The sequence below is a fragment of the Leuresthes tenuis genome, unplaced genomic scaffold (genome assembly GCF_036924035.1).
Source record: "Leuresthes tenuis unplaced genomic scaffold, fLeuTen1.0.hap1 SCAF_10, whole genome shotgun sequence".
NCBI lineage: Eukaryota > Metazoa > Chordata > Actinopteri > Atheriniformes > Atherinopsidae > Leuresthes > Leuresthes tenuis.
In genome coordinates this window covers 11,847,756-11,984,191 of record NW_027325364.1, presented here as the reverse complement: position 1 = coordinate 11,984,191, position 136,436 = coordinate 11,847,756, and the positions used below count along the sequence as shown (strand labels likewise).

Sequence of the window (136,436 nt, the reverse complement as noted above, 5' to 3'; positions counted from 1 at the left end):
AATCACTCTGAACTGACTTACAGCAAACCTAGTCATGCTTATCTTGAGGTTTCAGTTTTGCCGTTGCTTGACCGTAAGGATGGCACGTTCAAACAGAGGAACACGTTGCCAGGAACATGTTGATATTTCTGTTATGATGTAAACAGGTAAACAAAAGACAATTTTAGAAGCAAATCTGCATGTAGAGTCAGAGCCCAGTCCCCTCAGCAGGACTAAAATGACTGTGTGGGAGAGTCGGCAGTGTGTTGTCATGTGCAAGTATGTAAAGTTTCTGTTTCAAATGTACACCAATTAAACTGTGTCAGTGGGACCCCCAAGAAAAAGAGAGATGGAAAAGCAGCAGCAAAGAAATGTAGACACTTTTCTTTGGTTTGTTCTCTAAAGAGGAAGGATGTGGTTTTTCTGAGGAAGCAATTGTCTTGCTCTGCTGAATGAGCTCTTTCAACACTGTACTGACAAGGTCACGTGAGACCATGCTTACGCTGAAGATAGAGTACAAACAAGGTTTGATGTCTCTGAGACTTGTAGAATGTGGAGTAAAAAAAGAAACCTCTGGCATGTACAGCATTAAAGAAAACGTGACAAATTCTTCATTAATACCAAAAAGCTCCAACGTATTCAAACTATGGATCCAGTATCCCTCTGTGAAGCAGTGAGGTTATGATGTCACCAGCCCCAGAAAAGGTTAAGAGTTTCCCAAAACTTCAGTGATGCTGCAGAACTGTGGTTAACCTGTGCATAATGTCAGGCAAGAACATAGTCCGTGCTTAGGGTTAGTATTATAGGTTGTTGTTCAGATATGTGAGTCTCTAAATGGCTTTTGGTTTGTCCCACAGCCACATTTAAACATATACATGATGTGTGCCACTGCAGTCAATGAAGTGTTTAATGAAGCATTTTTACCAGTACATGGATGTGTAAAAAAACTTGGTGTCAGATACATCAGAACACTTCATAATTGATGATTCCCCTTTGGGATAAATAAAGTTTTTCCTCATTTTACTTAAATTTCACGTGGTGGTGACAGAGAAAACCCCTCCAGGTTGGTTAGCGACACACAAGTTAGAGTTAAATCATTTTCTGGTGTCAGAATGAACCAGATGCACTGGATGGTACAGTTATTAAAATCCAACCATGCTCTGTGGCATGTGTAAAAATGCTATATAAGTAAACTTTACAGTACTTACTTCAGAAGTGCATTAATAACAGCCATTTGTCTGCACAGATAGGGAAACAGTGACATGAGTCATCCATATCCTGTACTGGTGGCCGGCAGAGAGCAGCACAGGTCTGAATCTGTTCTAGTTTCAAGCGATTATCCTTGTCCTTTAATGAGACCTTTCTATCCCGAGCGGAGTTTTCTCGTCAAACATAAATCACACTCATTCATGCAGCAAAAGATGTTATGAAATGCTTACTTAGTACAAAGTTATGTGAATAATGCTCTGTAGGTGTGAACAACCCCTGGAAAAGGATGCACTCACCACACTTCGAAGATGTTTGTGCTGCTTTTTCAATTTTTTTTGTAAATTAATAAATAATAGCTATAACACAAAACAATAATATCCAATAGCTGAACCTTCTGGCTTTGTAAAAATGTACTTAAAAAAGTAATAAAACTGTACAAATGTTATTTTTTTCCTTCTGATGAAGTAGAAAAAATGAGGAATCATAAATCATAACGATTGAGTGAGTCCATATTTCCTATTTTCCTACATTATTATTATTATTATTATTATTATTATTATTATTTAGGTTTGTAAAGCAGAACGTTCAGCCCAAATAAATACTAATCGTTTTTATCTGTGAAGCGCTTTTCACCATCATTATCAGATGACAAAGGGCACGAAGTGAGGGTACAACTCTGGGAAGGATTATGACTCATCTTTCCAAAAAGAGAATCCCACGCTGCTGCTCTTTATTTGTGTTTCTGTTTGTGCCCTTCAATGTGTCTGACAGTATTCAGTCGCACATCTCTGGCATCCGCCCCAGTGTGTACGGCCTGTATTCCACAGAATGAAGTTCCTGTTTTTGCAAGCTCAGGGCTTCTTGCCCAACTGTCTTACAATTCCTTGAAACGCTGGTGACGCTCTACTTCCCGTCTGAGTCCGCCTACTGAGACAGCGCACGTCTCCGATGCAGCCGTGCGTTCAGGAGAAAGCAAGTTATTGTATATTCAATTCTGATTTCCGATGTATGGAACCGGAGCAGACAGATATCCCTTGCTGTGGCAGCAGTTGTCCAGGTAAGTGACGGTAAAATATTACTGCGTCTCTGCGGGAAGAGCCGATTCATATCAGACTTTGACTGAGGTGGGCGTTATGTGCGCTGCGTTGTTAAAACCGAAACTAGATTAAAAAGAACAAACAAACAAAATTGACTAATCGTATTTGTAGATGTGTATATTGTCAGTGTTACAGGTGTGCACGTAAGTCGTTAAGGGAGAGTTTAAGATGTTTTAAAGTGCCCATGTGCTGTCCAACAAGGTCCGACCTCTGCCTTTCAACGGGAGGGTGAAGCTGCCAAACGAGTGGCGCACAAAAAAAATGTGACAGTCGTTTTTCTAAGTCCACAATAAAGATCTTTGTTCGAGGTCTCAGCAAACCACACATTTCCTCAAATATACACGCACATTTTCCTTTGTAGCACTTTAACGCTCTTTGAATTCCTGAAATTATTTAGATGGCTGGCGGTAGATGAGAATGCAGCCTGAGTTTACCAGTAAGCCTTTTACTGCTCCAGCCCTCTCTGATAAGTTTTATTAGATCAAAATATGCCAAAAATCTTTCTCAATGAAAGTCAAACCCCTCTCACAGAGTTGCAATGCAATGCTTTTGTCTTTGGCATAAGTAAACCAACAGGAGCTTCCTTGCTTTGATCTTTTGCCTTGGTTTCGTTTTATCTGTCAAGCTTATCAGAAAACCACAATTGTTTTCTGTTGGGACTGTATAAGAGACTAGTTCCTCTTTTCCCAGAAACAAAATTTCCACAATAATGAGTTTGGAATTACTTATCCTGATAGATAATTGGGACATTGTCCAGAGTATGACGTTTCTTTACCTACTTTTTATTAGTTTAACAAACTAACTCTGTGGTTAAACACCAAAGGATGAGTGTGAGAGGGCATTCTTTGTAACTTAAATTAAATGCCGTTTTAAGATAATAAGGTCAAACAATTGGATGAATTAGGCACCTGTAGCATTATATGTAATCTTTTTTTTTCAGTTGTGTAACAATGTAGACCTTTTGTGTAGCCTTGCATTAATGTGTATTAAGAGTGTATCAACAACATAAGGCGTTGTTTTTGCACCGGTTTATCATCTATAGGTGTCATTTTCGGGGATGTATGACTCATCTTATTAGTATCAACTCCTCATATAGATTTATGTCACATGCAGGGCCTTAATAGTTTCAGGTGCACTTTAAACTGCTCTCCTTAAGGTCCATGGCAGCTTCCACATGGTGTCATGGTGGTTTGTTACTTGAAATAAAATAATTTTCTTATATGTAACCACAGATGAGGTCAGATCAGAAGATGTGGTAAAGACAATAATGTGAGTTCTATTTTTCTAGACATTAGGCCCTGTGTGGTCTCTGTGGTTGCTGTGCTGATATGCTGCATATTCACGAGGTAATTTATCTGTAACACCCAGAAACAGATTGGACAATGAGGTGACTGCAGGGGGTACAATTAGTCATGGCAATAAACAGACAAAGTTGACAAAGTTACATGAATTAGAGACAGCACAAAACTTCAGTGCAAGACACAGTCAGCAACAGCCAAAGAAAGGCATATGAACCATTTTATTCTGTTTTTGCATGGATCTTTAACATTGTTAAAGGGGAACTCCGGGTTATCTAAATAGCTTCCGAAGGACGCTAACTTTCGCCGAACTGTTCTCGGTGAGCAGATAAACGTATTTCATGCCAGAAATAAGGTCTAGGTTTAAAAATACCAGAGTTCGCCTTTTAAACTGTAAATTTAAGCAAATGTAAGACTTGAAATGAAATGTTTAAACTAGTTGTGTACATGCTTCAAGAGCAGATTATTTGTCCATAGTTAATTTAAAGTGCAAAGTCCTGTAAATGTTGTATGTTGGGCATGCTACATAGATTTTTTTTTTTATTTTCCAGGTGGCCTCAGATGGATTGAGTTATAGTGTGAGATGATGGAGGGATCTGGGCATCAACAAAGGTGGAGTAAAAGAGCCCCCGTTGGCATCTTACTGCTCCTCATGGTGAGGAATTCTTTGAATGCATTGCATGAAGACATGAAAATATGTTGTGCTTTTTTTAAGCTTATTGTAAATGATTTCTTTCAGTGCGTGACCATTCCTGCTTTTACGCTGGAAGATTCAGAAGAGGAGAAATGTCCACTTGGCGACTATCTCACCGAAGGGGGAATATGTTGCAACAAATGCCCTCCAGGTACTCTGGACCCTACATTGCACACACGAGCAAGCAAATAGTCTGAACTTTCACAGTCATAACTTTGGTGTTTTTATGTTTTCAGGTTTTAAGCTTGTAGAAAAGTGTCATGCTGCGGGCCAAAGAAGTAATTGCACACACTGTCCTCCCGGAGAATTCACAGAAAAGATTAACTTCGTCGACAAGTGCAGACGATGCAAAACCTGCAAAAGTAGAGCAACGTTACCTTTTTTTACTCAGTTGCCCCTCTTTGATAACAGCAGGTGATAAACTGATTTTCTCATTTCTTTTTCCCTTTTGTCAACTTTCCAACAGAAAAAAAGCATGAAGTGGAGGTTATACCATGTAAAAGAGACCAAAACACTATTTGTCGCTGTGAGAATGGTTATTACAAATATGAAATTGACACAGACACCTACGATTGCCTTAAATGTACAGAATGTGGATCTGATGAGAAAACAATCAAGACATGTAAGTCTGAAGCTCTGGCAGTATAATGGATTATAAAGATAGTCATTGTCTTTCATGTAAACCCTTGTAAAGTTTTGTCTAAATAGAAACTTGTTGTGGACAGGTACTGAAAGGAGGGACACTGTGTGTGAATGTAAGGAGAACCACCTCAGAGTCAAGGGCAAGTGTGAACCCTGCAAGAAGTGAGTATACAACTGATTGATGTGAGACCTTCATGCATGTATTGTTTCTATCTTTCAGTATAGGATAGTTTTATTTAGGGTTTGAAGTGGGGAAGCTAGTTTGTGGAATTGAAACTTGCAGCTCACTTCCTGTCTTTGTTCAAATTTCCATTTGTTGGAAATACAGTAGAGAAGTTATGACAAAATCAAAGTTGCTGTTTGGGGTTTTTGTTGTGACTAAGCAAGTGTTGAGTTCTTCATTGTATTGCTGGGCTGATTGGCTGAAGGAGGGCCACAAAATAATTCAGTGGTCTTACAGTATATATCTAGACTGGGCTGTTTCAAATTTTAATCAGAGAGGGATTAAGATACAATCACATTCACTAGCCTGTGTCACTAAAGACCAAGAGAAGAATTTCAAAAGTTTGTGATATTAAAACAGAATAACTGATGAAACTGTAATCATAGTTGCCCTTCAGCTCTTATCAGGAATGTACCCTAGAACACAACTTTCAGTGTTTGTATCTAGTTTTTTTGTTAGTATCAAAAATATTCGACACAGATAAAAGAAGGAAACACCATGGGGAACTTATTGTATACACATCTCATATATTGAATAATATCTACATCCTTGTTTGTGCAAAGATAAGAATATGGCCATTTTATTGGGCTTGTGACAGAGTGTGTTCTGGTATAAGTGAATGTGTCATTTGAAAAACATTTTTGTTGACTTGAAATGTTGAAGAGACACAAAGGCCTTCTTGGTAATCACTTCCTTTAAAAATGTGTTACTTCCTCCTCAGTGTTGTGAAATGTCTTCTTTGTTCCCCACAGCTGTACCAGCATTATTCCTGAGACCACGACAAGTAAGCACTAACCAGGCCGTTATTATGAATCGATACACCCCTTTCTGGATGAACAGCAGGTTTATTTTATGCATACAGTGATCCTATAATGCCTATTTCTGGAAACCTCTATATTGATTTGCCATATGTTCTGCTCTTCTTGACTGGAGAGACACAATGACACAGAATTTGAAAAAAACTCCTAGATCCAAATTGTTACCTGTAAAAGGCAGTAACATTTTCTTTTCTCTTAATATCAGGAGACATCACATATGTATAAGCTAAAGCAGAGATAGCTGTAACAGCAGAAATGTAAAAACACACTCTGTTGGTAGCCCCAAGCTCAATGTTTCAGTGATATGTAGTGAGGTTTTCTGTGGTAGTTTTAGCAGAAAATGAATCAGGTTCAATTAGATTCATCAGTTTTTATCCTGCTAATTCAGGCCCTGTGCATTCATTTGATTAATCATTCATTAGAAATTATTATTACATACAGGAACATATTTGAGCCACTGTAGTTCAAAAATAGAATAGAATTACTTTTGCATGTACAAAAACTTTGATTTAGTGAAGTCATAATATATATATGATAATATATATAGAATAAAGATGAAGATAAAAATGAATGAAATACACAAATGAAACAAACTAACGTTTGAGATGAAAAAATGCTACTTGGTAGAGCAGCGCAGATTCAACCAGGATAACCAAACTGTCACCGCTGGATGTGACACACAGTTTAGTATAAGGTGCACAATCATCAAAGTCATGCTTTCAATCGTAGCTGGTTTTGTTGTTAAAGATATGTTAAACAGCACCTAAAAGGTTATTTGGATATACATATACTCCAGTGTATTTACGTAACTCTCTGTTTCCTCATAAAGGCCCCAAAAATGAACATCTTATCAATCTCATTGCTGGACCTATAGCGGTGGGACTTGTATTGACGGTTTTCATCATCTACGTGGCCAAAAAACAAACGGAGAGTAATTTCTCTCAACTGTCTGATGTTTCCTCTGACACCTGCCAGGTAATTTGATCCTACTGTTTGTGGTTGCTTTCATCAACTGGATGTCCATTTGCAGTCGGTAAATGTGTTCTTGTCCCATAGCAAGTCCTGATCGACAATAAGGAACCTGGGAAGAACAGCAATGTGACGGCCATTGCTCAGATTCCTGTGATTGAGTCAGAGCTGTCCAATCTGCCTGACTGCGTCCCTCTTGAAATAAAGAGTGAGTTTATAGCCATGTGTTCTGGTTTCAACACACAGAAAACTACTGTGCTAAATCATGTCTTTCACTCAAACCTTCCTTCTTTCCCCCCTCTACAGTCTCCGAGCTGATCTACATGGTGCTGGATGTGGTTCCTGTACCGCAGGTGAAGCAGCTGGTGCGTTCTCTTGGCCTGAAGGACACGGAGATCGAACAAGCAGAGATGGATCATCGATCCTGCAAGGAGGCTCACTACCAAATGCTGAGGGTGTGGGCAGAGAGATGCTCACGGGCAGTCGAAGGGGGGCAAGGTGGAATGTTACACCGGCCGCTTTTGGAGGAGCTCTTAGACAAACTGAGACAGATGCACCTGGGCAGGGCTGCCGAGGAACTCGAGACAAAGTATGGCATTCACTGATCCTGCAAAGCTTGCCAAGATGTGTAAAAGCTTATGAGACCAAGTATTGTTCACTTTGGGGACTCGCTCATGGATGTCTTCAAAGAGTGTAAATGGACAGGGTGCTACAACCAAAAGTGAGACTGAGAACTCTACCTTTCATCACCGTGAACACCACACAGTTGGGAGCAAGTCAAACTTCACAAAGTCACAGAAAATGAGCTTTTTACAATATGTAAATTCTTAATAACAAGAGAAGACTCTGCTGAGTGGGAGATGAGAAGACTGACCACACTCATCTTTGTCATTGTAAGGTGATTATGAGGCTACAGCTTTACTCATCTTAGCCTAAAGCTGAGAAGTAGCTGCACTTGCTTAGTTGAAAGGTAATAAAGTCTACCTACCAGCGTGTCTAAGGCCAACTAAGTACCTTTGATGTTTAAACCTGAAAAAACAAAGCAAAATGTTACCTGTGATTTTACAAGGATTACATTCTGTAACAACCCTTGAGCCTGTGGCAGTGCTTTAAGCGTTCTTCATAGTAGGCTGTGAGTTGTTTTTATCCTCGTATATGCAGTTACTTTAGTCCCTTTTTATACAATCATGCAAGACTAAAGTTGCTCAGTTTTTTAATTTTTTTTATTGGAAGTAAAATAAATGAATGATTAAAATATGAATCCAAAGGTCTTAGCAAAGTCAAGAGTTTGTTGAGCTGAGTCTTATCAGCACGATAGCCAATATTGATCAAAGTAACTTGGGAATTTGCAATGTTTTGTTTTAGTAGAAGAGAGATTCAAGAATGAACTAAAGTTAATGTTTGTCATCTTTTTTACTTGGTATGTTTGAGCTTTTTGTATTTCAGTTAATTCACCTTAAGGATCTGTGATGTTATAATGGGTTTAAGGATTTGATCGGGAAGTTTTTGTACCGTAGGGCACATTTTGGGCTTATAGAATAATGGGCCTTTGGACCAGGGATGAGCAAAAGCTGAGCCAGCAGGTCTATGCTGACCAAGTACTCAAGTGACTTGTCGTTTGACATATGACTAACAAAAGATTTCGCTTTGCTCCCCAGCTATGTATATTATTCAAATGTATAATAAATGTTTTCTTTCATATCTGTCATAAGAAGGCAAAGAGGCATATTAGCTGTTTCTTTAGATATGTGTCATTCATCCATTGTATTTTCATAATGCTTTATGATGTTCTTTTTGATCACAGTTTAATGTATTATACCTACTTTATCATTTTGAGGTAACCTAAGCTAGTTTTATTATACTGTCATCACTATTGTAGCGATATAGATATTGTCTCAAACTGAAAGAAGTTTAATTTTTTTTCACACTGTCACATTAGTGTCATAGATTTAACTAGTAATGTTTTAATAATAGTTCCCAGGTACGTGGGGAAAAAAATCTGATGGACTCTGAAATAGCAATGCTTGGGGAAGTTTGTAGTTCCTCCTCAGTGTTGGACAGACCCCGACCACCATTCACAGGCCTCTCACGGCCACGTGTGCTTTCTTTTAAACCCCACCGAACAAGCATTATTCATGACTGTTGGAGAAAAGAGGACACGCCTTGTCGCATTCTGCCTCAGCCTGGCTTTAGTGCCAGTATTGGCCTGCAGATTTGGATATGACTCAATAACACAGACTGAGGAAGTGTATTTCCAAAGAATTCTAAAGCTGTTTGACACTGTGTTCAAGTTTTGATAAGTGTGAATATGTGAATTTTTGATAAATTCTTCACCTATCTTTCTGTCTGAACTGTACCATAAATTTGTCTGCGAGTGCGTGTGGGGGTGTGGAGTAAAGAGTGAGAAAATATTTGAGCATCTAAATGTGTATTAACCACAGGCACGCAGCCAGTCTACATTCCCACATGAGGCTTTAAACATTTAAGTACTTTAATAATGACAGCTTTATTTCTATTGGTATAACTGAAAAAAAAGTGGTCTTCCTTGACTTCACAGGATCTTTTAATCTTTTTTTTGTCTAGCCTGCATTCTTTCATCTTGCCCTCTTCCTTGTAACTTCTACTATGCATGCCATTCCTTCCTTTGGGTTTTTTCTCTTTTACTATCAACATACATCAAGATTCTCACAGCTAATAGTGTCTTTTTTTTCTGTTGCCAAATGAGCAGAAACAACTACTGTACGTGAAAACATCCTCTCCTCCCCACTGAAGATGATTTTTTCCTGCTTCACTCAGACTGATCAATGAGACAGATTGACAAGAAACAACAAAAGATTATCATCAGAGTTTTCAGTCACCACGTCTGCTCCACTAAGCACTTCTCACTGCGACACATTAACCAGCCCTCAGCACTGATTTGTTGGTTACAGAATCCAGTTGTTCCCGTCGGGCCAGTTGCATTCGCAGGGGTGCAGGTGAAAAGAAGAGTGGGAGGGACTGATCAGGGCACATAGAGAAGGAGGAGAAAGCTAATAGAAACCAAAGATGACTGCGTGAAGCAAAAATGGATTCAACCAAGCCTAGGTAAAGTCTGATTTTCTCTATTAAAAGCACAGTTTAAGAATGAACAGGAGTACAGTGCTAACGGGGAACAATATGTTGTTTGTTTTCACCATGTTGAGTCACACTCGTGCTGGAGCTCTTGTCAAGATTTCCGGACTCATCTGCGGCATTTGATTTTTTGATTTACTGAGGCTGTAAAAGTGCTAGAAGGCATGTCTTAATGGACCATTAAGCCAAGGTTTTACAAATCTAATCAAATTAGATTTCAGATATTCTTGGCGTGTTACTTAGCGATACAGAATGTGACTCTAAACAGGTATGATATGGTGATGAAAGCAGTTACGTCAGACTTTTGATGTTTGACATGAGCAGCACACCTGTTTGCACTGTACGTGTCTTACAGTAACTTCTCAGGCTTTGAAAGTATAATTATGAATATTAGTTACAGTAACTTGGAAAGAATGCCAAAATGCTTTATTATCACATATTTTTAGGCAGTAACACTGAGTCACCTCTGAATAAAAGTAGCACTTCTCTTCTGGCTATAACAGAAAACGGTTAAATAGTTCACTGAGATACAATAGCCTCCGTGGGAATAGAGATACATTCTTACTGTAATTTAAATCTACAGCACAACATGCAGCAAGCCGAGTCTTGGAGTGACACTAGGACCTGCACATCTGTGTAACTAGGGCTGGAGCTTTGTGAAATTAATCAGTCAGTTGTCCATTTATGTCAGTATCAGTGTGCATGTGATACAACAGTGACCTGGTTCACAATGCTGTATGTCTACTGCCAGTTTGACCAAATAGGAGAAAAAGCAAACAAAGTCCCAAATTACTTCCTCTCTTTCCCGTAGATTGCAGGACATTTTACATTTCATCATATTTACTGTTTTGTTTAGCATTATTGTTGAGCTTATTTTGGTTTCAGTTTCCTTATTGACAGTAAAAAAAAAAGTATAGTGCATTTTCGCAGATTATATTATTAAATCTTGACTTTTTAGGACAGGGCAGTATTTCTGCTCCTCGCAACTTCTCCATCTTTGCTTGTATGTTACTGGAACGTTGCAGCTCTAAAAGCTTCTTCTAATGATCACATTTTTAAAAACTTGCGCAGACATCCTGGAGGATCTCATCATTTGCATTTTCCTAATAAGTGAAATGGTCTTTGTTAACTTATCATTTTGGCTGAGTCATAAAGCCACATATGTATCTGTACCATCTGTAACTTATCAAAAATGTGATCACTCACAAACTTTATCCAGTTGAAACAGTTGTTTAATTATGCTAAGTCATTCTGTAATGAATTTTCTGGTGTTTGTCTAAGACTAAAACTAAAAGACAGGTTAGACTTAAAATGCTCCTTATGACTGGAGTTTGGCATGCATCTTGTGACAATCACACACACAATTCGTGAACACCACTTTCCTAATGGCTTCCACACTTCTGTGTGCGTTTGCTCAACCTTTTGAAAATAGAGCCTCGGTAAACACTTTGAAATGATAACCAACCTCATGCGTCCCTCCATTCTGCCTCTCGCTCGCTATGCTTTACTTGTGAAGCCTTTACTTGTCTCACAATATTCTCTATGCCTTTACACGCCTCTTTTTGATAATAAGTAACCCTGTGTGTTTGTCCTCAGCCTTTCGTCAAAAGTGCTGTATGTAAACGACGGAGGGGGAAATGAGTCACCAATGGAAGAAATGGTGCAGTGGCGAGACAGTGTAAATGGGGAGAGGCAGAGGGACGCAGAGACCAGAGAGCCGGATGTTGTCGATGGGACGACAACAGCTGCAGATATAAACAGTCACCACAGGGGGTCAGCAGACAAACTCAAGTTCAGCACCATCGGACATCGGGCAAGTGGAACACGACAGAAATTAGATGGGAGACCCATAAATAATGACTAGATTTGCTTTAATACTTGTATTTAACTGGAATATTTGTACTTGATGCTATTCAACACTTCTCTTGCAGCATATTTCAAGTAAAAACGTTGCACTTGTTTCACTCCACTACATTTTGGTTTAATCTAGGGATTAATTTGTGCTGACTGACAATTCTCAGACAGAGTTTTGGCACAAAATGCTGACAAAATTATACTTTTTTGGAAATACTAAGCTTTTGGTGATTTTTTTTATACCCAATCCTGACTCACTGTTATTTGAATATTCTATCAACTTTTCTGCTTTTCTCTCCCCTAATATGTTTATATGTATATGCATATATATATGTATCCACAACTGTCTAACTGTTATTTCCCGTTTGTAGAGGCGGACGAAGCAGAAGGTTGTGAGTGACTTTACAACACTGAGTAAAGGAGCCTCTTCGGGAACTAAATCCAGAGCAGCACTAAGACAGGTCCTGTTCAACCAGGGAGTGTCTGAGAAGACATCTGAGGTATTATGCTCATCATACTGCATTCTCACAAACTAAGAAACAGATATGGACTTGCCTTTAATTGCTTCCGCCCACTCAAACTCTTAAATCGGTGGAGCTCTTTTTGTTCTGCTCCACTGGTATACTTTCCATGTGACCACAGGTATTCACAACATGCACTTACCGCTTGGAACTACTGATTCATTATAAGATCAGATTTTCCTGTTTCACCTCCCTGACATTTTTGTTTTTTCTCTCTGTTTGTGTTTTTCTAACAGGGACGAGGTCAGCTGGATTTGTTGAAGCAGGAGCTGGAGGCTTACTCTGTGCCAGCCAGTCTGAAATGGATGTGGAAGGAAGAGAGTCAGGGAACCACACTGGAGAACAGCTGGACAGATTTAGTTCAATCTTATTCGGTGAGGAACATTATTTTGTGCTTTTCTCATTACCAACAAACTCACCAAAATAAGCATTAATTGATCCTTTTGACTGAGCTAAAGCCGGTTATACTGTTGCTAGTTCCACTGTGAGATCATACTACATTGTTTTACTCGTGAGACTGGTGACCAACATAAGTACAAAGAGAGGAAGTAATGATTTGTTGTTCTCTTTGTGGGATTTTCTCAACAGAAAAATGTCGGCTGTCCTTATTTCCTTGTTGTAAAACATGTACTCAGTATGCACATCTCACAGACTCTTACAAATATCTTTAACACACCTTTTTTCTTTCTCCTCTCTTTTCCCTCATTCATCTTGATTCATGGGAAGACAATGTCCAAGATGCAGAAACACCAACAGGAGGCGCTGTGGGAGTTTGTCCACACTGAGCTCAGCTACATCAACAAGCTAAAGATCATCAAAGACGTAAGATGTTGCGTCTATTGAGATATACTTTATTTAGATTTGTAAAAAAAGGGATTTTCTACAGGATATTTAACAGAGCTATGTTTGCCTCCCACAGTTGGTTATTGCTGCTCTCTTAAACCTGCACCAGCAGGGATTTCTCCAGGAGGTCAGTCTGCAAAGTGCTCAGCCTCATACTGACTGAAAAAGCTCAAACCTGCTGCACAACACTCATAACAAGCGGGCCTATTTTCCACTGCTCTGCATATTACTGACATTAACTGTCTGACATCCGCTCAACACATGAGAGCAAGTGGAACATGTTCTGAGGCACAGCATATTTCCACTGAGAAGATGGAAAATAACACAAAGCAGGAAAGTGCAACTTTAACACTATGATTTTTACTTTTTATCTAAAACAGGTGACCCCCGAGCTGCTTTTCTCTGACCTCCCCTCCATCCTCCATGCACACCAGCTTTTCTGGCAGGAGGTGATTTTTCCAATGTTGCAGGAAGTCCGACAGTCAGGCAAACCCTTTGACCCCATTAGGCTGGAGGCTGGTTGCCTGCAGGTATACTATATATTGCAAAAAACAAACATGCTCAGGAGTGTTCTTGGCCATCAGTTATAGAATCTTGCACTGTAGCTTTTCTAAATGAACTGCAAGTACATTCATCCAGTTCAGTACTGCGTAGAGATATCTTACTTGAGTATTTCCATGTACTAATATGTTTGACTATCATAGATATTAAACGTTTTTATTACAACAAAGTTAATTTTCACATCATTATTTTCTGAAATCTAATTTCATATAAATAAAATGCTCTGACTTTGCAGATAGTTTGTGAACAGGTTTGAGATGCTTTCCAGAGCAATTTGAAAAATACAAAATATGTGATAAAAACAAGGGTCTTTACTAAGGAAAAAAGAAAGACAGCCAAAGAAAATCCTTCTTGAAAGTATATCATTCCCCTCAGAACTAAAACAGTCAAAAATCTATATTTGAATATGAAATTGAGCCACCTGAATTTATGCAACTTGTGTATTAGATCAGCTGACATGTCTAATGCACATCTTGTGCAAACATCTGTGTATTAAACTTGGATTGAAAGTGAGCTGTAACTTGTCTTCTTTCTTTTTTTGCTCACAGTTTCACGAACGCTTCTCTGTCTACCATCACTATTGCTGGGAGGAGGAAAACAGTCTTGATTTCACACGCTGGCAGCTGGAGAGCAACGCATTTTTCCTCACGTTCATCCAGGTACAGTGAAGCAACATGCATGCAACATGCAACACAAATGCATACTCGTGTGAGGATGAAAGTACACAAACTGTAATTCTTTCCCACACTAACACACAATTATTAGCTAAATGGAATTCAGTATGGTGACTAACATCTCAGTTAATGGTGGCACTGTGTGGTTTGTGATGGTTTCATAACCTTGTGGGCGACCTGTGATAGGCGTTTCCAGTCTGCGAAACCACTTAATGCACCAACGTTTTTTCCCAAATGATTCATCCAAAGCAGATATCTTGATTTCAAATCTAACTGCAGGACATTTATGGGAAAAGTGAGAAGACACACATCTCCTGCTCATGGCATTGAAAAGCAGACACCAAATGGCCTTGTAGTGAGCAGTGTTTATCCACACGACTACCTACATTACTAGCAACACTAATTTGGGTATAAAACCACTACTGCATATTTGCGCAGTTTGTTTATTTTGCCTATATCATACCCTTGGTGCCTACCCTTTACAGTTGAAGACCGTTTAGCAGGAAATGTCTTTAGGAGGAATCATTAAATCTCTGTATAATCATGTGGTTTTTAAGCTTTTTGAATATTTGGAGCTGCACACAAAACTAGTATATATATTTTCAGTCCTTTGTATAAATTACAACTAAACCAACTGCTGATTAAGATACTTCTTAGACTATTATAGAGGCACAGATGAATTCACAGTTTAAAACAATTTAATTCATATCTTCAAGTCTGCATTCTCGTGAAAAATTGTTTCAATTGAAAAGTCTAAGTTGAGACAAGGTTTTTGTGTTTCTGTCCTTGACCAGTGGGTGGAGACTCACCCTCAGTGTGAGCGGATGCGGCTCGGAGATATGCAGGCTAAACCCCATCAGAGGATCACAAAGTACCCCCTGCTGCTAAAAGCTGTCCTCACAAACACCCAGGAGCCTCAAGTGCAGCAGACACTCAGAGGGATGGTGAGAATCTGGAACTGCACAAATATTTGTCCTCTTTAAGCGTATATCTGTCTCTCACCAGCCTTTCTTTTATTCCTGCTTCTCTCCAGATATCCAGTGTGAACAGTTTTTTAGAAAGTATCAATAACTACATGCAGCTGAGGGATGACGAGCTCGCCCTCTCTATCTCAGCTCAGAGAGTGGAGGGATACGAAGTGGAGGGACTAAATGAAGAAATCGAGAAGGTAAGGAGCCTTCTTTTGGTCCCTGTTGATTATCCTTATAGTGGTTTTATGTCACTGCAGTTTGTATATTTGGGGTTATCTTACCTTTACATATAGATCTGGTGGTGCTTTTGTTGCTCATTTGTTATCCACATCATATTTTTCATATGGTTTTGTGGACTTCTGTATGTCTTGTTGGTTATTTTGTGATTTTTGCAGGGTTTTTTCATCTCTAATTAAATAACAAATCTTTTTTGTTTTGAGTGTCTTTGTAGGCAATTGCATATCTGATGTGTTTTTTCTTGCATTTCTGTTAGTGTTTGTGTGTGTTCTGTGAATATGCGCTGGTTGTATTTCTTTTATCACTCAGTATCGGCTTTGTGTCTCGTGGATGTTTATGTGTTAATGTAGTTGTTTACCATCCATATGTGGTCATATTCTTTCTGTCTTCAGTAGTTTTGTGTCTCTTTATTGGTCATACCAGTGGTCATACCAGTGGCTTTTTGTGTCTTTAGAATGATTTTTCATTAATATGTTGTCATTTTAGTTGGTTTGTGGTTCTGTGTTGTTGCTTTGGGTATCATCAACCAACTGTGTTGTTACGTGTGCCTTTGTTACCTGTTGAATGACTTCTAACAAACAATACCAAACAAAGATACTAAGCTAGAACTTCAGCTTATGGATATAAGAAAAAGGATAAGTGGACACGATGAAACACACATTAAATGTAGCATAAAAACACAGAGCACAATACAAACTGTATTATATGCCTTGAAATAATAGGTTTTATTGTTTCTTTAAGACATTAGAGCTAAGATATCAGCTGTGAAGACAATATTGAAGAAAAATGTCTGCTGAAATGAACTGATATCATGTGTGATAATGATTACGCATGGTTGACAGCATGTCCGAGACATCTGCCAGTTTGATCTAACATGCCCCATCAGAGGAGTGGGTCGTGAAGTTGTACGCACGCTGCTGCTGGAAGAGAACTTTAAGGTTCGGGGCAGAAAGGACAGCAAGGTAAAGCTGGTGCCCTCAATTTGTATGCTTTTAAATCACTGTCTGCAGAAAACATCTGCATCTCAGGGGTGTCCAATGATTCTGTTAAAATATTCTTGTCTTTCTTTGCACATGGTGGGATGCAGCTAGAGTTGGTGGCTCTGCTCTTCTCAGACGTGCTTCTTCTGACTAAAATCCAGAAGAAATGTGAGAGACTGAAGGTGTTTCGACCTCCTCTGGCCCTCGACAGAACGACCTGCATTCCACTTAAAGATGGCTGTGAGTTAAACTCTCTTGCTGATATGATGGATGCCTTTTGGCTACTGCGTAGATGTGTAATGAATGATCCCATACATGTTTTTCTGCCTTTTACAGATTCATTTCTAATGGTAGAAGTAGGTGAGCTTCAGAGCGCTACGAATGTTGTCATACTTGTAGCCAGCAGCCCAGATTGCTGCTCCACATGGGTCTCTACCATCTGCAAGGCAAAGGTAAAATCTCAAATTCCTACCATTCCTACAACAGTTGTGATCTACTCTAGCTTTGAATCACATTACCAGTGGAGCCTCAGGGGTGACAAATGTTTAAATGTCTCAGTAACTGCCTTATGACATTCTCATGTACAGGATAACAGGATAACCTGTGCAGGAAGACGATATAAGAAACTCAGATTACTTAAACTAAAGTATTTAATGTAGAGAATCGCAGTTTTGGGTGAAATGTGAAAAGTTGACCTCAGTACTGAAGGCTATCTGGAACAGAAAATCCCAAACATTAGAGCCATTTTTGTAGCATGTAGGTCAGATTTATAATGTTCAACTCAATTAAAAAGTGTATGGACTTGCTAGAGAAATATGTTGATGATATCTGTTAATCAAAAAATTCACTGTTCACCTGTTTTGTCTCACCATAACTTTGATGATTCTTTTTTATTTTAGATCTACATTGGTTAATTTTGATGTGACTGTTGGGATGTTTATCTGTTGAAATCCAGCGTTTAATAAGGAAATAACATTTAGAAAGGAATCTTTGTTTATTCATCGCATTACATTTTTTTCCCCCCTACATATGATCTTCTATTGAAAAAATAAAACTAAGATAACATTCTGGAGCCATCTTTACAAGTATTAACCAATAAGCAATCTTGCAAACCGCAAAGATCCTTCAAAGCGTTTGTCTTAAAGAACAAAGATTAGCTGCAGATCTTTTTAACACGAACAATTACAAACATACATCCATTTTTGGAGAACTCTTAAAACAAAAAATGAAACAAAACCTCCTAATACTGCACAGCTGTTTGCATGAAGTTGCGCACATGAAAACTGAAATGCTTCACTGCCTGGTACCCTTAATGCCAGAAGATCATTTGAATGTTGTGAGAAGAAATGGCAGGATAACAAAGTGGTGATACCTTTACTGTCACAACTTTTGTTGGAATGTTGTGGAAACCTAAAAAACAAAAATGGATGTGTACATTTACAAATTAAATAAAGTTTAAGAGAAAAAAAAACATTAAATATCTAGGGTTAATAATAGAAGAAATATAAACCCGATTTTTCGATTTTTATTTAATAAACTATTCAAACTTTTGTGTCTGATTTGGGCTCATAGATTAAATTCCCACAAGGAAAAAGGTGTCATTTAAAGACTTCATTAATGTGTGTTGCACATTCTTCTCCATATGACTGACTGATTACAAGACTGATGTGTCTTCTAAAATAGGGAGAGAAGGCATGCTAACGATGCAAGGCCTTTTTCCTGAACTCTGGAACTCTTTGTAGGTCCAAGGTGTCTTCAGATGCAGAGTCACTGCATTCACAAGTCTGAAGTTTCTCCCGCTGTGTTTAGTGATGCCTCTGATTTGTTTCTATTGTGTCCGGGACAGACACAAGGTCGTATTTCACAGCCACAAACGGATACATATCTTCTTTGGCATGAAAGTGCTTTGACTCACTTCTGCTCTGGGTGTAACAGCACACACTCAAACATTCCTCTTTACTCAGGTGATTTAGTGAGAGAGTGATCACAATACCTCTGTGAACCAGAGTTGAAAAAGACACAATGAATCACTTGTTAACGGTTTTTTCAAATGTGTTACATTGTTAGGAAACACTGAGGAGCCTGAGAGACCAAGAGAACAACAGGCTTGAGGATTTGCGCGTTCGCCAGCTGGAGGCCAAACCTCTCACAGAATCCAAGGCAGATGACATGGTGACAGAAGAACAACCTCTCATGCTTTCAGGAGGAAATACTTTTTTGAGTGAACTCAGTGAAGTATTAATAAATAATTGTGGATCGAAAGTGGCAGAACAGAACCAACCCTCAAGTGAGATGTCCACTAAACACAATGGATTACCTTTTAGGAACTCTCAGCGGCGCAACAATATCCATAAAGTAGTGCACAACAGCGCTGCAGGTCAGCAGCCTGAATTCATAGGATATGAACGGGTAGAAATGGGAGTTCAAGGTGGATATCAAAATGGAAACCAGTGGCAAGAAGAAGACAAAATTGTTGAGACTAAGATAACAAACAAGCAAAGCGTGATGTGGAACCACAGGGTGCAACCTGTCCCTCATCTGAATCATTTCACTCACAACACAGTTACAGATCCAATAAGATACAACAGAACTGGGCCACACAGTTTTCCACTGGATGGATTACCAGATGTAGACTACCCAACAGATGAAGAGAGCACTTCACAACTTCATTACCAGCCAGCAGTCTCCACAGAGAGGTTTTTGTGGCCGCAAGTACAAAGAGAACTGTCAACAAGGAGAGATTCAGATTTACAGTCTGTGAACCAGGACACCAGGAGAAACTCCTGCTCCAGTCAGTCTGAAGACATGAAGTCTTCAGCTGATGCTTGGAGCTTCTACAAAGACATAAAATCACCCAGGCCACGGAAGAGGAGGCCAGTCAGCATAAATCAGGGATCCTTTTCTCAGAAGTCTCAGCAGTTATTTGAGAACACAGAAAAGACTCGGGCTGTTTCTAACAGCTCCTCTAATTCCGACTCAGACAGCAACCTAAATAGCAAGAGAAACTCTCTTCCTGCTGCATTTGGCTCAGATTCCCACAGAGTGCTTAAACTGGGCTCTCTTAAGCAGAACCAAGACATGTTTCAGAATATGCACCTCAAATTCTCAGCTGATTCCCAAATCTTTTCTGAATCCAAGCTGCCAGATCTGAGCTTCCAGAACCAAAAGCCCAAACCAAAGACTCAGAGGAGTTCCTCAATTCCCAACATCATTATTGAAGGAGGGCACGGCCTACGTGAACATTCCAATAACTTCCACACGTCACTCCAAGCTGTGGACAAATCCAGCCAAGGACATAGTAGTGAGCTAGAGGATAAGCCCTCCAACTCACCACTGGAGGGCTTTTTGGAAAAAGCCAAGGAGAGAGTGAGGGTCAAAGGTGAAATGAAGAGAGACAAAAATGCGCGAAAAGCTAATGTGAGGTCAAGGTATCTTCCTCACCCACCTTCATTTAACCCCACACCTTCACCCACATCCAGTGATGGAGACAGAGACACAGAGTTTGAGGAGGTGGCACTGATGAGACACCGAGCCCTCTCAGTGAGTAATGGATGGAAGGAGCAGCTGGTGGATGGAGATGAAGATGATAAGATGAGCAGGTTAGTATGACAGATCGCTCTTTACTTTCACACATCACACACAAAATCCTTTTGATAATCAATATATTTCCTGAGTAATTTATGGTTTTGAATGAAAAAAACTTTTGTTCGTGCTTGGTAGGAAATACAAGAGAGCCACGCTGTCGAGATAAACTCTACCAGTATTAACAAAATCAGACATCACAAGAATGACATTTCAACACTGTGTTGAGTCAGCTGATGAAACCAAAACATTATTGAATGGATATTGTGGCTTTTGCACAAATATTACACAAATGTTTTGAATGTTTTTCAATCGCCTAAAAAGGAGAAAAAATAACTCACTAATATCCTTATCATGAATGCTTCTGGACAACATGATGATGAAAATGACAGCACAAGTTTGGGTTTGGCATAAAAAAAGAAAAACCAGGGCCATCTCTCAATGGTTTACAGAGCATTATTCATTCACTAAAGAGGCCACGAGTGCTACTCTTACTAAAAATGTAGGTTGCTTTGGTGCTTTCTGTTGCACCAACTTTTGTATTCTGGAAACAATAGTTTTCAGAACAGATTTCAATAAGATATGTGTCACTGCCTTCTTGTTATGAGATTGTTTGTAACTCTCTTGATCACGAAGAGATAAAAAATGTTAATGCTTGCTGGAGTCTTTCAGATCTCATTCTGTCCTGGAGATGATTACGTGACGACTTTAGTCTCACTGTTGTGGAGCTGTAACTGTCTTAGTCTGAGGATGATTTTTTATCTTGAGGTTACAAAACACTGCCTCAGGCTTTGGGGTTAAAGTATGACCAAAATATACACTCAGCTTCAGAAAAATGAAAGATTGATCATCTCATGCATGAATATATACATCTTTCAGAAGAGCAGTCATTGAACTAATTTTAGCTTTAGTTCACCAGTTTCCGCTTCATGCCCTCAAATTTCATGCAAACTGGGTTTTTTTAAGCATCTTTAGCCTGGAGCCTTACTGGCTCCTCTGCGAGCCAACTGCAACCTAGATTAATCCCAAGTCTTCTTCTTCAAACTGTGTATGACTTCAAGTCCCCCTTGATACAAATCAAGCTTTTATCTTTGTAATTACGTACATTATATGTTGTTATTTTTTATATGTTACAACACATATGAGCGAAATCAAACATCAACTCTTTGGCTGGGGATTTCTGCTTTGAATCCGCAGAGCATCACCTACAGTCTCAGAAAGATGAGGTCGGACAACTGTTGATGCAGCTCTATTTTTTACTCGAAATGGAAAGAAAAAAAACAGACACACTTACTAGAGTAAGCTGGCTGCTTATGACAAGTGACAGGTTCAGATTCTCTGAACGCTGGAGCAAGCTGATTATCCACACTGTGATGACCTTTTTATGAATTTGACTTCACAGTACAGATTTTTAAGCATTTTTTTAACCTGGGTATTTTTTTTAATATTCTGGTAACACATACTTATTATTTCCTGTACTAGGATTTTTATTTTTCTATTTCAAGCAGTCAAATCTTCAGTATTGTAATGAGTTGTCATTGATCAGTTTGGCTGGTAATGGACAGTTTGTTCTGTGAGAAAGGAAACTGCCGTGACATAACTAATTCTATCTTAGATGCGCACGTCAAATCAACATTTTCACCTCGGTCAACATCATAATTTTCTAAAAACATTGACAACAGTCAGTTACTTACAAAGCCGCATGTTATACATCTGAAATGGAAATAAAAGGTTATAAGAGGACAGTTTTCTTGAAGTTTACCAGAAAGATCTCGGGTTTTAGGAGGCTGTTTTAAAGTAAACCTTAGGTCTAAATGGGCTAATTTCATTTTATTCCTTCTGTGTGCAGTTTGTATGTTCTCCCTGAATCCAAACTGATCGTAAGTGCATGGCCATTTGTCTCTGTGTCGGTCTTGTGATGAACTGGCGACTTGTCCAGGGCGTAATCTGCCTCTCACTCAGTGGCAGGTGTAGAAAATGGATGGCTGAAAGCTAAATTTTTGTAATTTTAAAAGCTTTGACTGCTTCATTAGCTAGAATATGTACTTATGTTGGTCGATGTGCATTTACTTGCCAGCACAATTATGAAGTATTTTCACGTTGCTTGAGTATTTCCATGTTCTTCTAGTTCACACTTCCAGTCAAAATGTCATCCATCACCAATTTAATTTGACTGATTGCTTAGTTACTGATAAGAGTCAATATGAATCATTCAAAATTATATGACATAAACAAAGAATAAGAACAAACAACAACAAAAAAAGTTATGTGTTCTTACAGTTTAGGACCTCATTGATCTCAAGGTAGTTCACATTGTTCCTGCTAAATTTTAAATAAAAAATTGAAAGAAATTTAAATTAGCCATTTATTTACTGAGGCAAGGAAAGGCAAATGTACCAAAATTGCACAACTCAACAACATAGTGGTTGAAATATACTTGTAGGAAGTATAAAACATTTCAACACAATGTATTAACAACACTGAATGTAATTAAAAAGTAAAAACATTAATCAAATACTGTGGTAAACAGTCCTAAAATCGGCAGATTAAAAAAAGGCATATTTACAGCAAATGTGTTTATCTTTAACTCCAGGGGCAGAAAGCAATGTTCCAAATTACCTAAGATGTCTTGATGGTCAGAAGCGTACTATAAGGTCTAAACCATTTGAAGTTTTTCAAACCAAAAGCAGTACTTTAAAATCAACTCTGTGATAAATGAGGTGAGGGACATGAACCAACACCAGGTGCAATATGTATGAGCACATTCAGAAAGTCTGTGGGAGTACATGTGCATTTAGAAGTTATAGCATATTTCGGTGCTTATTTTTATTTACTTTTATTAAGGTAAACTTTGAATACAGGACTTGTTTTTCCATATCGTTCCATTGTATACAGAACAGTACAATCACCCAAAAGATCTATAGTACTTTTTGTGCTGCTGCTGTACGTTGCAGTTATTTTTCTACTTTTGTTCTTGATTTCCTTGAGTCTTTTTATTTCATATATTTACAATAATGACATTTAAATGCACCACCTACACTTCTCAGAAGAGGGGAAATGAGTGACAGTAAATGTAAAAGAACGATCAGTTTTGACCCTCTTTCTCCAACTCTTCTTCTTTTAGCACCGTTTTGGTGGACGGTGTAAACGTGGACTGGCCAGGATGGTGTTTTGATGTTGATGATGTCGTGGATCACTTGAGACCTCGAGATGAAGGACTCCTGGAGGGAATCAACAGATCTTTGGCCAGCTTTGGTTTCAATGATCTTTCGGAGCAAGAGGACGGGGAGTGTAGTCAGGTGTAGGTCAGCATTCAACATGCTGAATGTCAGAAATCTGTGGTTTTTTTTATGTTATTTTAAGTCTTTAGTCTGTGAGTATGAATTTCAGATCAACAGACTGAAAAGGAAAAGAGACTTTTTTGGAAAAGCTAAGGCACATAAAAGTGGAAAAAGAGTTTTGCAAACAGAAAAAGGAGTAATATTTGCACAAATAGTCTGAGATGCAGAACAATTTATAAGTGACAATTAATCTGTAATAAATGTAAAGTAATGTAATATATTTTGTCATATTTTGTAGTTACATATTAAATGTTCCTTTTATTTATATGAAAAGTGACGAGCTATTCTGACTGTATATAATAAATTAAACCAAATTTATTTCAGTCAAGTGCGCTTTATTTGTGAAACATTTTGTTCCCATCATACAAACAAAATCTCACATGGAGCAATAAAGAATATTTACAGCTGAAATCAAAGATAATTAGTTTGAATTTCCTTATAGTTGTCCTAAAACAATTACTGCTACAACATCTGCTCTAATGAAATATTTACAAACGTGCAAAAAAGTCTCCCAATATTCTGAAAGCAGTATAAAAATGTCACTTCAGTTTGACGCTGTGAATTTTTCCTGCAGTTCTCTGACATTCGTGCGTCTTTACTCTTTCCCTCTGTTCCTTTCTCTCTCCTCCCGCTCATTGGAGATGGTATGAACAATTGTCTCCAGCGCAGGGTACTGAAAGATTCTTTTTCTCTGTGGAGAAGAGATCATACATAATTATTATCATAACTAACACTGCAAGGTCTGATCTATGAAGGTGCATTTATTCTTTCCTTTTTGTTTTTAATTGTCTACGGTAACAAAGTAAATTCTATCCAGCAAGTTCGTGGAAAGCATTTTCTAATTCAAGTGTTTAAATTTTTTTTGTTTACCCTTTGGTGATTTTTGTACATCTGAGCCAGGATCAGCAGCAGAATGACGAGGAGAAAGCTGAGCCCAATCACGGTGCCCTTGTTACTTGAGAAACCAGACTTTTGTCCACTATGACCACCTGCAAGGAAACAACAAAAATACTGTAGAGCATGCGTGATATTTTCCAAGAATACGAATCCAGTATAGCATTGGTGTAGATTTATTTGTGGCATATTTTACAGCAAAAAATTACTTACTCATCATTGGAACTTGGTACGTTACATTCCCCAGAATGCCGTCTTTTCCATAGTAACGGCACGTCCATTCACCCCAGTTATTGTTTAACACAACAGTCTGCCCCTTCTGGACGGGCCCAACTGACTCGGTGCCATTGAGGTCATAGGTCACACGAACCCACTCGTATTTGGTGACCGCGCTTGCGTTGGTCACTTGGCAGGTCAGCATCACGGAGTCTTTCTTCTTTGTATGGACAACTGAGAAAAAAATCAAGAAGAAAATAAATGTAGGACCAAAAAACTTATGATTTTGGGGATTTTTCAGCAAGCTGAAGTTGTATAAACTTACTCTGAGCAACGACAAGCTGCATTGTGCGAGTCAGTCTTTGTCCTCTTATAGTCCCAGCACATCTATATTTGCCCTGACTGTCCAACGCGACCTCCTGAATCCTGAAAGAGTTACCAGTGGCGATCAAAGAAGGCCGATGGTTCCTGAGAGTACGTTGATTCCCATCCTCAAGTTTCTCCCAGACTGTCTTTACGGGCATTAAACCAGGTGAGAAAATGCAGGGGAGAGCGAATGTAGATCCCAATGCAGCATACAACATGGTATCATCTTTGGGTGGTTGGATGATTCCTAAGAGGGAAAAAAAAATGTTAAAGTTTCTGAGCTATAATCTACCAGTTCACCTCTAGACATCATTTAGTTTCCCAGCTCAGTATCTCACCTCTCACAGTTAGAGTTGCTGAGGCTCGCCTCTCGTTTCTGTAGTTCAAGACACAGGTCCAGTTTCCTGTCAGTCGCTCCGTCGCCTTTTCTATTACAGTGCTTCCAGCTTTATTTGTGATGACTCCAGTCGAAGGAACGAACAATTTGTCATTCAACAGCCACTGCACAGAAGCCTCTTTAGGCCAAGGTGTCAAAGTGCAAGAGACTGTCACCTTATTCCCCCATATGGCGTCCGATGGAGAGGCCCACACTGTGAGGAATCATGAGATTAATTGTGTTAATTTACAGTATCACAGCTAATCTTTGATAGAAATGTACACTATAGTCTTATAATGATGTCTAGAGTTGCAATAAATAAAGATTTATTGCAATTTTTATTCAAAGTACTGTAATGAGGTTACATTTGAGAAGAAATTAACATACAAGCAAAATTGATTTTATACAACGATTAAATCAACCAAAAACATTTTTCGAAAGTTAAAAGTCTTAATTATCGTTCAAGAGTTGTCCATTACAAGGGAGGCCATTACAAACATCAGTTTTTTACCTTTAATTATCCTGAGCGTGACTTGGTTGACAGAAACGTGGTTTCCATATTCAATTCTGCAAGTATAAAGTCCTCCATCCTGCTCTGTTACACTGTTGATTTGCAGACTGTAATCACCTCGGTCAAACTGGGAGTGCGGGCACCGCACACGCTGGTTATCCTTCTGCGACCAGCTTGAACCCCAGTACTGCAGACCGCTTCTTTGCTTTCTCCAAACAGTGCTGCGGACGAGAGGAATCACAACAACGAACATCATGAGGATGGATATCTTGGTGTTTAGGGTTGGGCAGAGAAGCTGAAGTGGAGAGAGGCTTAGAGAAGTGAGTAAAGTGAATTACCACTCACCCTTTGTCGCTTTTGTTCCAGGTGATGGCAGCAGGATTGCAAAACTGAAAGCTGCATTTACAGGGCAGAACAACCTGAGAGCCTGCTTCCACCAGCACATCAGCTGTCTCACATCGAGCTGCTCGAGAGAAAACACATAGAATTAATGTCTGTAAAAGAAACACAAATAAACTGAAACTGAAATTCAAATATGTGTTGTAAATAAGTAAATTACCTGTCACGAGAAAGGTAAACAACCCAAAGATGATCCCCTCCAACAACATTTTTTGGTTCCTTCAGTTTTCTTAAGACTCTAAAAACAAATCCTCAAACTGTCGTCCGTCGTTCTCTTTGCGCGAGGTACTGTCTGATGTGTTTTTGTGGAAATGAGTGAGGAGGCATACATATATATATGAGCCCGTGGGTGATAATGGAGGCGAAGTGTTAGGTAGTTCCTCTGTTGATCATGTGACTTCAGCTACAAGCCACACTTTGATGCGGTCTGACTTTGTCAGCCTGGAAACTGTAAGACAGAGATGTAAACAGGGAGCCCCACTTCCTCCCACGGATTCTCTCTACCTTTTTCTGTTTCCTTGTTCTTCTAAGTCACATATTCTCTGTAATTGACAGTATGTGATCATATTCAGTTTGCTAGCAGATAAAGCAAACAGAAGATAAAGGCACAGCATTGGAACATGCCCAAAATGACATAATAGGTACATAAACCCTTTTAGTAGATTTGGTTCTTAGCCAAATTAACATTAACTGCATCATCATTTTCTCTATGAACCAGAGTGAGTGTTTATTTTTGTTTACAAATATCGTCAGCATCAGTCAAGGAAGCTCTGGTTGTTGTTTTGAAACCACGGTGTCAAAACTGCACTCCGTCACTACTCCGTCACTGCCAGTCATCTACGTTTACAACCACTGGTTAACGTAGCTAACTCAGATTAGCAGCAGCCACTGCCTGAGAATGAGGGCTGTTTGAGATGCGGTATCTGGCTCTTATGGATATTCATGAAAGTGAATCACCCCCTCCATTCTCATTCTTTACTTTCCTTTTCGTCAATTCTTACATGCCTGTCACAGCAGAAGAAACAGGCCTGCACTGCCAAGCAAATGTTTGTTTTAACACCTCATTGTTTACCATTTTTCGTTCTACATCAACCGAAAGGAAGGAAGTTGATTGCAAATATTTCTAAGAATATAGATGGATTAATCGATTATATCCAATGTCTATGTAATTTATACCTGTTCATTTTCATGTCAATACAAGACTATATATAATAATATACACCACCAAGACCAAAGGAAAAGTCACCACCTGGATTTAAAGAAACAAACAATCTGAGGTTGCTTCAGTTGGTCAGGTCTAGGTTTAGCTACTTTATGTTCCAGTAGATAGTTAAACTGAAGGAGAAGGTTTTCCAGGATGACAATGCCAGGATATATCGAGCTGAAACAATGAAAGAGTGGTTTATGGAGCATGGGATGTCAGTCCACACCTCAATGTGCTGGAGAAGACTTTACACACACCTGACTTTGCCTTAATAAATACAACATCTTGGCAAAAAAATGCAGTTCTGGATTGAAATTAATTTTATGACTTTATGAAGTTTATCCAAACAATATTGTGGTAAATCTGGGCAATCAAAGCTAAAGGTGGTCTAACAAATAGAATGTATTCTTCTTCTTTTTTTTGGTAAGGCAGGGTAGCTGCAAGAGGTGAAGAAGGGGCTCAGTCATCATGACAATACATCCTAGGCTTGTTAAAGTTACAATGCAATGAAATTTTATGTCCATTGATGTTATAGGATATGTGTTGTAGTAGGTTACACATCAGTGTCCAACCAATCAATGACCAAAAAGTAGATTTGTAGGTATAACTAAAGGTGGTCAATTCCTAAATGCTGAGAAGTCATCCTGCACATGGGGTTTGAATACTAATCAAATGCTTCATGGATTTTTTTTATTTCAACAGAGCTGAAGCAGAATGGTGGGAGATCAGGCCACTGAAGCAGATCTTTGGAGCAAACTCAGCGTTGTAGTGCCTGAAGATCCTCAGTGTCAATTAGGAAGAGGATTGGAAAGAACTGAGACTTAAACTAAGCTTGAGCCAAGCAATCCTTCTGTGCCTCATTTTTGAGGCTCATAGTTAAAAAGTTACTTACACACACACAAACTCTTACTTGTACCCCTTGATGGTATGGGACATGAGGCACAGGCACAAAGTCTGGTGAAAAGAAGAAGAAGAGGACAATCTCCAGTGAGCGAGCCAAACCACAGAACTTTTTTATTTTCCACTTCTAGATGCTGTTAAAACTACAATTGATTAGATAGATAGATAGATAGATAGATAGATAGATAGATAGATAGATAGATAGATAGATAGATAGATAGATAGATAGATAGATAGATAGATAGATAGATAGATAGATAGATAGATAGATAGATAGATAGATAGATAGATAGATAGATAGATAGATAGATAGATAGATAGATAGATAGATAGATAGATAGATAGATATAACGCTTGATAGACATGGATGGGTAGATACACCTGACAGTGTGTGGGTGAAACCTCAGAGCTGTTTTCTTCATCTTGTTGAGACATTTTTCCTTTGGTTAGAGCCACGTGACTCGCTGGGTGAGTGAATCTGTAAGTTTATTCTTTTCATCTCATCCAACCTGAACTTCCTCTTGACATAAACACTGTAAGCCTTCAAATTCTAATCAGTGTCAGATCTGTTTGAAGTCGAGGCCTAAGTTTGAAAAACAGAGAGTCTCGCTCTGTGTTGGGGGTACGCGTGCGTCACTCACACCGAGGTGGTCTTTCCTACAGCTGATGTTTAATCACATCTACTGCATCTGAATATGCGGGGAAAGCTTTGTGAGGGAAAATGCCCCTCATGTGGAAACAACTGAGCTCAGAGCTTAAAGGGACTGTGATCAGTATGTTAATAAGGATGAGCTTGGAAAATAGTCAAATCAGGTTTTTTCTTTTGAAGTTCAGCAGATGAGTAGTTTGTTCCTGTGTCATGTTCTCACTGTGTAAGTTCTGCTCTTGTCTCAGATCAGCTTTATCTTCTGAACTGACATCAGTATTAAGCATCTACACTGAGTCAAGTCTTTCTGAATTTTTGTAGGCACTGCTGTGGTATAATTTCAATAACTGATATGATTATACCATGGTATTTTGCGTAAGTAGGTGATGGTATATAATGTTCCGCTGAGTTTTACTGGCAGAGGAAGCAGATAAAAATGCTGCTCTGCTGAGAAATATCCAAATGTTCTCGTGTCAGCATTTTGTTGAGCGCTGAAGCTAGATGTGCACATGATGTGTGTTTGTGGAAACTGTGCTTGCTATTTGATGAATAATGCTTCCTTATGATATGTATGTCATCTCAACTGAAAGAAACTGAGAGAAGGATTCTGAAAATCTTTGCATTTCTTGCACTTCAATGATTTGCATTGCCTCATTGCTCTTATGTTAACATTTTTTTATTTATTTGTTGTCGTTTTGAATATTTTGATTTGTTGTTTTTCTTTTTCTTTTTTTTTTGTTGTTTTTCTCATGTTCGAAATAAAATATTAATTCATTTATGTTTTCCACAGGTTTTTGCAGTAATATAGGATAAAGTTAAATGCTCCGTTAAATGCACACACCCAGCACATTTATAGTAACCACAGCGAGCCTTCTCTGCAAAGGCAGCTGCTGAGTTGAGCTGAGGGTGAACGGAATTTAATGTTTATTAATGTTTTGGTTGGGTTAAATTTCCGCACACTCTCAGACACATTGGTGAGACTGAGATATTGACAACGTTGAGTTTTGCTGTGTTTGTTTCTTTGAAAATGAAAAAAATATTCCATTCAGCTCTTTACAACAGTAAGAGTGAAAGTACACACATCTGTCAGCATGTTTTTGTGCATGTGTACAGGCTGACAAAAAAATAAAGGCTTAATGAATGCAGGTGTTTGTGTTTTCAGTCCAATTGCTGGTTCAACTTTAAATCCAACTAAAGCTGGTTAGAGAAAGGCATGCAAATACAAATAAAATTTTATCATTTTAAGATAGATTAGAGATGCATTTGTTTTTTTTTTTTTGCTTTTTTTTAAGATGAAACAGTACAAGAGCCTTTTCCTCTGTTACTTATTCAATTAAGAAATGGCAGTTAATAGGAATGTAAGAGTTCAAATTAAGAGCTAGAGGACCAAGATCAAGTTTGAGAGAGGTGCTTTTTGGGTTGATAGAAAGGCAAATCAAAACCTGTTTGATTGAGAGGATAAGATCATCAGGAAGATCTGCCTCCCACTTGAGTTACGGTGACCTATTTTACTGAGCAGCCATTTATTGGCATGTAATCAGTAGAAAGTGCAGATGTTTGCAAATGAACACCTAAACAAGCCTGATGCATCTGGGAATCAAGTCGACCGGTGAAGCTGAGAGAAAAGGATGCATTGTTTCGTGGAATGATGTTCTGAGCTTGCACTGCAGCTGACAGCATGGGGAACATTTCACTGGTCGACAACCACATTCTCCTTAAAAAATCGCTGGTCACTGGTGGAGAGCTTCTTCGTCAGGACAACAATTGTAAACACACTAAAAATCAACATTGCACAACCTCAAAAGGCTGATGGTCCTGGCACGGTGCTCACGCTTGACATTCATCAAAGTCTGTAGACACTCTTCAAAAGAGCAGAACATGTAAGACGAGCCAAGACTTTTACTGAATGAGAAGGCTCACAAAGAGCAAATGAGACTTTATGTGGTATATCTAAAGACTGACCAGATGGGGTGCAAAAACATTGTTTCTTTCTTATTTATTCATCCATCATCTTAAAATAGTCAAAACTGAAAATGAAAAAGTTGTCCTGCTTTTCAAAGAAATTGGTGTTATTTTGGAAATTAGGTGATCTTTTACCCACAAATAGAAGCTTTTCACAGTAAACGGAACATTGACCTTTGGGAATTTTGGGTGGCATTGTGGTGCAGTGGCTAAAACTGCGAGAGGCTTCCTTTTTTCTTGGCCTGATCCTTTCTGTGAGGAGTTTTGCAAGGTCTCCTTTTGTCTTTAGTGGTATGTGCTTCATAACGGGTAATTCTTAAGGTCTCAGAGTGTGAGAAGGTATGGTTGTTGATGTCTTTGTGTTAGCTCTTAAATAAACTGTCAGCCTGCCCATGGTTTAACCATTCTCTCCCGAAGCCAGCCAAGACAGTCTCCAACTCCTGGGTGGATTAATATAATAACGCAATCAGAAGAGGAAAAAAGAGACAAATAAAAATAAAACTCTATGCATAAGAAAAATGTAAGTAAGCATTTACACCAGGAATAGATATGGTCTAATCAATCTATTGTGACCAAATTTAAAGTCTACATATTTTGTGCATATCAAATTCTGTTTCCCCTCTCAAATTGAAAAATGTGTTAATATTGACTTAAATAATCTTTCTTTCTGTAAATATTAATGGATTTTTTAAAATTTCTCTCTTAAATTACATTGAAAATGGAAAAAAAACAGCTTAATATATAAATATATATATATATGTATACATATAAATACATATATATGTATATATATATATATATGTCTGTGTGTGTGTGGTGTAGTAAAATTATGCAATGTAATTTGTATTAATCCGGCTCTGCCTGCAGTACATATCACACTGTATATAGTATTTATAGTGTATATCTACTGTATGCATTTCTGCAGGTTTTATGGTTACTTGGCTTATCATGTTCTTTATCTTTTCATAGCAGTGATGTAGGTATATGATACTGTCATGTTGGTGCAGACTTTTTGCACTCACTTTTTATCCACTCACCAGTTAGTGTAAAAAAAAAATACATGGCATATGCCTTGGTTAAACTTAGAAGTCTGCTGACCAACTAAGAAAGTCCAGTTCGTTTTGGATTAAATCCTCTGGTGCCAGTATCTCCCTCTACTGGGAAAAAATGAATATGATGTGCAAAGACCGTATTATTTTTTGTTTTTGTTTTTCTCTCTTTGCGCTGCTGAACCAACAATACGGTACTCGCGCGTTGCATTGTGGGACACAGAGTAGCATGGAAGCGGCCACTAAGAGCATGTCGCGGCGTCAATAACATAACATTTTAAGTGTTACATCCTCATAATTGATTATCTGTCATAATATTAACAAAAAGTCAACTGGTATAAGGTTGTCACCACGCGTGGAAGCAGGTAACGGTCTCAGCACCGAGTCTGACACAATGTGCTAGTTGAAGCTAAAGCTAAGGGTCAATGTAAAGTGAAAGCTTATTAGGCTAACGCTGTTATGATAGAGGTAAAATTGGTCTGTCCACAGGTGCATGAGATTAAGCAGATGTCGAACGTCCTGTCTACATGATATTTCAGTAATGTGTTTATGGTTTATCGTAGAAAACTGAGGACATGTCTGTACTGGGAGGTTTGCTGAGGGCTGGAGCGTCCTTGTGTCAGTCTGCTGGGACTCTGATGCACACAGCCAGGACCATTTCTACAGGTGAGCGCTTTCACCACTTCCAGCAATGATGCGTGTCCTGATCAGTTTGTTTTTCATCTCTGTACAGCAGCAACCAGCTAACTTCTTGGTCTTAAGCTGTTGTGACTTAATATGATTTTAACGCGAATGCTTGGCCGTCAGATTACATAAAATCATACCAGAAACAAACCACACAAGGATGGAAAAGATCAAAATTATTTATCTGTTTTCAAATTAAGGAGTGTAGAAATTAATACAAAGTAGAAACTATATATCACATTAGATCAACTCATTTACATGAGCTTTATGTTGACACTGATCAGCCATAACATAAAAACCACTGACAGGTGAAGCGAGCAACACATCTTCCAAGGTCATGTTCTGCTGGGAAAACCTGCATCCTGGTACTCACATGGATTTCACTTTGACATCTACCTAAACATTTATGCACACCAATCACCCCACAGCCATACAGTACTGACAACACCACTCCACTAATGAGCAGCTTTTTGCACTGAACCTTGCAAAAAACAGCTTAGTAAGGGTTAAATGGCATGTCAAAGAGCCTGAGGTGTTCCCCTGACCTCTAAACTCTCCCGATACCAGTTTGATGGGATCTGATACCGTCCATGGGAAATGAGCTCAATACACAAAAGAGCTGACCACTGACCAGTCTGTCCAGTGACTGGTAAGAGCCCTTTTGGCAGGACGAGGAGAGCACACTCTTCATTAGGCAGGCAGAATGTGAAAGTTGCATTCATTTTTTCTTAAAAACATTTGAGGATTGTCTTCTCCAGCACATCACAAATATTATCAGTGGGATTAAGGTGTTGGTTCTGTGGTGAATCCTGGCTTTGTCATCTTGGAACATGTCTGTGCCATCAGGGAGAGAAAAAAAAGATCTATTGATGGAAAAACAAAGTCATTCAGTGTATTTGGGTGGTCAGCTGACCTTAATTTTAGGGCACGTTATCTTCGTTAGTTTTATCATTATCTTAAACCAGGTGGGTTTTTTTAATGGCCAGACACTGTATAACATTTATGTACTGCAAAAACTTTAAAATAATTATTTTATACTTTTACTACTGTTCTAGTTCTTAGAATGTTTGTAATGATTTTTTTCAGCACTAAATGTAATGTAAAGTGCAAAATATACTCACTCAAAACTGCGTTTTTTTCAGGTTCATGCTGCCAGGTTAGGATGCATGGTATTCCTCAGCCAAAGCTGGTCGACAGGTGGACTGAGAAGAGGAGCATGTATGGAGTTTATGATAACATAGGCATCTTAGGTAAGTGTCCTCAGGTTTTTAAACTTTAAGGGTTTACAGCGCCTCTGTCGATTCGGGAAGTTTTCTTCTTCAAATTATTACATTTTGCTTGTTGGAGAGCAAAAGAGCCGAGTCCTAGTCTGAGTTACTGGATGTCAGTCAGTAAATGTACACACTGTCTTACTACATTCTCAAACAAGTGGAGATTAAATGCTTTAGTTGGGAGAGAAGAGAAAGTTATCAAGTGTTTTAAGAGTTTAAGGAATTTACCATCCTGGTTCAATCTGAGCATTTCTCACTCTTGGAGAAACTTAGCACTTAGCAGACTCTCATCTTAAATGTTTTCTTTTTTCTTTCTTTGTGTCTTCAGGGGACTTTAAAGCTCATCCCAAAGACCTTATTGTTGCCCCCTGCTGGTTGAAAGCATTTAAAGGAAATGAACTGCAGCGTGCAGTTCGAAAAAAGAAGATGGTGGGAGACAGAATGTTGACTCTGGACAGACACAACTTGGAGAAGAGGATCCGCTTCCTCTACAAACGCTTCAACCGCACCGGAAAAGGCCGCTAATGCTGAGCAAAGCAAATGCATAAGATCAGCCTTTAAAGACTGTCGGGAGTTCAGCGCTGTGATTTCATCGTGTCACCGTTCACAAAGGATAAAGAAAATATTTCTGTGTTTCAGACTTTATGTACTTGTTAATTGTTTTTTTTAACTTACTAACAATTTTTCCAAACACAAAATATGATACGAAAAACAGGAAAATACATAATAAATATGGCACAGAATAAGCGACTTTGTTTTTTTGTTCCTGCAAACCAACTTGATCTGCTTTACTCTATAGATTTAGCCGAGTTCTGCCATTATCGTACCTGAAGGGTTCTTGACAATCGACTGAAAATGTCAGAGAGATGGTTTGAAAGGCAGAGAATCCACTAAAGTAACAAAAAACAGATGAGTTGATCACTGAGAATGAGAATGGTATAAAGTTAGTGAGATATTTCTGCAAAGCAAAAAATATGCGTTGCTGGCTTATTTTCCCAGTCACTACACTGTAGGGCCAAAAGACGCACTGTAAATGATTGTCAGTCCAAAGCTTTGAACACTATTAATTAAAATCAACTGAGTGTTACTGATTATCTTGTTTAAATGGCGCCCATCAAAGGACGGTATCATTTAAATAACAAGTGAGCAGCATTGAGGAGAATGTGTACGATCGAACTGTCAAAAAAAGTTGCCTCCATAGAGTTTTTTCCTAAGCACTTTTCCTTGAGCTTGTTGGAAAACATGAGGTTGATGAATGAAGGAAGGAAAACTCTGGAGTAAGCTGTAAAGTTGGTTCTGCAGCACTAAAACTGCAGCTGTTTGGAAAACATTCCACAAACATCGCTTTAGACACTTTCCTCTTAACATGTTTGTTTTACATATGTATTAAGATATAACACAAGATATAAACTCATTATCAAGGTTGATAATTCATAGATATGAAGGAAAAATTCACTAAAAATAAAAGATGCTGTTACACGTGTGCCGCTCACACTTGACCTTGTGTGCTCATTTTATTTACATGCATTTATAATATTTATTTCCATGAATCCTAGTCAGTGGATTACGGTATGGAAGTAATCAAGCACCACTTGAGTGTTGCTGCCACAAGGAATTGTTGGGTGGATTTCTATCTTTGCCTTTCAGAAAGGATGGTCCTTTATTTTCTAGGAGACATTAAAGCCCTGAAGCATTGACAGGATTCAACAGCCCTTAACACTCAGAAGAAGACTACTTTACTTGAACAGATGTGTTGAAAGCATAAAAAATGGGCAAGCAAACTGAGGGACTTTAATATGACTGGACAACTGGGTCAGAGCATCTCTAATTCTGCCGCTCTCGTGACATGTTCCCAGTATGTATTGGTCACAGCTCACCAAAAGTGGTCCCATGAAAGATCACTGATGACAGTCTGGTGGGTGAAACTCTTATTGGTGATTCTAGTAGGAAGGTGTCAGAACAATGTCTTAAAGTGGAGCTGTGTAACCACGGATCAGTCAGACTGACCCCTGTCCACAGCCATAGGCCGGTTGTTAGATCCTGGCTGGAGAGGTTTACTCAAGATCATCAATGAGCTCAGCTCGGTGATAAGAACAGGTCAGCCAAGCTCCTCTTCAACAGGCTTTGATTGGTATCTCTTTGGGCAATGTTCAACCATAAGGCCAAAAACAGACAGCTGGACACTTATTTGTGTAACAAACAAAGGGATCGCACGACTAAATTATGTTTTACTTTTTGTGACCTTACACTTAAAAGGTCTAAAGACGTATTCACATCAAATATTATTAAAATTCTTCTTGTAGCTTTGACAGATGTGAAACAATTAATAATTCAAGCATGCTTCCAAAACCATACAAACAAGTAGGGTTGTATTTGCATATCATTTAGGCATATGTTTATAGTATATTCATATCTGCTATTTCTTCTTTGAAACCTTCCTCTTATTTTCAGTGACTGGCATCACTGTTCCTCTTCCTCCTGAGCAGAGTTGAATCACAGTGGAAACGGTGAAGATGTTGTAGCCTCAAAGATGACACCGCTGGGAATCAAAGAAGAAATATTGCAAAGGGAAATGTAACACAAGAGCAGGAGGAGGGAGCTGGGAGAACCCCAGGCCAGAGAGGAAACAGTCGAGTCAACACTCTGTAGGCTTTCACTGTACCGCAGTGTCGTCCCGCCGCCCCATCCGACATGGAGAGCTGCAGCACTGCAAAGTGTAAGGGGAGACAGGGGAGGGGAGGGGAGGGGAGGGGAGGGGAGGGGGTACTGCACTGTCGTTACGAGTCCAAGTGGAGACGGTAGGAGGAGAGACGCATTATTGCAGTTGCCTACAGTGCCGTAACACTTTGCACGGACGAAACTACCGCACTTCCCACAAGAGAGAGAGAGAGAGAGAGAGAGAGAGAGAGAGAGAGAGAGAGAGACAGGGAGAGGGAGAGAGAGAGAGAGAGAGAGAGAGAGGAGAAGGAGACAGAAATCAAACAGACAGCAGATTTCCAGTGTCTGCACTTTTTCCTCTTAATTTTGAAATTGCTGGAATTTGTTGGAAGCTTTCAGTAGAGGCAACTTCCTAAGCAGCCAATCAGCACTGCGTCTCAGTCAGCATCCAGGATCAGCTCCAAATACTCAGCATCACTTGGAGCTGGATGCAGCCCTGCAGGAACCTAAACAACCGTGGATTTCTCTTGGATGGATTATAACTCAGAAGCGCTTTTCCTTTGAGCTCCATCACTTCCTGTTCTTCCTATCAGCCACACAGTGAGTTATTACCCGACCTGTATACGTGGGTCTGTATTGCGGTACTTTGCTGACGACTTGCAGTATAAATGCATCGCTAGAAGAACGACCCCACTGCGCCAAGAAGACTTCCACGCCCATACTTACTGAAACCTCTTTGCTAATTAAAATCTGTGACATTTTTGCTACAGGCACCTGCACATTTGCATCCTTTTCGGTCTGTGATCTTGCTCTTTTTTCCATTTCGCGGTGCACTTCAGACCCCCCCTCTCCTGCCTCACAGCCACCCCTCCTCCGCTGCTTGTGAGTCAGTTCAAACAGCTGCATAGAAGATGTGAGTATCAATGCGGTTTTTCTACCGCGCTCTTTTCTCAAAAACAACAACATAAGTGGGGTGGGATCGTTATATATTCAGATCTATTAGTTTCTTTGAATGTGTTCTTCAAATAGGTTATGTGAGATTAAGCTGATTTTTTTTCTTCTGCTTGATGGATTTTGCTGACGTAAGTGAAATTTTCCGCCACCGCTCTACTAAATTATGTATTCAGAAATTGACTGCTGTCTCTCTAAAGCCTTAAGCTTTATGTTGAGTTAAAATGCTTTCTTTTTATGCTTTCACCAAATAAAGCCTCTTTATTTTTTTTAAAAAGTAATTAATTAAACAGTATATATATCAAGACTTTTGAAGGTTTTGAGATACTTTGGAGTCATCAGCTGGATAATGTTGTTGAGCATAATCATGATTTTCAGCATGTTAACTGGGGTCTGCCGCTAAATTGCTGTAATATTTGTCCCCAAGCAGTGACTTTGATATTCCATCAGCAGTTCCAGTGACTGCCCACTTTGCAGAGCTTGTTTACACAGTTTTAAATCTCATCCTGACCCCTTCATCTTCCTCCTGCTGGATTTACCCTTCCTTCTTTTGGGTCCCATTTTTTCCCCTCTCACTCCCACCCAACATAAATTAAGAAGCTCTGCCTCCTCTATTTCTTCCTCACCAAATCTTCTTTTCCATTAGCATCATCCTGGAGAGGAATGTATCATTTTAAATCAGTGGCCATACTTTTCTCATTACACCCACTTCCCACATCACTCACTTCTTGTTTTGCCCTCTTTAATTTTCTTGCTCCATTTTTTTGGGCTTGTCATTCTACATCTCTTTTTTCCGTGCACATTTCACAGCTTTTCCTCTTAATACTTCCCTGAGCAGCGTATTCACAAAGCACATTTTCCTATAAATTGAGTTCCTCTGCACGTGCCTTAACCCATTCAGACATAAGGCCCCGTTTGAATAAGCCCTCTAAAACCAGAAGGGTTTTTGGAGAAAAACGTTCACTGAAACCGTTTCTTTCATAGATTCCAAAAGGACCTGCAAAACATGAAATAAAAATCTCACTTTCAGCCCTCTGTTGTTGTAAATTTATGACTTCATCTAATTTTTCTGTCTTAGTTTTTCTTTTTAAAGTCGTGTCCTGAAAATGTTGATGCAATAACATGCCAGGCTCGAAAGGTTAAATCACACATATGTTGCATCAGATCTGAATCCGTTTTAAAAAATGTATGTGTAACTAGCATGAAATATTCTTTGTGTCTCTGGCTCTTTTGAAAAAACGTCCACCTTCTTGGGCTTTTTCAGGTCTGCCCCAGATGCTGCCCCACCAGCTGGAGCTCCAGGTGCTCCAGGTGCACCCGGTGCAGATGGAGCCCCAGGCGGCGCACCTCCCGGCCCACCCAACACTTCCAGCAACCGTCGGCTACAACAGACACAGGCCCAAGTTGAGGAGGTGAGCTGGACTAAGTCAGAATAATTCTGTGGCATAGTTTGATGTTTCCTGTGTCAAGTGTGTTGAAGCCAAGTCCTAAATTATCTGGACTTGTCAGACAACATGTGCACTGCTTTCTCTGGGACAGGAATGAGCTAATATTTAAAAAGCCGTGTTGTTCTTGAATTAAATAATCACTGACTTCAATTTGTCAAGCATTTACAACTATTCTTTTATCTGTTTTATGATATACAGCTTCAGAAAAGACACTGTACTTTGCTGAAATTGTTCTCGTCATCCCCTTCCCTCCATCACTGCCAAATGCTGTCTCATTGTTGTTTCTAGGTGGTGGATATCATGCGAGTGAACGTGGACAAGGTTTTGGAAAGGGACCAGAAGCTTTCAGAGCTGGATGACAGAGCGGATGCTCTCCAGGCCGGAGCCTCTCAGTTTGAAAGCTGCGCAGCCAAGCTAAAAAACAAGTACTGGTGGAAGAACTGCAAGGTATTAGTGTGGGTCCATTACACTGACTGTCAACGGAGAGAAACTAACAATGTAATCTGAGTCTGAGGAAAGCATATGCCTGGTATTATGTAGTGTGCTGCAGAGAGGAAAAGTTCAAGAACGATGCACCAAGACGTCATAAAAATGTTTTAATGAGCTGCTGTGAAGCCTGGGGTGATGCTTTAGGCCAAAAAGGGAGAAAGACGTCTGTTGTAGTTTTCACTACCAGCTCTGAAATATTAAAAGGATTATATAACTGAACTACAAGAAAGACAAACAATCCAAAGTGTCATTGTTTTTCTGTTTTGTTTGAAGGTGTTGGCTTTCATGACATCCTCTGCTTTCTTTTTTCAGATGATGATCATGATGGGTATCATTGGAGTCATTGTGGTTGGAATAATATTCTGTAAGTTGAAGATGTTTAATCCAAATAAAAGACAGATTCATGAGTTTAACTTTAAAAAGGAGATAATCATTAGATGCTGGCTTCCCTCCCACTTCACATTTATGCATGTTGCTCTTTGTGCTACCTCAGATTATATAAATAAATCACACTATTAGTATTGAGGCTTTACTGATATTTTTGATGGGAAATTGAATAGAAGATACGGTTCTTCTGATTTCATTTACGGACAATGAAAGATGCACTGTAACACAACATTCCTACACAACAAAGAGAGCACAGCGTATTCTCTTGTGTGAAGCAAAGTTTTTCCAGATGTATGAGGCTAATGACTTCCGCTTTGTTTTTCATTTGCAGTGTACTTCTTCTACTGAGCTCCGCCCATCATTACAGATGGATATGGACTTGAGGATGATATAAGAGGGAAGAGAGGAGAAAAAGAAGAAACCCAAGCGCCAGTCCTCCCCTTTTATCAGCCCTCGCCTCCCTCTCTTCACACAGTCTTCCATCCAATCATCTTGCACTGAAACATGGCAGTAGTGTTCATAGGTGTCTCTGCTCTCTTTGTCCCCTTCCCTCCCTCCTTCTAGTTGCTTTCCTCAACTGTTTCTTCCACTGAGGTCTCATTCGGTCTCTCCTGTAAAGGCACCTCATGTATTATTAAAGGCTGCAGCTGAGCGAAAGAAGAATAAAGAAGAAGGAGAGAGTGGGAAAGTCCTGGAGACATTGGGAACACATGGGGCTAAACCAACCTAAGATAAAGGGGGGGGGACCTACATTTGTAAATTGATACAGACGTGTCTACTTAACGCACCCTTTGTCACTACTGCTTCTGTCATTGCTACTTACTAACATGTTAGATTAAGATTGTGATAATTTTTGTTGTATGTGTGTGTGTAATTGTGATCCTAAGCACTGTAGCTAGTAGCTTTTTCAGAGTTTACTTGATAGGCTTTTACCTGTAATTTCATCTTTTTCCATTTCCTGTTTAACTTTCTCTCACTCTATCTCTAATTTCAGCGGCAATGACAAGGAAGGAGAAAAGCAAAACAAGGGGCAGAGACTGTGAGAGTGTAGGAAAGGAGGAGGGGATTCAGGGAGAGGAGTAGGTGTATCACAACATTTTCCTGCATAAATAAGTGAAACTTAATTCATAACTGAAGAGCAGCCATTGATGGAGTAGTCCTGTAAATATACTTAATTTGTACCTGGGTTTTTGTACCACAGGTGGAATAGTGGTGGAATTATGCTTTATGGCAAAGCAATATGTGCAGCAAGACAAACACACAAAGCACCCACTAACAGACAATCTACTGTACACGCAAAGTGACTGCAAGGCCCCCGTGGAAAGTCTCAACTCTGATTTGGACAGGGTCACAGCCATAGACAGATGAATGTGTAGCATCACATTTCAACTTGGTTTGGGAGTTGTGCTGTCAAAGTGTTCGTTGTTTAAGTTGACCTGATTCTCAGAAAGCAGGAACATGGGAGAGAGGACCTGATAAGGAAACTCTGAGCCACCTGGCCATCCTGTCCCCTGCTGACTCACGTAAGAACAGGCTCATCTGTCACCTGCAGTAAGATAACGGCCAGTTTGAGGTGTTTGTTTCTAACCTGCATGGCAAACGGTGTCCGTAGTTTTGCCTATTTGTGTAACTTGTGTATCTGCCATTTCTGAATCTTACTGCCGATTGTACATTTTCTTTTTGTTAGTGGTTTAAGGACCTGTGTATATTGTCTTTCTGAACGGATACTTACTGCTTATGCAATGTGCAATGCAACGACGCTCACAAGTTTGCCAAATTTTGCCAAAATCACTTGCTTCTGAGAGAAAAAAAGTCATATTTAGAGACTGTAGACAACTATAGTAAACTTTCGAAGTAAAAAAAAAAAGAAAAGACATGTAGTATCGTTATAGTAGAACCATAAAACACATCTGTCGGTTTATGCTCCTGAAATTGTGTTTCTATAAATTCCTTAAGGTATTTGGGGGGGTGTTGGTTATAACGCGAGAATTTTTCTTTCTTTGGACTGATTTTGAAAGTTGACGAAGCAGTGAAAGATATGAACAACCTTATGTGCAAAGTGCATTTATGCATAACTGTAGCGCTCAGCCCAAATTACCTGATGATATTGTGCTACAATATTATTCAATAATTACCATATGAGATAAGAGAATATGTTTTGTGTCCCTAAAAAAAACAGTAAGAGATGCAACTAGATTTGCAAAAACAACTGCATGTTTACCACTTTTGCTGATGCCAATAAAGAAATCATGAACTGAACTGCATCCCAGCTCTTCTTATCACATTGGGCCACATTCTGTTGTGAGAAAACGTTTTTAGTCATCAACTCCATGTGAAGACAGCTGTCTTGTTACAATGAAAGGTCCCCAGTTTCACTGACATTTTCATAAAAGAGAAACTCTGTAGCCAAAGACAACGTAGAGTTGTGCTGAAAATACTTTTTCACCATAAATCTGGCCTAAAACATCGTCAGACTTTCACACAACGTCTGAGAGTGGATAAAGAGACTCCAATTAATAAAACTGTTTAAAAAGCATTGGATGGTAAACATATGTAAATCTTGATTTTAGGAACTGGTGCAACCACCCTTTGCAAAAACTGCAACTTAACCATTTCAAGGAACTGTTTATAAGCCCTCCACACGCTCAAGGCTCAATCTTCTGCAAAGAACAGTTATAAATATGAGACGTTGGTGGGTTTCCTCACATGAACTGTTTGTTTGAGGCTCTTCCACAATGTTTCTATTTGCTTATGGACAGGACTTTGACCGGGACATGCCAAATTGGTTCATTTCCTTTTCAGATGTGGTCAAATTGTGCTATTATTCTCATTAATTATTTTTATTCTCATAAAATTTTTAGGTTATGAATAGTTTAACAACAGTATAATTTTGTAACTGTGCGACTAAGTTAACCCTTTAATGTTTGAACTGAGAAAAAAAGAAAGGTAAAATGTTTCTTTTCGTTATTTTGTTTCTTTGGGGCAATTATGGGAAATTTTATGGTAAAAACATCCAAATTGATGTGGAGAGGTGGGGTATAACATGTGGTTTATTTCCACATATTTTCAATAAGATTCAGTATAATCAGAGTGAGACATTAAATGTTTGGGGCACATAATCTCAACGACTTCAGGGAAAGTTATGACTGACTATAATTTTCTGTAAACATGCAAAACATACAAAAGAACATACTAAGCATTGAGACAAGTCATCATACGAGTAAGAGGTGTGCCTTTGTCTAATGTATAAAAACCTTTTAAATAGGCATATGAAGGAGATGTGGATGCAGTACCAACAAATGGACTCATGATGCGACTCAAACCAGAAATATAATTCCAAAAAGGAGTTTGGTTAGTAAGATAACTTAATTTAGTTTGATATTATGAATTATTTGGTTTGAAGCCGATTAACATCTAATTAGTTGCTCATGTTGTTTAATAATCATTGGGCAAATGTGACCATTTTATTCATTTGTCTGCAGCTTTGTGCTGTACTTAGATTTGAGGATGTAGAGAATATAACAGAAGTACCCAAGACTTACTTCTTTCATTTGGTGTAACATTTGCAGCACTGTGATGTATCATGCTCAAAGTATGAAATAGTTACAGCACTTACACTTATTACAGACTTATTTTCTTCAATAAATAAATGACAAAGTGTGTATTTTTGTCTCGATTAGGTTATCTTCATTTATTCTAACGACTGTATTCAGAAACATAAAAAAATGTGTAGATTTACATCATTTTTAAGCCCAAACGTAAAACGTTTACCAATGTCGATGAGTCTCAAAATCGTTCAATCTGAGAGATGAATTACAAGAGTAAAAATATAAACATCACAACTATGAAAAATGTCACATTTAAAACAGTAGCAAAACAGCACAACAAAATTCCCCCAAAACTTCTCTTCTGCCATCTGAACCAGTTGAATTTACAACTTTTTATGGAAGTTACATACCGAATCACCTACTGAAACCAAAGATTACTGGTTGTACCGAAAAGTATTATCAAAGTATTACTTTTTTTATGACAGGAGAGATGCTGTAATGAAAGTACAGTTGTTCATTTATGTGCTGAGAAGTATCTTGTGGTGTAATGGCTGTGTTTTGAGCCTGGAGTTTAAAGCACTACAGGGTACAGAAAAAAAACTTCCTAATTTGCATTGTGTAACATGACATAATTACCAATAATCAACACAAAACGTATGAAGCAAATAACTTATACAGCCAGATCAGAATATACAGGAAATATGTACTGATCTTCCCCCACAAATGTGTGTTTTCCAGCTCATCATTTGGCCACCAGAATGAAGAGACATTGCAACTGGTAATAACATATAGACTCAAGCTGATCTATGACGAACCTATTTCATGACCTGATAGAAGAAAAGTAACGTGATGATGAGGAAACCAAGGATCCACCAATAGGAATCTGAAAAGTGACAAAAAAAGACAGAAATAAACATTTCAGACAAACATGCACATGATGCAAGATACAGTACCCGATGTGTAAAGCGCATCATTGATCTCTCAAGATAACTAAGAAAATATATAATTAGGGTTAACTTAGGAATAATTAGGCTAAACAAATCAATGGACTTTCAATCAGAGTTGCTTGTTGTTGATGCTGATACCTGGTTTAGGACTTTCTACTATCAGACTGACATCTAGAGGAGCTTCCAGGGCTTGGTGAGACACCCTACAGGTGATTTTGGTTCCTGCGGAGAGAGTGGGGGGCACGGTAAGGTGAGACGACAACGAGTATGTGCCATCCCCATGCTGTCGATGGCTGCTCAGGGATCCCTGATCTTTAAAGGGCTCAGGCTCTGTGTCTGACGGAGAGAGGAAAAGCCACTCTATCTGAAAGAGAGAGAGAACAAAAGGAAAATTATATCATTAGCAGCCAACACATATCCACATCATTCTAGCAGCTTTTGTCTATAAAGTTTACATACATACAAATACATACATTTGATTGTTTTCTAAAGTAAATGAGAGTTTTACAAAGCAAGGCTAAATATAAAGGTATCTGAACTTGCAGCTGTTCTTAGATGTTCAGACTAACTTTTCCCACATCTCAAAGTATATGAATGAAAATCTGCCACCACCACCAGTTTTTCTCCTGCTCTTTGAAACAACTTAGTTACTGATGACCAACCTTTTTATTTCTTTAGCTGGTCCAAAAAATATAATAATATAATATAATAAAAGAAAGACAGAAAAACTGTAATGAAATGTCTGGTTTTAAAGAGTGTCGGTCAAGCCTCAAAGAAATGAAACAGGGGCCAAAGAAAATGACAATGACAAGGACTTCCTCACCAAAAGTGCACATATGTGTGACCTCTAGTGGTCATTAAAACAACTGCGTGTGAAGGGTAAAATGGCTTCCAAGTATGGTTGAGAATGGAATGGATATTAGCTGGATTTAAACTGTGATCCATTTCTAACCTTATGTGGTGTGTTTACAAGTAATCCTGGCAACCTGTAACATGGCATTAATGTAAGTGATGGTGGCGATGTAAAAATGTATTTTATCTCAAACCATGATGGGTTTTCTTTTTCGCCACTGACTGAACTTATGTCTCACTCTTACAACTCACAAAGGTTAAAAGAACAGCATTTTTCTGCCCCATCCTTCCTCTGTACAAGGACTTTGTGGCTTGTTAGATGCGTCAGTTTCAATGTTGAAATGATTACATGAGGCGCATTTCCCTCATGCCTCTTATAGGCAGTGCTTTACGGGACAGAATAATGAGTCTTATTTAAGGGTGTAAACGACTGATATGACTGTTTCAGATAGAGGACGTGTTGGGACAGGGGCAAAGTTATGCATTATTGGAGCCATGTCCGCTTTGAGTCTGCTTCTGAGTGCCATCGTTCGTACTCAGTGGAAGTGCATACAGACCTCAGGTTTTCAGTTGCATTCATCCCTTGCATGTTACGAGCTCAAAACTCGAGATAACAACGGCTAAATGACAAACTCGATGACTAAAAACGGTTGTCCCTAAACTCATGAGTGATATCACAGTGGCTACATCCATATCTTAAAAAACTTTTACAGTCATATCCAGTGTACTGCCACAACACAACATTTAAGTTCAATACAAGTAGCGCTCTAGTAACGCTTTTTGTTTTACATGAACCTGGGAAACAGGTCAGTCTTTTTATCTGTCTGTCAATGCTGGGATGCAGAAGTGTTTTGTTGTGTCATTGAAGAGGGCTGCCTAATGGGAGATGAAAACGACCCATCTGAATGTCAGAGCAGTTAAAGCAAACAAACAAAAAAAGACTGTTGTAAAAATTCATAAAGTTGCAGATTCTCACACCAATGAAATTAAACTCAACAAAAAAAGAAGGCTGTCATTTCAGAGATGTGAAGGTTAGTAAAGCAGAGCTACTGACCTCTGCATCTAGTGGATAGTATTTGCTGCAGTGACAGCTTAAGGTCTGGGAAGACTTTTTATCCAAAGCCAACTTCTCCACTGATAGTGAAACATGCGGTGGTTCTGGAAAATAAGTGAACAAGAGAATTGACAGAAAATAAAAGAAGACATGCTTAAAAATGGACAAATCAAATTTGAGTGAAACTTACGTATAATATGGAGCTGAATGACCTGCTGGGCGTGGAAGTGACCAATACTGACTGTACAGATGTAGGTTCCCTCATCGACAGCCTTCAGCCTGCTCAGAGTCAGAGAGACGTTCCCCTCACGGACGACCTGGGCAGCATTCATGCTGGAGCCCTTCCTCTCACCATGCACTGAAGATGGAAAAAACTGTGTAAATGTGTAACACTGTGCAGACTCTGTTGTGAGGATTGCAATATAATATTCATATCTATGTTTTCACTGGTGTAGGATTACATAGAAATAAGAACTGTCATGAATTCATTACTTTACAGGCAGTAATTTATTTTTACAAACAACACAGATTCTCCTCCAGTCCCTCCAGCACAGTATATCGCAATGTTTCTACAGTATCTCAGAAGGGACAAACCAAACACAGACCTACACAGACTGCTTGTGTTTTTTTATGCCCACCATACTTTTTCTATGCAGGCTTGAAAGTGGTGGGTGAGATGGGGGGTTATTCAGTTTGAAGCTTTTTGCAAAAAGAGCAGTCGTCAATTCCCGGCTGCCTCAAACCACAATCTCTCTATTTTTTTGTTTGGCATGCTTCTGATGCATCCATCGGCGAGTGAATGTGTGTGATAGACAAAAGAGCACAATGTAGCATGTGCTGCAAGTGTGTGTGAATGTGTGAATGTAGTTTAAAAACGCTTTGACATGTCAACTGGACTAGAAAAGCACTATATGAGCACAGTCCATTTACCATTTACTTATCTGTTGCACCTTATTATAGGCAAAAAAAAACCAAGTGACATGACACAGTATGCAAAAAAGGTACATGAGTTCCAACTTTAAAAGGCATTTTGTGAAAGAAGCTTGAGATTCCCACAGTTAATCTCACATCAGCACAATCCCTCTCAAACCAACTAATAATACTTAAAAGTTTGCATAAAACTTGAAACAGCCTTACACGAATGATAATGCTCACCTACTGCGTTCTCCTCTGAATCATTCAGTTCCGTCTTCATTTCAAGTACTTTTTGGCCTTTTCCCCTGTGCTGCAGTCGCCATTCGACACTCACTTCCTGTGATAGTGGTATCTCCTGCTGCTTGAAGCCACAGTTGAGGAGAACATGACCTCTCAGGGGGGCAGATACAGACTTTATATTGGAAAACACCAGGAAAATCACTAAGATACAAAAGGGTAAAGACAGCAGAAAGCATGCTTTAGGAATTATGCTTTTGTCTAGAAAAAAATTGATAACAGTAATAAATCTTTGTCATTCTTGTAAGGCGTGATTTCACCTTCAGTCAATAGAGTTCCTGATGGGCTGAGAGGCAGACCAAGTTTGTTTTGTATCAGCTGTGATTGATTTTTTTCTATTGTCAAAGTCTGCAGTATCAGTGACGAGCTGAACTCATGTCCCTCCACACTGAGGGACACCATAAAATAGGCCGGATCTGAACCTTCCTGCTCTTCCCGAGGAGAGTAGCGACTTATTTCACACATCACTTCCTGCTCATTGCAGTCTGCGTGGAGCAACACGTCTGCGTTGGGGATCTCGGGTGAAGACGCTGCCACAGTGAAATGAGATCAATTCAACGCCGTTTATGCTTATATTACACAAATCTTTATAAAGAATGCAGTGGGAAACCTTTGGTCTCAAACAGGATGAGTTCTGGATCAGGGACTGAGGGCGGAACAAATGGAGTGAGAATTTCAAGAGATTCGTCTGGGCCTACTGCAACATCTCGAAGGACAAGAGTGGCTGGTGTTCGGGTGAAGAGAGCACCACCTCCCATTCCACCAAGTCCAACTCCCTCCTCCACCAGAGCACAAGAAAGTACTACATCTGCAACCCCATCAGCTGAAAAGCACAACAAAAGTTTCTTGAAAATGTGTAATAATCGACTTTTATAGTTGTTACAGTTGAGATGCCACTTCTTTTTATCTTACTGAGTTTATTCATTTTGTCATCATCAGTTTAACTTACAGAAGCAGACAACTGCGAGTGAAGTTGAGCAAATTCTAGTTCTAGTTATATTTCAGGGAAAGGCCTAATAGTATTAAGAAATCGGACAATGTGAAATACTTCTAAAAAAAAAAGAGAGATATTCTGAGCTGAAGGTCATCATTGGCTGAAATTTTATGACCATCGTCGAATGCTTTACTACGATGCATGTAAATATCATCTTACCATACACACATGTCACGAAGCATCCGAACAAAATTACACCAATCATCACCAAGGAGCAGAAGCTTCGTGTCTTTATAAAAAAGTGTGGACCGATCAAATTAAGTGAAATTATTACTAACTACACCACTTTCACTTTTGTTTTCAAAAGCTACTGACGTGTCATATTGATGGTAGTTCGTTTCTGCAAGTTCGTTTCGTTTTTTTTTTTTTTTTTTTTTTTTTTCATAAATTAGGTTAAATTGCAGTACAATTTTAACGCTAATCCACTTTAAAATTAAACTTGCGGTAGTGCAGAAGCTGAGTCGGGGTTTGTCTGTCCAGAGCATGCGCAGAGTGCAGCAGCAGAGAACTGTGAAAATGAAAGCTGACGCGGGATCGTCCAATGAGAGAGCAGCAGGAAGAAGGTCATGCGTCACTATGGAAACGATCACATGCGACCGTCCTGTAGTCAAATGCTTTGATGACACCGCATGCTTTATTTATGCATTTTTAATGTACAGCAAATAATTACAAAAGTAGAGATCTGAATTGAAGCTATAGAGCAAGAAAAAAAATTAGACGGCAAGTTTGTACCCTACAAAGGGTAAACAAGTGAATCTTTCCTCAGTTAGTTAATAGGTTAAAGTATTCTGCTGCCTGAACTGGGGATGATGTGTAAAGAGCTTTAAAGGTGCTAATGGGATGATTTTAGACCGCAAAAGTAAACCATTGTCCCGTTTTTCACACAGTTATGTTGTTTGAAGCCACTGCCTTTTTATCCAGCCATAATGCCAAAAAGTCACTTGTTCAGCTCCGTGGATCTTCTGGCATTTTACAAAGAGTACAAACAAGTTTAAAACGGTTTGTTTAAGTTATCTGTCAGTCAAAATGTTGCAACCTCTCGACATGCACTGCTCGCTCTTTTACTTCTAGTTTGTTTAACCAAATGATGACAATGAATAGTTTACTTACCTTATATTATTGGAATAATGCATAAACACAGAAATAGGATGAAAGTTTCTCACAAAGAATTGAATATGCTGCATTATTGACACAATAATAACTTATATAATAAACAATAATCTACATATGGTTTGATAGGTTTTACATTCAAAATGTAGCATCTAACATGCATAAAATAGATAAAAACAAACAAAAAAAAGAAATCCTTTAACATGTTGAACTATTGTCCTTCAAGTTCGTGGTGCGAGAAGGGAGGACCCAGATGCAGAATTCAGAATAAACTTGGATTTATTAACAAAAGCACAAGGCAAGTGCAAAAACGTGCCTGAACCACATATAAAAAATACTAAACTAAACAACAAGACCTGACATGAACTATGGAACTAAACTTATGTTATGAATAAGACAATATGTATGTATGTGTATTTTGTTACCCTCACTTTCTATTGTCTGTTCTGTTCTGCTGTTTATCAAGTAGTATTACCTTAACTGTCCAGCACTGTGGTCAGCTGTTGGTGTTGTTTTTAAAGTGCTTTATAAATAATCGTAACTTGACTACTCAGTATTAGACAGTGGCTATAATGTCAGGGCTGATCTTGTATACTTCATACACCCAGGGACCTGTGTGAGGCTGAGGTTAATGCAGGGCAGTTCAGAGGGTCCAGAATTGAAATGATGAGAGGATTAATGGAGATGGTTAAACACAAGAAGGAACGAAGAGTTAATGAATGAATTAATGAAAGTCGTCTTTTAATTTCATTATTATTTCTTGAAATTTCAGTTCTCTTACATGGTCTTATTGATCCAGTCCAAGTAGTTAGCAACTTTGGTACAGACGTTATATGTTCCCTTCTTTCCACACTTTTACCCCCAGCTATTCTTCTTCTTCTTCTGCCTTTAAAAAAAAAACAGCAAAATGGCTCTTTTCTGATTATTCTTACAGTCATTCTCGAGGAAGCTGTGAATCGGAAACCAGCTTCATGTTGTAGTATTTACTGAGAAGTGGCAAAATAGTTAAAGCAAAGCTGCAAGTGTTCTTTGTTTAAGGGGACTGATGAGAGTGATACACAGAAATTGCACTGACCTGGGGTTTGTCCTCTCACAATCCTGAACTGTTGCCCTTACCTTTTCAGTAGTAAATGAAACCTTAATGCATTTTCTTTTGTTATGCTTTGTACCTGGACTACAGTATACCACATAGTTATGAACAGATTAAAAAGTTTGAGTTCAGATTTATTATAGATCAATAAATACATCATGTAATGGATCTCTTAACAGATCTGTAACTGTAAGAGAGTCTTGCTTGCAGCCTGCAGAATCTTTCATATCCAGATGTGTTAGAGATAACTGGATCTTGTAGCCATTCGGAACCCAGAGTTCCCATTGTTTCAACAGGCTGGGATGATAAGGCTGAGAATACTGGGGAGACTGGACCTCCCCATGAATTACAGGCTCAGCGATAAGCAACCTCCAACACTCACACACAGAAAAATACAGAAACCTGGAAAAGTGTGTAAACAGAGAGACTTGGAATAAAGGTCCCAGTCCAAAGTTGATGCAAACAGAAACAGAGTAAACAAAGTAACCCAATCAATTTTCCAATTTTAATTTGAGCTTTTACTGACATACACATTTTTTTTTTTTTGCTTCATTCTAGCTTAATTAGCCTTATAAAGGTCATGTTAAGAACACTGGTTAACAATGTGCAGTACAGGAACAACAAAATATAATCCAAGCTCTACACTTGTGGCACACTTGGCAAAATTTGGGATTCAAAATAGAAAATCATTAAAAAACATCGCTATAAACATGCAGCATGCAGGTACAAAGTCTTTATAAAACTTACCAGATGACACTGCTGGTTAATCCCATGTCTGTAAAATTCATATGTGATTTTCCTCTTTAGGAGAAATGTCTCAGACTCAAGTGGATTCAATGCTACTGAGGCTGTGATCTACAATTGAATTTAACCTGCAACATTTGTCTATTTGTCTTGGCAAAAACTGAATGCAGCTTGTAAAATGGGTGACAGAGCCAAAGAGGGAAATTTAAATGAAGCAAAACGTTGCAAAGCATTAGCAGAAGTCTAAGGGGACACCAATAATGGAAGCTAAGATGACCATTTCATTTTGTTCACACTGAGTTAGTGGGAGATAGAGTGTGTATTATTCAAGATTTTTAACAGATACAGATACGGTTATCACTTACAAATCCACATATGTCAGACCCATGAAAAGACACATGGATGTGCATTAAACCACTTTATTCAGACTTGATAGACAATGCTTTGTACTTACTTAAAGAGAGTACAATCACTGAAAAAGTGTTTGCTCAACAACTTAAGTTTTTAGAAGATTCTTATCATGCTAAGTAAAAATTCAACATCATTATTCTACTTTTGTGAAGGTGCATTTATAGCCAAATTGAATCAGAATTGATCAAAGGTGTCTTTGTTTTTACTTTTATCTTACAAACATCTTTACATCATGTTGTGCTCATTTACTGTAACTTTCAGTTCTCTTGCATGGTCTTATTGATCCAGTCCAGGTAGTTAGCAACTTTGGTATAGACTCCATATGCTCCCTCCTTTCCACACTTTTCCCCCCAGCTGACAATCCCAGCTGCCCAGAATTGTCCATCTTCAGTCAGGGTGAAGGGGCCTCCACTGTCCCCCTGGCAGGAGTCCTTCCCACCTTCAGGGATTCCAGCACAGAACATGTTGTTTGTCAGGTTTGGCAAGTTCTTTTTCTTCTTCTTCAGCAAAGCGAATGAATTGCTGCATGTCTCCTGTTCCACCACTGGAAGTTGCACATACTTCAGCTTATTTGTTAGAATCTGATGTGTTCCCTGATCTGTAACACCAAAGCCTGACACCAGTCTGAAAGAATGAATAGACACAATTACAACAAACTATTTTAGAAAAAGGAAAACCATTCTCCCTGTAGAAGTTGAATTCGAACACCCTGTGACGAAGCCAATCACCTGCCTAAGGAAAAGAAGAACAATCATAAAGAACTCTCTGAAAAAGGAAATCAGTTTGCTCTCTAGCAGTTGGATGATATCCATAAATCGAGAGAAAACAACACTAAAAAAATGAGTGAAAAACTAACTTGACTGTATCATGAAATTATCTCACACATGTTTCCTCACCCCATCATGCCTGTGACATATGCAGCATCCTCTGTTGGCAAACATACTGGCATTACAGATGCACTGAATGTGATCGGGTCTTTCAGTTTGATCAAGGCGATATCATTATTAAAGTTTAATGCATGAGGGTTGTTGTATCCAGGGTGAACATGGACTGAGGCACTTTTCACACGAGAACCCATCAGTCTGAGAACATCTGTATCTCCCATGGATATCTGCAAATCAACAGCATGGAAATAATTAAATGTCAGTGCAAAAACATGGAAGTTGTGGGCAAGCAGAGAACTACTACAGTGCAGTACTTACAGATACAGATTCATCTGGCACTCCATTGTGTACTACCACATGAGCTGCAGTCAAAATCCACCGGTCTGCTATGACCATGCCTCCTCCTCTGACTCCATTTACACCCAGCAGCACTTGCCAAGGAATGGTATGTTGTGGAGCTTCACTGCCTCCAATGATCCTCTGATAGGCCGAAATGTAGTTTGTTGGCCGACCACAAACTGCGTGGTTATAAACAAATACAGACTTAATCTTCTAAGTAAACAATTAATATGAGCAGATTAGGATGTTGTAAAAAAAACGTAAACTGGTAGCATTTTTATCTAAAGGCCAATCACTGGGGACACCAAGGAAATGTTACATCAAGAACAATATTCACTGTTTTCTTTTAAAAAAAAAAGGCTAATTAGCCTTATTAGGTTAAATCTGCTTGCTGGTGGTTGGGTATTTCACATTAAGGATCTCTCACATCCTGTCTGTCACGGATGACATTCTATTCTTTCAGGGGCTTCACTGTGGGTTCTCGAGGCACGAGGGTCAGCAATTGCATGGGACTCTCCAGTGTAGGCTTTTGTCTGCAGCTGGGCAGGATGTAACAGCTGCTGTTGCAGGAGTGGGTCTCTGCAATCAAATCATGCTTCTGGGTCACAATCCCCACTGGAGGACCCTGTAAACCCATGCTACTTCCAAACCAATGCGCGCACTTTGTGCCGCTAGCTCCGATGGCTCGATGTACTCGACACAGAGTACGGTGGTTTCAGCTTTCTTCCATCTTCTCGTTGAAGCACAGAGCGTTCAGAGTCAGATGCCCACCCAGACCCATTTACTATTTTAATTATTTGACTCCAAAGACTTACTATTGTAGTTAATCAGGAGCGATGAGGTAAATTCTACTTAGAATCATCATCATGCCATGCAAAAAACCGTACTGGATAAGTTCCCTTACCATGACAGCAGGTATGCAGGACAAAAAGTAATACCTGGTAGGCATATTGGGCTGACAATAACATCATTGTTGGACCTCCACTTTCTGTCTGCTTCGCATGTGAAACTAACTGAAGAAGATATGAAACAGGACAAAAGATAGAGAGTAAGACTTTTATCTTTAGTTTGAAGGTATGATGTCAGATATTATTTGTAAACTCAACAGTAGAAATTTGAAGAAAGTAACAGCAACACAGGCAGTCACAGTCATGATAACTAAGATCTAATTTAGAGCAAGGAAACATTCATCTCTGATTATACTACAACAAAAAATGCTCTAAGGCAAAATAACATCCACATCCTGGTTTTCAGGTTGCTGATCAAGCAGGAGCAGACAACAGAGGCTGTAGCGATTGGGATTACTAAAATGTGGTTCTACTTTAGGACCAAAGGGCCTATACTGACACTCCGGCGAGCACTCTCAGGGTGGAGCAACTGCTAACTTGATTTGCCTCATCTGCCAAAATTTCAGTACAAATGCAACAAACCTGGGGCAGAAATTTTTTTTGTTGCTCCTGAGAATGAAAAAAAGCTCCAGGCCGTTTAAGGTCTGGGTGCTGTTTATTGAAATTGACTTTTTCAACGCAGACAGTGGGGAGAGCAGAGACTTGGTCATGAAATAGTTAATTTTTCATGCACTATTACTGGCACAAAGGTGGATTCCCAGAAGCATACTGGTTACATCATAATAAAAACAACAGAAAAAAGATACAGGCCAAAGGCAGTGTCTCTGCTGATAAATACACCAACACACCACACATGTCATGGGAGGAATAAGCTTTGCATTAGTGTATATATTGTTTTTTAAGGAAATTGTTGCATATTATACATTTAAAAGCAAATTTGCAGCAACCCTTTACACATAGTGTTTAAACCTTAACACAATAGGGAATGTTTTTCTGTGTTTTTTAGTTAGGACTGAGTGATTTCCACTTGTTTGTCTATGAAGAAAAATTTGTTGGCAGAGTCTTGATTCTTGTTTTGTACATCATTAAGTTAAATATTGGCTAAATGAAAACTAATGCCATTTGGTAATGAATAAACAACACTGATAAAAAAAATTGCCAATGTTGCGAGAGTGAAAACCAATGTAGAAATGTAGGAAAAATCTTAAAGTGTATGTTAAAACTGTAAGATAGTGTATGCTAACATCTTACCATTTACACGACCAAGTAGAGAGTAAAATGGTTCGTTGCAGTGATACTGAACAACAGAAAGGTACTGATTCTGAAAACCAGAGAGGAAAGTCACTCCTCCATTCAGCAGAGGTTCAGGTTCTCCGCAGTCAATTACTGTGGAAGAGCAGGGGGAAAATAAATATCTTATCAGAAAAGCAGTGGAACACATCAAATTGAGTGCTTTAAGTGCTTGAATGTTGCAATGCTCGTAATGTCTGAAGGTAAACGTACTGTGGCATTCTGGCAGAGGGAGGTGCCACTGTCCATTGCTTTGGCACACGGTAGAGAAACTCTTGATCTCCTCACCCTTCTGACAGAAAGAAGAGAAATGTGAATGTAATGCCAAAACACTATTACATGAGACATGCTAACCAGTGTTACTCATTGTGAAAAAAATAATAATTCTATCTAACCATCATCAGCTTGTATCCTTGGTCACAGCGTACATAGATGTGGTCTCTGTAGAAATATTCAGTCAAGGAAGGAGTGATTCTGCCTTGAATCACATTACCAGGAACAGGGCACTTCACCCCTGGAAATGCCATAAACAAGAAAACAAGCGTCATCTGCTGCATGTTATACATTCACTCTCAGTTTAATTTCCCATTTGCCTAAAATTTCACTCTCTCACTGTATGTGCTGTAGTCCAGGCTCCAGCCTCTGCTCTGTCCTTTATCATCGATTTCATAGTCCAGCCTGACAGTGTTTGAGTTTGTGGCTATCACTCCTGGGCTCGTTCCACCGCATAGCTTCACGGGCTTTTGGTCTGGGACAGTCACCTTTCAGAAAATAATTTATTTACTACTCAATGATGTACACATTAGAACTCTGTTTATTTCTATTTATTTCAATAGAAACAGATAGAGCTGCTTGCAATTACCTCCAACCAGTGATAGAGACAGTTTGGACCTCCCTCTGTGTCCAAACTTTCAATGTGGAAGTTGTCAGAGAAGTTAAGAGAGACTGTGAAGCCAGATTCTACAGAAATGATATATTGACAGGACAGAGCATGAGGCGGGGCATTCGGGTAACCTGGACTGAACAGATGTCCCTCGAGCTCATCAAATATGCCACCCCCACAGGATACTGGACAAAAAGAAAAAAGAAACTCATTTAGTCACACAACATCAGGTCACTTCAAGTATTTCAAATCAAATTTCATAAATGTTTCAGACAGACAGACTCTTCCAGTGGAGTGCAACAAAGGAGCTGATGGTAGTTGGACTCAGCATGACCACATGATCACTGGAAGTATGTATTTGGACCAGACTCACACTCGCAGGTGCGCTGGTCTGAGCGGAGCTCATAGCCATGGTGACAGGCACAGAGATATGAGCCGAGTGTATTGAGGCAGATCTGAGAGCAGAGCGGTCCAGAGCCGTCTTCAGTTTCTGGAGCTGAACATTCATCTATGTCTAAATAATAATAATAACACTGAGTTAGTGGGAAATAGGTCAGTTATGGATGATGGAAGCGACAGAAAGGCTGGCAGAGGAAGAGCCACCTATTGCCTGGTACTGAGCAGAGAAGCCCACATTCTGGTGGTGCTCTGGGTTGCCGTCATCTGATTGGAATATAAGGGTGAGCCTGTTGCCTGGAGACAAGATGGGCTGGTAGCCTGGGTGATTCCCATCAGCAGAATTTTCATTGCCACAGAACTTCCCGAGCAACTTTTCATCATAAAGAACCTAACAGATTAACAGATCATACAAATGTATATGAAGTTACCATGAAAACCTCAAATGAAGAATAATTCACTGAACTTAACAAAGCAGCACTAATAATTATCAAGCTAAAACTTGAAAGAATCTGTTGATACTGTGGTGTACATAAAAACCCTAAATACACCAAGATGTTGTCTAAACCCAAAGTTACGGTGTGGTGGAGTTCTCATCTGTGCTGCACCACAAGCTGAGCAGAGAGTATTAACGTGATTTTTCACAAACATTTATTTATAGTTATTATTGAAAATGTTCTATTTCAAAGTTAAAGATTCAATAGCAATTGCCTTTCTTCATCTTAAAATCAAGCACTTCAGCTCCGGTTCACTGTTCTGGAAAAACTTTATGTGTTTAAGAAATGGCTCTGACTGTCAGTGAGTCGTGATAGCAGCCCCCAGAAGACTCTATGTCCAGGTGAGAGAAGGTCAGTCGAATCTGGAAGCCCTCTGACACACTGAGGTCCCACTGCTTCTGCAGGTTTGGGGGATACGGCTGAGGATAGTTGGGGGACAGAACCTCCCCATGCGTAGGAGGGTCTGCATCAGGCAGCGGGACGCTCTCACAGAACAACACATAAAGAGACCTGAAAAGGTGCATGACAGTCTGTTTATCAGTCTGTGGTCATGTGAGCTGCTGGTCCAAAGTTGATGCAAAACAGGAGAGAACAAACACAGTGACAAAGTCAACACAACTGTGGAAGCTACTTAACACCGCTGATACATTTTATACAGCTTGCTGATGAATTTATCACTCGGTCCACATTTGAAACTGTGCTCACTTGTAGTTTTGTATAGATCATCAATATAACAACACTGCATGTGAACAGACTTCAGGTGATAGCAGGTACATTCTGATGATTTTAGGGTCATGGAAAAAAGCATATAAGAAACTTGTAAACAAACAAATGAGTTGTAAATTTTAACTAAACTTACCAGCTGATGAACGAGATCCACCCCATCCCGGGATTTAACATATCTGTGAGCGAACTGATCGGCCGATGTCAGAGCAAATGTCTCACATGCGAGTGAAACATTAATGTCACAAAGGCTGTCGTTTCCAGCGTTTAGCAACTCATTGCGTTAATGCCAGGAATATGTCTTGTTTGTCTTGGCAAAATCAAGTGCTTGCTTGACGAGAAACAGAAGAATTAAACAGAGAATTTGAAAGATTGTATTATCTTTACACCTAAAAAAAAAGTGAAATCCCAATACTTTTGAGAATATACATATATATATTTATATGCAGTGGTGGACAGTAACGGAGTATATTTACTCAAGTAGCTGAACTGTACTTGAGTATTTGTTTTTTTGGAAACTTATGACTTTCACTCCACTACATTAGGAAGCTTGTTGTTATTCGTTCCTTTTAGGCTTTGTAATCCGCTGTTGCTGTTTTTCTTACATAAAATGCAATTTTATATATACCAGAGTGGTGTAAAAAGATCTGGAGTCACAGCAGAAAACTAGATTTGGCTGCAAGGCTGTTTTCTGCTGAGACTACGAGAGGGTTTTGAGAACCGAAGATCTTCATCAAAGCAGAGTTGTAGTTTGTTCGCGGTAATGGACTCAACAGTAAACTTCTACTCCATAATGAATGTGTGGGGAGAATAAAAAGGCTGTACTGTTTTTTTGGGTGGGGATGTTTTAAATAAAAAAAAATGAAAATAGCTGTCCTTATTATTTTTTAGCATTTTTATGCTAAAGTTTTTACAGGTGTTACAGACTTTTTGTAGCAGAGTGGTTCCACATGTCAGTACAACATCAGGTGGTTTCAGAGAGTTACAAGGTTCTGTAAAAGCACTCAGAAAACAATACAGCAATGTACTGATATTAGAAAATGGACTTTTGAATACTTAAAAGTAAGTACTTCAGTACTTTAACTTGAGTAAAATTTTGAGCGAGCAACTTTTTCTTGTACTTGAGTAAGATTTGACTATAAAGTCTGAATTTGTTTTTAAACAGCGTTTTACATGCGTGGCCCGTTGACCTACTACCTCCATGCGACCACTAGAGGGAGCTGTTTATGTTTCTGTAGCATCTGTTGTTTGTTCAGTGCAGAGGATTTTTGCTTGACAAATGTGATCTCAAAATGTTTGGGTGTTACAGCAGCTGATTGCTGGATTGAGAAAATAAATCAAGCCATGGTGAGAAGTTTGCCATCCCTGATTCAGTGCTGTGTACACCGCAGTAAAACTGTTTGTACATTTCTTGCCTTAACAAATTGGAGCCTTTGAAAGTAACGTTAACTAGATTGGAGCAGTCTGTCTCTGACAGTGATTTTTAACGTATAATGATAATGATTTAGACAATTGATTTTCAAAAAAGAATCTTTAATGTAGAGAACCAGATGAATCACAGAAGTGAATGTCTTTGTGCCACCACACTTGTCTGTAACAGAAACAGTGAGACACTGAGAGCCATTATCAGCACATGATATAAACTGTAATCATGGTGTGAAAGGTTTCAATACTTTACAAACTGTAAAATAATGTTTTTCTCTCAGATACCTCCATCATTGTTATCATTATGTTGTTAGACTATTTAGTTTTTTTGCTATATTTGCTGCACACAATCATACAGTAGCAATGGATATTTTTAGTTAGTAGTTAGTATAGATACGAATACATGTTGAAAGTGTTCAGAGTTTATATATGAGCAGATGATTTGGAAGCATTTCCTTTGATTAAAAAATGACCTGTGTGGTCAAAATGCATGATTGTCATGTTGGAATATTTGATTAAAAGATCTTTATTTCCATAAGATTTGTGATTATAGAGATATGAATCAGTCCTGACATATTTTATTATTGTGGTTAACAGCAGGGTGTTTATTCCCCATCATTTTCTAAGGCTTTTCTTCCTCAATTGTCTCTTTAATCCAGTTTACATAATTCTCAACCTTAGTGTAATAACCCTTGTGATTGTAATCACTTTTGTGCTCCAGCTGACAGGGGGCTCCCCAGGACACTATGCCAATCAGATAATAAGGCCCTTCATCTGCAGACGAAGACAACATAGGCATAAAAAGAGGACCCCCACTGTCCCCGCTGCAACTGTCCTTCCCTGGTGCTCCAGCACAGAACATGTTATCAGTAAAGGTCAAGGCTTGATTATTTGGCAGGGTAGGTGTGTTCCTGCATTCAGGCTGTGAGTAGGCTGAAATATGAGCATACTTTAAGAAGCGCGATCGAAGTCGTATCTGATCATTCACGTCTGTCACCCCCCAGCCTGACACTGTGCCATACTCATTTTCCAACACACCTCTGTTTACTTCTGGCAGACAAATGGGAAGTAGGTTTGGGCCAAAGTTCACCCTGGTGGTGAATCTTATAAGAGCAATATCATTGTCGTAATTAGTCCGTTTATCACCGGCGATCCCCTTCTTGTAGCCAGGATGTATTATGATCTTTTCACTCTTGATGGCATGTATGTCATTTGTAAGCATTACATCCACTTGTCCACCAAAGAGCATCAAGGAGGTTTCCTCAACCCCATCCACAACATGAGCTGCTGTGACAGCCCATCGATCATTTATAAGTGATGCGCCGCCTTTGTTTGGGGTTTTTATTAAAAGTTGCCACGGTATCTCTCCCATTGCTGCTTTCTTGCCTCCCAAAATTCTGCCTGCACTTGATGTGTATTGTGGAGGTTTACCACACACTGAAATACAAAGATGTCACCAATAAAGTTAGTTCTCCAGAATGAGTTAAAAGCAATATGAAAAAAGTAAATACACGCATTTATCATCCTACCTCCAGTGCATTTTGGATTATCTGCCTTGCCGCTCGCTGATACCCATTCGCCAGTGGCATTGCAAATGTATGTGTCTGAAAGGTTGAAGAAAGCACACTTGTCAAACTAATAAGTAACATTAATATAAGCCAGAGAAGCAGCGTGTGGAAGATTGCTTTAGTCACCATCTCCTTCCAAGGCGTAGTAATTTGAACTACAGTAAAACTGGATCTGATGGTCGTACTGGGTATTTTGTTCAGCTGAATCCACCAGTTGAAGGATGCTGTTACCTTCAATTAATGGCAGACCGCAATCCACAACTATATATAATCACATGAGAGAAAAAAAAGAACATGAGGAAGGGGTTGTGGAAAAAAAACTCTAAAATGGGGTACAATTTTTTGAAAAAACACACACTGAATCTAGTAGGACTCACTTGTACAGGGGTAACTGGGAGCCCATGTGCCTGTGCTCTGACAGGTTGACTCATACTGCATTAAGAGGTCCTTGGTCCCTTTCTACTTATCAAAAGGAGAACTTTATTAACTTGACAGAGGTTTAACATTTACATCAAACATAAAGGCATGAATGTGGTCCTCACTGTATTCACAGCATAGCCGACATCACAGGTTACTGTCACGGTTTGGCCACGATCGTATTCTGTTTTGGAAGGAGTCACAGTGGAGTGGGAAGTCACCGCTGGTCCACAGATCTTGTCTGCAGGTAACACATAAGAGCATGATTATTTGCAGCAAACATCCTAACAAATACTATTTTCCAATTTTGTAAGGAAGAGGCTTCAGTACCCCTGGTTTGAAACTGAAGACTGAAGCCTTTGTTGTTGCCAAAGCTATCTGAGGTGAAATGGATTTTGATGTTGTTGGAGTAAGTGAGAAGGGGAGATGGAGGAGGTGTGTTGCCACAGAATGGCCCCAGAGTCCCAGTGGGAGTCTTAATCTGCCAAACACAGGGAATGCCAACAAAAGTTGAATGATGCTGTCATGGTGTAAGTTTCCTTGCATCTTGATGAAACATGTAGATATCTAGCATAAACCAAATACTCGGATACACCAACTAATTCACAGATTCTTTATTTTCTATATTTACTACATGGTAAACAAGAAAACTGGACACATCAAAACTGAAGCAGCAGACTTTCAAATATGTGGAATATTCAAATATAAGTGGAAAACATTTCTCTTATTTAGCCACTGTTTGCCTCAGTGACAGCTTGGTACACAACTGGCAGTACATCCAACCAAGTGCGTCAAAGTTACCACCATATTTGAGCCCACATCAGTGATCTCATTATTCAAAATTTAGAGGAAAATGCGTACGTCAGGCCTCCATGATCTAGTTGTATGAATAAGCAACTGTTTAGGGAGACCACTAAAGAGAGATTTTATTTATATCTGTACTTTGGTCTGATATGTCCTATCTGACCTCTCGTGTGTTTTTGAGCTGCAGAGCAGGTGAACCGATTGTTGCTGCATTGTGGTTCCCACTGTGAACCATGGTGGGGGATGTGTGATGATTTGGGGTCTTTGCTGGAGGTAATTCACTTAAAGATCAAGGCAACACGTAAGCTAGTATAGCACCCACAACATCCTGCAGATTTACACTTATTTTCAAGTCAATTCTTTTTTATTTACAAAGCGCCAAATTACAACAAACGTCATCTCAACGCACTTCAAAGACTCAATCCAGTTCAAGCCAATTAGAATCCAAATCATTCAATTCCGAATTAGTCCAATTCATGCACAGAAAACAGAAAAGTAGTCTAGCTAAGAAAACCAACAGATTGCACCGAAACTCCCCTTCGATCCAGTTCCCTGTCCTGAGCGTACATGAGGCAACTGTGGAAAGGAAAAACTCCCTTTTAACAGGAAGAAACTTCTGGCAGAACCAGACTCAGAAAGGGTGGCCAACCGCTTCGACCAGCTGGGGTTTGAGAAGACAGTACTCCTGTCTACTCCTTCAAAGCTCTTTCTGCTTTATTTACTTTATTTACTCACAACATTAACCTAAATGTATTACATGTGTTTTATAGCATTTATATCATCCGTGTTACTCTATGTAAGAAAAAAGTGACAAAGAAGTCTTTATAGGTGATTGTTTATAAAGATCAAATATAAAAAAAAAAAATTTAAGTAAATGTGTCCCTTCTTCTGACAGGCTCTGTATGTGTGTGCTTATTTAAAAAAAGTCTTTTTTTATATGACAATGCCAAGTTTAGTTTAGTTTCTGCCATTTTATTCATGTGTTTTGGATTTCTCTTCTTTGGTACTACCTGCCTCAGTGGCAGCTTAAGTTTAGTTATCAATACAGTTTCTTTAGATTCCACAAAGAAATGTCTATTACAACTTTATGGAGAGAAAGATTATCTTTGGATTATCATAAAGGTATATTTGGATATCTGTAGATCCACAGGAATGATGAAAAACTGCCAGTGGTCTTCATATGTGCAAAGCCAATAAACACCAGTTGAAATCATAATTGTAACCATTTGTTGCTGTTTTCAGCTTGTAGCTTGTATTTTAAATTTAGAATCAATTCTTAAATATCTTTAATTTTGACATCAGAGATTTTTTCATGTAGATTTACTTTTAATGTTGTAAGACGCTAATTCTACTGAAACAAGATAAAGAAAAAGATTAGAAAAACCTCAATGAGTGACATGAGGCACTGCAAAAAGCACAAGCTTTCAACACTTTCGTCTACAACTTCTTCTTTCTTTTTCTTCTCCATTTTTATTTGCCATGATTTTAGAAAAATGGGACTTTATGAAAAAACTTACCCTCAGTGCATCTATGCATTTACCGTCAGGATTTTGTTCCACATCAAAAACCTCAGAGAAGTGCAGCTCCAGCTGAAGGGTCTTCTCCACAGAGAGGGTGTACTCACAGTAGGCATCCTCTGCATACATACCAGGCCAGTTGGGACTGGATATTTCACCTTTGTTCAACCCTGATAGATCCTTTGTACAGCTCACTGTGTTTGATATAAAAGAGCATCATCACTTTAATCAACATATTACAAAATCAGCCCCCTCTCCCCCATGTTGACCGCTTCTGCTTCCCATGTTCAACCACTTTCACTTCATGTTTCAGTACTGTTTCTTCTTCCTCGATTTGTCCTCCTTTGTCTCACTTGTACTGCTTACTGGTCAGACATTAATTCTTACCAATGCATGTGTGGTTGTCCTCAGCCAGGTGGTAACCATGACGACAGGAGCAGTGGTACCCTCCAATGAAGTTGTGACAGAGTTGGTCGCATTCGTTGCTTGTGTCGTCGTTACACTCATCAAAATCTAACAGAGGAAATTGATTAAAGGTCAGATATAGAAAAGTTGAGCTAGAAGAAATTAATTACATTATTTAATTCAAAATACATTTGAATGGATCTACTAAGCTAATTGTCAGGCAATAATTGGTCAATGAAGAATTAAATTTGATTACCTCAACAAAAAAAACAGTACCTTTAAAAACAACCTAACCTCAGCTGTAAATGTTTACCTGGCTTACACCATGACCTTTTACACCATCTCATTATTTACTTGAAAAACTAAGTACACACCACGATACAGTAATTCTTGAAGTTATCATTTTCTAAATGATACTATCAGTCTCTCATCAGTACCTCATTGTTTGCTGTTATGTTTTGGATTATTGTCCCGTAGTATGACCCAATTTAGACCAAGCTGTTAGACATACTCAAGAATATTTTTGTATACAGAGGAGTTCATGGTGGACTCCATGACTGCAAGGTGCCCAGGTCCTGTGGCTGCAAAACAAGCCCAAATGATCATGCTGACTGAGGCCTGTAAAGTCTGAGATGTACTCTTGGGCTTTCTGCAGTTGTGTGTGAGTATTACACAGCTTGATCTTGGGGTGAACTTGCTGGGACGTCCACTCCTGGCATACTATTGCAACTGTGTTGAATGTTTTCTTCTTGTGAATAATCTTTCTTACTGTCTTACTGTTTGGAAATGGCCTCATAAGCCTTCCCAGATTGATGGGCAGCAACAATTGCTCCTCTAAGATCATTGCTGATGTATTTTCTCCTTGGTGTTGTGTTAACACACACCTTAATGCTACAGATCAGGAAACTGCCAAAACTTCTGCTTTTATGGAGGTGCTCACAAATGCTGATGATCAATTCATCAAGTGCATTTGATTAGCAGAACCTGGCTACTACTTGTCCTCTTAATTCTTGTGGTTTACTTACTTTTTCACACAATGCTTCTGAATTTTGGCTTAATTCAATAAACAGTGAGATTTTGCCAGTTGTTGTTCATCTATGGTTGTCTTTATCTCATTTGAACTCATTTTCATTTCCTGCTGATACATAATATGTTAAAAGTGGGTGTACTTTTTCCTCATGACTGTATGTGACATACGTGACACTGCTAGACATGACGCATTTAAATTATGTCTAACAGTTTCAAACTTTTTTCTTTTCCCTTAAGAAATCAATCATTGCAAAGTCTCTTAGGAAGCATGCAGATCAGAATTATTGAGCCCTTTTAAAATGCTCTGAAAACTAAATATACCTGCTCTTGTTTTATGACTCATAAGACCACATCACCACAGTTTCCACATAATTGCAGCCATTGTCTAAAATGATAACTTTCTTAAAATACAAAGGTATGTACGTGCATGCAGTGAGCTTTGTTCTCATGTGGAATGTTGACCGAGAAAATGAACAAAAATACAGTGAAGTTTGGTTGGACATGTGCAACTTAATCTTTCATGTGTTTACTCCTCAACCTCCCACCTTGAATGGTATAAAATCCTTTAAAGCCAGTGTGTCTTTTGATGTTTGAGTAGTCAGAGTGGAACAATAGTTTGAGGCAGCCACCCGGGGATGAGAAGAGCAAGGGATTTACTGAGGACTGAAGCTCCTCGTATTCCTTTTGGCCACACAGAACGGATATTAGGTTTCCATTTGAGAACACCTGGGCATAAACAGACAAAATAACTTAGAACAAATCTTACACCAGTTAGTAACCTCAGCTTCTTAAAGTACACGTTTTTGGCCTGACCTTCACTGCATCATTTTCACAGTCTTGGCTGTCCTCCATGTCCAGGTGGATGAGTTTGATTGAGAGGGTGTGACCTTTTGGAGCGCACCTACTCCAGTTTAGACTGGAATGAGGTGAGTATCCACTGGGATATCCTGGAGACTCTATCCATCCCAGCAGCATCGAGTGGGTCGTGCAGGAGAGGAGGAGAAGCGGGAGACTGAGGCAAGGTGTGGAAAAAGGAAATTGCAATGGGAAATAAAAACTAACAGATGAAACATTAATTGACATTGAATCATGTCTGTACTTGATCTTATCACCAAGATGTTGCTTTTTTACTTATCAGTACATCAGTATATGAGTATATATGTCAAAATGTGACATTTCTGACCTCCAAACAGGGGAAAGTAATTTGGTCACAAACGACTGTGCACTGGTTAACAAAACTGCTGAGATATAAAACGTTTCAAGAAGAACTGTGTCTCATGTTATGCTGGGACACCCTAAAACAAGGAAAAGCTAATTCTGGGAAGCAGAACTCTGAACAAAAGACGAAAAAACACGCTGAGTCGGGAAATCACAGAGCTACTAATGGGACTCTGCATTAGAAGAGTAAAGAACTTTAAGAGCCTATTACAGTTGGATAATTGTGGAAGGGCTGGCATTACCAAACCTTTTTTTTCTCCATCAATGTAGAACAACACATCAAACTGTCTAAAGACCACAAGAAGTGGAAAATTGACCTGATGAGGAATGTCATCATTCTTTGACAAATCAATCAAGCTTTTTTCTTCTTCAGAATGAATTTACATTTGGAGGACACCCAAAGACGCCAAAGCACGGTTGTGGGGGTTATAATGAAGTATTCTCTTGGTCTTGTAAAAGCACTACATGGTAGCGTATTTGTCAATTTTGGGAAATTTATTGTTTCCCTGTGAGGGGGCTGTCTTCCAAGACAATACACACATTCACACAGCTCACACAGATAGTATGACTCCAATTCTCAAGCTATTGCAGCGGTTATTGCCGTCAAGCAAGGACTATCACGAAAATTAAGTCATTAAATTGTTATTCAACTTGTTTCCATTATTTTGTCCAACCCCTGTATTACCTGATTACACAAAATACAGAGCTGCTGTGCAGATTCAAATCGTATCAATAACATTTTAAACATGTCATGCAAAGCAATATGGTGCAGCAATCATATTACATTATGAAATCAAAAAATTCTATCCCACCTGAATCTCAACATCGTTATCCGATCAAATCTCTCCTCAAATAAACTCTCAACATCTATTCTTCCCCTTTTTTCATTAATTTATTTTCCATTCTCCCCCTCCCCTCCCCTCCCTTCCCCGTGGCCCCTCTTCCTCTCTCACTCATATTTTGCACCCGTAAGCATTTAGATATCTATTTGTAGACTACTTTTTGTATGTTTGCAGTACACAGACAGACACTGTGGTTAAATGGGTTGACAGGAAGACAAGCTGTGCAAAACATATTTCTTCAAAATGGGTTTGCAGTTTTAGCTCAGCAGCATTGTGGCACTGCTGGACAAAGGTTGATTGGAAACAATGGAGATGGAGTGAAAGGAAGGGGTGTAGTACAAAGAGGAAACAATCTCATTGTGCCGCTTTGAGCAGTTACAGTACCGAAATCAGTCTTTTAGCTGTGCAGCTAAGGAAACATATGCGCATACTACCTCGTAGCTTGATGGTTAGGACAGGAAGGAAATGAGGAGAGAGACAGAGACAGAGAGACAGAGGGGAAAACAGAAAATGAGGGTCAATGGGGCTTTCCATTGTGTAGGATTAGAAAAGACATGAGAAGTAGGTAAGACACAGTAAGGAGGGGAAATAAATTTGTTGTCACAGCCAGATCACACATCAGAAGGAGAGTGGAGACAGAAGTCTGTGAGCAACGAGTGAGTAAGCATCAGAAAAAACTGTAGCCTTTGAGATCGGCTGTCATTTTGAGTTTGAAAGCCAGTTTGAAGACGAAAGAAGACCAAAGCCTTAAGCTTTTACACGAGAGTGGAGGACTGTAATCGAATGAGCTACGAATGGCAAATATGTGCGAAAATGATAAGTACAAGGGTAAAGATGGGACATGCTGTGACCGCTGCCCTGCGGGTGAGTCAACATCTCAGAGTTTCATTCACTTTTTCTCTTTGTTTAACAAATGTGAGCAAAACACTGCTTTCCTCAGCCACAGTATTTGCATAGTCTCGCATCTAATGCTTGTGTATATTTCACTCTTTTCATTGTTCATCAGGACACTATGTACAAGTTGAATGTAGTGCCACACAAGGGACAAAGTGTGACAACTGTCGACATGGGCACTACACAGCAACAACAAACTACCTGTTGAAATGTGAGGTCTGCAAGAATTGCTTTGAAAGTAAGTCAAAGACATGCACAGACTGCACTGTATATGTACACAAAGAATACAGAGACACAGGTCCATCCTCTTCTCCCCCTACTGCAGGGTAATAGTAGATGTATCGCAGTCGTTTTACTCCTGTTCGTTTATACCCGACTGTAAACTCCAGTCAGCTGCATAATTCAAAGTGTAGTTCTGCTATCACACAGTTTTAGGGCGACAGCGAAACTTCCATCTTCAAGTTAAAACTCTTTGAAACATTCTACAGTGGAAAAATAGAAGGAGGAAAGTGCTCAGGAGTTTGAAATGTAATTTCATCTCAAGTAAAGTGCAGTCAGTTTTATCTGTCAGCCAGGCACCCACACACATGTACACAGACTCCTTTAGGTCAGCACATTATAGAAACATTAACAAAAACAAATCTCTTTGTCATACGTAAAGGAAACAAACTGAAGCAAGTAAGTGAATGCACAGCTGACAGGAACACCGTTTGTGAGTGTTTGGAGGGTTTCTTCTGTAGCACCGATGAGTGTGACCACTGCAAGAAAGTGACCTCCTGCGGTCTGGGTTTTGGAGTCAAGCATCAAGGTAAGCTTTAGATTTTAAATTAAAAGTATAATCATGCTCTTATACAGGAATCCACACCATACAGTGAAAACTGGAAACTTTACATGCTTCTCATTTGATTCCATTTTACAGCCACTCGCACAAACGACACAATCTGTGTAGCGTGTGCAAAGGGGAGCTACAGCAACGTCACAGATTACATCTCATCTTGTAAACCACATACCAGGCAAGACTGCATCTCTTTATCACTCATTATTAGTAAATCTAAAGGATGATGTGCTGTAAGTGAGTGAATTAGTCACCTGTCAACACAGCAGAAATTAGTCTTGGTTTTGTTTGAAATCCTTGGTTTACAAACTCGAAACATCGAACATCCCACATCACACCTACTGTAACTTTATTTCATGAATACTGATGGAATAAAGCAGCAACTATTTTCTGAGCTCGTTTGATCCTGCCTTTCAGCAGTTTTTTTAGTTAGTCAATCATGTCCAAATGAATACTACATATATGGACTTTATTTACTCATACATTTTTTGAGGGAATATTTACTTCTATAATCTCATATGTTACCTGCAGATGTGAGGACTTGGGAAGAGATCTGAGGAGTCCGGGAAACTCAACAGCTGACGCCACATGTGGAAACTTCAAATCTCGTAGGTCCTCCATTTTCACTTCAGTCGACCAGTACAAATACTCTACATCTTTTTATTCTTCGATCTGTATTGTTTTTGCTTTTAAAAAAAACTACTTTTGGAGTTTCGTGGATACTCTTATACTGTGTGGCTCACAGAGTTTCTGTTTACCTCATGTCAAGATGGGAAGAGGAAGTAATACTCTGGGAAACCATTTCATGGGGATGGAGCACTGGTTGCAGTTTATGTCTATGACATATGAAGAGAATGATTATACAGTTGTGATAGAAAGAAAAATGTGAAATACCCTTTAGATAAATGATATAATCAGCCATTTAAAAAGATCAAGTCAAGTCTGACTGGAAGCTGTGAGTTTCAGGTTTTTTTTATGGTACTCATGCAGCCTCACTGATAACCATCAGCAATGACAGGATGCAGTTCACTGGAGAAACCTTTCAGGTCCAAGAAGCACTGTGCTGGCATAAGGAAGCTGTGGTTCTCAAGTAGTTCTGTTCTGCAGTCAACAACCAGATTAGTGGCTCTTTAAGAAGAGCGAATTGGTTTTGTTCTCCAAGGGGAATGAAGTTTAGGTCCTCTCTAACCAGGAAACACATTGTGAGAACTAGATACCAGATACATCTGAAAAGGAATCATGGTGACATCGGTGCCGTAAGTGAATGTGTATTAAACCCCTGAAAACAAACAAGCATTATGGAGACTACCTTTGCTAGGTCATTGAAGAATCCTAACTCATTCATACATTCAATATGGACATCTGCTGAACAGCTTTACATGCTCAAAGGCTTCTCTTGAAAAAGCACTTTGTATCACTTAGTTCTTTGTCAAAAAGTTCAATTAAGGCTGTACAGTGATGCTGTGAGTTAGAATATATATTAATATCAGTATGCTAACATGCTGTCACTGGCTATGCCAATATTTTAATGCAAGTATAATATGCACATTTCTCACCAATTTATAATGCTGAAACTTGAAGATGTGCAGCTGAACCTGCTATAACTGTCCATTAGTTATATGGGTATTTACTTTTGAGCTGATTTATAGAAATTTGTGGGTTTATCTAAAAGAGTTAAATTCATCCTGAGGGCAGCATGATGGCACTAGTAGATGGCACTAGTATAAAAGTCTTAGGATGACCAAAGTCATTAGACCCATCCTCTAAGAACAGTCCAGTTTCAGTCTAACAGTGACTTTGATAGTTCTGTTGCAAATTGAAGAACCATAGAACCATGTCACTTGTGTGGCTCAAACAAAAAGTACAAATCAATCCAAAGGAGGGTGAATAAGACTGACCAGACATCAGTCATGAACAAGAAGGAGTCTTTACAAATGTTAATACAAGTGAGTGCAGTCATTAAGTTTAATTAGGACATTCATGCAAAGCTTTGACAATGTAACATCAATCAAGGGTTATGGGGGTTAGCGGTAAGAGGTTAGATACAGGAAATCTTTTAGTGAGCTAAACTCCGGTGTGGTACACGTGACGTAAACATTTTCATCAGAGCCTGCATTCACATGACTCATGTCCCCAAAAATACCTTTTTCTGTAGATGTTGAGCTACTGAGTTACAGTCCTTCAAGCAAACACTAAAATAAGGGCACCTACAGGTTTACAGTGCCCAGAGCATTACAGGCCGCATTCCTTAATTATGTATTATCCAGAATAGGGTTTAATGACTAATCTAAGTTGTACAGCTATAGTTAAGAAAACATAATGAAACTGTTATTATGATCCTAAAACAGCCAATATCAAAACCAGCTACACATTACAGTAAAAACATTTCATGTTTATGATAGAGCTCGTGCCAATCTTTATCTTCAAGTAACGTAAAGTAGAGTAAAAACTCAGGAACAACTTCACCTTTGCAGTGCTGGTGCTGATTGCCATGCAGAGTTTAACAGAAAAATCGTTCTTGACATGCAAGAAAGCATAAACAGAGGTTGTTAGGAATTAGTTTACATGTATGAAAATGTTTTCATGGTTCACATACAGGCACCGTAGTGTATTAACATACTAAATCCATCGTGTAAATCATGCCAATACATCTCACAAAGATCAAAGTACAAATGGGATTAGTTTTGTTTAATTAGTTTTGTCCTCTAGAGAGGGGTAACACTGAAGGAATTAACCCGAAGGTTTTTGGTGATCATAATTAGAACATATTATATTATGATATTTGTCAGCTTTTAATGCAGCATTTCCAGGTTTATATGGTTTACATATTTGTTAGATCGTTGAAATTCAGTCAGATACAAATAAGTAGTGAAACACATCAAGGGCGCGGAAAATCCAGGTCAAACCTTGTTGGGTACACTGTGTTTTATATGTGGTATAACAATGGAGAATATGATCATACATATTTATTAAGTTCATATATTAATAGATAGTTTATACATTTGTCAGATCAGTTCCAGCTTAATTAAAACAAGTCATATCCACTTAGCAGTATGTAACACTGATGCATTAAGGTGCGACAGCAAAGGTGCATACACAAAGATTTATAACTAATCAGAATGACCATGAAATTTTACAGCAGTTCATTCCTCTTAGTATGTTTTCTGAGTATGTTTTGGAGCTGAGATCTTCACATTGATATTTACATCCAAGGTGTCTATCCAAGGTGACTTACTAGGAAAAAGGAGAATTATCAGTCAAGTACGGTATATTTGAAAGAATAATTTACAATAAACAATGCCAACGTCAAGAGGCAGCTAGACCACCTAAACCTATGTTTAAGTTAGTTAAGCACAGTTCAAGGAAGAAATAAAAACTGGGATCTGAGTATTTGCCAGGATTAAAATGATGTTCTTCCTTTTTCGTGACGTATTTGTGTCAAAGGTTTTTACTGACGGGATTAGGGACGTGGGCTGCACTTTGGTGTGGTGGTTAGCACCATCGCCTCACAGCCAGAGATTCAAATGGTTCGGGTTTTTCTGTGTTGAGTTTGCACGTCCCGTGCAAGCGTAGGTTCTCGCCAGGTACTCCGGCTTTCTCCCACTGTCCAAAAAGATGCATGTTAGGTTAGGTTGTGATTCTATATTGACCCGTGGAGTAAGTGTGAGCATGCGTGGTTGTTTGTCTCTGTGTTGGCCCTGCGATGGACTCCTGATGCACACCAGTGACAGTTGGGATAGGCGCTAGCCCACTCCAAAACCCCAAATTGGATTAATCGAGTAAAGAAAAGGCTTGGATGAATGTGAGAAGTGTATTTTTATCACTCCATAAATCAGAAGGGACTTGTGCTATGAGAAGTTGCTATGAAGAGTCAGAAAAAATGAATAACGAGTGATCTAAGAACGTCATCTGCACAATCTCTTGCTTGAAATCCCTCCCAGAAAAAGGTCATTCTGAGAAAACAGCCCTAACGAAAGACTTAGGATCTTTTTCGTTTATTTGTTTTGCTGTTTGTACTCTTGTTGTGATAAAAATGTGCCAAGATGTTATCATGAAACTTCTCCTGTTTGAAACCTTAAGGCAGTTGCCTTTGTGTTAAAGGTTTTTAAAACTTAAGATAATGTGAAATTTAGAAGAGGGTAGCACTTATGTTTTCCTGTTGTTTTTACTGAATCCTCTCACATTGTCATTTAACTAAGCAGCAGCCGAGTGGGGCTTTTAGACCACCAAATCAGTGCTTGAAATTATTTAACATAGTTCCCTTTTTTGTGCGTTGATCACATTTACACCAGTTTAGAATCTCAGCAAATGTTTGTTTAATCAGCCAATAAAATGTTGGTTTTTTTGGACATTGTAATTATACAATTTTGTGGAAGAAAGCCTTCGTTGTTGCTTTTGATTAATCGTTTTTTTTTTGTGGTTCATGAAAGGATTTAGAGTTGTTGACAAATACATGAAATATACAGAAAAATCGTTGATATACTGAAACTACATTATAGTGTATTGTGCACTTAGAAATGCTACTCTTTGGAGAAAAAAGGTCTGCTGTGGTATCTGTTTCATAATTAAGAATAACTACATTAAATGAGAAATATAAATGATTTCATTCATAATGGTCATTTGAGGCATTACCTTGCTGATTTCATTAATGAAGAAACTTGATCAATACTCAATGAACAGTATCTCCCACTCTATATTTCCCAGAAGTTACAGCTGACCTATATAAATGTGACCTAATTCAAATCTAATTTTCTCTGTCTTTGTGCATCAGATTGTTCTTGGATGCTACCTGCAGGCTTGTGGTCTGGACTCGTGTTGACCATACTCATCGTGGCAGTTTTCTTCCTCTGGAGAGCAAGACGCAAATCATATAAATCGGGTGTGTACAAAACGTCATGTGTAGGTGTGATTTACTGTTGCTTTTGTCACACTTTTGTTCTCAAGCTGGATTGTAAAAAAAAAAAATCCTAGCTGAAAAAGCAACAAAGTCATGTGCACATATACCTACACAACGGCAGTAATGACTTCTGTTGTTCACCACAACTGTGGGACCCATTTGAGTTGAAGTCGTACAGTTGAAGGTCACTGCTTATCTCTGTCAAACATACCCTCCCACTCTTTCCTTGCAGTAAATTAGTAGCAGAAAATCTGGTTAAGTTAAACCTACTGTTGCATAACTGACTTTCTTAAACATACATACACACACACACACATATATATATATATCACTTTGAATCATTAGGTCTGGTGCTTCGTAGTGAAAGAAATTAATTTAAGAAATAGAAGAATAGTCAAACACAGACATATTATATAAGGAGCTGCTAAGTTTGTTGCGACACAAGTTTCAACAAAGATGACAAACTGAATGAGAAAGCCACATCCTGTACAGTTTTACCCTGACACAGTTGTATGATTTAAATGTGACGCATACTTCACAGGCAGCAAACTCATTCTGAGAAACCAGTCCTACGTATGTGGCACAGAGCCGTCACATTATGTTTTGGCTGACACTGTATTATACTTGACGTTTACTCATTTTCCACAGAACCATTGTGCTAATACTGGAACTGACAGATTAAATACAATAAATGGGGGGCCCTTTGGTCTTCAAGAACAAGCGTTATTCATATTTTCAGTGTTTCACATGAAAAGCGTCAAATGTCAGTGTTCTTTAATCATCTGTGTTGAATTCACTGATGCTGAGAGGATACAGGTTTCCTCCTCTGTGTGTGTGCTTTCCACACAGATTAACATATTTGCACGTCAATACTTTCGACGTTATTTCAACAGAAATTACGAAAAGACAAACTTCCCTTCTTGCTTTAGTGTTAAGTTAGTTTCAGTTTTATATGCTGACGTTTTGAGATTGAGATTGAGATTCTACTGCTGCCCTCACAAATTAGACTTGAGATGAATTTTAGTTTTATAGCTCAAAGCACTGTTTTAATGATGAAACAGTGAAAAAATTATGATAGTAAGAGTTGTTTGCCTTTGAAAAACAAATAGTGTCCTTGTTTCATTTCTTATTTATTACTTATTTTATGTTCCTCTTTCCTCGAGTCTCTTTTTTTTTTTAAGTTGTTGCTTCACTTGCATGTTTTTTACGGTTACTCTACAGCACCATGTCTGGACTGATTTATTCTCTAAAGGGCTAGTTTGACATTTAAATGCTGTAGTACGAGTCTCATCATGCTCACAGAGAGCTCACCGAAGATTTGGATGAATCAGCAGGCTTTGGTGACTAACTAATTTTCCACCAATCGTGGCTCGATATCCATGCGTTTCTAAAAAATGGAATCTCCAGAACGCATACATCAAGAATAGATAAATTACCATTTCCATATGGATATATGTATATACAGATATTCGTATACAAATTATTTTATTCAGAATTTGTATCTATGTCTTTAAATGTAAATTGGAGAGGATCCATCACTCAGTAGGAGGAAGCTGTTAGCAAACATTTTTCGTTCTTATTGGTCATCATTTAGTGTAAAGTCCAACACGTGACGCCTCGAGATTCAGTTCAAGGCCTTTCTCATTAGGTGTTGCATACAGATTTTAAATGAATGACATTCAAAAAAATAACATAGCCAGGGTGTCTTTGGTTGTTTATACATCCCTCTCCTCTGGAGGTTGAAAGGTTTCCATGATGGCTTCAGTGGATTTCGATACTCTTTCAATAATCTTTTTTAGACCCACTGAGTGCATCTGTAAAATCTCTCAGTTTATAAGTTTCATTTTTCCATATTAAATGTGCAAGACCATTATGATGGATTGAGACTGTTTTGAGTCAGAAATAACCACAGTGTTTTCTGAAAAAGGAAACCTCAAACCTTTTACAACCTTCTATGAGTTCAAGAGTATAGGAGCATTTGATACTGAAAAGATGATTTTGATATCTCTCACATATACATTTGAACTCTTCATGTTACTGTCATTAAACATTAACATAGTTTTACAATGAACTACAGCATGTTTCGAGCATGTCGTCCTTCAGTCTGATAGCATTGTACTGTCCACACCAAATCCCAGTTATCTGGCAAATAAAACGTTTTTCAGGATTTGTTTTCCCACACACCCTCCAGCAACAATGGATACTACCTTATAGAACCAAGTCTCAGCTTTAATAGATTCATGTCAGTAAAGAAAGAGACATGAATGACTGATGAAGCCACTTTAATACCTTGTCCCTAATGATGAAAATATGCTACAGTAAATATTTCTTAGGCAGCTGATAAAAACAGTTCATGATTGAGAGATTTACTTTTCGACCGAGGCAGAGATGTCTCAAAATATGAAGATTAAAGATGCGACAGTGTAATTAAAAAAGGACAAGAATGACGCTCATAACAAGATAAAATCTATCAGAAGTGGTTTGTTTTGTCACGATTATCTGTCAGGTTTCCTCTTAAAAGGCAGAACATAGTGTATGTTGTGGCAGAGTCGGAAGCATGGCATTAAATTACTTGCACAGCAAAGAAAAAACCTGCACAGCAAGTAAAAATAAAAAAACTCTACAGGATGTAGACGACAATCTGGAGAACTTAACTTCAGAAAGACCGGGTGGCAGTTTCTTAAGCATTTAGAACAAAGTTCTACAGAGAGTGGAAAGAAAATGTTAGAGGGGAGTGCGGAGAAAAACAACAGACCACCTCATCTTTCTAAGGTAGTGGGAATGTCAAATCAAAACTCACTGAGCGACACATTTTATTTTAGAAACACAGCATGGAAAACGTCCTTAAATAGCTTTGTTGACATAGTGACTAGTTTTCGGTCCAACTGAGCGTGATCTTGTTTTGACTTCCTGTGTATCTGTCCCAATATGTTTGAATTTGAGGAGCTGCATTAAAAGACTTATATCTGTACTTTCTACACTGACCTAATACTTAGGACCTAATACTTACATTAAAGCTGAGACTAATGTGATAGTTTCAGTACATTTTAGATTTACATTTTAATAATGAAGAATAGATTCTTCATTATTTTGTGTTAGCTAAATATAAAGTCTGAGAGTTGTTTGCGTTTCTGTCAAAAGCAGAAAAAGTCACGACAGCAGTTCGACACGGCTAGACTTTGTCACATTTCTGTATCACTTTCAGTATGAGACATGTACAAACAATGACAAATAGTGCAACAGAGCAGAGTCTTGGGTGTTATGGGGTTATCTAAGGGTCTTTTGACATAGTTTACCTTGTCGATAAGTCACTAGTTCTGGGTTTTTTGCTCTAGCTCTGGTGCACTGAATTTCATCTAAAATCTTGAAAAATGATTATCGCATTTATGTTCGTGAGCATGAGGTTGAAATATCTTATTTGTTAATGTGGTATTTGTTCTCTGTGTGGCAGACAGCTGCACCATTCCTGTTACTCTGATGGAGATTGCTCCTGCACCACCTTTATCTCCACTGGAGCTGTCTTCTCATTGTCAAGAGAGCGGCACTGAGGACGACTACAAACTTTTTAATACAGGTACTAAATCCCCAATACGCTCTGGAGTTTTTATGTCTATCTATCCGGCGAGAGGTTTCTGAATTAATCAGGTATGGTGTTTGTTGCTTTAAGAAAAGAAACTGACTGGTATTCATCACACAGCAGACCTATGATGACCTAAAACGTCAGAGGAAGGGAACTGATAGCAGGCTTTAAATGATTAAATGATTAAAGCAAATTGTTGGAATGCTGGAATCTTTTTTTGCATTAACATTATTAACTCGTGGTTTTGATTTACTTCCATGCTACAAGAAGGTTGTAAGTAATTCAGTTTCATAATCCCTTAAATTTACATTGACATTACATACAACATATATTCCCTTATTAAATACACATATTAATATATTTTCTCTGACCTGTGTTCCCTTTAAGTTTAATGAATGACATACAATGAAATTTGTTTCTAACTTGCATGGGAGTGTTTTAAAACTGTATATTTTAATTTATATGCCTCAGTTACCATTGCTGCTCCATTTTAAATTTTGAAATGCTGGGGACACATCAAAGGAAAGACCTAGATTAATGAGTTGAGTGATGTGCTGTGCAAAGTCTGACGCTGCAGGCTGTGAGAGATGAAAGTGTAAGAAAATTGTGTCAACAATACCGAGGAGACTTTTTGAACTATTAGGTTGTGTAGTTAGATGCCACTAACTGGACTATCTAACAGGACATTTATTCCTAAATTACAGTTCAAAGACTTACACAATCTTTCCCAAGAAGCACCAAAGCTTTTCATGGTTATCCAAAACGTTACATTAACTATAATTGTTGGTCCACCAGTTTTTTTCTTTCCCCATATTAATCTTCAGTGCACATATTTGTTTTATCTCCATTAAAACGGTTTCATCATTAACCCAATAAAACCTCACATCGAGGTTCAGAAAGGGCTGGGCATGTTTTCTTTGAAGGACGGTCACACTGACATTGCTTCTGTCATCTTCTTCAGATGATACTCTGATCAACTGCAGCAGCCTTCCCATAATTCAACGGAAGCTCTCTGTTTCGTTTGTTGAATCCAATCACAATAAAGAAAGCTCTGGATACAACCCGGCCAACTTCCTGAGGTGCCACTCGGAGCCACAGGAAGACGAGTGGTGTGGGACATAACAACCCAGGATAGGTTTGTTGATCAGGTGCTATACCTGGCTTGGACATCTTAAAGTATTTTCTTAACCCTCGAACTGGATGTATTTATACCAAAAATAGAGACTTTTGCTGTCAGTAGAGTTTAAGGTGGCTGATGCTTTGCTACCACCTGCAGGACTTTGATGGCAACTTCAGCTCATATACTGTGATATTTCCATTGTGTCTTTACAAGCTAACAGCTGAAAAAACACTGGTGCAGCGGTTTACTTGAGTAATTAACTTTGATGTAAATTAGTCTTGACAGAGCCACACAAGTGGAAGGAGCTCATACTGTGCTGTGTAGCTAGATCTCAGTGGTGTATCCATTCTTTATCTTTATGTCAACAAATCCTGTGAAAAGACCAAAATATAGAAAGATGTACTGATAGTAACAAACACTGCCTTGTGTATCTTATATGTCTGTGTTACGGACCCCCATTGTTGCTATAAAAAAACACATCAGTGAGTCACACTGTTGCACTAAATGACATGCTCATCCATGACCTTCATTTTGATCATTCACACTGCAGTAAACATGTACTGTAAACCCACAGCTCTTCTTCATTAGGAACAAATGGTGTCAAAGTACTAACAGATGAATGACTGGCATTTGACTTTTCCTCGGATTTGTTGACAGAATTATTCCAGTCTTATCGCTTAAGTAAACCGTTAAACCTTCTCCAAGGAAGGATCCAGAGATGCTGTGTAACTGTTAATCAAAGCAGAATGTTATGATTCATAAATCATCTAAATGTTGAATTAATACATGTGCATAAACACGATGTGCCAAATGTCAAACGTTTGAAAAGGAGTTTCATAAAAGTCAGGACGGGTGGATCGTCATCATGTCTTGCATAACCTGTTTTTTTTCTTAACATCAAAGAACTGAGGAGGACAGTTGTTTTACCTTTGAAATCGACATGTTTTCCCGTTCTTGTTTGATGCAGGATTTCCGCTGTAGAACAGTTCAGGATCTCCTTTGTTCCAAATATTTTCATTGGCTGATCAAGTCTGAACCAGATGAGGACCTGGACTCCTTCACCACACTGAACTGAGGAAAGCGTTCTCTGAAAACTAAATAATCCCGATAGCTATACGCAAATTCTCCGTCATGTGCACGAATGCCCACCGTTGTCATAAGGGAGACTGACTCTTAAACAAAACGTTGTTAACTGCCTGGAAGATTCCTCTGCTCTTTAGTCCAGAGCACGCAGTGTTCAGGATTTCTTATATGAATCTGAAAGAAAGAGTTTCAGCTTAAATGAGTTTAGACACAGAGATGGCGACAGCGTAAATTGATTTATTTTCTCGACTTGGTAGTTTTAATTTGCATCATTGAATGCAGCGAAAAAAACTGTGTTCGCTGACAGTGGTTTGCAGACGTTTCCCTGAGCCCTTGCAGTGATTTCCATTAGTCCTCTGCTCACATAAGAGATTACTGTTGACAATTAACCTTATTAGATGTGAGATTATCCAAGAGGTGTTGTTCAGTCTTTTCAACAGATTCAGATTGATTTTTTTTTAATCCCAGGTATATTTACTGCTATATTTGTTAAATAACTCGGTTTCAACATCTGATATGTTTTCTTTATCCTATTTTCTATGACATAGATAGTTTAAATGAATTACAATGTACTGCATTCTGTTTTTTATTTGCAGCTTAATTTTGTTGGAAAAGGTCTTGTATTTATTTTAAACAATGTCTAATTTAACTTATATTGTACCATCTTCTGTCAGTGACTTGTGAAATGCACATTAACACCATTAAAAAAAGTTTGTTTTTTTTAATTACATTGCTATGCAAATTTTTACCAGTCAATTTCTCTAATAATAAACCTGTGACAAGGAGTAAAAATACCCCACACAGATTGTTTAACTGTAAAACCTCATGTAGCATGTACTGCTGCACTGAAGACGCAGAAGCAAAACATGGCAGACGTATGATTTGTTTATAACATTGTGAAGATATGAATGTGCAATATGAGGAAACAAGTGAGGAATGTTTACAAAGTCATTTTACTCCGCTTCTCTCTGTTAGAAGCTACACAGAACAGTCCTTCATAGTCTTATTGTGATCATTCCAAACATTGTTGACTATAATAAACATGCTATTAACATGATTCAGATCTTGTACCGACTAATATTCAAATGAGGTCATTCACTACAGCACATTCGTAGCGTCGTCAGTCAGCCTTCTTGAAGACCTGCTTGGCAACAATGCCTTGAACTCTCATCTCCTGCGGAGAGGAGATGGAGGAAAAGAGAAAAAAAGAGGAAGGGGGAGGGTGTTAATGAACAGTGAGAATCAATATGACAGTTTGGCACATCAAAGAAGAGCTACATGAATGATAGGCAACACGAATCTGGGACTGTATCCAAAACAGTTTCCCCCTCTCTCATTCCCCTCATCCTTTGACCTCGTAATCCGTCTCCTTCTCTTTCACCATCCACTTATCTTCCAGCCCCCTCCCCCCCTTCCTCCTCCAGCTCCAAGCTCTCTCTTCATCAGTCTCCCCCTGTTCCCGTCTCCTGCTTTGTGTAACCTCTAAAATCCACCATCTTAAGCCTTGATCCTTGCTGGCATTTCTTTCCAAATTCCCTCCCAAGTTTAGCATCAACAACACGTTGTTTTTTCCCCACTGCAACAAAGGTATTAGTGGAACAATGATTGATTGTTTGAAAGCTTTAACCATTTTTAGAGCACCTCTGAGTTTGACGTAACAAAAATGTGCTTTCAGGACTCTTCTTGCCACTTTTGCTGTTTGGTTTTTTTTGGGTTTTTTTGCGTTTTCACAGAACTCAACAAACCCTCAAAAGAAAAAACATCAACTTGGTCGCAAACACTGCATCAGTAAAAGAGAATGGATGAGCAAATACTCCCTTATTTGCATGTCTTCCCTCATTTAGCATATCAATTTCAGCATCATTTTCCTTTAAGCTAAAATTTTCCTTGTTCCGTCACCCCCCCCTCTCGCTGTTACCCTTTGCTTTGACCTTTCCTTCCCCCTCTTTCTCTCTCAGCTGTACATCCTCACCAAATGCAGCTTGTCACCCTCCAGCCAGTGAGTCCAGCCTCGCCCCTCTTTCTCTCCACGCTGCACACAAACCAGCTTGTCTCCTTCCCAGCTCACTGTTGTCTGCATGAGCACAGAGACACCGTGTTAGTGCATGTAATTAGTATGTAAAGTAGCACATACATTCATCCACACAGCAGCAATCAGCTTTGTGAGTTTCTTTTTCCTTCTTTGCTTATTTTGGTCATGCACTGTTATCTCAGTGGGAGGGTTTTTCATCTATTTCCTCTGATGGCAGGAGATTGAGAGTGGGATTGTGGTTACAACACAGAAATGACAGCAGGAGGTGGATCGACTACAGTCAGGAATTCAAAAAACAAAGAAAACTTCTATCATACATAATACCGGCCTTATCCGAACAAGTCAGCGCGCATGTTCAGCAAAACAAAAACACTCACCTGACAAGTGCGGCCGTCCACAGGCCCCAGATCTTCAGTGAATTCTTTCCCAATGATGAAATCCATGTTGAAGTTCTTGAAGGTGGTGAGAGTGCGGATCTTCATGGCACCTGTGGCCGGGTCGTGGGTGATTTCTTTGGTGGGCTTTAGCAGACACACAATCTTCCTCAGAGCGAAATTGATATCTAAGCGATGAGAGAGAGGAGAGAATTTTCTCATAACACACAGGGCGGAAACTTTTCCACACACAGTTATCATCAGAGAAGAAGTCTGTCACACTCAGAGCAGCCGGTGTGAACATACACTGTGTGAGTGTGTGAGTCTGAGGTCATGTAGAGGACGAGGTGGTCATTTCATCACACTAATGCGCTGCTGCAAATGAAGATGGTCCACATTATGAAATCAGTCTTTGAAGATTAGGGTACCTTTATAGATTATCTCATAGCAACAAAGCAACACACATAGAGAGGCACACACACACACACACACGCACAAAGTTGATTACAATTTAAAGCAACAGCGCTGTTAGTTTGTGAGGCAGAAAGAGGAAAGTACTTTATCGGTGTAACGGTGAAAAAAAAAAAAAAGACTCGTACCTAAAGCTCCGAGGTAGGTGTCCATGTTATCCTGCTCCACCATGTGAAACGTGCCGGAGTAATTAGGTTTAGACATTTTTTCTTGTCTTTTGCTGATTTCAAAACTCCAGACGAGCTTAACTATCTGCTTTGATTTGTTTTCTCTTTTCTCCAGTAGAGAATGATTCCCACAGCTCAGCGGCCGCTTTGGGTGATATCAGTTTCTCTTGCGTAACTTTTTTTCTTTTTCTTTTTTTTTGGGACAATGCCTGGATTGAACGACTCTGTGAGTAAAATGAATATGTTTCCTCCCGGTTTGGTTGTTGCACGGAGATTACGAGTCGGCTATGCTGCAGGATGATCCACGATTTAAGGTCTGCAACTCTTCCCTGGTGGTGCGGACTTTCACTCGATGTGTGCAACAGTTTCCAATCAGCTGTGACTCACTGAGGCAGGCAGGGAGATTTCTCAGGGGCGCAGTTTTCTGCAGGGGGGAGGTTCATTCTTCTTTATTCGAGCTGTTCTCAGAGGATCAGTTGTAGGCAGAGGCGGTGCTTCGCAACCCTAAAACATGTGGTAGGTGCAGAGATTATGTACTAAGCATACTGGTGTGTTGACTTAAAGGGAGTTGGCGAGCATTATTACGCGTTATTTTGAAGATAAAACGAAATCTTATGTAAATTGTCAACTTAATGCATTACGATTAAAGCCCATTCTGTAATCTTTATCCGTTTGAAAAACAATAGAGGAAACGTTAATTATACATATATGTATATATAAAAATAATTGTAAAACAGGTCCATATAAATTATATTTATTTGTTAAATCATGTCTATCTCACATTCGATATTACCTTGCGAGGTGGCTGAATTCTCGCGAGATCACACTCTCCCTACAAATCATCTCTTACGTCAGGTTTCATACGACGTTGAGAATTAATCGTAATCCATCTTTCAGCAGCATCGAGACTGCCTCTTGTTACTATTTAATGAATTCTGTCTATCAGGTTACTCATTGTAGGAATTCTCATACACTTTTTTTTAAGCTTAACTTGAGTTATTTGTGTGTGTGTGTGTGTGTGTGTGTGTGTGGGAGGGGTAATAAAGATGTTAAAACACTTTTGAAAAACATAACTGGTTATCTTTGGCAAATTTGTCTGTAAAAGAGAAAATCCTACACTGTTACCGGTATGGATCCTGTACAAAACTGAATACAACACAAAAGAAGAAAATTCAAACACATTTCAAGAGAAATAAGATTGATTTTGATCCATCTTTTGAATTTCCATGTGTCATCAATGGCTTTAACTTCCAAAGAGGCTCAAAATGTAATTCAGTCTACAATTAATGGAGGCTTCAAACTGCAAAGGTTTTAATTTTGAAGAATTTACAACTGAGACATGACAAAAGTTTTCGTTACTATCTGAAGTGCCTCAGGCAGAGTTAAACTGAACATAGGATAAAGTAACAACCCACTAAATGTTCATGTTCTCATTATTAAGTTTATATAAAGTGGCTAAAAAGTTTAATTTGCTCCTAAAGTCCAACACTAACAATTGGGTGATGAGATGTAACTCCTATCAGAGCAGCATGCTGTAAAGATTATGGTCTCTTTACACAATTATCTCCATGCAGTGAGTATACACATATTTCACCTTTATTTTTAACAAACACATCATCCAATCATTCATATGGATTATGAAATTGCAAGTTTTCTCGTTTTCGTTTTTAGAATTAAATTTAATTTGGGTGGTGTCCGCTGAAACACTTCTTTAACAAAAAAGTTCCTGCATAAATACAACATAGTGGAACGTCTCTGTTTCTTCTATCTTTTCTTCACCGAGCCACTTTTCTTGTCAGACTTGGGCTTTTTCACATCCTTCTTTCCTTTGGACAGATTCGCGTAAACATCCTCTTTGTTTCTGAAAAGACACAAAAGCAAAGGTGATTAGTGATTTCCTCAGAGACTGAACATTACCAGCAGACACAGATCTGGATAATTCAGGACTAATGAGAGGGGCTACTGCATAAGAGATAAAACAAACAAAAAAAAAAACAGAGCAGCCGCTCCTGAATCAGTCACTCTAAGCTGCCAGCCAAATACTCAGAACTCCAACTGGGTCAGAGTTTACAGTGTTACAGACTGAACTGGACAGTGTCTGTGTCCTTTTTTGTTTTACTAATTGGATAATCAAACATTGCTCAGATTGTATATGGACTTCCTGGAGTCAAAATACCCTTCTCAGACAAAGTGACAGACAAAAAAAGCTTCTGAAGTTAATTTGTACTCAGAAATAAATATTGTCTGTTGTTTACTGCTGTTATCCATTAATGGTTCACTTTGCATCATGATGTGTAAAAAAAACTGATGTACGTTTTCTTCTGTTTCTCTAAAGGAGGTTTTCAGAGTTTGAAAAAAAGAAATATTTTATGACTTCCAACAAGTAGCTGGTGTTATCATCAGGTGGAGTGAGCCAGGGAGGTGACTAATGAATTATATTGTCACATTGCATTATGGCAAATGCAGGAGGAAGGACTCACAGCTAGTATCTCTACTTCTGTACCTTTGATTTTGAGTATTTTTCAACCCGTCACTTAAAATTTTTGTTTTGTCATGAAGTGCGACACTAAATGTCTGGGGAATGAAAGGGGAACTCCACCAACAGTCTCTATACAGATGTTTAAGAATACTGTCGCATGATTTAAAAAATAAAAAATAAAAAAGTTGTGGCTCCAGAAGGAGCTCTATTGAAGTAGAGTCGCTTTATTTGGGTTCTACTGGGTCAAAACACAAAAAAATAAAAAATAGATTATTTTTTTAATCTCATCCTGAGCCTTGTCATGTCATGAAAACTGTAAAAAAAATGTCCGGTTTTCACAAAGAATAAGAAAAAGGACATCTTAGGTTATGTTGCATCGTTTTTGATTAGTTTAATTAAACCAGAAGTTCAGGGCTTAAAATAAAATAAAGGCTGGCTGTAAGAAAGAGGTCATTTCCATTGTTTCAGCGAGTGCACCAGCATTTGAAAAACTTGCTTATGCTCACTCATTTTGGTGTAAAAAGGGTATTAGATAAAGGACTTTCTAGGACGGGGGCAGATTTAGATCTCTACCATCTGGGTATAATAACTGCTACAAAGACTGTTTGATTCAGAACAACTATGGTCTGTCAGAGCGATTGAGGTTAATTGCACCATTATTCTTTGACAAAATAAATGTTCAACAGCAGAAAAAAATAATGATCAGCAATCATTTGCTGGTTCATATCCAGCCAGGAGTGAAACTTATTAAGCAGATTCAGTGACTTAATTAATCGATTTGTTGTTTGGCATGTATGCAGCAACTGATATAATGTTTCGTCAATTTAGAAAGCTAATGAAAATAAAAAATCTTCATTATTAAAGACTTAAGATAAAAATAGTCTGAGATTTAGTGCAAGAGAACCAAGTATTTGCTCTTTATGGTACACAGTTACAACAAACTGTGTGGATGGCTCTAGTTATAGTCTAAACAAACTTAACAGACCATCAGCACATCCTTGACACTTGTGGTTATAACCCTGGTGGCCTATTGATTAAAAGTTCATTCTGCAACACTCATGATTTTGACTCTCAGATATTGCAGCAGGTCCTACACCACTTTCTTTCACAATCAAATAAAAGCAGTAATGCAGCAAAAGGAATCACGTTTTGTAACCCTTTATCTCTATTATCCTGAACCAAAACAGTTTGTGTAAATCAAAATAGTCATGTGGTTTTAAACTACACCACAAACAGCGCTTGTTTTGACTAAAACACACATGTTGCCATTGAAGGGTAAAAGATGTGTTGGAATGCATATTTTTGCACTGTAGCCATGAGAACAGAAAAAAGAAAAGGTTTAAAACAAAGTCCAGCTGCAACTAGAGTACATCCTCTTTTTATCCAATGGCTCCTGACACTGCAGCTCAGCTCCTACTCTACTAAATGCTGACATGAGCCTGCAGACAGTGACTACAGAACAAGCAAGTTATGTTTTCAAAGAAAATGGGTGAGCAGTGTGACATTTTGAGAAGTGGCGTGAAGGTATGAAGGACATCCAATTCATACATATGTAAGCACACTCACTTTGACACCTTCCTGCTTGCTGGTTGGTGTTTGAGTTGTAGATTTCCATACTCAGTGTCGGTTTCCTGATGAAGAGACAAACAAAGATGTTTCACACAAGGCCGGTGCAGAATTAGTCATACACAGAGAAAAGTTGCACTGCTAGTGTAGTCTTTGTGGTCAGTTGTTTTGTCTCTTTGGGTCAAAGTTTGTCTTTCGCAATCCACTCTGATAAAGTATCACGCTGCTGGCACTGAACTCGTTGGCTTTGGTGATCAAAACAGACGCTAAAAGGGCAAAGGCTTGCTACAAAAAATCTTGGTGTGTGAACTATAAAAACTGGAATTTGTGTCCCAATTTCTCACCATGCAGGCATGGTCTTTGGCTTTGGTGGTCTGTATGTACTCGGATACAGCCAGATAGATGAATTTGTACTGAGCCTCAGTCTGCACCATACCAGAGCGCTGCTCTCGTACCATCTGGATATATTTTGAAACGTCAATATCACAGTCCAGACCTACAGCAAAAAGAGAAGTAAGATAGAGAGACAGTGTGACATCACAGGAAATAAATCATGAACAGTATGTTTCACGAAAGAAAAAAGTCTCAAGAATTGATTATTTTGAAATAGTCCTTACCTTGAGAGTCGATGGCCTCAAGAATCATGTCAATTACAATAATTGTGCCTGTTCGACCGATTCCAGCACTGTAAAAATACACAACACAGTTCATATACGTTGGGATCAATAGAGATTACATTTAACAGCAAGTGAACATCATCATGACAACACTTATCAACAGACATGTGTGCTAACATCAGTATGCTAACAAGCTCAGTAACTAAGCAGGATGAGAGCTGGAGTTGGTCATAAACCACATTTTTTGGATAACTTAACATTTTGACTTGGTTTAGTTGCATGTACTGTGTGTCCATGAAGGCAGGAGGGCTTTCCACTTTTAAAAGTTGCTCAGTACCTTTTCATTTCAAAAGTAAATTGTCTCCACTTAGGGCTGCATGGTGGTAAGCACATCAGTCATTCAAACAACCACCCACTGATTAACGTGTCGGAGGCAATGTGGCATTCATTACCGTGCCTTTAAAAACTCCCACAGGTGGAGGAGTTGGGGACTGGACTACCAAACTTCCTATTGAAGGACAACCACTCTATTTGCTTTTACAGTTAACAGTGCAGGGGATTTGAGATGTTACAAATGTCAGTATGTATTCACAATACATGGTTGAATCAAAATGGTGAGTTCATACCAAAATTCCACAATTTAGTTTTCTTCATATTATTCATATTAGTCTCTTTCTTTAAAACGGACTGATAATGCCATAGAGCCATTCCTGGAGCAGGCATAATTCAGAATAACTGGAATTTCTTTTAAATAAATACGCAAAGCATAAAAGCATATGGAAAATGATTGTTCTTTACTGTAAGAGTTGCTGTAACTTTTACGTTTTTTAATGACTGATTTCAATTATTTATGGAGCACAGTGACAGATGGCTGGTATTTGAGGCCAGAATCACATTTTTTGTGTCTGATCAAAGTAAGCATTTACATTATAATGCAGATGGTCTCAAAAATGAGCTTGGTTCATTGTCTGATCAACTAATCAGCCTATTACTAAAAATCAATATGAGATGGACTTGATGGCATAATATCAGCTGCTGGAGCCAGTGTTTCAAAGCTCTGGGTCAGGTCTCCTTCAGGAGTAAAATAAAAAGTTTTGTGAGATAATTAGATAACGTAACTAAATAACTGGTGTTTCTTATTTATCTTTTCTCTTGTGTAAAAAGTTTTTTATTTGTGCATTTGTTGATTAGATTTGTTGAAAGAAATATGGGAAATCTGGTTAGTATTGTGAGATTTTTGTGAAAACGCCAGTCAATATATGTACACGAGGATCATATAAATTCTTATAACACCAAGCAGCCTCAGTATATCTTAAATTACCGTACACAGGAAAAATTCCTACAGGATAAACTATCAGTTGACTTAAAGCCCTTTGTTCAGTTACTACTGCACTAATCTTTATCCAGAAAATATGTTCCTTTTAATCTTAAACCTTCAAGTATTATCTATGAATGCTGGACTATGTAACAAAAAAAAAAAACAGCTGCTGTAATATTTACACAGCATTAAAACAAATACAGATGTTATTCCCGAGCTTCAGCACACTGTACAGCTGGAGGATTTATGATCTCGCTGATAGCAGCATCATCGACATGAGCCATTAATGCTTCAGCTGTCGAATACCTGCAGTGAACGATCATGGGACCAGCACCAGGATATTCATCTTGTTTAGAGTTGACTTGAGAGAGGAAGCTGAGGACACCACCTGGCTCCTGAGGGACGCCATGGTCAGGCCAGCTGAGGTACTGGTAGTGCCATATGGTACGAGAAACTTTTGGCTGGGAATGAGAGAAAAAACAAAGTCAGTATGACAGAAATATATTAAGACCAGTAACATATACAGAGATGAGCTAGAGCAGAGGTTTGGAAGTCACCTGGTTTTTAGGAGAGATCTCCAAAATTCTGACTTTGTAATCAGTAGCATCCCTCTCTGTTGTAAAGGTCACCACGTAGGGCCCGAATTCCTTTGTGCCATGAGGGTCCGGCCAGTACGGCACGCATTTATTCTGTACAAATGGGAAAAATATTATTCAAATAAAGTCTATCTTCATCTTCTGTGTGTCATTTACTCTTTTTAAATGATTGGTTGTCACTCTATCCGTTTACAGAATATTTTCATGATGCAACATGTTTAATTTTGCATGACTTATGAACTGGAACCCATGTCTGCCTGACCCCCCTGGCCTGTTTGATGGCTACGTCTGGCCCATGTATTTGAAACACAAGAACTTCAAAATATTGTATTTTTTGGTACTCTGTGTATTTCCATGTATCTTTGAGCCGCATTAGTATGCTTTACAGAAGCGAACAATGATCATTGTTGATGATTTGCATTGAGCTTGTACTACAGCTCTTCCTCAGTTCTTCTCTCAGTGGAAAATACATTAAAGAGGTTTAGAGATGAGCAGATATTCTGTGTGGTTTTTGTCATTTCAAGAGTATCGTGACAACACACACGTAAATTCCACATCAGCATCTGCATTTGTAATTTTGATACCGACCCGGCCTTTTTCGACTTCTCTTGTTGTCATGACGATCACTCTCGTTTTCTCCTGCCACACCATCTGCCAGAAATCATCGACGGTCGTCAACAGGCATCCCTGAGTGGCGATGTAAACTTTCTTATCTTCAGACTCCCTCAATTTGTTCTGCAAACACAGAGAGAGGCAGAAATTGGTACACTGACATATTGAACATGATAGTTTTCTATCAGGTCTTATTGGGCTGCTACTGTGACTTTAGGGACTTACTTTGACGTAGTTGGCATTGATGTAATCTGAGCCGACAACATTGGGATCAGCATCTTCCAGGATGACTCTGGTGTCATTGACTTATGAGGGAAATAAATAGAGGAAGTGAAGAAATGGTGGGAAAGATTGAGGATATTTGGTCCCGAAATTTATTTAGAGAATAATAAAAAAAAAAGAGGATGAAGAAGAGAAACTCACAGGGAAGAATATTCTTGTATCTGTTTTTGCTCTTATTTTCTGGTCTTTGGCCTTCCTCTCTGCTCTTTTTCACCTTCGCCTCCAACTTTTGAAGAGCCTGTGAGGAGGAGAAATGACATCTGTGTAACTCTAACTGTGACAGATACAAAGAAATTACTGTATTTTACAATTTCTTACATACAGGGAACAATATTTTACATCCTCACTGGGCCAATACCAAGACAACTTAACTACCAGAGGTCAGACCACCAGAGCTAAGAACACATCTTTTACCAAATAATCATAGGTGAAAAGTATTTTTGTTTTATGCAACTTTATATGTTCACTTGTCCACATTTCAGCATGAAACATTGTACTTTCTGTTCTATTACATAAATGTAACCACGTTAGTTACTAGTTACTTATCAAAAACATTTTTAAAAAGAATATTATAATATGCTTTTGAAAACTGCTGAGGATTAATATGGCATTTGTTTGATTTTCTTTTCTCAAACTTTTCCAGATTTCCAGTGTGTGATCAAGGTCACGTATCAGATTCTCTGTACGTTACCATGAACTCGACCTAAACATGACTTTTCCTATAAATGTCTTATGATTTAATTTAAACAAATGCTCAAATGATTCCATATCTCACTAAAAATCAAAGAGAGAATGTCCAAAAACAGATTTGTGAAACACAGCTTTGTTTTTTTCTTATAATCTCATGACCTGTCAGATTCATCCGTTGACCCTGTTCATAAAACTGTACATATACAGAAAAGTGGGTCATAGAGAAACAGGCTGCATTGAGCATATTAATGCTGTGTGATAATCATCTATTGATGTCATATATGGTAATATATCTGATGGACAACTCCCAGACTTTAATTCTACTATTAATACTTATTTAAAAAAAAAATAATTTAAATCAGCATTTTTCATGTAGAAGTGTAGAACATTGCTTTAAATGACTGTATTTTTACTGATGAAAATAAATCTGAATAGCTCCTCCAACACCTCAATCAAGCAAAATTTGATTTATGGACATTGTTAAGTAAAATGTTTTAAAAGATCTGATTCCAGCTTTCCAGCTTTAAGTATTTATTACTTTTCTTACACAACTTGTATCATCAACTAAACATCTTTTGGTTTTGTGAAGTTAGCTGGTCAGAAGAAGCAGTTTGAAGTTGTAACAATGGGCTCGTTTTTCAAAAATTTCCAGAAATCTTTCATGGAAGCCCATTTACATTATTTTTAAGGAAGTTACTTATTTTTTATTCTAAATAAAAATAACTTTTAATGTTGATACAGATGACTCAGAGTCTGTGAGTAGATGACAGTTCCCCCACCACAAGATGGTAGCATTCCTTCCTCTACGCTAATTATTGCACTATACTAATGAAGCAAGAGGAAAAAGGCTGAAGGGCATTTCTGTCTTTGAAAGAGTTGACTAATATTCAATTTACATTTGCCTACTTCGGGACAACCCAGTAGTTGTTTCATCACAACTTGGTGTGAAAAGGTGATGTAAATATGACCGAGGCTGAGTTACATCTTACATCAAATTCTTCCCAGAAGCCAGCCTTGCTCTTCTCCCCCTCGCCCTCCTTTTGCTGCTCTGCGGTCTGGTCCAGCTGCTTCACTCTGCAGTCGATATCTGCTGCTATCACTCTGGTGGAGTAATATGGCTGCCGGGATGGACAGGCACAGAGAGGCCGGAAAATTTCACAACAGAGATGAAAGAAAAGCCAGTGAGAACAAAACACAACTTCATCATAAAGACAAAGGCATTCGTGTGAGTCATATTTCCTATCTGTGGGCTGCGTTGTTCATTTCTTTAAATTAATTTGAAAAGTTTAGTCTCTTTTTTTCACAGATCCCCGGCAGTCACTTTGTTGAGGTAGTAGTGAGAAACATGTTGTGGAATGCTTAACAATTTTACATGTTTTATCAACATGTTCACCTGTTTGAGATGAACCCAGTGTCCAGAGATCTCCTCGATGCCTTTGCGTTTGTAGAACTCCACTAAATCTGTCAGTGTGTCGAACATATCTGTACCTCCCACCGTATACCTGTCATTCTGGACAAACACAGAGGCATACATGCCATGCTTTACACAAACAGATAGTGTCAGATTGTGTGGTAAAAAATAAACTATGAAGCTATAAGCAACACTCTGAAGGAGTGAAAAGTCATGCATTAAATGGAATGATCAACAATCGTGTGTAATTGGAAAAAAGGAATAAGCCTTTGTAAGGAAGTGACACAAACAGAATGTCAGTTCACCAAAATAGAAATAAACAGCTTTGGAGCTCAAAAGTACAAAACAGCCAATGCTTAAAACTCATCAAAGTGGCTGTGAAACTGATTTCCTCAGCAAGCACACACAGCAAAGTCACACTCCTCTGAAACAGACTTGGTGGATTAGAGCACAGTAAGGCCAGAAACTTACCTAATCTCAACTGCGTGCTAATAAAAAGGCCTTTATGACCCTTTCAGTAATCGCACACTAATCTTTTACACCCTAACAGGGTGGAGAAACAATGACTCCCAGTTACATCAGGATTGAATGGTGTTTTCTGTGAGGCCAGCCACAGCTAAGAATAAAATACAGAGGCCCTGATGATGACAGAGCAACCGACCACGTAAGAATACGCAGTTCATGAAAATGAGCTGTGAGCTGTTTTTGAGAGGAGCGTTAGCAGCAGATTTTTCATAATTTAAGATATATATATGTATGTATTTGCTGCGTACACAAGAGAAACTATTGCAGAACCTCTGAAAGTTGAAAAATGAGCAACAGTCTGTTGTTGCATAAGACAGGGAAATGAGAGTTTATTTCAAAGTGCACTGCAAAACCCTGGGAATATTCCTCACTATCTTTGTGTGATGTGAATCTTTCTCAGGGTCTGCTTTTTCTGTATATTCTCAGCAAAGGAAAAAAACGTGTTTATATATATGTTTATACATCTTGAACACCGCACACGTTAAGGACGGGCACCAACCTGGCACATAATCTTGATGTGAGAGATCCTCTTTCCACCAGTTTTGCTCATTTCATCAGTCAGAACGGAGAGGACAAAATCTCCGGGTTTGGACAGTGACTCTCTGACCAGAAAGGTCCCCAGCTCGTCCCGTGAACTGAGCATCTTCTCTGCATTTGGGCCGGACAGATGACCATGGTACCACCTGAGACGGAAACACACAAATTGTTGAAAAAAAGTTCTAGATTGACTATTTTTAAACATGTTCTGAGCTAAACGTTTGTTTGTGGTTATGCAATCTGCAAAAAACACAAATAAGCAGACGGTGTCTTTTGTCTCTATCTTGATGCATGTGGCACCTGAAAAACAAATAAATTGATCATTTTTACTCCTACAGAGTGTGAGAGCAGTGAACCATTGAGGCTGTGACTGTAAAGGGAAAGACGGCCATGAGTCTTTTCAAGGCTGAGCAGCTATCAGAAACAGAGTGATGTGGTTTACTGGACTGTTACACACTCTACAGTGAGATCCACAACTTAGTATAGCATTAGTTGAAGAGATCAAAGCAGCATATAGAGCATGTGGAGATATAGTTATACACAGTTATATATATACACTGAGTGTTAGCGTGTGTGTTTCTGGTGTGTGTGATTGCACGCTCAGTCATGTTGAATGTAACTTAATTTTAGGCCCAGTTCTCGATTTCTTCTTCTAAACTTCCTGTGTTGTGGTCGGAAAATTTCTGATGACAGATTTCGTGGCTGAACAGGACAAAGTATTTATAGCCTACCCCCTTTCGATTTGTAACAGCTACCAATGCCCCTCCCTTACCTTCCCCGTACATCACGCCATGCCTAACATCCTTATGAACTCTGAGCATGCTTTTTAATGGTTCTTTGATTTACTTCATTGTCCAAAAATTAAGTAAGGCTCCACCTAATGGATTGTATTTCCAGTAGGTTGCAAGAAGATCCTGTCGTGTGTGCAGTTTAGCAGAAGCTAAAGACTGTCCAGCACTGAGCAGTGACTGATCCAGACTGGACAGTTGGTGGAGAAGTTTAATTAAGCATGAATGTGAAGGCAAATTAATTAGAATGCATAATTTCTGGGAACTGACATCAAATCTAGTTTACCACAAGGTGAACCTGCTGAGGTCCGTGGAATCATGCTGTGCTGAGACAGTTTAGGTTAGATGAGGAAGATAGCAAGTGAGCAAGAACATGATGAAGTGTGCAATAGAGGAAGACAAGCAGGGTCTGGCCATTGCTTTCAAAAGTGTCAAAACTTAAAGTTTCCAACCGCAGCAACAAAAGGGAAGTTAGACAACTGACACAGAGAGATAGAAGGACGAAGGGGGGGGCAAAGGGTAGAGCTTCCAACTTCAGTGAAGAGCTGTCAGATACAACAAAAGTAGTGTCCTCCTTGACTCATAGGAGGTTTATTGCTTAAGTTTATCACTGCTAGTTGGACATCAACCTAGTTTAAGCAGCCTACAGCTGCTCAGTGTTTCCAGCCAAGAGGGAAACTCTGTCAGTTAGCTACCACCTCCAGCAGAAAGTTCTTTAATTTCAAAAGTACAAGCTGGGTAGATTTTAAAAAACAATAAAAAAACAAAAACAAAACTAATAATAACCCCCACTTACGACAAACAGCACATAACTTGCAATGTTTGTTGCATCAGGGAGGATTATTTGAGGTCAATGCAGACAACCTATCTGTATCAAGTAACTACGTTAACCACACACTTGAGTGTGAGAATTTTTACCAGTAAGAACAGATGCAATACCCAAAACTGGATTATGTACAAATGTTGAATTAGAAAATATATGTTTAGGTAGAAATAATAATTAAAGTTTTCATTGTGAGGAATTATTGCTATGAGAGCAATAATTCTAAATTCTCAAATAGAATTTCATCTTGAATAAAAACCCAGATGCTATGTTCTTTATGCAAATAACAGAACAACTCTATTCAGCTCTATATGATATGTACAAAAACAATAAGTTTCCATTTCAGAGCTGTAAGAGCTTCTCCTAATGTAATCATTTTTATTAGCTTATCTTAAGCGAACTGTAAGGCGTGTCAAACCTAAATTGTTCACTGTAAAAACGGCATCATAGCTCGTGTCAATCTCAGTGATTTTACTAAATGTTCTGCCTACTTTCAGTGCAAAGGCATAGACTGTGAAACCACTTGAGTGATTGTGAAGCTATGGTCTAAAAATGCTTTCCTTGTGTAATTGAAGGCTGAGATAGTTTAATCTAATCTTAAATGTCAAATTTTAGTCTACAAAAATGCAAAAAACTCACAAGAAATTAAGCTGGTACTTTATAGCTTTCAGACAGCAGATGATCTTCTATCATGGTTTTATAAAAGCAAGCAATCAAAAATACTTCTGCAGCGGAATAATAAAGCATTTCATGCTGTTTGAGCTTCATGAGTCATTATTTACTATTTTAAGAGTCAAAGCTGAATGTGTGGCATGTTTTAATTAGGGCACACTATTTCTTTATTCATTTATCTGTTTATCTCTATTTTTGAGATGAAATGGCATCTGATCTAGTTTTTTAATTGCTATAAAAAGTGACATGCTACAGAGTTTAACATGTACTAATAAGACATAGATGGTTTTGTCTTAGAAACTTAAATTACATGCTAATAAAAGATATAGTTCTGCACAGCTATGGTTACAGACTCTCTCTCCACTTCTTTATATTCAGATTTTTAGCTCAATTAAAAAAGAATAATAAAAAAACACATAAGAAACTCGATTAATTTGACTAATAGCACACATAGCTAAATATAGGGCATTGATATTGTTATTGAGAATTTTGCCACAATAAAAGTATAACTTCAATCTGATATTGTGTCTAGTCGTACAGGAAAATAAATATTCTTTTTATCTTCATGCAAAAGTAGCAGCCTTTTCAAGCCTCTGTTAATGATTTCTCCATTTCTTTTTATCCATTTAGCATCTTTTTGTTTATTCTCAATTTTTAAAAGAAAAACGCATTTTGCTTGATGTCCCTTCAGCTATATGTTTCTGTTTCAATCTGCAGAATGAGGTAAGAGCAAAGTTTGACACCGAAAGGATATTTTCAAATTCTTGTGCTGAAAGAATGAAGCTTTGCTCAACTCAAATCAGGAGCTGAGGAACAAGTCCTTCTTACAGCTATTTAATGCAGGTACAAGTTAAGACGAATTTTAGCTATCTAAAGTAACTCGAATCCCAGTCGTTTACAGAAATTCAAGTAAACGCTGTGTCATGGATTTTTACACCGCTACACTTTGGCCTTTGAAGAGAATTTTACATTGGAACTACATTTTCTCAACCAGAGAACATCACTGTTGCATGCGTAGTCTGCGGCCCGTGTCATTGATCCATGGTTGTGCTCTATATGAACACTAAAAAAACATGACTCAAAAGTTAAGTGTAAAAAAAAATCAAAAATATAGCTTGAACCTGTTTTTAGTCACTTAAAATGGCGAAAATGTACTTCTCCTCTGTCCCCGGTTTGAGTAACTGTGAGCTTGGCTCGCCCATCAGGATTTGTTTCCAATCCTGTCTACTGCAGGTAGGACAGCTGACTGCTAAAATGCAATCTGTCTTCCCTTGAGGACGTGGACTTTTGACAATTTTGTGCCATAACCACAAGTTTGGGGCCAAATGTGCAGGTTAAATGTGACGAAGAAACCTGCAGAGCGCTTACATTGACAGGTTTACTGTGAAGTACTGCAGGATCATCTTTTGTCCAGCTCTTCAACTGTAGAAACAAAAATCTGCTTGATCATAGATTTCAGATCTTCACGCAAGAAATTTATATTCATACATTCATATTTCAGATGGGGATTTTTTATATACACTAAAACATCTTTGAGGAGGATCTTAAATAATCACTTGAATTATAAGAATGCATCCATGTGGAGTACTGAGGAAAAAAAGCGTGTAGTCTTGCACATTTGAGTAACATGCAGCCGTTTTTCAGTAAAGTACTTGAGTAAATGCTTTGCTACTTCCCACCTCTGATAATGTCAATACTTAATCCAAAAGCTGTAACAGTTTGGCAGTTGTAGGTATGAAGCCTCAACAGCTCAAAAGACTGGGCGTATTTTCTTTTACTCATACTGTGAAACAGAGATGCTGCTATACCTAAACTGTTTCAAAGTGACATTTACCACAGAAGAAAAGATTAAAGTAAATGAAATAACAACCAACAAAATTGAACCAGTTAGAGGAAATGTAGCAGGTCATAGCAGATTCATCTGACCTAACCACCTAACCATACACAAATATACCTAAACCCAGAGCTAATGTGCAGGCCCCACAGAAAGGGCTAAACATTACCCTGCTGAAAGGCCTGCTTGTGAATATGGAGACGTGTCATAAGAGAACACACACCTTTCCTTGGTGGGGTCGGAGCAATTTAGAGGATATCTGAGATTGATGACGGTGCCGTCTTTATCTTGAAGGATGCCACTCTCCGTCGTATAGTACTCCACCAGCTCAGACAGGGTGGCAAACTTCTCTCCTCCGTAGAGGTCATAGTAGTCTCCTGTGTTTTGGATGCGTATGTGGGTCACCGACTCACCCACCCTGGCGGGGGGAAAAAAGTCAGGACATAAGAACAGGGTTAAGCTTTTTCTCGACGTGAAATATTCCTACGAGGTATGAAAGCTTTAATAGCACGATAGAAGAAAGTAACAATATGGATGTTTAAATAAAAAAATCAAACCCTTTTGAGTATGGACCATAAGTGTTTCCATGGTATTTTTGTGTGTCTTTTACCTCGGCCTTCATTGGAGGCAAAGTTTAAAAAGAGCAAAGAAGAAGGCCACAGACTAAGTATTTTTAAAAAAAGCAAAAACAGATACAATCACATTCTTTCCTGTGAGCTTGTTCTTTTATCTTCTTGTTACTATTATTCTTTAAATAAGTTACACATACTAAGCAGTATTTTTATTACTAGCTGTAATAGGGAAACGCGGTTTTAAATCAACCATGCACACATAGCAGTTAATTTTGAACAACATAAAAAGCGTTTAATGCTTTGCTTAGACGCACTTTCACAGAACACCAACCATACAATTAGCGAATGACCCACATTACCTCCTGCAGCAACTGCCAGACAAAGACAAGACAGTGCTTTTGAGTTCTACAAAAATGACAAGAGGGCAGGTAAAATATGAATTGCTACCACTTGTTTTGGCATTTGATTATAATATCAGATTCCCCCACTGTCAGCCATTATATTTCAGATATCTTCCCTTCAAGCATTCTGGATTCTGAAACTGGCCCACATGGCTGTTGCCTTTCTTCCACATTTACGGCCTGCTTATGAGAAAATGCCTCCGATTAACGGATGTAGTAACTGCACAACAACAAATATATACCTGTAAGCAACATTGATCAACAGAAGTGAATCAGTGTACATGTAGAATAACATTTTAGAGGAATAGGCTGCAGCACTGAATGAATAAAACTTAATCTTAAAATCAATTACATCTCATTTACAACATCAGTTGAGCCAAAAAGCAAAGGTCTCAGGATGTTAAATCAGCAGCTATCAGATTTATCTGTAGTTTAATCAGTCAGTGTTGCTGTACTTATTGAGCTTTTGTATTCCTGTCTTTCAAATACATAAAACTAAATTTAGATCCAATCAAATGGAAGTATCATTTGCGCATCACAAGTCAAAGCTGTTTTTATCGTGTCCATCTAGTTCAGCAGAAAACTTTGTTTCCATCTAAGTTCAGCACATCTTTTCAGTTTTGTAATAAACGGTGACATTTAAAGTCTGCGGAAGAATTTAGGAAGTAAATAAAAAAGCCTTTGTTGAGCCGAACCATCCATGTGGGCGTTGAAAGAGCAGCTTCGAGCTAAAGAAAAAGATGATATTCTCTGGTGCTTTAAAAATCTTCTATTATTACCTGACTGACAGGGAGAAATCTCCAACATTTTTCTTGCTGGGTCGAGCCAAAAAGCTGCCGTCAATGCCCCGTTCCCTCAGGATATCCTCAGCCTGCAGGCCTGTGACGTCTCTGTGGAACCACCTGCATCAGCACACATATAATACAAATACACACATATTGAGTATAACTAACTAACTTCTAACTAACTTCCACACAAGCACACTGTACTGTAAGAGCACATATTCAGCTCAGAAACTATGCGAGTTCAGCATCACTTGGCAGACAAATTACAAAGTCTTTCCACAAAGAAACTCAGTTTTGGTTCTGAAATCACCACTGAAGGAAAGGCAGATTTCTTTTGTCTACAAGATGAATGTGAATAAAATGACACATAAAATGTTTTTCATTCAGCTACTGCTGGTCGTGTTGAAACTGTGAAAAGCTTTATTTCCGTCTTCTCTTATTTGTGGCATTTGGTACCCTCTGACAAGAATCTGTCACAATTTTTAGATGTTCTTAGACTATAAAGGAAATAATTAGCAGCATCGCTGATACAGAAACGAATCATTATCACTCAGTTTCATACGTTTTTTATTCTTCGTAAAATAAAGTGTGCAGCCTGCATTGTTTACGCTGCTTATTCTGTAGCAGAGACTTTTGATTTGAAACCATTGTAATTATGCATTCTGTGTTAACACCTCTATAAAACACTTAATCAATGATTCAACTAAGGCAAAACGCCATCGTAGCAAAAATACAGATGTTCGGCCATACGCAACTAAAGCCCACAAATTCCTGAAAAGGTCTGGCTTAAAAACCTTTTCAGCAACACCATGAAGTCACTAAACGTAATGCAGTTACGTGCACATGGACTCAACATGTTTATTAAGTTTGGGCCAACTATTTAGTCAGTAGAACAAATACCATCCAAGACTTTAAATTCACTTTAGTAGTTGCCCACAACCCAGTCAGCTGCTTCTAACTTCATTTTAAAGAGGTTATTGATGACTAAAGGTATAGTAAGACATCTTCAGTGTAACTGCTTCAGATGACATTGCTTTGCAACCTCACTACAAAGGTATGGTTACAAATGTATGGTTAGCAATAAAGTGTTGCACTTGATAACATAGAGTATTCCGTTAGTGCACATTTTCTTTCAATTAAACTTAGTTTGTGCTTTTAACTTTGGGATCCCATAAGTCAGCTTTTACACAAGAAATGAATTGAGAAACACGAAGTCGTGGCGGCTCGTGACGAAAGGAGCCCGACACCGAAGAACTTGAATGTTAACAAATGAGGGTGCAGATGTCTTACTCAACTCCTGAACTTAAATGTAATTTATGACATATTTTCTTTTCTCGAACAGACACTGTTGAGCACACAAGGCATCACAAATCACATGACAGAAGAAGAGAGCAGGACGAGTCGACAGCTGGCGATAGACAGAGAAGGAGGAATGGAAACAGAGAAGTTGTCACTGCGCCTTGCGCATAAGACAAAGAACTCCACCAGATGTGATAAATGGAGCATTGTAGTGTCCAGCAGAGGCTTGACTCACCGAACCATGTTGTCTCCTGTTTTTTATCTGGGACCAAAGAGAAGACGACTGATCGGTGAAGAGTCACTTCTACCTGTGCCACATGTTCAGAATCAAAAGTATAAGTTTTTTTGGATCGCTAGTCTTGTGAAAGACAGAAAACAGTCTCTTCGTCACTACTTCCTCACTTTAAGCTCGTTTGAACTGAAGATAAGTCACTCATTATCATACATTTTCTCTTCAACACACTAAGTCAAACTCTGACACAAACATCTTCCCATCTAATATAAACTACCCCTCTATATCAAAGCACAATAACAAAAACTACCATCAACCCGCATAACATTTCTTTCTGACACTTCTCCTCCACTCATTACTGTTCCTACCGAGCCCCTCTTCGTCCCTGTACAAAAGCAGGTAAACACTTACTCTTCTCAGCTGCTCTCGAAAACAACTGACACTCACTGACGTTCACCCTGTATTCGTTGGTCTCTCCTCCTCTGTTTCGTCCTCTCTCTCGCTCTCCTCTTCCTTCCTTTTTACGTCTCCTTTCACAAAATAGTGAAAGCAAGACAGGAACAAAAATAGCTGACAGGCCGGAATTCCTCCAGCAGACAGAGATGTTGCCTCTGTCTGTTCTTTTTTTAATGACGACCACAACAAAAACTCTTATCGGAAAACAGGGAAGATTTCAACTCCATCAGTTTGATTTTCCCGTGCAGATCTGAACAGAAACACCAGCAGAGGTGGCTCAAGCGGCTCCATTCATTGGTGAATCACAAGAGACCAGCGATTCCATTGTGGTGACAGGAATAAAACATCCAAAACGTACACAGTCTGAGTTTCTTTTGCCTTTGTGAGCAAGCCTCTAATTTGCCACGCAGAAAGTATTTGCAAAGCTTTTCCCTTCTGCCTGCCCACCTGTCTGCTATGCTTATCTGTTCTCTACTTCCAGGTGTGTACGCTTGCGTGCATGAAGCACACATCAGAGTCAAAGAGCACTTCCTCATTTGCAGGCCCCCCCCACACCCCTCTCTGTATTTGTGAATCCGTGGGTGTGTGTGTGCTAGTTTCAGCTGGTAAAGCATTTGCAACAGTGAGCTATTCTTATCGATATACTGCTGCTTAATACTTACTGAAGCAATGTTTTCTGCAAACACAAGGAGCATTTAAGAGATATTTTCCTCATAATGCAAGAAAAACACACAGACATCTGCACCATAACAATGGTTTAGCTTCACTAACGACACAAGCCGCTCCACAAATTGTCTCAAACACACAAACAAAGTGATGTGAGAGTTATATGTGCATTCACATAAAGTCCTCTCACGAAGCCAGTGAACAGTCTGGCGGGAAACATTTAAGAAAAGCGGAGAAAACTACAACATTTAGCACGCTGTAGCCTTATCCTGCCCCTGCACACACACGCAGCCTGCAGGTGTCGTCGTGGTTAACGCCAGCTACTGCAGCTCTGCAGTTTGCATTACTTTCCTCACACATTGTTGTGTTAAGCAGTTAGAGCTGGTTTGACTTCTCTTCCCCTTTGACAAGGCAGAGCCTCACAACTCAGGTTGTGAGACAAATGCAGAAATCCGCTAAGCGACTCACACATACTGTTCGGGTTTTTGTTTTTTTTCTGTTCCTTTCACAGGTCACAGATTTGGTCAAAGTGCTTCGCTGCATCGCCGTGACGCAAACAATTAAACTGTTACTGTTTACATTTTTATGGCTTTATTGCATGTACAGTTCTGTTTCTTTAGAAAATATTTAAGCTCTGAAATGTTGCAGTGGCTGAAAGTAAATGATTTAATTCACTAAATCACTGAATTAAGTAGTTAAATATTTCTAATTCGTGCTATTTTACACTTTTAAAGGAAATACTTTCAGCTCCACAACATTGACTTAAAAAGCTTGAGTTACTGTTAAAATGAATATTTCACACAATGGACAATATGACACGCATCTAAAATACATACAGTCAGTTCTTTGCCCTCGTAGGCCTACATGGCAGCCCCTCCAAAAAAATTGCGACTTTTCTAAAATACTGACTCATTTTTGAACCACTAACTTTAAAAAGTCCGTTTTCAGTTGTTTCATTTGGATATTCAGAGGTTCTCTTGTGAGGGTGGGAACATTATGCAGGTTGATGAGAAAATTATTTCAGCTACATACATTTACTTTCTGGTGTGAGCTGAAATTGTTGCTCAGAGGAGCCTGTCTGACCTTCATTTAGATAAAGTTAGCTGCACTGATGTCCTAAAATGTATCGGATTGCAGCTGTGCTGGGGACACTCGGATACTTCCAAACAAGGATTTTCACAGAATGCTTTCCTCGGTACATTAAGTGACAATCTGCTCATTCTTTGAAGCTTCCCGCCATGTTGTACATTTGAAACTTAGACCAAGACCTGGCTTACTGATTTCAGGAGCCCTCAAAAATTGCTCCAGATCTTAAAGAGTTAATAACACCAAATGCAAATTTTTTTTTCCTCCGAGCTATTGCATTATTTCCTCTTGGTGAATGATCAAATGATCGAACATCTCATCAAAAATCACAATTTTCTCTTATCTACAATAAGAGAAAAAAACATTTGTGAATCAGGGCTTTGTTTTTGCTTCTTTACACACCCATCAATCATCTTATGTGCCCTCAGGTTTATCTGTACATAAAACTGTATATAAAGTAGATTAAAAGCCTCCAGCAGCTACAACGGTAAAATGTTGCTTACACATTGATGCTTTAATATCAATAATATGAGATAATATCACACCTGACATTGTATATTCTTTCCTTTTGTTTTGTTTTGTTTTTTCATGCAGGACTTGGACAATGGACTACCTTTATGTTATACTACCTTAGATAAGGGCTTTTATTCAAAGCGACCTACTAATGAGCGACACCTTGGTGCAATGTGGGGTTCAGTATCTTGCTCGAGGACACTGTAAACCTACAAGCGGGGAAAGTTGGGGGTTAAAACAACAACTTTCACATCCTGAGCTTCAGTCACCAGTCTTTAACAGTACTGAATTGATACTTTTACTTCAGTAAAGAATCTGAGTGCTTCCTCCATGACTGTTAACATCAATTTACTGCTATAGCTGAAACAATTAGTCACTTATAGATTTAGTCCTTTTCTCAGTTTTGTCTCCTATAAGGATACCTCTTAATAAGATATCCCTCTGCACACTGAATTCTATCTTTTTTTTTTTTTTTTTAACAAATTTTAAAACAATTTTGTGTAGTTAGATGTTCCTTTCTGCAGATGTTCGGCCTGTTTAGGAACTAAAAATGCAATTGCATTTATCAATAACGTTTTATACATTTTCACACCGCAAACATCCTTGTTACAATTCCCTTGATATCTTTGGCTCCATGTATGTAGGCTCTATGTAGCCATCATGAGTGTGTTTCTGTCAAAACTTGCCATTTTAGAGGTTATTATGCCACAACATATAACAACTTGTCAACATGACCAACCAGGCACATTTGTTTTATTGTATTACCATTTTTTAAATATATTAATATAACCGATACAAAAACTATATTTCTTTTAAATGGAAACGTGAACTACAGAAATTAACACGAAAACAGTTAAAAAAAATTGAAAACATCCACAATTCTAGGAAATCCTTCAAGAATATCTTTATCTCAAGCTTTGGATTTGCTTCCACGTTGTGCATTCCTCAGCTCACGGTACTATTTTTAAACGTTTTTAAAAGTTATTCTGTGTTTGTCGAGGCAACGTGCTGAACTGCAGATTAACAGTCTGTGAGTAGAAATGAACAATAGAAAGACGAAAGATGCAAAAGAAATGGAATAAAGCAGAAGACTGTATCATCAGAAAGAGGCAGAGGTAACATCAAAGCATATCAGTGACAAAAACATTCACAGGTGAACTGAGCACAAGATTAAGGGGAAAACTCATCAACTCACCCACAAGACATTGTGTGGACTCTTCTCTCAGCTCTTTGGATTATTGGGAATGATAAACCCAGTCTCCTGTGTGGTCATTCAATCACAGTCAAACTCACAGAAACAGTAAGATTATATTACAAACCGCTAAAAGCTTTTCTTAGTCCAAGTTAGCCATCTTTCTACACACTCTTGAGACCCAGCCCGGCTTATGCTTCGCCTCAGTCTCTTTTATGATAAGATATCAAGACCCAGCCCACTCAGTCTTCCCGCCCTGTAATTTACTCTAATTTTTCTTAATCACCGTACTATCTATAGGAGAAAATGTGCAAGTTCCTGTCTCCTTCTTCCCTTGTTCGTCCTCTCGTGACCTGTTCCACAAACAGCGGCTCCCCTGCCATCACCTCTCATTTGCTTCCATGTAAATTCAACTTCATCTTTCAAGGCATGTATGCAAAGTTTGTCATGCTCTTTGTGCTTGACATTTGTTTTGTGTGAACATTTGCACTGTCCAGAACTGGCACCAACATCCACCGAATGATTTCAATGGGCAGCATATTAGAGGAAAAACCTGACAAATAAAAAATTGAAGAGTTTTTCAAACCAGTTAATCACATCAAGAATAGATTTAGAGAGAATGTTGTGAACTTTTCAGCTATGCGCTTTGGACTCGTTTTGAAGCACACCAACTTGTGTTATGCACATTCCCGGGCCTGAAACTGCCACGAGGCGCGTGGAGGCTGAGATACCGTAGGTTCCCGAGTTTGGTTTCCAGCTCTGCACCACACTTCTGTAGGCTGATAGAGTCTTTATGGCCAAAAAATCTTTTATGTACGTAGCACTCACACAGAGATTTGTTTTATGGCAGCAGCGGTTCCATCCCACAACTGTAGGGATAACGAAATGGCAAAAACATTGGCCAAATTCTCTGTTGTTACTTTAAATAATGGCTTTAAACGTGAGCTGTGGCCATCGTGCCCACAGATGTCAGAGCAGTTGAACATCTATGGGCAGTTTTATTTGAACCATTCTCTAATGCCATCATTAACACAATGAATGTGAACTACCTTTAGGATGGTGTTCATCGGAGTCCGTGCACAGGAGAAATAAATAGATGTAGGTTTTGAGATGTTTCCCTAAAAACATAAAAATCTTAAAACAAACTTAAGGAGAAAGAAGGAAGATTGAGAAACTGTTCACTTTTTATTGTAGTCAATAAAAACAGCAACAATAAAAACAATGAGGTGTTAACAATAACGATAATATTCAATCATGTAAAACAACATAACAGTAGACAGTAAGAAATTAAATAAACTTAAGATTGCCATCATTTTCAAAACCAGACCTAAAAGCTGTGGAGCTATTTAAGTTTTCTATCTCGGGAACTTTCCTGGGAGCAAATCTGTGGTGCAGTTGGGAATGTCAAGGCGCTGGTTTGGGTGTGTGCACAAAGAGCTGATCCCAGATCAGGTCACCTGACAGGGTGATGAGGAGTACGGACACAGAAGAGGTAACAGATCTGACTGACCGATGCAAAAGTGACCTTAACAGTCTATCAGTGGCAGGGCATTCTGCAGTAGAGATGCACATCAATATGCCCAATTTAATATACACCTACATACATACAGGAAACACACACACACACACACATTCTCTCAACACACATTTACAGGTGAGGACATAATAGTTAAATGACTTCTAAGAAAACCTTTGTAATTTCACAAGTTCCTAAAGGAGAAAATAAGCACGAAAAAATCCCTTGAATTCTTTGATAACCCAAAAGTCACTGCAAAGCACCCACTTTACTCCAAGCATGCTGCTTTTGCCCCAATCTGTCTTCCCGTGCTTCATGATACATATGTTACACACACACATTTGACCCTGCTGTCAGGACAGGTCACAGGAGCTGCCTGCAGTTCAGTGCTCAGGACAGAGGAGTTGAATCTGATCCCAGAAGGAGGAGAAACGCTTGTACTTAGTCACAGAGAAGAGAGATTCTTCCATTTACTCCCATCATTCATCTTCAGTTCTGTATTTTTAAAAACAAAGTTCAGCGGAGCAGCTGGTGCTTTTCTGCGTCCGGAGATGAGTCGTCGTCAACGCAGAGCGAAAAGGACTAACCTGACTTTTGCTGTACACGGTGGTTGAGGGGGAGGACGTCTGCTACATGGCGGTGAGGTGAGAGCGACTAGCCTCAGTCAGTGAGCGTAAAATGTGGGAGGTGATTGGTCAGCGCGGCACCTGCATCTGCTGTGAGGTCTGTGACTGGTTCTGAGCCGTGCCCTCGGGGCCCCTGCTGGCCAAACGGCTGAGGATGTTCCTCTCAGACATCTGCAGCCGCACGGCCACGGGGGGTATCCTGGCGATGGTGGCCGGGAGACGAGTGACGTCGGCCTTCATGTCGCTCAGCAGTTCCTCAAGCTGTTTGAGAACTGGAAACACAACACAGCAGTTAGCAACACAGTGATAATCTCAACAAAGGACCGTTTGAGCTTTTTGGTCAGTCTTTAATTCAAGGTGCTCAGAAACTTTACGTTGCCGACTTAATCTGGAGAAATTTATATGTACAGTGTGGATCCGAGGGGTCAGTAAAGTGTACAGATCAGGTTAGAAACACGTGCTGTCACAGACATTCCTGTTTAACAGCATTTTAACACCCTAATGCCATTAAGTCCAGTTGCGTTAAATGCCTTTTTTTGGCATTTAAAAAAGTTCCTTTTTTAAACATATTTATATCAAATGTGAGGCAGCCTTCCCGTCATCATTTCTCTTCTTGATCTAATCTTACTAGTAAAAACAGAAGTTGCTGGGGTTTTTTTTCCTGCCCACATTTCATCACAAAGAGATCATTGTGACAACAGACACTCCCTAATATTTATATGCAACAGTTACATAACAACTTCTCTGTGTCATACACACAGACTTGGGATTTCAGCTTGTCACTGACACAAACAAACAATTAGAAGAGGTCATTTTAGAATAGTCCTTTACTATAGTCTAAAAATCAATTGTTATTAATCAGTAATGAAAATAATCAGTTGTAACCTGAAACCAAACCTCGCGTTGTGCAAGCTGGCATCCCCACAACCTCACCAGTGGTGAAAAGGGAGGTTGCAGTGTTTATTCACTGATGTGCATCTTACTCAAACATGGTAGAAAGTCTACTTTGAACACTAATGTCTGAATTTTGCTGCTGGCAACATTAGCGGCCCAATTTGAAATATTTGTATCTACACAGCTGCTCCCAAATACTTGTTACAATACAGTTTTACTCTTATTACTGCAGGCCCGGCTGTTGGGTCACCGCTCCTCTCCTCTACTAAATAAAGAAGTTTATATGATAATAAACGCTGCAGGAATTTAATAAATAATTAATTCATGAACTAAATAGATCAATACAAAGTAAAGGAATATAGCAGATAGCAGAACAGATATAAATACAGGAATAACAAATTGGCAAAGAAAGAAATGAAATATATTCCTACTAAAAAAATAGCAACATTATGCAGTTTAAAACTAAAGCAGAAAAATTTGATTATTTCACGTTCTATTCAATCATATTGGATAAATACATTGATACAAATCTATTTATTTAGCCATTTATGTATTTATGTTATTATGGCAGTTCCTGTCCTTCACACTTTACTGTATGTTCTTCCTCCTCAACATGTTTAGTGAGGACTTCTTTAGTCATAATTGAACTAATCTCAGTCATTACCACAAATAGATGCAAATAAATGCTTCTTAAACCTATACACAGACAGGTGTACTGAGTTATACTTATTTACGGGGGAATGTGTGCACACAACCTTTATCTCAGATGTGTGATGTGATTACTTGTTACTATTTGAACTCCTGTCAGGGTTAAAATAAATAAATCAAAACAAATACAAAAGCACATACAGGTATAATGAATGAAAATGGATCCAAGTGACCCTGTGCAAGCTCTCACACATGCACCCCAAGAAGGTTCAAATCCACCCTTAAGGCACGGCGGATTGTCACGATTCAGGTTTAATTTGTAACATTGAGACGAGCTTCACAGTTTCCAGAAAGAAGTAAAACCATGTGCGGTTTATTTATCAAATGGTCCCATTTCTCTTAATAACACCCATAGAGGCTCCAGTACTTTTAATGCAAAGTACATGAGAACCCTTTCTGTTCTCTTTTGATCTTGCACATGTTTTACCTTTATGAAGCACTGCATTGGCAGGCTTGTTTCCAGACATGGACTCCTTGCTGAGGTGCTGATGGGACTCGGCGAGACACTCTACCTCACTGAAGCGAGTGTTGAGGGCCATGGAAGGATGAGCTGGGTCCTCTGTCATGTTCAGGTAGGCTGCCCTGCGCAGCTGCTCCTCGATCACTAACGCCTGCTCCAGTAACTGTGAGGACAACCGACAGACCACAAACAACCTGTGAGACATGACCAAAAACATGTATACACACAAATAATTGTGTGATATTTAGATGCTCGTTTCACCTTGAACCTGCGGGCCAGAAACTTGTTCTTGATCTCCAGGAAGTTTCCTCTGCTCATCTCCCCTTTGAAGGGCTCATTGATGATAGCAAACCTCACATCGTTCTGCACATCCTGCCATCGAGCGTAGCCATGTCTGAGAGACACCGTCGTCAAGAACAACAACACTGCTGTCTCTGGTCATTCAGTGACGGACATGATTTCTCCAGGTGACTTGATGCTCGACAACTTGCTGATTCACTTTAACAAAAGCTGCAGGCATGAGCTTACATAAAGGGTTATAAAGTAAATTCTTTCTCTATCATCTGTTGTTCACCACAGCTTACTGTCTGCAGAGCTGCACGAGGTGAGCATTTAACTGATAATGAAGATGAATGTGATAAATTATTTCTGTGGTTCTATCTGTTGTGACACCTGTGTTGGTAAACTTTAACAAGGTGGTGATTGGTGCATTTTTGGCCCTTTTCTTCTGCAAACTCATACATTCCACATGTACTGACCTTTAAAAGACAAAACAACAGCAACGACCCCTTTAACCATTTGATTTAAAGGATACTGTATGATACCAGCCAACAGCCAGTAGTCATGGCGACGGTGCCAAATCTCGAAAGTCTTCTTCGTGACGGTTGCGGCCCTCTCTTCGTTCTGCCACAGTGAGTGAAGCTCTGGTAAATGGGGAAAGAAAGGTCAAAGGAGGCAGAAATGAAAGAGAAAAAGAGAAGAGAAAGGAGAGCATATCCACCTGTGAATCCCCCGTCAGCAATGTTGAACATGAACCTCTGCTTGGTGGCTTTCTTCTTCTCTTCGCTGATATTAACCACCGGCGCAGCTGTTCCTCCCTCTTTAGCATTCTCTCCATTCTGCAATTTGCCTAACTCTTCTGTTTTCACGCCGTCCTTTTCCTCTTTTTGCTCTGCAGAAAAAACGAGAAGAACTTCACTAACACACGGTGATGATTTCAATTCTCATAGGTAAGTGCTGCATTTCTTTTAAAGAGCGACTGCACAGCTGAGATGTTGTAGAGCAAATGTGCATTTGCTGTGATTATGAGCGGATGTTAAAAAAGTCACCAAAAAAAGTTTTGCTTATGCGTGTATATAAGCAAACCTTTTTTCTCCTCTGTAGGTGACGTCGTGTCCATCTTCTCATCTTTGCTTTCTTCAGCTGAAAGAGAAGCACTGTTAGAGTCTAAAATGGTAGGAGAAGAAATTGCATAAGAACAACCATCACATATTTGTGTTATAACGCTAGTTTTCTCTCAGTGGATGGTCTTCTCGGACAGCATTTTGTGCCACTTATTAACTCATTAATCTGAGCCTCTTTATACTTCTACCACCATATGCACCTTATGTAATAGCAGTGATACATCTGGACAATCCGGCACCCAGTGGACAGCTCTTTAACCTCACTTGAACTAATGACAACTGTGTCATAGAACGTCATTATCTCCGTGCAGTGAATACAGAGCACACAGCATTATTTGAATTTCCAGAATATTTCATTGTAAGAGGGAAAAACCTCCCGAGTTACAGCTCCAAACAGTTACAGACGAGGCTCAATGAATGGGGTGAAGTTATATGACATACACAGTAGCAGTTATTAAACAGAAACGTTTTTCATTTACTTTCCCAGAGACTGCCTTAGGTCAGACCTTAACTGCTGAGTTGTCCTGGCTCAACCACATAAAGGCTTCAAGTTCACACAAGTTAGCAAATGAAGAACTGAGCTTAGTGAGAATTAAGTTTCTCTGAACTTCTCTATGGAGAGAAAAGTTATAAGATCAATTATTTCTAATCCAACTATTTGTGTTACATGTTATTTACATTATGCAAAGATTATTTTTTAGGACATATTGTGTTTGTTATTACTATAAATCTATTTACGTGGAAGATTAAAGGTGTAAATAAAGTCAGTAACACAGGTTCAGCAGAACCACCAAGAAAATTAAGTCTTTTTTTTTTATGTTTTCTGAGGCTTCTGGAGTTGTGAGCACACAATTTTCAATGATTTGTGTAGACTAAGTGGCCTTGAGTATTAGAGCAAGGTTTCCACAGTTATCATCCGCCTCACCTTTAGGTTTTTCCTCCTCTGAATCCATTTTGCCCTCTGAACCTTCACCCTTATTGTTGGTAGAAGTGTCCTTCTCAACTGCAGCTGAAGACTTTTCTTTCTCTTCTTTCTCTTCAGCCTCTTTTTCCTTCCCTTCATCTCTTTCATCCTTTTGTTTCCCCTCCTTCTCTGCAGCAGGGTCTTCTTTCTTCTCGAGAACAGGGGATTTGTCAGACTCATCTGGTATTTCAATTATCTGGAGGAGAGGTGGTCAGTTCCGAATTAGTAAAAAAACTTTATTATTATTATTATTATTATTATTACAGATACAGCACCGAACACCGCAACAGGTTGATATGATAAGAAACTGCCTTCATAAACTAATGTTAAAAAGTGCTTCACACGGCTACAGTTACAACTTGAAACAAGTCAATATAAAATGTAATGAAAGTTTAAATCAATATAAGTTACCTCTGGATCATCAGCCTTCTTAACTGCTTTGCCCTCCTCTCCCTCCTTCTTCAAGTCTTCTTTGTCCTCGGATTTGGACAAATCTTCTGGGAAATCAGAGTAGAAGCCAATAACAGATGTGTGAAGACACTTCTTTTTATTTGTGGTCATTAACATCAACACTTAAAAAAATGCGTTGGCCAGAAATCAGATAATGTAATTACCGGATTACGACCACAAGGTGGCATTAGTCTGGACAAAGCTCTTTTACAAAATCTGCTGTTTGACAACAAATCTTCCACTGGAGAAAGCACATAAAAATAGTTCCAGCTACCTGCTGAAGTTATTGCAGAGCTACAACTTCAAAAAAAGGCTGAACATAATTCTTCTAATGTTTATTTGGGGTCAAAATTGTAGTGTTGAGGTTGGAGCTAAGAGGAAATTATACACGATGATACACATCCTTTGTTTACAGCTCATGTTCCTGAAATGTGTATTGTACGCTGCACTTGGAGTAGTAATAATTTATGGGTAATTAATACAAAAAAAATGTAATGATTAAAAGAAGATTTTAAATTGATGTAAAATGACAGTTTGTTTACCTGGGACTGGAGTGTTGGGCTGAGTGTCTGCAGGGGTCCCACTGGAAGGAGTTTTTGGCTCTTCACCTGCTGCTAAAGCTGCAGCCCTTTTGTTCTCCTCCAGCTCTGCCATCCAAGGCATCGACCACTGACCATTCACGTGTTCGAACTCCTGGACCTGTTAATCAGTATCACATGCAATCTCACAATCTGCGCTTAAACGTCCGAATACTTTAAACGCCACGCCTGCAGAGGACCACATAAAGTGACTGCACTTTTAGAACCACCGACCTTTTTCCTTATGAGTGACATCACACCGATGCGAGTCAACACGTGTTGCCTTGACAAACCCTCGCGTGGCACGCCATCTGCGAACGTCTCAGCTCCATCGGCTCCTGGCTCACAAAGGTGACGCATAAAGAGGGACACGTATGCCCTGCAGACATGTGATGGAGAGGGTCAAAAAGTGGTTTAAAAAATATCTTGACAGTGCCAAACTCCTTGAGCTACGCACAAATTTACCATGAATGCAGATAAAAGACAAATTAGCGACTGCGAAACTGGTGAAGTTAAACACTATTTCGAGATGGAAATTATTTGACATATTTTGATTATCATGTTAATTTATTAATATCAAATATCAAACTCTCCGATACAACCAACAAAATATTTGAAGTTTGATTTGTGACTGTAGGTGTAGCACTGAGACACCGAACAGACTCACTTGAATTCTTTCTCAGATTTTCCTCGTAGGTCCCTGACCAGCCACTGGTTGGTGAAAGCATCCTGGGGCGGCATCCCATAACGCATGACTGCGTTCAGGAAAGCCTTCCTCTGCCGCGCGTTGAAGCCCAACACCTGACGGATCAGTTACAAAAGATCAAAACACAAGTTAAAGCAAACACAAATGAAGCACTTATTTTTCAGTGACTTACTCCAGCTTCCCACTGATGGGTCCCAAAAAGAACAGAGAAGGGACCAGAAGAGCTGGGAGAGAAGAAACGCTTTGAGCAGGACTTACCTCAATGTTCCCGCCGACCCTGGCCAGCAGTGGAGGCAGAGGTTTGTCCCTGTCATTCCTCAGCCCTTTGCGGTTTGGTCTGCGGGCATTAGCTACGAGGAAGGAAACAAATCACGCTAATCTCAAATGAAGAATTTATTCCAAGCTTCACACTCGGCTCTCTGAAACCACGAAACTGAAGATTACACATGTAACTGAGGATGAAGATGTGTGATGGCGTGTGTTCTTATTGTCCTACAATTTCTCCGTGAGGATGTTTGACTTACGGCTCATCGCTGATCCTGCTGAAGCTTTCCCTCTCCTCACTTTTACATTAAATCGCTTCACTTTTTACAGGGAAATAAATCATTTGTAACATTTTTACCAGCTGATAAAAATCTACAAAACACAAGTTGACGAGTTTATTTGAACAATTTTGAAAGTGGTGCTAACAGAAACTTATTTAACAGTTATTATAAACACGCTCGTCTGAATCTGAGCAAACATCTGCAGGAGTGGGTGGAAGGTTGACAGTGAATGAGAGGAGAGACTCCTCAAAAGTTTTTAAATCAGTCTGATCTGGAATGGCAGCCTCAATGTTAAGTCACTGAGATTAATACTTCCACTCAAATCCATCTTTTAGGACCACCAGCTTGGACATTTAATCACCGAAGCACAAACGCGCACAAACACCCCTTCTGTAGGCGGGAGTGATCAACACACTGAGCCTCACCTTCAGTGCGTTCGTCGAAGTCCTCATCACCCTCCTCTGAGGCCACCGAATAGTCGGACTGGTTATCCGACTGATCTTCCTGCCAGTCTAAACAGAACACAAGAGAAATGATGAAGCAGAAAACAACAACCTCTAAATGGTCTACAACAAACACATACATCTTTTTTTTGTCTGAACAACAACGAACAGTAGAAAAATTAACTTCACCAAATTTGGCAGTGTGCACATTAAACACACATCTACAACAAATTATATGAAACAAAAGGTAAAGGTTCTAATCGTGGTCATTTCATTATTTGAGATGTCAAGTAAAAGCACGAAAACGATCGATTTACATATTTAACATGTATCTATGCATACTTAAGCCCGTCAGCATGGTATTTAATTTAATGCTGTTCCTTTCTGATGCTATTAGACTTTGGTTTGAATACATTTAACAGCTGTAACAGCAGCATACATGACCTGGTCGCTGCCAATAGTTTTGGCAGCTAACCGCAAACAAAATCAGTCGCCTTGCTCAGTGATATCGTGGATATACTGAAATACATATTGCTGATATCAAATAATAAATACTCATCAAGAAGCCTCATGTGCCGCTCAGCATACTTTTTGCATCATGTCCGGTGGCCTCTGCGCTCTAAACAGATGCCACTCTGGAGCATTTCCAGCAGCGAGAACAAATACACAGAATGTAATTGAAAATAAGTGAAACGTCTCCTGAAACCTCGTGTTCATGTATGAAAACAGCTGAGGAGAAAAATGGAGAGCTCCAAAGGAATGAGTTTTAAGTGCTGCAAACTTTTCATGTCAGCTGTATTCTTGATGTTTCTTCTCTAAAGGCCGAAACATATGAAACATAGCATGTGACCGGTCACATGATCAACCATTTTCCACAAAAGGTGTTTCTAATCACGCCTTATGAACGTCAACGTCTTCTTTAAAAAAAAAAAAAAAAAAAGGCAAAAACTACCTTGAGAGAACATAACTTTTTGCAACGCTGAAGATGATTCGCCAAATTCTGGTTATTGCGACAATCTTTAGTGATGCAAATCTACAACTTTGTCTTTAACGTACTAAATAAATTTGGGTAAAGACTGAATTATGAAGAAATGTGTTACTCTCTTCACTAAATTTGAATCAGCTATTCAAATTGAGGACCTCAACAAGCAACAATAATCTCAGTCTAATTATTTTCAGATCTTTCTATATTGCATATCCATATTTATTGGGTTCTAATAAAGTGCTTTAAACTGGCCCGGGGAAAAAACTAATATATATATATTTCAAAACATGTTTCTGCACATATTTATAGGAGACCACATTAAAATAAAACTTCATGCAAGGCTTATGTTGTCTCTAACATCAACACCACACGAGTCCACCAACAGCACCGCACAGCACACACACACACTCACACACAAGAAGAGGTTGCATTATATATTGTTCTGTACCCTGTCTTATACCTCGGTCCTCCTGGGAACCGTCATTGTAGTTGACTGGCTTTCGAGTTCGTTTGCCTTTGCCCAGGTTGCGGGCGAGGTCTTCCTGTTGCTGCTCATAATGGTGCCGAAGCAGCTTCTCCCAGTAGTCAGGATCGACACTCTCTTCCTGTTTGATCACCTCCCTTTCAACTTCCTCCTCCTTAAAGAAAGAAGAAAACTTTAGAGAGACTAGACCTTCTGATTCACTTTTTTTATTCTAAAGAAAACTGTTGCAACAACCGTAAAAAAGCGGATAACAACAATTTAAACATCGGTACACGAAATCAAATTGTACCTCATCATCTTCATCTTTAACCACATACTGGGCCACTTTGAAAGAGCTGAGGTATTCGTTCATGCTCTGGAGCTCAGTGTCATCTGTCGCATCCTGGTTTCTGTCGAGCAAACGGTCAATAGCGTGGTCATCATAGTGGATCACACTGCTGTCGTCCTCCTTGTTGTCCCCTGAAGCAAGACGAGCAGAAAGGAGAGCAAAGAAGTAGAACATTTCATTTACTCTGTGAAACAACTCTCATCAAATATGTGACTGACAGGAAGTTCTCGTTCAGTCAAATAGACTCACTTTCATTTTCCAGATCTAGTCCAACCCCTTACCCCAACCTGAGTATTCTCCAAAGACAGAAACCTTACTCATGTCAAAAAGATGCAAAACTAAAAGTGTCTCACCCTCTCCGAGTTCATCCTTGAACAGTTCTTCAGTTCCAAACTTGAGGATGTCATCAAGTTCTTGCTTCGACATGGAACCAGTCTTCGAGCCGAGGCCAGGTCTCACGACAAGGTGAGTGAGCATCATCTTCTTCTTTGCAACCTGGAAGAGGGAAGTAGGTGAAAGACAAGCAAATAATGAGCATGTGATCACAAAAATGATGAAATATCTCACACAAGTTTAATAAAAAGTGCTCCTTTCTACAGACCTGTGTGATCCGTTCTTCAACAGAGGCTTTGGTCACAAAGCGATAAATCATCACTTTCCTGTTCTGGCCAATACGATGAGCTCTGCTGAACGCCTGCAAATCAAGCGACAAAAATCGTCAACTATCCGAATAAGCAAATATACTAACATAGTTATGAGGTTAAACCTGCGGCTGGCGTACCTGGATATCATTGTGTGGGTTCCAATCGGAGTCGTAGATAATGACAGTGTCAGCAGAGGCGAGGTTAATACCCAAACCACCGGCTCGGGTAGAGAGGAGGAAAGCAAACTGCTGAGCACCAGGAGCTGTGAGGATGTAGAGCAGGTTCAAAATTAGACAAATAGCACCCCAGCTGTCCTGCGAGGCTAAGAAGACACACCGAGGACACACATCTTACCATTAAAACGATCAATGGCCTCCTGTCTTAAGTTGCCAGTGACTCCTCCATCAATTCTTTCATATTTGTATCCTTCATTTTCCAGGAAGTCCTCAAGCAGGTCGAGCATTTTGGTCATCTGGGAGAAAACCAGAACCCTGTGGCCCCCCTCCTTCAGCTTCCTCATCATCTTCTGCAGCAGCATCAGCTTCCCTGAAGCCTTGGTCAGGGACATACCTTCATACATGCCATTTGGAAGTTTTGGTGCCTCCTGAAATTAGAAAAGAACACTGCGTGAAATTGCTGTATCGGCAGGGTTCAATGAGTGGGTATAATCTAATAAAACGACACAGCATTTTAAAATAACCTACGATGGCAGCAGCTGGAAAGAGGTAGGGGTGATTGCAGCATTTTTTGAGGTCCATAACAACATTGAGCAGAGAGACTTGGTTTCCACCTCCACGAGTGTTCAGGGCCTCAAAGTTGCGTGTTAGAATGAACTTGTAGTATTTCCTAAGTTCCAAAACAAGAAAAAAAACAAATTATGAGAAAATAGGGCACAAGCTTAAGACTTAAAAAAGTGCATCTACAAGAGCGGAATTCAGATCACAATACGCTAAATTTAAAGAGTGAAAAATGTTGCTCCCTTTAGAAGTTAAGGCAGCACATTTTGCACATCACTAACTTCTGCAAGTATCACTTACTTCTGCATGGGGCTGAGCTCCACTCGAACAATGAGTTCTGTTTTTGAAGGCATGTGTTTGAACACATCGGCCTTCAGCCTCCTGAGCATGTGTGGTCCCAGCATGTCATGGAGCTTCTTGATCTGGTCCTCTTTAGCGATGTCCGCAAACTCCTCAAGAAAACCTTCAAGGTTGCTGCAAATAAATAAATTTAAAAAAACATTTAAATAATATTCAGTCACCTTGGACGTCATGGCTGGTAAAAGCAACCACATCCGCTGTGGCATTGTAACGTATGCTGCTACTGACTTAAATCTCTCTGGAGTCAAGAAGTTCAGCAAGTGGAAAAGCTCCTCCAGGTTGTTCTGAAGAGGAGTGCCGGTCAGCAGCAGCTTGTGTTGCAGCGGGTAGTTGTTCAACACTCGGAAGAACTGACAACAGGCAGAGAGAATGATCGCACTAAATCTTAAAATACTGGGCTCGATAATAATAACAATTACAATGAAACAGCAAGTAGCCTTTGTGACTACCTTGGACTGGTTGTTCTTGAGTCTGTGTGCCTCATCAACAACCAGACAGGCCCATTCGATGGATCCCAGCACAGCCTGGTCAATGGTGATTAACTCGTAGGATGTCAGCAGAACGTGGAACTTCACTGGTGAGTCTTTCTGTAAAAAGCAGAAAAGGAAGAATTCCAGATACACTTCGAAAACAAAAAAGTAGTGGAAACACCATTTTAATAACTGACAGAATGTTCTTTTTCACTTACAACTAAAACTGACTCTTAACAACTCTAACTTCCACAGATCTTTAATAGACTCCATTTGCTTTGATCCGCTTCCCTTCCTACCTTCATCTTGGAGGCCTTTTTCCCTCCTCTGATGGCATTTCCCTCAAAAGAGAATTCATTCTCTCTGATAACAGCTCTGCTGTCTTTATCTCCAACATAAGTAACCACATACATGTCGGGCGCCCACATCTCAAACTCTCTCTCCCAGTTAATGATGGTGGACAGAGGAGCGCTGACCAGGAAAGGACCTTTGGAGTGACCCTGTGTCAATGGGAGACAAAATATGAATCAAAATGACATTTTTTTTCAAAAAGACGTCAAAGATATATTCTTTGAAACAATAATCAATGGAAACAACCATTTGTCTTGTCCTGCCTTTAGGATGGAGTTCCTAACTTAGAACTCATCCCCTTTATTGGACAAAGTTAGTGTGTGTCACATGTCTGAAACCCCAACCACCGATGCCGACGGATAGGCGAGAGCAGACCGGACAAAACGAATATACTTATTTATAAAATGTTTGTGGCTTACAGAAGTTTGATTATAGATACGACAAAACTAATTTCATTACTATTAATCATACATATCTTACAACTCAAAATGACTTGTAACTCACCTCCTTATACAATGAGTAGAGGAAGACAGCCGTCTGAACAGTTTTGCCTAAACCCATCTCATCAGCCAGGATAGTGTCAGTCGCCTGAGCCCAAGAAAACCTCAGCCAGTTCAACCCCTCCAGCTGGTAGGGATGCAAGGTCCCCCCAGTACTGTCCAGGTAGTCAGGCTGCCGATCAAACTTGATGGTGGGCTGGAAGGAAGAAACCAAGTTAACATCAAATGCACATCCCTTACACCCTTTTTCAGATAACAAGCCTTTGTTTCGTCATCGATAAAACGCTTAATTTCGAGAAAACAAAAACCCTCACATCTACAACTGGATTAGCAGGCGGTCGCTCTGCCTTTTTGACTTTGACTGGCTTCTTGAGCTTCTTGCCAGGTCGGCCCTCCTCACCCACCATCAGCTCTCTAACGAAGAAAATCAACGATATAATTAGCAAAAACGCACGCAGGCAGCCCTGGCATGATTTTGAGAAAAGAATCATTTTGTACATCCTGAACCAGTCCATACCTGTGATTCCAGTAAGTCTGCTTGTAGGTGTCGTACTCTGGAACGTCCATGTCTTCACTCTCCCAGGTTGACTGGTCGTACGGCAGATCTCTCCATTTGATTAAATAATGTACATTGTTCTTCTTATCGACACTAACATAAAAATGGAGAAATGGGTTCATCATTAAACAGTAGAACTGTTTGTGTTTCCGACTGCAGTTTTTCAGATTTCTTTATTCTGTCTTAGGTACCGTTTATTTAGTCATTTTGAAAATTTAAAGAAACCAATAAAACCTTTCAATAAGAGCAGAAATGTGTATCAAAACCACATAGAATGGATGTATTTTTTATTGAAATAGTGCTAAAAATACACAATACAAATGAAACACACTTTACTTTTGAATCTACTTTATGCTCAGACCCGATGCTGCATAGGTTTCGTACCTGTGGTTGAGGATGCGGTGGATCATCAGCCACTCCATCTTAACTCCATAGCGGTAGAACTCCTCCTCCATGTGGACAAAGAGAGGATCTTTGTTCTTCCTCTTGGTGCTCTTGTCATCATCCCCCTCCCCTCCAAAGTCTACAGGCGGCGGTTCGTCCATGTCAGTTTTCCTCTGGTAGTTACGGAACATCACCTGGCAGTTTAGCTCCAACTGTGGAGGAGCAGCAGCAGGGTTCAGGGCAAGTTTCTTACAAACATATTTTTGTCCCACATTTGAACAAGGACATTTAGAAAGAAAACATTCCCAGCAACAGGTGAGGAGACACTGTCACAGAGGGCAGTACCTGCAGCTCCTTCACCCAGGAGCAGTGCCAGTAGGACATATTGCACCATTTGACAAAGAACTCCCGTTCTCTGCGGCCCACCATCGGAGGGGGATCGGGAGCATCAGCAGGCAGGTCAGCGGGCCGAGGGACGGGCATGGGGGGTGGTGGATCCCCCCATCGCCATGTTAATACCTTCTGCACTTTGCCCTTCATCGGGGGACACTGTTAGAAAGTTGGAATGGAGAGGAAATAACTTAGGAAAGGGGGCTGAAATATATATATTTTTTAAAAGAAAACGGGCACTTAGGAAACATTTTGCAGTGAGAAATAAAGGTGAAATCAGCAAACAGAAACTGAAATGGTTTATCAAAAACAGCCGTAGGTAAACTTATCAACATCGTGACAGAACGCTCTTTATCTCCAGCTCAAGGTGAAAATGTGCAAACCACGTGCACAACCACGTGAGCATGCGCTGACTCGGATGTGCCAGCGCACAGTGCTCACCTTGCAGCGGGGGCAGATCCACTCTCCGTTGGGGATCTCTGGGAGAGGAGGGTTGAGGCAGTGGATGTGGTAGGAGGAGGGGCAGGTGTCACAGCAAAGCAGCTCTCCACCATCCTTACACACACGGCAGAACTCAATGTGGTGATCGTCTTCCTCCTCCAGCCCGTCATCCCTCCTGTCATCATCCTCCTCCCCTTCGGCCTCGGACAGATCATCTCTGGCCTCCCACTGGATTCCCTCCTTCTCCTGGTGGCAGAATCACAGACAGCAGGAGGAGAAGGTGTGTGTATGTGGAGGAGGAAGGGGGGGGGCAGATGGGCAGGGAAGGTATGCGGAACGGAATGAAAGGAAAAAGGGAGGGGAGGGGGGATTCAAGAGCAAAGGGAAAAGGGGGTCGGAGCGTGCATTACAAGCGTGTGCGTGTGCAGTCATAGGAGGGAGTAGGAGAGGGGGGGAGAAGAGAAAATGGAGGATGGGGGTCAGATGTGTGGTCGGGAATGAAATAGGATAGATGGGAACAGGAGCAAAAGGGGGGGAGCAAAGGAAAAAGAGAAATAGAGAACACAGAAATTCGTTAAAATTTGTTAATTTTCCCAACAATTTCTCCTATTCATGTAACTTTCACACAAAAAAATTCTGTTCCATGCTTCTAAAATCAAGCACATAAGTCACGCCGATCTTCTGTAAACAGCTCTGAGGAAAAGGTACTCACACAGTGCGGACAACTCCACTTGCCCTCAGGTGCCTTTTCCATGTCAGGGTCCAGACAGACCATGTGATACGCCCTGGGGCAGGTGTCACACAAAATGATCTCTCCTCCCTGCTGGCACACCTCGCAGTAGTCCTGGTGGTCAGTCTCGTAGCCATCGCCATCTTCAGTCTCCACTAAAAAGGAGGAGATTCGCAGAAAAGTAGGGCAAGAAATGAGTTTCAGGGAAATGACAAATAAGGGAAAACAGCCTTCACTTCGGCCATGACTGATCTCTCTGTGAAAAAGTAAAACCTCCTCCATTAGGCTGCTGTCAATTATTCTATCCAGCATTGAAATTCAGACAGCAAAGCAGACTTCCTTGCCAACCTTTCTTCTTCTTCTTTGCACTCTTAGGTTTCTTCTTAGGTCGGCTGCTGCGGTTGGAGCCATCCGACACTGAAAAACTCCCATCGTCAAAGTCACTGTCGACATCCGGTTCATCTTCATCGCTCTAATCAAGAGGAAGGAGAAAAATCAGAGAGTCACCTTATAACAATCAAGGGCATTATTGATATGTAAGTGACGAGCATAATATCTTACAGAGGAGCGCTTTCTCTTGCTGTTGAGACCCCCCAGTTTGATTTTAAGTGGAGCCACCTTCTTGGGTTTCTGTTTAGGAGGAGGCTTAGGTGCCGGCTTTGACCTCTTACGAGCATTCGGACCTGAGGTAATACAGAAATAAAAACGCATTTCAAACATACTGCCAACCTTTACAACAAATATATCTAAATATAATCTAGGTAATGCTAAAATGGAGAATCATTTACCTTTTCCCTCTTTGGTCTTGGCCTTGCGGAGTGGAGGAGCTGGAGGTGCTGGAGGTGCGGCGGGTGTCGGAGCAACAGCAGGAGTAGGAGCACATGCAGGGGAGGTGGCAGAAGTAGTCTCTGCCCCTCCATCAGTCCCTGAAACCACCATGTTCTCCACAGCTGCAGCCACAGTGGCAGCTGCCAGGGCTGCATTAGCAGTGGCGCAACCCTACAGTTAGACACAGTGCGGCGTGAGAACTACTGTCAATCCAATAGAGAAGAACGAATGTCAGAGATTATAAGCCTTATTTGCAATACCTTTAATGGGTTATTTGTGCTGAATTCTCGCCACTTAGCCATCATTAAAGTCATCATCTTGGACACAGCAATTTTAGGATTCTTTGCTGCAATTAAAGGCCTAAGGACACACAGTGAGGAAGCTTTACGTACGGTCTCTCACAATCTTACAGCTCCACAGATCTTTACAGACAAATATATCAACATCTAATTCTACATTTTTGTACTCACCTGACAAACTGGCTGAAGGCCTTGTAGTTTGTGAGGGAGTTGTAGTCATCCTGAGAAAAGACATGGTCAATGTCTTTCATGCCCCAGGCCTCCAACAGCTGGGTGGAACTTTTAGGCTAAAGTGGGAGGAGAATGGTTCAAAAGAAAAACCAAAGGAAGGTTGAAATTTACATGTTGGTCCTACAGGAGCAAAGCGCATAAAAGGCTGAATAAATGTTTACCTGGCAATCATCGTCATCGTCGTCGTCATCTTCTGGGTCTGGATCTTTACGCTTGCTCTTTGAGCCTCCTTTCTCTCCTGCCCCACCTCCTTTCTTTTTGTCTTTGGCAGAGCTAGAGCGTTTCTTCTTTTTCCTCCCCGGGGCATAATCACTTCCTTCACTCTCTGAACGCATGTCTCCCTCATCTGCATCCCCCTCAGCTGCCTCCACTCCAATCATTTGCTCTGGGGAGCTGACTGGCAACTCCTGCGTGATAAAGGACCACTTTGCTAATTACACAAAGACATGGGTGCTTACAAGGTTTTAGAAATTGGAAATTAAAAAGACATCCTTTGGGTTTTGTCTCTTGTTAAGGTTGTGCCGTTCTATTAGGCAGGGAAGGAAGAGGCACTGTATTCAGCCTTGTGATGCATGGTACCGTACCGGTCCACTCACCCTGATTTCAGATGAAGCTGAAATGACCGCAAAATTTGGTAAATTCACACAAAAATTGCCTGATTTTAATAAGACTGAATGGTTTTAAATGGATCCAATGCCTAAATGTTATGAATTTGGTGCTTTCCCTGTTTTCTAGTACAAAATTAATTAGTTATTAGTTAGGTTTAGGGCTGTAAGATAAGACAGGCACTTTCACGGCATCGGGCTCTGAGAAATTTCCTGTTAATTTGATAAGAATATCAACATATTCTGTAAAGAAAAAGTGGTGGATTAATTAATGCATGAAAGTAGTTTAAAGTCAGAATATTATGACCACCTGCCTAATATTGAGTAGGTCCTTATTTGGCCACCAAAAAAACTTCTGACCAATCAGAGCATAGACAGAGCATGACTGGTCTGCAAAACTCATCAGGTAAGTGGCAAGAGTCAATACTGCAGGATGCAGGTTTTCCCAGAAGAACATTGTGTTGAAGCAAGATGAGATGGGTTACTTTCTTTACCTGTCAGTGGTCATAATGTTATGGCAGATCAGATTGTATCGATATATGTAAAAAGAAAAAAGAAAAAAAATAGAGAATCTCTCAAGTTTAGCATGCATCTCCATTGGCAAAGAAATTTGACGAACAAATGTACTTCCCCTGCAAACTTATAAAGGCTTAACTGAGCCAATTTCGAGCCTTTATTTTCTAAATGGAAAGCAGTAGCCACCAACCAACGGCACAGCCTGTTCACATTGCTTCCAAGAAGCAAGTGATAGCGAGGCTTTCAACAGACTTTGGAGTAGTTCTTTTCCTTCTCCACTCCACAATGAAAGGTTTTACCTTCATGACTTGATGAATCATACGGAAGCAATGAAGAAGACAACAGTAATTGTCACGATTGAACCAACCTTAAATCGACTCTTGACAGTTTCAATACAAATGTTTCCAAAGTCAAATCTGGCAGTAAGCTAAAAAAAAAAAGGTTCCCAAGTCGCAGCCTTGAAAAAGGTGCATTTGGGGCAGGGAAACTTTGACAGGACAACAAACTCACCTCTCGGATGGGTCTCTGCCTCTTGCTGCTCCTGCTCTCTCGGCTGCTCTTCTTGGCTTTCTTCTTCTTCTTTGACTTGGGTACCTCCTCTACGTCAGACACAGCATCCTCCGGCTCGTCCTCATCTGCCGGAGACACGCATGCATTAGTGCGAAAGTACACGCACACACACACGGACAGAAAGCACCGCTGCTGCAGGCCGGAGGGAGAAAACAGGAGACCGCGCACTGGCACGACAGGCAAATGTCAGTGCACGCGCGCACACACAAACACCCACTCAATGTGAATGCCACAACAGCACAGGTTGAAACTTACCCGTTTTCTCGTCGTTGAAACTTTGACAGTCCACGCCCACATTCGTGGGGACACTGTAGCAGTGCGCACCACAAACGGGGTTAAGAAATAAAGAAAGAGGACTCCAAACACTTGCTGGCCAAGTTAGCTAACTAATCTATCATGGCGAGTGACGGACGACCCGAGCCGACTACTCCTGGCTAGCTCCAGCTAACGTTAGCATCGCGTTGAAGGCGAGCTCAAGTTACAGAGATGGACCTTCTTCAGGAAGAAAAATAATAATAAAGGCGAGCTTACCGTGCATAAGTAAATGCTCCTCCGCAGCTCCAAAGTCTTCTCTTTCATCCTCGCTACACGACATTTTACCAGCGTTTTAATTTGGTTTCTTACTGGTCGAATTAATCCCTCCTAAACCTTGCTCCTCGGTCGGCGAGGGAGGAGGGAAAATGACGTGGGACTGGCGGAGAATGGACCGGGGGTGTCCGGGAAGGGAGGGGGTGGTGGGTGCTGGAAAAATAAAAAATAAATAATGATAAATGGCATAGGTTGGTAGCCTGCTCGTTTGTTACTATCTACATAACATCTAATTTTCCACCTGTCCACTCAAACAACTTGAATAAAAAATATTACCCCCGCTGTCTCATTATTATGTTGCTGATTTACAGGAATATTGTGCACAGGGGTGAATGAACTTAAGTGTGACAACCACAGATAGTTTACAAATAAACAGAAAATTCGCACAATCGGGTGAAAACGATTCATCGGTGAAAAGTTTAAGCATTGAAATCCCTACCTTCACACATTGGAAACTTACTGTAGTGTGCGTGTAGTCCCGGCTCGAGGTGTGCGCTCTTTCGCTGCAGGAATGATTTCAAATTAGGCAATTTGAGCCTCAGTTGCTGCCATTTAGTGTCTACTCATTTAGCCCAGTGGGATATTTCTTGTTTTCAAAAAATAAAACAGCCGTCAATAACCCAAAACACGCGGCTCCGTCCCCCTCTTCTCTGCCCCAACCTTACAGGCAGCGCTTAGCTAACATCCTCACAAACACACAAAGGGGGCAGACATCCCATAATAATCGCCCCCTCCCACACTCACACAGGACTCTGCATAGTTACCTCGCAACGGACAGACCATAATACTCGGCCTGCCCCCACCACGCGCGCGCACGCACGTACACTACCAGTGCTAAACATGCATGCTCCAGGCTCACAGCACGCACACTCCTTCCCCTTTCCACTAGTAGTCCCAGCCCCCTTAGCAACCCCGTTGTCATGGTGACGCCCCCTCCCTGCTCTCCTCGACAGACCATAATACTCCAGCAGTGGCGGCTTACATCCCATAATATGCAGCACCTAAAAAGACAAGAAGGGAAAAAAAAAAAAACAGTCAGATAGTCTCCAGGGGAGCCCAAGTCCACTGGTGACAGACCATAATACTCCCTGAGCATCCACCTGGTTGTAAGACTATGCCAAGAAGTCAAAATGCCCTCAGTGCTGTTGCTCTGTGGTCCTCACACAGGTGGAGTAAACGCCAGAGTGCAGGTCACAGAGGCCTGCTGAGCCTGGTGGTGTAACAAGACCCTGAAGTAGACTGAGGCATCCTGTCCCGCAAGTGTAATCACAACCACAACAGACCGCTCCGGTCGCCTCGGAGACTTCAAAGGCTGACATCAGACCATCTATGTTCAACTTTCTCAGGCCAACAGGTGTGCAAGAGCACAACGGTGATGGAAGGTCCTGGCTGGAGGTTGTGCGAAGCAGGCAGAGAGCGAGTAAAACCGATTCATAAAAACACACAAACTGCTGCCTTCAAGTTCAGTTTGTAATGCAGTAAATAAGACTTGAGCTGCACATCAGAGCCCCACCAAAGCAGGAAATATCTTAAAGATCGCATGGTTTGATATTTTCCCAGCAGAGCACTTGTGGTTCCTGGAGTTTCTAAAAGCAGATTAGGAGGCAGAGCCTACAGTTATCAGGCCCCTCTCTCGTGGAACCAGCAGCCAGTCTGGGTTCAGGAACCAGACTCCCTCTCTATCTTTAAGATTAGGCTTAATACATTCCTTTTTCATAAAGCTCATAGTTAGGAGTGACTCAGGTGACTCTGAGACATCCCTTTAGTTATGCTGCTATAGGCTTGGACGGCTGGGGGACCTCCCACGATGCACCGTTTCTCACTCTGCTCTCTTTACTCTCTATGTACACATGACATTATTGTTGTTATTGTGCCCTCTTTCTTGTCCTCTCAACACCCAGCCGGTCAAGGCAGATGCCCCCCCTTCCTGGTTCTGGTTCTGCCAGAGCATCCACAGTCGCCTTGTGCTTGCTCAGGATGGGAAATTGGATCGAAGACAAGTTTAGGTACAAACTCTTAGTTTCCTTAGCTAAGGCAACTTATTTTAAATTGATGAATTGGAGTAATTTGGAAGTTAATTAATTGAATTGATTGAATTATGATTGTATCACAATGAATTGGATTCTAAATGGCTTGAATTGGACTGTTAGTGCCTTGAGATGACATTTGTTGCTGAATTAAATTTAATTAGATTTCTTTTTAAAAGGCAGTGAAAGATGGAGCGTTTGAGCGATATCAGGGTATATTAAACCAGTTTAAAAAGGGAGCTGATTGGTTGATAAAACCACTCATATTGCTGTCTTCAAGTCCTCTCTGAAACAAAGTCTGTACAATCTCAGCTGCTGCCCCTGAGCAGACCTTTAACATACATGTTTGTTTCAGTTGTATACCTGCCACAGTTGTATACCTGTGAAGTATTTTCTCATTGAAACTGACTGAGTGCTAAAACATGCTTTCAGAGCCAAAGCGTCTGTTTAAAAGCACTTTAATGTTGATTAGGTCCTAATTGAAACTAATTTACTCAGTTTACTCATTTCCACCTTATGATCACACCAAATCTGGGTTAGACATGTACCACAATGTGACGGTGTGAGCGTCGCGTTCCCATCAAACACATGCAGGAACAGAGTGTGTCTACACACACCCACATACACACACACACACTGTTACTGCTGATAAAGATGTTTAAAAAAAGACTGTAACAAACAGGTTTTATATTTCCTTTAGTCTTTATGTTTATATCATTTTAATCAATATGATGTTTTGTGTATGATTTCTTTAACCATAACCTTTATGATCAGTTTGTTGAACTTGATTTAAGGCAAAACTGTTGGGATCTCTCACTGAATTTCAGATCAGTTTCTGTTTGTTTGATGAATACTTGGCAGCTCATCATCACTCTGTTACAACTGACTGACCCACTGGCAACCTGCTCCATCCACCTGCTATATGTTATGTGTTACTAATAAGATTGACAGCCACAGATTTAGCACATTATGATCAAACATTGTGTTGTAATTGTCCCCCCCCCCCCTTTTGAATGAGAACCTTGACATTTTAAGAGTCATTTTTGCATTTCAGACAGACAGGTTACAGGAGCAGATATACTGGTTCACTCATATTTCATTGCTCAGTATTGTAAGTATGTAACAAATAACCTCCTATGCAGTTAATTCCTTTTTATTCGACCATCTGGGATTCGCTCGAAAGGCCAGAAATGCATCTGTGAGCTGTGAGAGGTGAAAAGAGACAGAAATCACATTTTCTTCACAGAAAGAGCAGAAACAGTGAAGATGAAGCTGATGTGAGCCGAAAGGCCTTTCACCAGACTCCAGTGCCCACTATGCAGAATTCCCCACCGTACCGTACATCTAGATCGCATAGCAACGGCCTATGTCTGGCCGTTGTCTGTTACCATTGCTTGAATGCCCCTCACACATGCATGTATGCGCATGCACATGTGCTCACGTGCAACACCGTCACCAACACCTCATCCCACAATCTGCTCCCTCTATCTGATATGCACAGCCACCCTTCCACCTCACACAGCCCCCCCACCCCCCAACACCACCATATCTCCATAACATTCATGGGTCATCCATTCCCTCTGCTCCCTCCCCCCATGTGCACACAGATCACCGCCCACTCTGCACCCCCCCCCCCACTTCCCTGCCTGACAACACCACCGCCCGCCATCCCATAATATTCTTGCACACGCTCCACACACACTCATACACAGCAGTGCATTCAGTCCTTTGTTGGCAGAGATGCCTGAGCAATTCTAACATGCTCATGCACAACAATCATGTCTATGCCTGATAAGATTACTGCATCTGGGCTCAAAGTGCTGAGGCAGGTAGCCCTCAAGTGCAGAGAAGTAACAAAGCAGATAAAGTGGGAGCAAAAGGTGCTGGGTCACATTTCTGCCTCCTAAAAACCTTGCAGGGGAAATATGTTCATGAAGTCCACAGTCACCCTGAGGCAACCATCCTGAATGAGGCCAATCATTCGGTCTACGGTGAGCATCAGCAGATGAAGGAGGATCAGTTTAGAGTTGCCCCACCTCACAACAGAGTCTCTTAAAGTCTGCTGCTGCTTCCCACTATAACAGGGGGTACGCAAGTCATCTCTATGTATGTGTCATGCTGAAGCTTTAACAAGCATCTCTTAAGGCTCTGCAACCTGGCTACAGTCAATCAGTAATGGACCATTTCAGCATGATAAAATGTCCACAAAATGGGGGACAGATAAAGATAAAAAAAAAAAAAAGAGGGCAAGTTATTTACGAGAGAGGGGTGAAGGGATGAGCATAACAGAGGCGCCGGACGTGACAGTGGCCTGCTCATCACCATGGCGTTGCTGTGGGAGACAGCAGAGGACGTCACTTGGAGAAACAGGGGACACAAAGGAGGAATACGACATGAGGAAGACTAAAAAAAGAAGGGAGGGGAGCGAGAAGAAACCTGTCTTTGCAGATACAGACAGAGGAAAGTGTGTGTGAGAGATGGGGTGACCATAAACCAAAGAGTGCCAAAGGGTTCAGGCATACAGGCCCTCAAATCCTGAACAGGGACGTGACAAAGTCTGCAAATGTTTGGTTTCAGTTGCACGCTGACAAATTCAACAAATGTGACAAGACTGCTGTACCTATTTCACTTATCTTGACCTTTCAACAGTGTCTTTGAACTTCATTGTATTGGTACATAAACACCTACAAAAGTCCTTCTTCCCAGCCCAGTCACATGAGTAGAACATAAGCACTTTGGCTTTCTAGAAACTACAGAGACATATATTCTCACAGTTTCCATGCAACAGAAAAGAAAACGAAAAAGGTTTCAGCAGCTTGTTGTCCACAGTGGTACATGTTGCATGAGACGTACTGAGATTAAACATATCTGTGGTTTTAACAAATGGAAATGTACCTCGACACCCATCCCAAATAAATAAATGCTAATCAAAAATGGGCCTACACACTGAAAAAAAGCATTAACTTGTACAATGTTTGAACCAGGATTTAACTAATGTAGGTGAGACATTATTATGCTGATGTATGATGTAAAAAGGAGGGGGGTCCACATGTAAACCAAACTGTGCAGACAGCTAGTTCATCTTATAGATTGCCACTGCTTTAACCCTTAATCTAAAGCCAATTTACCTACTTTTCTCTATCTTTTCCACATATTGATAATTGATTTTGATGATTCACGATTGCTTTGATTGAATTCATTCTACCTCACATTTGGAGAATCTAAACCTACATCACAGGAGAGAAATAGTCTTAATAGATAAATCAGCATGCTTTAAGCTAACTAGTCAGTTAGTAAAAATTGCTAAATGTTAATCTATTTATGTAATTTAATGCAATTAAGTTGAATTTAAGCTACCTCTATAAACAACTTATCGTATCTATCATATTGGCTGAGTTGACTCTAACTCCAACATGCAGCTTCCACAGTAAATATAATCTAAGCACTGCTCATTGTAACTAAATTACAATACTTAAAGCTAACTATCCCAGTTTAGCAAGACAGAAAATATTGCTGTAGTATACACTCCTGACAGGTGGAATTTATTTATGTGATTTGGTGCAATAAGGTTGAATTTAAGCAACTTATATAAACAACATATATGTATCACTTTGACAAACTTGATTTAGCCTAATGTGTCAATTTAATCATAGTAGAGGAAATCACACTAAATAAACCAACTTGTCAAAAGCTAACTACTCAAGATAAGGAAATTGAAATAACTTCTGACTGTAGAGGAATTTATGGGATTTTAGATGACATTTTAATCATTATACATACATCAAGGATTTAGATTTTATATTCATTTGTTATATTAGATCAATAGGTCATGTCACGAGTACATCTAAAACAGAAGTATACACAAACTGAAAGTTAATCTATAACACTGTCACAGATGAGACTGTAAACTGTTTCAGTTTCCGCATTATTTTTTTCTGAGAAGTGGGTGAGATTATCTGTATCACTACATTTTTACTTTATTTCTGTCACTGGCGACACAACCACTGACAGACAGAGTGAAAATGACCACATAAACAGTAGATGAGTGCTCTTACATTAAATGCTGCAGTGCAAATATTTGTTGTTAATAAAAAGTGATCGTGAAGTCAGTTCCTATGTTACAGCATCAGTCATTAGCATCTATTTCAGAATCCCTTGAGATGTTACATTCACAAGGATGTCATTAAATTTTGTTCTTAAATTTATTTGTGACAAACTTGCTTTATCATTTTACTGCTTTTTGGAAAAAAAACAAGTGTACTAACCGTTTGTGCTTTCCTTATGCCCTCCCTCCTATCTTGTGATTTATTTGCCTCAGTTCCAATATTTGTCGGCAGTGTGTTTTCTTCCCCTTGTCTAAATGTCACCCCTTCTTCTAAGACAATATAGGGAGTGGGAGAGAAGGAGAACTAGGGGGCAAATGGGGGGGACACAGACGAAGAGGAGGGGGTAACTCGTAAAATGAGCAACAAAGTTTGGGAAAATTAAACATTAGGTAAGACACTTTCTCACATGCATGTATGTGACAACGGAAATGCTGCATCATATTCATCAATGAAAGGACGTCGACAGACATCATCCTGTCTGATATTTCCTCTGAAAACTTACAGACACAAGAGAACTGCAGTTTACACCAAGTGTTTAGAGTTTCTCTGCACCATAAGCACATACATAAGCATGCAAGCACGCGAAGAAACATAAAGAGCACATACAGTACGCACACAAACAGAAATGTGATGGTTTATTAGACGAATGCCGCACATCTACCTCCAGACCAGGCCCATAATTCAGGTCTGCTGTCAAACAAACACAATAAAAGACATACTTACAGTTTTAATACTTACAAGTGTTATCCTTTGCCACAGCCACCACCTCCTCCTCCTCCTCCTCCTCCTCCTCCCTGCTTCGGCATCACTCCACACCCTGGATCACGCCTGTCCTCCCTCTCCCACCCTCACTCTCTACCTCCTTTAAAACCCATCACTCCCATCCCACTGGTCTCACACATTCTTGTCTGGATTAGACACATTTGTTTTCTGGGACGGAACTGAGCGCAAAATGACAATGTGACTTTTCTCTTTTTGATTTCTTTGGTTAAAAAAATGTGATTCTTCCCAGCCCTTCTGGATTTTAAGTTTTCTTTTTTTGGGGGGGTAAATTCTTCTCATTTGTGATTTTAGATTGAAAATGTGGACTAATTTGGATGTTTAGAGGATGACTCTTGCTTTCAGTTTGTAAAACTTTGCTGTAAGTACTTTTTTTTTTGCAACTAAAAGCACTGAAGAAGAGATTGTGGAACAACTTTTCTAATGAACATTTTGAGGCATTTTGGCATTTGATCCAAACCAAAACGAATACAATAGCTGGCTATCACAGACGTACGAACTGGTAGGAATCGATGTTACTTAGTAAATATTCATTCCTAGGATACATTTAATTTCTTGTAACGTTTATCTGCGATAAAATATGACCGACAGTCTTGCTAAATGTTTTGTTTTGTGTTTCTTTTCAGCAATAACTGATATAAGCTTTGGTACCAAAATATAACTGTCCTTTAATTGAAAATGTATAAGTGTAGAAAAGGCTGAATTAATTTGGAGATGTGTCATTGTTTTAACAGATATGTGGGGATCATCCCCTGACTTTGGACCAGAAACGTAAGGCTTCACAAAAACCCACAGTAAGAAAGACAGGTCGCTTCAGCTGTGGAGACGGGCAGCGTGCTGTCCAACGACCCAACCTGACGCACAGAGACGGACAGACAGACAGACAGTCTGATGCCAACTGTCTCCCCTGTCAATCTCACGGCACCACTCCTCCTCCTGTTGCTATGGGCAACCCACTCCACCATGGCAACCAACTGGCTGTAAGTCTAGTGTGCAAGGGAGGAAGAGAAAGAGAGAGTTTGTTTGTCATGCTATAACTTTTAAAAGATGGTGACATGTCTCTAAATCTCTTTCAGTTGCTCCCCTCTCGTTCTTTGTCTCACTCCTGGTGACCTTTTCTCTTTTCTTTCTCTCTGCCTTCACTGTGCCTTCTCTGTCGTCTTTGCCTGGTTGTTTCCTTGTTTCTGTCCTCTCTAAAATTCTACCCAGTAGTTACCTCCTCATCCGCTTTGTACTCTCTGTGTTCTTCTATTTAAACCCCAGTCCTTTACTTAATTATGTATTTCCCCCTTTTTGCCCCACAATCCTGCTGTGAATCATCCTAAAACCCATCATTTTTGTGTGCCAGTTCCCTGGCGAGGGTGCCTCGCTCCAGGCCCGTGTCTGGTGCTGCTCCATGTGCACGGCTGAGGGGGCTGACCCCAGGGCAGGTGGGGGTGTGCAGAGCACGGGGGGAGGTCATGGAGTCGGTACGCAAGGCAGCAGAGATGGTTATAGAAGAGGTATGGCATGAGAGGATACAGTTTAAGAGTCATACATCACTCAAAGTGTGTGGTAGAGCTAAATTTTACAGAAAAGCCACCTTATCTCTTTTATGTACGATACTGTCTAACTCAGTGCCAGCACCAGTTCAGAAATCGCCGCTGGAATTGTTCCACCACCCCACGTGGGATCAACGTATTTGGCAGAGTAATGTACCAAGGTACGTCCTTTATTGACACGATGTCATAGGTTAACATTTGATGTAAAAACCGTACACAGAGCAACATCCAAAATCCTTTCAAAATAACAATTTGTGTGTCATGTCTTTGTTGTGGTTTCAGGCACTCGTGAGGCAGCCTTTGTGCACGCTCTGTCCTCAGCAGCTGTGGCAATGGCTGTGACCCGAGCCTGCACCCGTGGGGAGCTGGAGAGGTGTGGCTGTGACAGGAAGGTCAGGGGTGTCAGTCCCGAAGGTGAGCACGATCTCTGTTCCATGAAAAATGGAACAAGTGAATCCACTCTGAGTCACACTGAACTTAAAATAGTTTCTACAATGCTGACTGTAGGTAGAAATTTTCAAGCATGTGCTGTGCCATTAATGTCAGCAAGTGTTTTCCCATCAGCTGTCACAAGGCGCACACCTGACTTTGTAGACTGTAGCACCGCTTCTTCCTCACAAAGTGGCTTTTTAATTCAAGTTCCATCATTTTGAATACTTTAAATGAGCATCTGAGAGACGTAATATTACAGAAAATCTTAATCCATGCTATTTCCCAACCTAGGTTTCCAGTGGTCAGGGTGCAGTGACAACCTGTCCTATGGTGTGGCTTTCTCCCAAACATTTGTAGATGAACCAGAACGAGCCAAGGGGCTGTCAGCAGGACGCCCGCTCATGAACCTCCATAACAACGAGGCTGGTCGAAAGGTTAGTAGCGTCAACATCTGTTTGACCTTCACCTCTGTAACCTGTGTGCTTCTGTTTCATCTTCTTCACCATCCTCCCATCCTCAGGCCATCCTTCACAACATGCAGGTGGAGTGCAAGTGTCACGGTGTCTCTGGCTCCTGTGAGTTGAGAACCTGCTGGAAAGTTATGCCTCCATTCAGACGTGTTGGTGCCGTGCTCAAGGAACGTTTCGATGGAGCCACAGAGGTAGCAGGGATTCCCTCCATTTGTTTTATTTAGATAAAGTTGCTCTGGAACCTTAAAACAATTTTTTTCACAACACCGTCCTCCTAGGTTCGCTTAACTCGTATTGGATCAAGGACAGCTCTGCTCCCCCGTGACCCCCACGTCAAACCCCCTGCTGCCAGAGACCTTCTGTATCTTGCACCCTCCCCAGATTTCTGTCATCTCGACCCTGATAATGGCATCCCAGGGACTGCTGGTCGACGATGTAATGGTAAGACCAGTTAAAGTGTGTCACTACGCAATAACAGTTCAGTTATCAATAATGTAGAAACTGATGTCACCATCTTTTGAAACACTCCCAGGAACGTCTCGGCTGGCACCAGATGGATGTGAGCTGGTGTGTTGTGGGCCAGGATACAGAGCGGGCCGGGCTGAGGTGGTGCAGCGCTGCTCCTGCAAGTTTTCCTGGTGCTGCTCGGTCCGCTGCCAGCAATGCAAAAATACTGTCACCATTCACACCTGCAGAGTGTAAAAGGGCCCAAACAAGACCAGACTGAACGAGCAGAAAGACCGGAACAAACCACCCGACAGACACTACAGACCGCAGAGGGGAATAAGTACAACATAGACAGGAGGAGGTTTTCAGTCACATGTCACCAAATTATATCAATTATTGTCCAAACGCGGAATATTTTTAACTATTGGTCACCCTTTAGTTGAACAGTTTTTAATGTAAAAGCTGAGAAAACAGACCAAAAGTCAAAACAGAGAACAGAATCAACAATTGGTAGGGTACAAACAAAGATTATATCTTTATTTTAAAACTGCTGCCCCCACTAACAATCTTGAACAAGGCACAGTACAGTGCACGTACACATATGTGTGAACACACGCAACAATAAATCAAGAATTGACCTGACAAAGCTTTTAAAGCTGAACTTAACCAAAACTAACAGAAACATTGCTTTCATCAGTCTTTTTAATTTTATGAAAATCATTTTCAGTTTGTCTTAGATTTGCAGGTCTTTGAACATTTAATGTATTTATGTCTTCTTTTCGGTTCCGGTTTATTTATTTGTATAACACATTTATTTGCTTTACTTCAGTCTGCAGCAGCAGAGATTACATCTACTTATGTCAGTGTCTGTCTTGTTTTTTTGCCCCTCACCCTCATGTGAAACTCTTCCATATGCTTCTGCAGAAGTGTGCTTTTAGGTCTGTTCAACAAGTCTAATAAATATAGTAGTTTATCCAAGACACCCCATGCTTTTGATTGACTTTTTCTTAATATCTACATACTCACACCCATAGGTTAGAAGTAGAGTTAAAGGTACCCTGCGAGATCATTTGATTGTGATCACGTTTACATGACAAAAACATAATTATTGTTGTTAGTCAGACCAAAACCAAACTCTTAATATGCCGTAAATATGTTAGTCTGGCTGAAATTGCTTGAAATCAAAGCTCTCAAAACTAGGCTTACACACCTACAGAATGCTGTTAGGGATCGAATCGCTCCTGCATGTATATGCTCAACTAGACTCATATGGGCCTAAGCACTCTACACATACTCCAAAGTTCCATCTTTTTGCAAATTTTTGTAAAATAAACACAGCTTAAGTGTGTATTAATACAGCTGAAATCCAAATAAACATATTTTTCTCTCTTTTGTTAGACGGCTCAAAACGCAGCTCATTAAGACAATGATTTAGCTTTTTTTTTCGGTTGCTTAAAAATATTTCCAAACTGTTGCTCTACTCTAATAAAATTATGACTTTATAACCGCTGCATCTTGCAAAATCACCATTCCGGTAACTTAAAGACAACGTCTGTGCAGTGAATTTAGCCAAACTTACAGTTACGATGATCTTCCACAGAGAAACTTGGAAGCGGCAGAATGTCTCGAGCGTTTTCCTACACTTTCCACAGTTACATTTTTAGGACATATTTTTGTCTTTAAATAGATTAACCACCCATGCATGTATACTGGGACAATGACAGCTGAACTCTAACGATTGCTCGACTCAGCTCCTCTGTGTGATCAGACTTCAGTTTTAAAAGAGCAATGGACTAAACATGAAAGCAGTGACATGTTTTTATCCAGTAACAACTCACTACACAACTCTGCTGCTCACAGTTAGAGAGACACAGAC

General features: G+C 39.6%; 12 protein-coding genes and 1 long non-coding RNA gene across 17 annotated transcripts; 7 read left to right on the top strand and 6 right to left on the bottom strand.

The window, feature by feature from the left end:
* Positions 1-2,019: 2,019 nt before the first annotated feature.
* Positions 2,020-9,268, top strand: tnfrsf1a (tumor necrosis factor receptor superfamily, member 1a). The gene is made up of 10 exons (XM_072394024.1): positions 2,020-2,245; positions 4,135-4,238; positions 4,323-4,428; positions 4,514-4,639; positions 4,744-4,899; positions 5,003-5,081; positions 5,895-5,926; positions 6,790-6,935; positions 7,017-7,137; positions 7,236-9,268. The coding sequence occupies exons 2-10, from the start codon at positions 4,167-4,169 to the stop codon at positions 7,532-7,534; spliced, it is 1,137 nt and encodes a 378-aa protein (XP_072250125.1). The 5' UTR covers positions 2,020-2,245; positions 4,135-4,166; the 3' UTR covers positions 7,535-9,268.
* A 618-nt stretch (positions 9,269-9,886) lies between these two features.
* On the top strand, positions 9,887-23,795 carry plekhg6 (pleckstrin homology domain containing, family G (with RhoGef domain) member 6). Its single transcript, XM_072394023.1, has 15 exons — positions 9,887-10,013; positions 11,637-11,853; positions 12,266-12,394; positions 12,652-12,789; positions 13,142-13,237; positions 13,335-13,385; positions 13,639-13,788; positions 14,368-14,478; positions 15,288-15,437; positions 15,527-15,661; positions 16,544-16,663; positions 16,789-16,921; positions 17,018-17,133; positions 18,749-20,280; positions 23,388-23,795. Exons 1-15 carry the CDS (start codon positions 9,994-9,996, stop codon positions 23,566-23,568), a joined length of 3,279 nt encoding a protein of 1,092 aa, XP_072250124.1. The 5' UTR covers positions 9,887-9,993; the 3' UTR covers positions 23,569-23,795.
* A 123-nt stretch (positions 23,796-23,918) lies between these two features.
* Positions 23,919-26,642, bottom strand: LOC140316261 (lymphocyte activation gene 3 protein-like). Its single transcript, XM_072394022.1, has 8 exons — positions 26,527-26,642; positions 26,313-26,430; positions 25,968-26,188; positions 25,419-25,670; positions 25,040-25,327; positions 24,712-24,948; positions 24,475-24,593; positions 23,919-24,295 (listed from the first exon to the last, which is right to left on the bottom strand). The coding sequence occupies exons 1-8, from the start codon at positions 26,573-26,575 to the stop codon at positions 24,200-24,202; spliced, it is 1,380 nt and encodes a 459-aa protein (XP_072250123.1). The 5' UTR covers positions 26,576-26,642; the 3' UTR covers positions 23,919-24,199.
* A 5,683-nt stretch (positions 26,643-32,325) lies between these two features.
* Positions 32,326-34,828, top strand: mrpl51 (mitochondrial ribosomal protein L51). Of its 2 annotated transcripts, none has more exons than XM_072394021.1 (4): positions 32,326-32,492; positions 32,700-32,793; positions 33,954-34,061; positions 34,411-34,828. In XM_072394021.1, exons 2-4 carry the CDS (start codon positions 32,703-32,705, stop codon positions 34,605-34,607), a joined length of 396 nt encoding a protein of 131 aa, XP_072250122.1. In that variant the 5' UTR covers positions 32,326-32,492; positions 32,700-32,702; the 3' UTR covers positions 34,608-34,828. The 2 variants fall into 2 exon arrangements, with proteins under 2 accessions (XP_072250122.1, XP_072250121.1); XM_072394020.1 differs by having other exon boundaries at positions 32,691-32,793.
* A 2,031-nt stretch (positions 34,829-36,859) lies between these two features.
* On the top strand, positions 36,860-42,274 carry vamp1b (vesicle associated membrane protein 1b). The gene is made up of 6 exons (XM_072394019.1): positions 36,860-37,340; positions 37,580-37,653; positions 38,956-39,103; positions 39,428-39,586; positions 39,941-39,992; positions 40,347-42,274. Coding segments are annotated over exons 2-6 (378 nt in total). The 5' UTR covers positions 36,860-37,340; positions 37,580-37,651; the 3' UTR covers positions 40,364-42,274.
* A 1,273-nt stretch (positions 42,275-43,547) lies between these two features.
* Positions 43,548-48,923, bottom strand: tapbpl (TAP binding protein like). Its single transcript, XM_072394018.1, has 8 exons — positions 48,782-48,923; positions 48,239-48,451; positions 47,889-48,158; positions 47,572-47,772; positions 46,607-46,774; positions 46,417-46,520; positions 44,649-44,874; positions 43,548-44,446 (listed from the first exon to the last, which is right to left on the bottom strand). The coding sequence occupies exons 1-8, from the start codon at positions 48,825-48,827 to the stop codon at positions 44,379-44,381; spliced, it is 1,296 nt and encodes a 431-aa protein (XP_072250119.1). The 5' UTR covers positions 48,828-48,923; the 3' UTR covers positions 43,548-44,378.
* A 2,607-nt stretch (positions 48,924-51,530) lies between these two features.
* Positions 51,531-51,712, top strand: LOC140316278 (uncharacterized). The gene is made up of 2 exons (XR_011917322.1): positions 51,531-51,612; positions 51,670-51,712. It is a non-coding gene; the product is annotated as an uncharacterized lncRNA (long non-coding RNA).
* Positions 51,713-51,971: 259 nt separating this feature from the next.
* c1s.2 (complement component 1, s subcomponent .2) lies at positions 51,972-67,082 on the bottom strand. The gene is made up of 24 exons (XM_072395045.1): positions 67,033-67,082; positions 65,816-66,014; positions 65,548-65,728; positions 63,956-64,081; positions 63,569-63,762; positions 61,578-61,728; positions 61,373-61,488; positions 61,208-61,289; positions 60,957-61,091; positions 60,792-60,866; positions 59,888-60,699; positions 57,974-58,041; positions 57,411-57,624; positions 56,825-57,008; positions 56,595-56,735; positions 56,201-56,406; positions 55,952-56,099; positions 55,734-55,852; positions 55,552-55,630; positions 55,300-55,434; positions 54,139-54,213; positions 53,180-53,379; positions 52,874-53,088; positions 51,972-52,601 (listed from the first exon to the last, which is right to left on the bottom strand). Exons 1-24 carry the CDS (start codon positions 67,044-67,046, stop codon positions 52,235-52,237), a joined length of 4,236 nt encoding a protein of 1,411 aa, XP_072251146.1. The 5' UTR covers positions 67,047-67,082; the 3' UTR covers positions 51,972-52,234.
* A 208-nt stretch (positions 67,083-67,290) lies between these two features.
* LOC140316958 (tumor necrosis factor receptor superfamily member 5) lies at positions 67,291-80,182 on the top strand. Its single transcript, XM_072395044.1, has 8 exons — positions 67,291-67,926; positions 68,069-68,194; positions 68,618-68,764; positions 68,876-68,969; positions 69,263-69,399; positions 73,563-73,670; positions 77,140-77,262; positions 78,230-80,182. The coding sequence occupies exons 1-8, from the start codon at positions 67,857-67,859 to the stop codon at positions 78,388-78,390; spliced, it is 966 nt and encodes a 321-aa protein (XP_072251145.1). The 5' UTR covers positions 67,291-67,856; the 3' UTR covers positions 78,391-80,182.
* A 156-nt stretch (positions 80,183-80,338) lies between these two features.
* On the bottom strand, positions 80,339-82,940 carry rbp5 (retinol binding protein 1a, cellular). Its single transcript, XM_072394042.1, has 4 exons — positions 82,477-82,940; positions 81,881-82,065; positions 81,444-81,545; positions 80,339-80,645 (listed from the first exon to the last, which is right to left on the bottom strand). Exons 1-4 carry the CDS (start codon positions 82,550-82,552, stop codon positions 80,592-80,594), a joined length of 417 nt encoding a protein of 138 aa, XP_072250143.1. The 5' UTR covers positions 82,553-82,940; the 3' UTR covers positions 80,339-80,591.
* Positions 82,941-83,804: 864 nt separating this feature from the next.
* On the bottom strand, positions 83,805-104,632 carry ptpn6 (protein tyrosine phosphatase non-receptor type 6). 2 transcript variants are annotated; one of them, XM_072394041.1, is made up of 16 exons: positions 100,966-101,496; positions 100,558-100,630; positions 99,018-99,140; positions 97,489-97,683; positions 93,111-93,294; positions 92,069-92,185; positions 91,665-91,793; positions 90,127-90,223; positions 89,929-90,008; positions 89,680-89,826; positions 89,053-89,184; positions 88,802-88,956; positions 87,178-87,245; positions 86,905-87,056; positions 86,561-86,625; positions 83,805-84,376 (listed from the first exon to the last, which is right to left on the bottom strand). In XM_072394041.1, exons 2-16 carry the CDS (start codon positions 100,563-100,565, stop codon positions 84,280-84,282), a joined length of 1,749 nt encoding a protein of 582 aa, XP_072250142.1. In that variant the 5' UTR covers positions 100,566-100,630; positions 100,966-101,496; the 3' UTR covers positions 83,805-84,279. The 2 variants fall into 2 exon arrangements, with proteins under 2 accessions (XP_072250142.1, XP_072250141.1); XM_072394040.1 differs by lacking the exons at positions 100,558-100,630; positions 100,966-101,496 and adding an exon at positions 104,471-104,632.
* A 1,195-nt stretch (positions 104,633-105,827) lies between these two features.
* On the bottom strand, positions 105,828-125,567 carry chd4b (chromodomain helicase DNA binding protein 4b). 3 transcript variants are annotated; one of them, XM_072394015.1, is made up of 40 exons: positions 125,218-125,567; positions 124,701-124,910; positions 124,110-124,234; positions 122,640-122,885; positions 122,419-122,534; positions 122,209-122,308; positions 121,909-122,119; positions 121,682-121,803; positions 121,469-121,592; positions 121,103-121,275; positions 120,391-120,636; positions 119,905-120,108; positions 119,560-119,771; positions 119,137-119,268; positions 118,934-119,033; positions 118,624-118,815; positions 118,068-118,268; positions 117,748-117,885; positions 117,527-117,648; positions 117,239-117,412; positions 116,906-117,047; positions 116,556-116,805; positions 116,339-116,463; positions 116,159-116,251; positions 115,911-116,052; positions 115,519-115,688; positions 115,194-115,383; positions 113,743-113,829; positions 113,031-113,122; positions 112,734-112,867; positions 112,301-112,445; positions 112,031-112,187; positions 111,450-111,535; positions 111,000-111,234; positions 110,037-110,093; positions 109,672-109,842; positions 109,486-109,594; positions 108,933-109,065; positions 108,639-108,834; positions 105,828-106,881 (listed from the first exon to the last, which is right to left on the bottom strand). In XM_072394015.1, exons 2-40 carry the CDS (start codon positions 124,762-124,764, stop codon positions 106,679-106,681), a joined length of 5,919 nt encoding a protein of 1,972 aa, XP_072250116.1. In that variant the 5' UTR covers positions 124,765-124,910; positions 125,218-125,567; the 3' UTR covers positions 105,828-106,678. The 3 variants fall into 3 exon arrangements, with proteins under 3 accessions (XP_072250116.1, XP_072250117.1, XP_072250118.1); XM_072394016.1 differs by having other exon boundaries at positions 111,450-111,532; XM_072394017.1 differs by having other exon boundaries at positions 115,206-115,383.
* A 6,838-nt stretch (positions 125,568-132,405) lies between these two features.
* Positions 132,406-135,493, top strand: wnt4b (wingless-type MMTV integration site family, member 4b). Its single transcript, XM_072393261.1, is given in 8 exon segments — positions 132,406-132,650; positions 133,019-133,172; positions 133,288-133,372; positions 133,494-133,625; positions 133,935-134,146; positions 134,149-134,304; positions 134,392-134,554; positions 134,646-135,493. Coding segments are annotated over 8 exon segments (1,161 nt in total). The 5' UTR covers positions 132,406-132,561; the 3' UTR covers positions 134,816-135,493.
* Positions 135,494-136,436: the final 943 nt, after the last annotated feature.

Bases quoted from the DNA above. Each gene is read 5' to 3' on its own strand.
- tnfrsf1a (XM_072394024.1), top strand. From the start codon at position 4,167: ATGATGGAGGGATCTGGGCATCAACAAAGGTGGAGTAAAAGAGCCCCC. The intron at 5,082-5,894 runs GTGAGTATACAA...TGTTCCCCACAG, and splicing joins AAGTGTGAACCCTGCAAGAA to CTGTACCAGCATTATTCCTG. The intron at 5,927-6,789 runs GTAAGCACTAAC...TTCCTCATAAAG, and splicing joins TATTCCTGAGACCACGACAA to GCCCCAAAAATGAACATCTT.
- tapbpl (XM_072394018.1), bottom strand. From the start codon at position 48,827: ATGATTGGTGTAATTTTGTTCGGATGCTTCGTGACATGTGTGTATG. The intron at 48,159-48,238 runs GTTTCCCACTGC...TCACTGTGGCAG, and splicing joins CATCCTGTTTGAGACCAAAG to CGTCTTCACCCGAGATCCCC. The intron at 44,447-44,648 runs GTATCAGCATCA...GTCACTTTTCAG, and splicing joins AGTAGAAAGTCCTAAACCAG to ATTCCTATTGGTGGATCCTT.
- rbp5 (XM_072394042.1), bottom strand. From the start codon at position 82,552: ATGTCTAAACCTAATTACTCCGGCACGTTTCACATGGTGGAGCAGGAT. The intron at 82,066-82,476 runs GTACGAGTCTTT...CTCATCGCTTAG, and splicing joins CACCTACCTCGGAGCTTTAG to ATATCAATTTCGCTCTGAGG. The intron at 80,646-81,443 runs GTGAGGATGTAC...TCCTCTCCGCAG, and splicing joins AGGGTGACAAGCTGCATTTG to GAGATGAGAGTTCAAGGCAT.
- vamp1b (XM_072394019.1), top strand. The intron at 39,104-39,427 runs GTGAGCTGGACT...TGTTGTTTCTAG, and splicing joins CACAGGCCCAAGTTGAGGAG to GTGGTGGATATCATGCGAGT. The intron at 39,587-39,940 runs GTATTAGTGTGG...TTCTTTTTTCAG, and splicing joins ACTGGTGGAAGAACTGCAAG to ATGATGATCATGATGGGTAT.
- LOC140316261 (XM_072394022.1), bottom strand. From the start codon at position 26,575: ATGTTGTTGGAGGGGATCATCTTTGGGTTGTTTACCTTTCTCGTGACA. The intron at 25,671-25,967 runs GTAAAAAACTGA...GATTCCTCACAG, and splicing joins CACGCTCAGGATAATTAAAG to TGTGGGCCTCTCCATCGGAC. The intron at 24,594-24,711 runs GTAAGTAATTTT...GTTTCCTTGCAG, and splicing joins GTACCAAGTTCCAATGATGA to GTGGTCATAGTGGACAAAAG.
- chd4b (XM_072394015.1), bottom strand. From the start codon at position 124,764: ATGTCGTGTAGCGAGGATGAAAGAGAAGACTTTGGAGCTGCGGAGGAG. The intron at 111,235-111,449 runs GTAACTTATATT...CCTCTCCTCCAG, and splicing joins AGAAGGCTGATGATCCAGAG to ATAATTGAAATACCAGATGA. The intron at 109,843-110,036 runs GTTTGCTTATAT...TTTTTTCTGCAG, and splicing joins ACCTACAGAGGAGAAAAAAG to AGCAAAAAGAGGAAAAGGAC.
- mrpl51 (XM_072394021.1), top strand. From the start codon at position 32,703: ATGTCTGTACTGGGAGGTTTGCTGAGGGCTGGAGCGTCCTTGTGTCAG. The intron at 32,794-33,953 runs GTGAGCGCTTTC...CGTTTTTTTCAG, and splicing joins AGCCAGGACCATTTCTACAG to GTTCATGCTGCCAGGTTAGG. The intron at 34,062-34,410 runs GTAAGTGTCCTC...TTGTGTCTTCAG, and splicing joins TGATAACATAGGCATCTTAG to GGGACTTTAAAGCTCATCCC.
- ptpn6 (XM_072394040.1), bottom strand. The intron at 97,684-99,017 runs GTAATAATAGAA...TCCCCCCGCCAG, and splicing joins GATTTCTCCCTGTCAGTCAG to GGTGGGTGAGTCGGTGACCC. The intron at 90,224-91,664 runs GTAAGATGTAAC...TCCTCCTCACAG, and splicing joins GCTTCTGGGAAGAATTTGAT to GCTCTTCAAAAGTTGGAGGC.
- plekhg6 (XM_072394023.1), top strand. From the start codon at position 9,994: ATGGATTCAACCAAGCCTAG. The intron at 12,395-12,651 runs GTATTATGCTCA...TTTTTCTAACAG, and splicing joins TGTCTGAGAAGACATCTGAG to GGACGAGGTCAGCTGGATTT. The intron at 13,238-13,334 runs GTAAGATGTTGC...TGCCTCCCACAG, and splicing joins AGCTAAAGATCATCAAAGAC to TTGGTTATTGCTGCTCTCTT.
- LOC140316958 (XM_072395044.1), top strand. From the start codon at position 67,857: ATGGCAAATATGTGCGAAAATGATAAGTACAAGGGTAAAGATGGGACA. The intron at 68,765-68,875 runs GTAAGCTTTAGA...TCCATTTTACAG, and splicing joins TTTTGGAGTCAAGCATCAAG to CCACTCGCACAAACGACACA. The intron at 77,263-78,229 runs GTACTAAATCCC...CATCTTCTTCAG, and splicing joins CTACAAACTTTTTAATACAG to ATGATACTCTGATCAACTGC.
- c1s.2 (XM_072395045.1), bottom strand. The intron at 60,867-60,956 runs GTGACTAAAGCA...TCAACCTTTCAG, and splicing joins CTACGCCTTGGAAGGAGATG to ACACATACATTTGCAATGCC. The intron at 52,602-52,873 runs GTGAGGAAACAT...TCATTCTTTCAG, and splicing joins TATGTCACAGGCATGATGGG to ACTGGTGTCAGGCTTTGGTG.